Source organism: Oryctolagus cuniculus, chromosome 16 (genome assembly GCF_051225735.1).
Source record: "Oryctolagus cuniculus isolate XC-2025 breed Fujian yellow rabbit chromosome 16, ASM5122573v1, whole genome shotgun sequence".
Lineage (NCBI taxonomy): Eukaryota > Metazoa > Chordata > Mammalia > Lagomorpha > Leporidae > Oryctolagus > Oryctolagus cuniculus.
In genome coordinates this window covers 76,082,773-76,226,951 of record NC_142882.1, presented here as the reverse complement: position 1 = coordinate 76,226,951, position 144,179 = coordinate 76,082,773, and the positions used below count along the sequence as shown (strand labels likewise).

The 144,179-nt window shown below is 43.1% G+C and overlaps 3 long non-coding RNA genes across 6 annotated transcripts; 2 read left to right on the top strand and 1 right to left on the bottom strand.

Annotated features, from left to right (window-relative positions):
* Positions 1-33,456: 33,456 nt before the first annotated feature.
* Positions 33,457-129,392, bottom strand: LOC127492625 (uncharacterized). Of its 3 annotated transcripts, XR_016222768.1 has the most exons (5): positions 129,254-129,392; positions 101,300-102,214; positions 82,580-82,687; positions 37,442-37,499; positions 33,457-34,117 (listed from the first exon to the last, which is right to left on the bottom strand). It is a non-coding gene; the product is annotated as an uncharacterized LOC127492625 (long non-coding RNA). The 3 variants fall into 3 exon arrangements; XR_007922242.3 differs by lacking the exon at positions 37,442-37,499 and having other exon boundaries at positions 33,458-34,117; XR_016222769.1 differs by lacking the exons at positions 33,457-34,117; positions 37,442-37,499 and adding an exon at positions 63,557-64,044.
* On the top strand, positions 101,831-103,229 carry LOC149121833 (uncharacterized). The gene is made up of 3 exons (XR_016222772.1): positions 101,831-101,956; positions 102,565-102,826; positions 103,062-103,229. It is a non-coding gene; the product is annotated as an uncharacterized LOC149121833 (long non-coding RNA).
* On the top strand, positions 108,277-131,879 carry LOC149121832 (uncharacterized). Of its 2 annotated transcripts, none has more exons than XR_016222771.1 (3): positions 108,277-108,682; positions 112,379-112,487; positions 130,662-131,879. It is a non-coding gene; the product is annotated as an uncharacterized LOC149121832 (long non-coding RNA). The 2 variants fall into 2 exon arrangements; XR_016222770.1 differs by lacking the exon at positions 130,662-131,879 and adding an exon at positions 113,964-115,000 and having other exon boundaries at positions 108,292-108,682.
* Positions 131,880-144,179: the final 12,300 nt, after the last annotated feature.

The following is a 144,179-nucleotide window of genomic DNA, read 5'->3' as shown; positions in this document are numbered from 1 at the left end:
AACAACTGCTTCATCTGACTGCAGTGTGCATTTGTAGGCTAGAGGCATTGCTGTTGAGTGGATAAAAAACCAGTTCCCACAATTTTGATGTCATGGGCTAGAAAAAGTTCTCTAAAAAGTGGGTGCCAACACAAACCAAGTAGAATAAAAACCAAGGAAAAACTACCATGAACTATCACCATCATCAGATTAGGATTTTGTTTAACACCAAGTGAGTAGTAAGGAAATAATATTTTCTCCTTATTAGAATAAGAAGAAAGTTATTTAAATTAAAGAAACTCACTTTTGTAAAGGAAAACTCTTTATATTTCTCCAGTTCTTCTCATTTCAACACAGACCAGGGAATACCTTGCCAGCCTTGTACCCTTTGGCAAACAGGACTTCAAAGGCCATTCTGTTTGATAAATTTTGGTATCAGTGTTATAGACAGCATTGGACTGAAAAAGAGAGGTGCCGCCACACACCAGGGGGCAGTCTGGAAGGGTGTGCAGCATCAGCAAAGGGGACAGTGGGCCTTTGGACCAGGCTTCCTTTGTCTTCCGTGGTGTCATTGTAGACAGATGGGTCTCCCTGCTAAGTGGGTCCTCTTTGGACACGTACAAGTGCTGTGATTTCATTATTCCTTCCCTGTGCTCATTGTGAGATGAAAATGTAGGGAAATACATTTCATTAGAGTAACTACCAAACTATAACATCTATGTTTTTTTTTTTTTTTTTTTTTTTCTGGATCACAGACCATGTTGGGAATCAGATGAAAGCTGTGGAATTCTCCCTCTGGAAAATTGTACTTAAGAGGGGGCTTCAAAAAATTCTTGGAAAAAAAATGAAATTAAAAGACAGTACAAGTTTTCATGCACTTTTCTGCAGCCCCCTAACCTGTGCATTCGTACAGATATTTTTGCAGACACTCCAAGGGCCCCCTGAACTCTGTTAAGTACAACTCAGTGGCATTATCTCAGCTTTAGTGTATGAAGGGGTCTGGGGCACCTGCCACGCTATTCCAAGTTCTTTGTACTTCCCAGTACTGTTCTAGTTTCTATCTGATGCCCCAGGAAACCCCTGGTTTCTTTATCTATAGCCTCTATCCTATCCCTGACACAGGTACCGCGACCAGAAGTTAGATTTTATCTTGGCTCCTGTCTGTCACTTTTTACAGCTCCCTAAGACTAGCCTACACCAGGCTGCAGCTCTGAAAACCTTCTAGCTCTTACCCTCTTTCCCTCAAGGGATGCATCTTGTTCCTATTCCCCTTGTCACCCACAGGTTCATATTCAGTTTCAACTGGATGATAAAGAACAGTCTACTTCTAATTATGAAATCCCAAAAGATCAAGATGTTGTCACCAGTTAACCTCCCTGCATTACCACCGTCAGAAGACCCTGGTTGTGGTGCTCCTACTGGGAGATCGACTTTTTGAATATAACTGAAGTTGGCATCAGATCTGAGGTCACAATACTCCCGTGTCTACCCTAAGTTTAAGTGCTGGCCAAGATCCTCAGGCACTTGGTAGAGCTCGTCTGTCCCTCTAGTCCTGATTTAGATCTCTCTCTGGCCTGACTTGCTACCCATGCCTGGAAGTTATGACACCATCCAGAGCTGACGTTAAGTCTCCTTCTCTACATGGAAAGAAATGATCAAGGCAGGTTTTGAAATGTTTCCTTACTAGTCATTTAGAACGACTGATTCCTAGAAATAGGTGGGAGCAACATTTAATTTGCTCACTTTCTTCAACTGTCTGATCAAGGCACCTTCCAGATCTTTCACAGAAAGAGTATCTCTTTTCAATTAATCATTACTTTGAGGCTAATGAATGTTGTTCCACAAAGTCCTTGAATCCAGTGATTAAAAGGGGTCTCCCAAGGTGAGCAAAGATAAAAAGACATCCAAATGTGGTAGACAATGAGCTGTCATTGAGTGCTCTGTACTGTTTTAACTGGGAGTCACTGGAATGTCTACCAACTCCACATTAAATGCTCAGTGCACTTAAGTTGCTATGGTTATTGTCATTATTATGTGCACCGAAGATATGAAGTGCTTTATGTGGCTTATTGCACTTAACTCCCAGGAATGCTCTCCAGGGTAAGTTCTGTCACCACCAGCTTAAAGTCAGTTTAGAGAGACTAAGAAACCTACTCAGGGTCACTGGTAGAGTCATAATTCGAATCTCTAAATCCAGTGCCTGGGCTTAAAACCTTGTACCACACTGCATCTCTGTTATATAGCTTTCCTTGAAATAGCCCTGCCCAGTAAGTGTAGATTTTAAACAAGCATTTTATTCACTTGCTGTGGGTAAGTGGTGGCATTTTAGAACACTGGTTAAAACAGTAAGTCCTGGATGATGATAACCTGGATTTGAATCTAGGCCACTTACTAGCTATGTGACTTGGGGCACAAGACTTAAATTCTCTGTGCCTCACCTATCTCAGGCTTGCTGTGAGAAATAAGCTAATGTTTAGGGTACTGCCTGATTTACAGCAAATGTTAAAAAAAAAAACATAAGCTACTTTTGTTTGGGTTATGTCAAATAGCCCGATACACTATCTACTTCATTACCTTTCAATGAAAGAATAAATTCCAAGCCAACATAAATGTTCTCTAGCCAATGATTTCATGCTCAAACTCATTGATACCCTGCAGTGTTTTAAACACATGCGTGGGTTCCTTCTATGTGTGAGGCATTGTATCTGGCACTGGGCTTCTTGGTCTGAGTAGGCAGCCAAGTAATGTAACTTTACCGTTACAGACATCTTGAAGTAGGTGATTGATTCTGATTCAGCCCTACAAATGGCTTGAGTTTTTCAGTTTCTAGGGGTTTCCTCCTTTATCAAGCCAATCTAAGGCTCAGCAATGCTGATTCTCTTGAAGAATGGATTGGCAAGGTCTTCTAATATCCAAGCATTGAATAAACGATGAATAAAATGGCCCTGGATAGTTACCAACAGAATAGACTATTCTTGCCATTATTCTCTACTAAGAGCATAAGCTTATCTTTAGATCAGCAAGGTCTCCAAGATGGCTATGATCAGCTCATTGGTTTAAAATGTAGCTATTTAGTGAGTTGTGAAATTCTTTGATCCACTTACAACCTCCAAGGAGCTATCAATCTATATGCTGTTCTATTTTCTAGTTGTTATTGTTCTTGAACAATGAGCATTTGATTCCCAAGTGAGCTTTGGAACTCTTTGTCCATTCGAATAGAAAGGCAGAGACTTGGAAGTAGAAAACTGTGGGCCATTCTCAAAGTGCCTTCTTGCTGGGTGCTCACATCACCACTGCCACACTTTTCCCAATAGGCAAAGAGTCCTGGCTATGTCTTGTCGGAGAAAAAGGATTACTCTAGGAAAATGCATCGCTTGTGTTTTCATCTTGGAGACTGCATAGCAAAGAGTGCATGACTCATTGAGATGGAGAAATCCCTGAGGTAGGTTAGCCAAAGCAAATCTCCTTGGAAGTTTCCATTGCATTTTCCCCTAGATGTCTGCTGTGCCCAAATCACTCAGTGTTTCCTAAACTCTTAGCATCAGAAAGACCCTTAAAACTAGGGTCTTCATGTTCTACTAGAAAATTCTGGGGCCAATAGATATTCTGAGCTGAAAGCACTCTCTCTGAATTCCCTTAGCTGGCTTCTGGGACTTTTACCCCTGCATGAACACCCACAACTGCTGATGGCCAGGTGACACTGATGTTGATGGCTGTGACCTATTCTTCCACGTGAAGGGGAAAGGGCTGACCTGCTGCAAATACAACCCAGATCCTGTGGCTACTGCCCAAGTGTCTAACTCACAGTGGGCCCACGGTGCCCACATTTGTTGTGAAGTCCACCGGTAAATGCTTTCTGTTTGCTTCATTTCCTCCTTAGGGCAGTGGTTCTTAAAAGTTTAAGGAGAGATTCCCTCAAGGAAATGATGAAACTGTAAACTTTCCTCTCAGAAATATACCTATGCAGAGAATAGCCTGAGGACAATTAAAGGCTTTCTGAAGTCTGAGTCAGTGCTTGCTGGGGTCTCCCGTCACAGGTGTGCTGTTGGAAGGGAATGGTTCCTGGACTTCATGTATCATTTTCAAGTCATGTGCTTTTCCAAGGGGATTCCTTTCCTTATAGAGCCTGCAGCTCCTCTCTTACCAAAAACATACGCAGAGCTTCCTGATCACGGATTAGAACACATTTCATGAGTTTTCACCCATTCAGTTTTTAACTCTGATGCTCTAGAACTGTCCGCGTTTTGGCCATGGGAGCCTCACCCATGTGGCTCCTGATCTCTCTGAGTTTCTGATAATGTACTTGCCATCCAGCTGACAAGATTGTCCTAGTCCCTCTTGTCCATTTCTTGTCATAAAATCCAGCACTTCTCAACATATCTGGTTCTTCTTAGAGGGCAATTTTATTTGGAGAAATCAGTTCTGATGATGTTCATTGATTGAAGTAACTCAGTGTATAGCTTTTTAATATTCTTATAACTTAACTTGTAAGAATATATTTGAAGTGCTGTTTAAGCGATAAGAGACATATCATTTTGGCAATGTAATTGAAATATTATGGCCTTTTGTTGAACTACTATAAAGGCCATATCTCTTATGTTCACGTATTCTAGATATAATATTAGAAGATTTCAGAATGTCACCTAAAGAAACTCCAAAGCTCAAGTGTAAGAGGATGGTCCAGCTCTATAATTTATTACAAATACCATTACTTGGTTAGGGATCTCATTTATGAGTATTTTGAAATACTGACAACATCTAATGATGCTGTGGAGAACAACATCTTCAATATTTCCACAAGGTCAAGCAGAACCTACCCAGTTTTAGACTTAGAAATTAGAAAGGTTGGCAGGTGAACTGGGTGCCCTCACAAACAACTGAAAGTACTATGAAGTGGTATAAATATTTGAAACTTTTTGAAAAACAAGATGAGTATGGAGAGTACATTTAGGATATATTTGTACATGTACGTACATAGATGGATTAGTATTTGTAAATTTTGAAACACTTAGTACTACATGTTAGTTAAGACACGCATGTATGTAGCTGAAGCTTACAATATGCAAAGAAAGGATACATACCCACTTGAGAGTCCTGGTGACCTTATAGGAGAGAGAGAGGAATGAAAGCAGGAGGCAGAGCCAAAGGACTTCAGTTTTATCTATGAAGCTTCATTTCTTTCTTTTATAAAAAAGAGTGAGATTAGAGGAAAAGAAAAAACAAAAGATAGGTCAACCTGCTTGAACTATCAAACTACTTGATACGTGACTCATTTTAAGGTAAAGAATATATGTCCCAGTGCATCCTGTATCAGAGTGCTTGGCTTGAGTTCTGACTGCATTTCTGATTCCAGCTTCCCGCTGCTGTGCACCCTGGGAGACAGATGGTGGCTCAAATGGTTATGTCCCCGCCACCCATGTGAGAGTCTCAAATGCAGTTCAGGGCTCCTGGCGTCAGCCTGCCCAGCCCTGGCTGCTGCAGGCATTTGGGGAGTAAACCAGTAGGTAGAAGACTTCTTTCTCTTTTTGGCTCTCTCTCACTTTCTCTGCCTTTCAAATAAACAAAAATACATAAAAATAACAACAACAAAAAAGAGTGTGGGGCAGGTGTTGTGGTGTAGTGGGTTAGGCCGCCTCCTGTGACACCAACATCCCACATGGGCACAGATTTGATTTCTGGCTGCTCCACTTTCTTTTTCTTTTCTTTTCTATTTATTTTATTTATTTGAAAGAGTTACAGAGAGAGGTAGAGACAGAGAGAGAGGTCTTCCATCTGCTGGTTCACTCCCCAGATGGCTGCAACAGCCAGAGCTGTGCCCATATGGGATGCCGGACTTCAGCTAGGGCCACAGTGCTGGCCCCATGCTCCACTTTCAATCCATCTCCCTGCTAAAGTGCCTGAGAAAGCAGTGGAAGACAGCTCAAGTACCCATGTGGGAGACCTGGATGAAATTCCTGGCTCCTGACTTTGACATGTAATTCTGCCTTTCAAATAAATAAATCTCTTAAAAAAAAAAAAAAAGGAATGTGAATTTAAGAAAAAGGGTATTGCATTTTGTAGCAGTATCCAAGTCAGGGAAACATGGCTCTTCATTTTTGCCAATAATATTTTATTGCTTCAAAAATTACTGAGTGCTAACTCAACCCTGAACTACTCAGCATATAACTACTGGAACTCAACAGGAACAAAAAACACAACCCCGAATAGTACATTCCAGTCAATACAACTGATCTCCAACCCTCTGGCCTTTGCCAACACAACCTTGGAAAACATCAACATTTATCCAAGTAAAATGACCATCTCGAGTCCTTTTTCAGCCAGTGCGGGCCTCTTCAGTGCTGGCTATGTCTGCAGGTGAAGCATGTGTGGGTGGTGAGTGGTACCCCCAGGCTCCCAGCGGTTCTAACCGTGGATCCATCATCTCTATGCCCCACTGTCCTGTTTCACATGAGGCGTTTAGATGAGGCAGAGAGCCTTCTAGTCAATCTAAAGTCAGTTTCAGTATTTCTGTTGACCTTGGAGATGGCCACATCCCGAAATGCAAAGATCTTTTTCTCCAGGAAACGCGGGGCTCAGGGAGAAGACTGTTCAGTCTAACCACATCCATGGTGGGACAGACTGCGCCGAGAGCAATTCTCGGGTCACTGGAATCCAACCCTGCAAATACCCAGGACTCTTCGTGTTTTCTATTCTGTTTCTCCATTTGATTTTTTGTGTTCTGTAGCACATTTGCATATTTCTGCATCTGCTGTATCTCAGAGGAGTATTTTATGGTGGGAATAGTTGACGTGGAACTGAAGCCTGTGTCAGTATCAGAGAGAGGAGGAGGCAGAAATGGACTGGGTTTCTGCAATCACAAAGTGAGTGAAAGGAGCGCCGATGGGAAAAGGAGCAAGATGAGGAACAAGAGAAAAGCAGCTGCCAGAGGACGGAAGAAGGCGGATTAGGGGAGGAGATCAGTATGCTCTGTAAGCTAAAAAAAAAAAAAAATAAAGTCTTCTTATGTACTGCTCAAATAAGACAGATGTAATACAATTTAGGAAAAAGTAGGGAAGATAAGACAGAGAAAATAAATAGAAGGAAAAAGAAGAGAGGCAGCGGTATCGTAAGTGAGCACAGTGAAACATTTTGGTGGCAGGAGCAGAGTGGAAAGCAGTTTGGGGTCAACCAGAACAGTGCAATTACAAAATGCTCCACTCATGTATACATGGCCTAAGTGATGAAGCCAGGAATAAAACCCAGATTTCCAGAATCTTGGCCATGGGCCTTATGTATTAAATCATGTTGCCTCTGCTGTCAGATAATCATCTTGCATCTGGAACATAAATAGAGCCAATTCAAATATGCATCTTGATCTGATCATGTGGTTAACAATCCACGCTGTTATTACTGTCAATAGGACTGCATCCCATTAATACCACGTTCACTTTTTGGCTATAGAACTAGTGGTATAAGGTGGATAAATACAGCGTAAAATGTGGTCAGAGAAAATCGCCCTCCTTCCAAATACTGCAAGATATAAGAGGAAGTTTCCAGGTAGTGCTACTGTAGAGAATCTTCAGGAAGCCAGAGGGAATAACTGGGAAATTTTATGTTAAATGAAGATGGATTTAGCCTTGGTAACATGGAATTGGGTGGAATTTTTTTGTGTAATGATTTGATAAGAAATCTGCTTTTAAATTAAATTCCAGCCCTTGTGATAAGAAATAACAACCTTTGCTTTCATCCACACTCAAGCCAAATTCCCACAATCTCCCTTTATATTGCTTAGATTTGCTTCCCATGGTAAGGAGTCCTTAGGCAACACAGATTGGGTAACTGAAGACCAGAATGTGTAATTGGAGGCATAATGTGTGATCGGCACATTGATGAATCAATGGAGTCTTCAACTCTAAAGCTCGTGCTTCCCCTCCAAATGCTCTAATGTTGTGTTCAAAATGCTAGATTGTCTTAAAAACTTGAACTACAGTTTTAAAAAGTATTCATTTCTTTGAAAGGCAGGAGAGACAATTGCAGAGATTGATAGAGTGAGTGAGCGTGACAGAGCATTTCCGTCTCCTGGGTCACTCCTCAAATGCCTGTAATAGGTGAAGATGGGTCAATCCAGGTCTCCCACCTGGGTGGCAGATGCCCCACTATGTGGACCATTACCGCTGCCTACCTGAGTACGCATTAGCAGGAAGTTGGACTTGGGAGCGGAGGCCAGGAATCAAACCCAGGAACTCCAATGTGGGATGTGGCCATCCTAACTGGTAACTTAACCACTAGGCTCAATGCACACCCCCTAAAGCACAATGTGTGCACTAACATTCATGGCAGCACTATGCACACTGATGGATGAAGTCTAAGCGTCGCTGGAGAGTGTTACTTGAGGAGAACTAAACACCATTTTGGGAGTTAGAAAACACTGGAATCACAGTTCTTAGAACTTAACTTGTCCCCAGAGAATAGCTTGGTGAGGTCCTGACCTCACCGATTCATTCATTCACTCATTCATTCATTCATTTGGTCAGTCACTCAGTCAGTCAGTCATCCAGTTGTACTAAGCTCTTGCTGTGCACCCTCTGAGGTGCTGCTGCCGCCGCCCCTGTGAAGTCGTCTTGCGTAGTCAGTCTGCAACTCTGAAGGTCTTGGGAGCAGTTCATCAACGTACTCCCTAATAGACTGTTGGGAAGACGCAACTTTTGGAGACTGTGCTCCTGGGGTGCACAATTGCTCCTACTGCCCCCCACAACGCTGCCTCCCCTGAGTCTCAGCCCAGCTCAGCACTGCGTAGAACTGCACACTGGGCAAATGAGAAGGGCTTTGGTAGGATGCACACGAGTAGGGACAGCTGGCAGTGGGGCTGGCGTCCAGGTGAGAGATGACAAAGATCCCTCGGTGGGGAATTAAACACAGGCAGCATGGGGGGTGGAGAAAGTGAGCTCACCTGACTTACAGTATGATACTTCTGAGATGCCTAACAGTTTTCAAAACCAAATCAGCCAGCACACATGAACCACTAAGCTAATGAGCCCTCGCCACCTGCCTGGCTCCACCTCAGGCTGCAGGTAGCCTGTTAGCAGGCATGGATCAATTAGTCAATGTAATTGAAGCCAAATGTAAATTAATTATATAATTTGGGGCTGTTTGAGTCTAATTTCCCCAAATCACATTATGAAACGGGGGCAACATGAAGGCTTCGTGAGCAAGGGAAACAGGCTGCGCAAGGCTTTCCCGGGGCGATGACACGTGCAGTATTTCTTGACTGCTACCCTTTGGAGCAGAGCAGACGCTTTAAACTGCAGACGATTCCTGATCAAAACCTGTGTGTTCTTAGTGGATGAGAAATTTGGACACAGAGACAGACACTTAGGTAATTGGAAGGAGGCTGATGTAAAGACAGGGAGGAAACCATCTACAATCCAAGGAATCCCTGAGGCTCCTGAGAGCTGGGACAGAGGCGAGGCAGACAGCAGATAAGCTATTCGAAGCCAGCCATGCCAACAATTTCAGATTTCCAGCCTTCCGGACTGCATGGCAATACATCTGTGTTGTTCAAAACATCCAGTGTGTGATATTTTCTCACAGCGGCTCCAGGAAACCAATGCCAATAGTTTATGATTACTATTCAACTGCCCAACACCAGAGAAGTTTAAAGTTCACAAATCAGAAGGGGAAGTCGGGATAGTACTAAGAGGCTCATATTTCTTTTCCAGACTTTTTTTCTATGTAAATAAAAACTGCTATACAAATGTGATTATATCATAAATATTCTGCAGTTTGCTTCTTTCATTTAATAACTAAATTGTGGATATTCTCTCTTCTCAATTCCTTAAGTTTTGCTCTTTCATTATAATGGCTACATAGATTTCATTTTATGTATTTATCACACAATTCATGATACACATTTAGGGGAAGGGGAATTTGCCATGAAGATACTTATTCAAATATCTTTATGCTCTTCTGAGAGTACTGCTCAAAGATAGATTATAGAAGCAGAATTGCGAAGTCAAAGGTACTTGTGCTTAAGATCTTGATAACAATTGTCAAATTGCTCTTTAAAATGTTGCAATTACCTTTTCAACATCACACTGGAAGTCCTAGGTAATGCACCAAGACAAGAAAAGGAAATAAAAGTTACATAGATTGGGAAGGAAAAATAAAACTTCTTTTGTTTGCAGATAACATGATTGTCTCTAGACAGTCCTAAAGAACTGACACAGAAACCCCAGAACCAGTAAGTTATTAAAGCAAAGTTGTAGGTTAACACAGAAAATGTAATCACTTTCCTATATACCAGCAGTAGACAAGTAGAATTTGAAATTAAAAATGAAATACATTAAAATATAAAAACTCCATACAAGATCTGTACTCAAAATTACAAAATTCTGATGAAGGAAATTGAAGATTTCCTAAGTTAAAGAAGGCATATTCCACATTTAAGGATAGGAAGTTTCAGTATTGTCAAGATGTCAATTTTTTCCAACTAGATCTATAGATTCAATGCAAGCTCAATCAAGATCCCAGAAAGTTGTTTTGGGTATATTTAAAGACTTATTCTAGAGTTTACACGGAGTCTACGGACTCAGAGTGGACACTGCAATATTGAGAGGGAAGAACAATGTTGGAGGGCTGTGACTACTGGCTTCAAGACATACTGTAACAATGCAGTAATCCAGACACTGTGGTATTGGTGAAATAATAGTCAAATAGATGAATGGAACAGAATAGAGAGTGCAGAAATAGACCCATGGGGACAGGTAATGTGGCGTAGCAGGTACAGCCGCTACCTGCGGCACTGGCATCCCATGTGAGTGCCTGTTCAAGACCTGGCCACTCCACTTCTGATCCAGCTCCCTGCTAATGCACCTGGCCCAAATCCCTGGGTACCTATACCCAAGCGGAGACCCAGAAAAAGCTTCTGGCTCCTGGCTTCAGACTGGCCCAGCTCAGGCCATTGTGGCCATTTGGGGTATGAACGAGTAATGGAGGATCTCTCTCTGTCTCTCATTCTCTGTAACTCTGCCTTTCCAATAAATAGATAAACCTTTTAAAAAATTTGTCTTTGACAAAGGGGCAAAGGTAACATGATGGAGAAAAGACAGTATTGTTAACAAAAAGTGTTAGAACAACTCCACATCCACATGCAAAAATAAAAAATAAATTTAAAAGAATCTAGACACAGTCCTTTACTCTGTAGAAAAATTAACTCAGAATAGACTTACAGAGCATAATGTAGACCACAGAAGTATAAATCTCCTAAAAGACACCATAGCAGAAAACCTAGGTGACTGATGACTTTTTAGAATGTGGCACAAACTGCATGATCCAGGGTATAAAGAATTGATAAACTGGACTTCATTAAAATTTCTTCTCTGCAAAACACAGTATCCACAGACTGGGAATATATTCGCAAAGGAGATAGATATCTGATAAAGGTATGTAATCCAAAATACTTAAGACTCAACAGTCGTAAAATAAAATATCAGGTCAAAAAATGGGCCCAAGACCTTAACAGACTCGTCAACAAAGATACACAGATAGCCCATAAGCAGATGAAAAGACACTCCCCATCATACATCACCCAGGAAGGGTAAATTGAAACAAGAGTAGCCACCATCATCCATCCACTAGAATGGCCGGAACTGAGAACACTGACAGCTCTGGATGCTGGTTGGATTACAGAGCAGCCGGGACTCCTTTTTTGCTTGTGAGAGTGCAATGTGTGCCAGCCTCTTTAGAAGACAGTTTGATGGTTTCTTATAAGAGTAAACACACTCTCACTACAGGATCCAGGAATCATGCTCCTTGACATGCATCCAAAGGAACCGCAAACTTAGGTCCCTACAAAAGCCTGCACACAGTTACTTTACTCATAATTGCTAACAATTGGAAGGAACCGAGAGATTTTGAGTAGGTGAGTGGATCATAGACCATGATGCATTCAGACAGTGGGATTTACTCACCACTCAAGAGAAGTGAGCTACCAAGCCTGGCAAGACATGAAGGAAACTTAAATGCTGGTTACTAACTGAAAGAAGCCAACCTAAGACATGTTCACACTGTGTGGTTCTCACTATAGAACATTCTGGAGATGGTAAAACCATGGAGACAGTGAAAAGGTTAGTGACTGCCAGGAGAGGGAGAGAGAGAAGGTCGAACACTTGGGCTGTGGAGCTGCTGTGAGGGCACCACAGTGGTGGACACAGTCATTATACATTGAGCCACAGTGAACCCAGTGTGGGCTGTGGACTTGGTGCTGGCGCAGCAGTGTAGGGTCACTGTTTGTGACGAGTGCATCACTCTGGATGGGATATCAATGCTGTGGGAGAGAGGGTACGCATGCACAGGGTATGGAGTGCATAGGAAATCTCTTTTGCTGTGAATATAAAATTACTCTGAAAAAAAAAAATCCTTTAAAAATGTTGTGATTCCAAGCCATGGAATATGAATTCTCACTTCTTCCACATTTGGCAATGTATCTATTGTCAATCTCTTAAAATTTTTGCTAACCTGGGGGCCGGTGCCAGTGCTCACTTGGTTAATCCTCTGCCTGTGGTGCCGGCATCCCATACGGGCACTGGGTTCTAGTCCCGGTTGCTCCTCTTCCAGTCCAGCTCTCTGCTGTGGCCCGGGAGGGCAGTGGAGGATGGCCCAAGTCATTGGGCCCCTGCACCCGCATGGGAGACCAGGAAGAAGCACCTGGCTCCTGGCTTCGGATTGGGGCAGCGGTGGCCATGGTGGCCATTTGGGGAATGAACCAACGGAAGGAAGACCTTTCTCTCTGTCTCTCTCTCACTGTCTACAACTCTACCTGCCAAATAAATAAATTTAAAAAAATTTTTTTGCTAACCTGAAAAATTAAAAACCCAGAATTCCAATTTTTTTTGGAACAGCTAACTCTATGACTACTAACAATATTTAGAGGCTTTTCATATCTGGACATTTTAAATCCCTATTTTGAGAATTGCCTATTCATACACTGGGTGTGGGGAGCAACTCGGACTAGACTAAGTTACTGGAATTAAGACTTATTCTATGCATCTGCTCTCCCACAATATGGCGCTGAGAAGGGAGAAACAGCTTCTACACAGCTGCTTCCAGTTCAACCAATAAACTGTAGGACTCACTCCTGATTGGAGGAGAGCAGCGTACTCGGCGTGTGGGTAGCAGAGTTGGGATTGGCGGAAGAGGACTATAAAGGAGGAGAGAGACAACATGCACCAGGAACATCTAAGGGGAACATCTATCTGAAGGAACACCTGTGCAGCCCCCGAGAGAGCCGACTGGCGGTGTGCCGCTCCCCTGCGGAAGTGGGGAAAGTGGCTAGGGGGAACCGCCCTTCCATGGAGGTGGAAGGGTCGGTAGCCAACCCGGGAAGAACCAGCAGCAAACCCGGGAAGGGCCGAGCAGACAAAAGAACAGCGCAGGGTCCTGTGTCGTTCCTCCACGAAGAGGGGGAGCGACACTGGGCCTTTCTCTGACAGCTGTCTGTTTCTATATTAACATAAGTATTTTGGATTTGGGAGAGTAACAAATAGTTATGGTGAATGTTCTGTACCAAGTACATTAAGTGTGGTCTGTTAAATAAGCAGCAAATATTTTCTCCCAGTATGTTATATGCTTTGTTAACATTTACTGTGTTATGGTATTCTGCCTCTAGTATATTGGTAGTCAAATCTGCCAATCTTTTCATTTGTGCGGTTTGTCTTTTCTGGTTATATTTAAGTGCACATACACACAAACTATAAATACACACACACAAAGTCATATTTGCATGCACCTTAAAAAAAGGCATTAGGCCAGACGGCACAGCGACAGTTATCATATACGACAGCATTGGATATTAGAAAAAGCTCAGCATAGACTAGTGCCAGATGTCAAGTTCAATGATTATGGCCGATTACAGTTTACCTGCCCAATACAGCTTGCAGTAATCCGTCTTCTGTTGTCATGGGATCCATCTATGAAGATACGTGAGTTGAGGGAAAGTCACTGCCTACTCTCCTTCCTCATATGGTAAGGAAGGGGTGTGCCCATGAGCACCAGTTAGCAGTGGCCATAAAGTATAGCCAGCCTATAAAATAAACCGGGAATTTATAAATGGAAGCACGACTTGGGTAAGTAAAGTCAATAGCCATACTGAACTGAGAGCGATAGGGTGATGAATATTACAAGAGAGTAATGTTATCACTAAGCTGAGGACAGTAATTAAGACTGACAGCCTACGCCACCGCGTGGAGGCCGACTGTCGAATCACTGCTGTGGGATCATCGGGTCCCCCATCCGTTTCTGGTTATTGGAGGTGGGAAATCGCTGCTGCCACTCAGACAGAACCGAGTTCCTTCACACTGAATTTATATTCATCATGCAAGCTTCAGTTCCTAATTTACTTCCCCAAGCAGATTGCCCTACTGGGAAGGTAATGCTCAAATTAACCAGGATCTGATTAGCTTGGCAGATAGGTATCTCCTTGTGAATTATTCAGGCCTTCAGTAAGGGAGATGTGGTTTTGCATTCCCCCACCCAAGTCCCCCACCGAACTGTTCCCCCTGGACCTGATTCATCTGGCAGGAAAGGTTTAGCAGCTAAGCTGTGCACAGCCTGCCAGGCACATTGTGTGCCTCCCTGACCCCAGCCTCTCCACCACATACCACTCTGTCCTTCTGCCAACCGACACTGAACAGCTTTGCTTTTTCTTACTTTTACCCCATGATATAGCCACTGACCTACACGTGGTATTCCATGTAACACACATGTGCTGGCAATTATTGTGGCAGAACATGGAGAGGCAGGAGAAGGGTCAGGAAGGATAGAGGGGGTGAGTGTTTCATAGTTCATCGAGATATGGAAACTGGCACGTATTTTCTTAGCCGCTGGAACTAATTCTTTGCCCCACGTGATCGGAGCCTCCCTGAGCAGTTTTTGTGAGGACTAAGCAGACGTGGCTGAACAATAAATTCCTCCACACGCACACATGACAGATGTAATCCAGGTCATTCAGTACCCTCCATCCAGGCTGTATGTGGTCCCAAAGGCGCTGTGATGATGAATGGGCGTGGTAGGTAACCTACATATGAATATGCATAAGGGAGGCAAGTCAGTGAGTACAGGTGATTGGTAAAAAAAAAAATCAAAGCAAAACTAGTGATTGAGGAAGATGAACAACGCGCAAGGTTAGAGAAGGGAGGTCCTACGCACGGAGGAGGGAAGAGTCACTGATTCAACACAAACTTCCATGACACCTACCACGTGCCTTAGCCATTTAGAATGTGTCATTGAGCGACGCAAATCCAACGGCCTCTCCTCCTCCTGCTGAATTCTAGGAAGAAGAGACAGAAAATAAATAGCAGATACAGTGATTGATTAAAGTGTAAGGTGTTTGGGGAAGTGACCCATGCTGTTGGAAAATAAATGCAGAGCCAGGAGAGTAGGATTGGGAGTAGGGAGTCAGGGGGGTGGGGTGAGGTTTGTAAATAGGCTGGTGTGTGGAAGAGCACCCATCGAGATGAGATTGGAGTGGAGACTGGAAGGAGGTGAGGGAATAAGCCTTTGGGTATCTGGAGGCAAAACCCTGCAGGCAGAGACGGGCACCAGTAGGAGGCCCTCTACACATCTGAGATTATGTAAGTTTCCTATATTTAAAGCAAAACACTGTGTTCTGAGAAGACCCCCAAAGCCTCGTTGTGCTGGCCGGAAAGGTAAAGGTGTATACAGGTGTGCACTTATCCACCTAGGTAATGGAGGGTTGTTTGCAGAGTTTTCGATCACATGCAGAGACTGCAAGGAGAGAACTTACTTGGTGATGGATAGTGAGAGGGACCACCTGACACACACTGGCAAGGAAAGAAAGTGCTGGGGAAAAAGGGCTTCTGGGTGGACGTCTTAGTTAGCAATCAGGCTTTGACCTCATGCAAAGGGATCCTCTTCAGTTCGAATGGCCCACCCGAAAGGTCCTGCTGGGGAGGATTCTGAGGGACTGCAAGAGGAGACGCTTGAAGGAGCCAGAGGCAAGGTGTTACCCTCATCCCCATGAGGGGACCAGTGTGGGAGCAGGGCTCACACATGTGTGCGCGAAGCGAGAAGATGCTGGCGGCTGCTCATCACTTGAGTTCTCGGGCCACCTGTGCAAAGCCTTTAGCAGGTGGAATGACAACATCCCTACAGTGCGCTGGCCCTGCCACCTGCTTCTGTGACCTGGCCAGTGGAAGAATCAGCTGGAGACTCGGGGTTTCTTCGTCTGTATAATAGGGAAACACCACCTGCCTGCCCTGGGGCCTGGAGCTTTTGTGAGAATCAAGTGAGATCAGGGGAGAGGGTTCTGTAAGTAACCCAGTGCTGTCAGGCAGCAGACACCGTTCTCCAGGCTGTTCCGCTCATGGGACAGCTGATCTAATGCTTGACCCCTGGTAGTTCACACCTGGAAGTCATCTGCATCTACAGGGCCAGAGTAACCTCAGTGCTGGTCTTTACTACCCAGTCTCTACCACGCAGCTGGACGGGCCAAAGGGAAGGGAGAAGGCTCAGGAGAAAATCTACACCCTGGCAAAGGTTAGGCAGCAGCCCGGGCAGGCAATGCACACTCTACCTCTGGATCTTGTTCTCACACCAGTGAAAGGGGGCTGTGTCCACGTTTGGGGGAAATCTCCCAGCATCTGCTCTTAGGTTTTGACTTCTCTATGGCTCAGAAGACAGAGGCCTGGAGGCTAGACTCAGTTACATCTGGGCTCTCCCCTCCCAGGTTCCTATCAGTGCGGGCTTGGCTGGCTGATCTCGGGCCCAGACTTGCTTTTCCCCCTCTGAGAGCCCCATAATTTTCCAGGTCACCCCTTCCCATGCAGTGCTGATGGGGCTGACAAACCTCATCTCTCAGGTGCACAGGTTACTTGGCTGCAAAGCCTCATAAAGAAAGGGGAGGGACATTTCCCCCAGCTTGAAACTTTGAGTTCAGGCTCACAGGGCGTCTCCATGATTTTCCTGGAGGGAACCTGAGGCCAGGAAAGGGGGGCTTGCCGCCTCTTCTTGAATATCCCCATTTCCAGCCATAGACCACTCGGAAAACACTCCCTGCAGCTTTTATCAGCTTAAACCTGGCACAGACATGCCGTGTGGGAGAGGATGTAGGCTGTTATTCCATGCCTCTGGCATATCATGTTAAGATGAAAAGCACAAGTTTGCTACTTCAAGGGGAATTGTCAGTCCAAGGTCATCAGCCCGCAGCAGGCCACGGTATAAGCCACACCACAAATACCCGTTCTGGGTGTGGGACATGTGTCTGGTTAGTGTCTCCATTTGAGAGAACAGCATTGCCTCCAAATACCAGATCAATCATTCAAGGGCAATTCTTCTTCTGCTAAAATGATCTCAAGTTCACAACTAATAAGACCACAGCTGCCTTTTTATGGTTGAGTTACCCACACACAAGTCGGCACTGCATTTTAGGTCAGGTCACGACTGCAGGGTAGGCCTCCAACTTGGCAGTTTCACGTTCTCCTGTCTTTTCCTTGCCCAACCCACACTGAATTACACGCTGACCAAAGCTCCCCTGGAGTCACATGGAATGCAGAGTTGGCTCCAAACACCCCGAGCTGCAGCCCCAAATGGAGGCCTCCCCAGGCAAACTCAGTTTTTCCATCTCGCTTTCCGAGGGCTGCCATGGCTTCTCCAGGGCTCCGTGCCGAACGCAGGCAGCATTTTCCTGCTGATGGCGCAGGTTCCGCAGCCGTAGATACGAGAGTCCCGACGAACATCGCGCGTGTCCAGATGGCCCTTACGCTATAGAATTACCCCAAATTCAGGAACAAAATGAGACTCAACTGTTTACAAAATGAACTTGAACTGTAAAGAGTACAGAGGGAAACAGAGAAAGAACAAAGTAAATAAAATTTGGTCTTTGTTTCCCCTCTTTTCAAAATCAATTTCTCCAAATTGTTAATTACCCTTGAAAGGAAGTGCAGGGCAGTGAGGAGGAAGTCGGTGTTAGCGTTTCGGATATCCTGTCATGTGCAGTTCCTGGGACGTCCAGGACGACACAGGGCTGACGTGCTGCTCCAGGCACATGCTCCACATGACCATTCCATTTGCGTAACTGATCCGTTCCTGGCACATTCAGCCCTGACCCCTGGGCGCTGAGGAATTAAGACATCAGTCACAGGCTCAGACTGTCATCTGAGGTAGGCGGATGCCAGCTTCTCCTGCTTGGCCCTCTGTGCCCCTAAACCTTGAATTTGCTCTCCCAGTGTAACACTCAGGTCCAGGAATGGGGCCTTGTCTGGACACTGGGATTCACTGATCCCGCCTCTCCGTTTTCACCTTTGTATTTCCACTCTGCACCCCACCCTGGGACAACTGCCGTCGTCACATACACACAGGAGCTGGGCACCATGCCTCGTGTGGAAAGCACTCTGAGTTAACAAAGCTGAGATGCCCACACTATTCTTTCGGGTTTCATCTGTATTGTGTCCACGTTGCCTGTTGCTATTAGGTATCTTCTGCCCAGTCTTGTGTTATTTGCCTAAGGATGTCTCCATTCCAATCCTTCAGCAAAACAATGAAGAAAAGCCACAGAGGGCAAATAAATCTGTGTGATATTTCACTATAAATGGTCTTCTACCTCCCACCTAAATTTGCCAATCCAGCCTTTTTTTTTTTTTTTGCTTGCAAGAATATCAATCAGATATGATTCAACATAAATGTATTCAGATCCAGAAATTGGAAAGACTGAGAGAGGTACTGTTCCAATCTTCAAAGAACTTGAATTTCTGTGTGTGTGTGTGTGTGAGAGAGAGAGAGAGAGAGGGAAAGAGAGAGAGAGAGAGAGAGAGATGGAGGCAGGGGTGGGAGTAGGGGAAGTTGGGGGAAATCAGGGAAGGCGGGATTAGGTGAAGATATAAATAGCACAGTTCAAAGCACACACAATGTTCACCAAAGAAGTGCAAAGCGTCTCAGGGCTCAGCGAGGGGAGAGCACACTGGAGTGAGGGAACTCAGGGCAGCTTTAGGAAGCAGCCCTGGTGTCCCTTCCTCACATCATCTCTGGTCATTTCCTTGTCGTGACACTACACCTTCTGTTTGGGTTCCAATCATAAGCTTATTTCAGCACTTGCCTTGCCGGACCACAGTCACCCATCACCTCCTGGCCGCTTCTGCACCATTAGCACCTGAAGATCTTCTCCCCGGCTAACATCATCAAGAGTTCTCACAGTCCCCTTGCTAAGGGGACTAAGTCTAAAATGCCAGGTCTATCCCGTGGTGTCTGCTCCAAACCCAGCTCCTCACTGCTGCAGTCAGTCCTTGGCCTGCATCACCGCCTGCCAGGTCCCGCTCCAGCCACGCACCCCTGAGCTGCTTCTGTGGGAAGACGCCCCTCACCTCTTGTGTTTCGTTACCACCTTCCATTTCACAACCTCCGTTCCTGTCTCACTGTCATCCTTGGTCCTTTACAGTTTGCTGCTCCATCTGCCCTCATTTTGGCTTTGTTTCCCTCCTTGTTCCCTACCCGGGGGTTCCGGAGAGCCTATGAGACAACGCGCTCGCCTCCCAGGTAAACCTGCTGTCATGGAGCTCTGTCAACCCCAGGGCCTTCAATGGCCTCAGTTCTGGGAGGATTCATTCAGAGCTTCCGATTGTCTTTCTCATCTCTTGCAGATGCCCCCAAAGCAGTCCCACATGCACTATTTTATACCTTCATTCCTCTCCACATCACCCGTAAGGAAGGACCTTGTCTCTTCATGCATTGGAAAGGAATATACGCAGAGCCATTCAACAGGAGCTCCTGTGGTGTCCAGCTCCCATGTCTCCACTGTCAGTAGGATGGTCCCCAGGCATGTGGACTACTGAACACGCACAGTGCACCTACGGAGACTGAGGTACTGGGTTGAATTAGATGTAAATAGGGACATGTAGTTAGTGGCTTCTCTGTTGAACCAGTGCTGTCCAAGAGAAACACAACTGTCTCATATATAATTTCACATTTTCCTTTTATTTATTTATTTATTTGACAGATAGAGTTAGACAGTGAGAGAGACAGCGAGAAAGGTCTTCCTTCTGTTGGTTCACCCCCCAAATGGCCGCCATGGCCGGAGCTGTACCAATCCGAAGCCAGGAGCCAGGTGCTTCCTCCTGGTCTCCCATGCAGGTGCAGGGCCTAAGCACTTGGGCCATCCTCCACTGCTTTCCTGGTGTCGCTCCCCCATTCGCAGAGGAACAACACTGGACCCTGCGCTGTTCTTTTGTCTGCTCGGCCCTTCCCGGGTTGGCTGCCGACTGCTCCACCTCCGTGGAGGGGCGGCTCCCCCTGCCACTTTCCCCACTTCCGCGGAGGAGCGGCACACCACCGGCCGGCTCTCTCGGGGGCAGCTCAGATGTTCCTTCAGATGTTCCTGGTGCATGTTGTCTCTTTCCTCCTTTATAGTCCTCTTCCACCAATCCCAACTCTGCTACCCACACGCTGAGCACGCTGCTCTCCTCCAATCAGTAGCAGGATCAGCTCCTGCAGCTTATCAGTCAAATTGGCGAGAGGCAGCTGCGTAGAAGTTTACTCCTCCCCAGCGCCATATTGTGGGAGAGCAGATGCATAGAATAAGTATTAATTCCAGTAATTTAGTCTAGTCTCAGTTGCTCCCCACACCTGGGCCACAGCAGAGAGCTAGATTGGAAGGGGAGCAGCCAGGACTAGAACCCGGTGTCCATGTGGGATGTCGGCGCCACAGGCGGAGGACTAACCAAGTGAGCCACAGCACAGGCCCCACATTTTCTAATAGGTACGTTAAAAAGTGAAAAGAGAGGCAGGTGTGTAGCCTCAAAGTTTACGACGGAGTACCTGAGTTCAGTATCTGGCTCTGGCTCCTGACTTTAGCTTCCTGTAGATGCAGAGCCTAGGAGGCAGTAGTGATGGCTCCAGTAATCGCATTCCTGCCACACATGGGGGAGACCTGGATTAAACACTGGGGTGGTGAACAAGAAGATGTCTCTCTGACTGTCAAAAAAAAAGGAAAAGAATAAATTTTATATAATTACTAACATTACTTTCAAAGAGTTTTTTAATTTAATCCAAAATGTTAAAAAAAATTACCACTTTAGTAGGAGGTGAATACAAAAATTATGGAGGAGGCATTTAGGTTGTCTTTTCATGCTGTTTCTCCAATATCTGGTATATATTTTATGCTTCTAGCACATATCAATCCAGATATTAGATTTTCATGGGAAAATCTGATCTGTATTTAAATTTCATAAAATTTTTACAGTTGAAAAGACATTTACATAGAAGTGGTTCCAAGCAAACCTAAAAGTTTTCCATTCACTGAATTCAAGTATCCGCTTTTAAGTTTCAGTTTCCATCAATATTAAATAAAATTTAAAAACGTACGTCGTCGGTCACGTTTGCTGTGTTTCAAGCGCTCAGTAGCCACATGTGGCTAGTGGCTGCCCCACGGCAGGGCGCAGGATGGGTGGTCTGATGTTTTCTCCAATGTCTTGGCTTTCACTCTTCCTTTGCTAGGCTGGCTGAGGAAGACACACCCTCATCCCCACCGCTCAGCGAAACCCTCACTGCCGACCTCAAGATCTTGTTTCATTCATTGCCATGTCCCCCTTCTGCCTCCCGTTACTGATCCCTGCTTGTCCTGATTCCCTCTCTTTTATAGCAGTGACTCCACAAGCCACTGGTGTCAGTGTCACCCGGGACATACCAGAAATGGAATTCTGGGTGCCACCCCAGACCCAAGGAATCAAGGACTCTGCGGGTGGGCTGCCGCGCTCCAGGCTTGAACAAGCGCAGAAGATAATTCTGATGCCCGCTACAATAGAGCACCTTTGGTTTGTAGCAAAGTGCACTTGCGAGATGCCCAGAAGCAGACACAAGTGGTAACTTTTGAATAGGGTGGGGACAGGGGACAAGGTGGGTGTCGAGGTGGGGAGGAGCGAGTTATTTTTTTTTTTAAAGTGTTATGATTTTCTATCATCACAATGTTTAACCTGGACTTTTTAAAAAGAGGAGAAACCCTTCAAGATATTGGCACAGGCAAAGAGTTTCTGGAAAAGACCCGGGAGGCACAGGCAGTCAAAGCCAAAATTAACTATTGGGATTGCATCAAATTGAGAAGTTTCTGTACTGCAAAAGAAACAGTCAGGAGAGTGAAGAGACAACCGACAGAATGGGAAAAAATATTTGCAAACTATGCAACAGATAAAGGGTTAATAACCAGAATCTACAAAGAGATCAAGAAACTCCACAAAAACAAAACCAACAACCCACTTAAGAGATGGGCCAAGGACCTCAATAGACATTTTTCAAAAGAGGAAATCCAAATGGCCAACAGGCACATGAAAAAATGTTTAAGGTCACTAGCAATCAGGGAAATGCAAATCAAAAGCACAATGAGGTTTCACCTCACCCCGGTTAGAATGGCTCACATACAGAAATCTACCAACAACAGATGCTGGCGAGGATGTGGGGAAAAAGGGACACTAACCCACTGTTGGTGGGAATGCAAACTGGTCAAGCCACTATGGAAGTCAGTCTGGAGATTCCTCAGAAACCTGAATATAACCCTACCGTTCAACCCAGCCATCCCACTCCTTGGAATTTACCCAAAGGAGTTTAAATTGATAAACAAAAAAGCGGTCTGCACCCTAATGTTTCTTGCAGCACAATTCGCAATAGCCAAGACCTGGAACCAACCTAAATGCCCATCAATGGTAGACTGGATAAAGAAATTATGGGATATGTATTCTTTAGAATACTATACCGCAGTAAGAAACAACGAAATCCAGTCATTTGCAACAAAATGGAGGAATCTGGAACACATCATGCTGAGTAAAGTAAGCCAGTCCCAAAGGGACAAATACCATATGTTCTCCCTGATCGGTGACAACTGACTCAACACCAAAAAGGAAACCTCCTGAAGTGAAATGGACACTATGAGAAATGGTGACTTGATCAGCATAGCCCTGACTGCTAATGGACAACTTAATACATTATCCCTCATAGTATTTTTTATTTTTTTGTCTGTTCTACTTAATATGACTGGTTTAATTCTGTAATTATCACACAGTTATTCTTAAGTGTTGAAAATTAACTGAAATGTGATCCCTGTTAAACATAAGAGTGGGAATAAGAGAGGGAAGAGATGTATAATTTGGGGCATGCTCGGGCTGACTAGCCCCAATTGGTAGAGTTGGAAACATACCAGGGGATTCCAATTCAATCCCATCAAGGTGGCATGTGCCAATGCCATCTCACTATTCCAAGTGATCAATATCAGTTCACAATTGATCATAATGAAAGGACTAAGAGTCAAAGGGAGCACATAAACAAGTCTAGTATCTGCTAACACTAACCGATAGAATAAATAAAGGGGAGAGTGATCCAACATGGGAAGTGAGATACTCAGCAGACTCATAGAATGACGGATGTCCTAAATAGCACTCTGGCCTCAGAATCAGCCCTAAAGGCACTCGGATCTGGCTGAAAAGCCCATGAGAGTATTTCAGGCATGGAAAGCCAAGACACTCTGGCAAAAAGATCTCTGTGAGTGAGATCCCAGTGGAAAGAACAGGTCTTCAAAGAGGGAGGTGCCTTTCTCTGAAGGGAGGAGAGAACCTCCACTTTGACTATGACCGTGTCTAAACAAGATAAGAGTCGGAGAACTCAAGGGGCTTCCATAGCCTTGGAAACTCATGACTGGTGCATGGGGAGATTACTGAAGCCATAAACAGGAGTGTCAATTTGTAAAGTCAACAACAGGAGTCACTGTGCACTTACTCCTCATCTAGGATCTCTGTCCTTAATGTGCTGTACACTGAGGCTTAATGCTATAACGAATACTCAAACAGTATATTTCACTTTGTGTTTCTATGGGGGTGCAAACGATTGAAATCTTTACTTAATGTACACTAAACTGATCTTCTGTAAAAAAAAAAAAAAAAAAAAAGAAATTATCAATTCCCAACTTGACTCTCACTGGGATTAAACATGACAATAGGTCTGATCTGATTTCATCATCATTTAAAAAAATCATCTATTATTTTTCACTTTATGTTTCTGTGTGGGAGCAAACTGTTGAAATCCTTACTTAAGGTATACTAAGCTGATCTTCTGTATATTAAGATAATCGAAAATGAATCTTGATGTGAATGGAAGGGGAGAGGGAGTGGGAAAGGGGAGGGTTGTGGGTGGGAGGGACGGTATGGGGGGGAAGCCATTGTAACCCATGAGTCGTACTTTGGAAATTTATATTCATTAAATAAAAGATAAAAAAAAAGTGTTATGATTTTCTATCATCACAATGTTGAACCTGGACTTTTTAAAAAGAGGAGGATGTGTGGGCTAGGCTAATGGCCTCTTCCCCACCCCTGCTGTTTCATCTGGTGTGTGTGGGTGGGGGGGGGGTGTTGAGGTGATGGTACAAAGTGCACGTGTCAGTTCTTTCGTGTACTTACAGAGTTGTGCACCATCATCTCAATCAAGTTTAAAATTTCATCACCCCGGAAAGAAACCCCAGACCCAGTGGAAGTCACTTCCACCATCCCCAGTCACCCCCAGAATTTACATTTAAAACCCCTTTGTTTCTAGTACTAGGAAATTTCATTAACTATTATTGATTTAAGTGAAAAACATTTTTCAGACATTCTGAACAATATTACAAATGATGAAATATCTCTTTGGGTCATAGATACCTCCCTAGGCCTAACACAGTTACTATTTTCCTTTTAATAAAGAAATATTTATTTTACTTTTTCGAGAGGCAGAGCAACAGAGATCTTCTGTCCTCTGGTTCACTTCTCAAATGCCTCCAACAGCCAGGGCTGGGCCAGGCTAAAACAGGAGCCTGAACTCCATTGGGGTGTCCCATACGGGCGGTAGGGACCCACATACTGGTGCGCTCACGGATGCCCCTCTGGGGTACACGTTAGCTGAGAGCTGGAGTCTGGAGCCAGAGCTGGGCACAGAACCCAGCTGCTCGCACGCTGTAACCCTTGTAGGAACCACAAGGCAAAATGCGCTCTCTTATTTGTTCTTCCACCTCCCAAGACTCAGAGGGAAAACAGTCTGTGCATGGAGCCAAAGGGGCGCTACCCAGGAGGTGAAATGGGTCTCTACAGAATCTTCTTATGCCAATCAGCAGTAGCAGTTCCCCGGGTACCCCGCTGAGCCGGCAGCACTAAACGAAGACCTCAAACCAAAGAGAAAAATCCTGGAGCCCAGAAGCCTCCCGGGACTCTGACCCCACCGGTACCCTCGGCAAAGGCAGGGGAAGCCACTGGGACAAAAGACGGAACATTTCACTCAGCCTGGAAGGCGGCTTGCCAAACACGGCTCCCTTGATCTCTGAGGACCAGAGAATGATAAAACGGTTTGTGGCTCCGGCTGGTGCCACGGGGATGAGAGGCTGCACGCGACCCTCCCCCTCCCCAGCCCGCTCAGAGGGTGGCTTTGTTCTTCCCAGCCCCAGGGCTTGTGTTCTGTGGGAGGCTAGGACAGTTTTTGTTATCGAGGAGCCATATCAGTTTCAATGACAACCTTCTTCCTCCTTCCCAGGAAAACCGGACCCCTCAGGGTCGCCTCCCCTTGCTCTAAAAATGTCAGCCTGGAGGGGTAAGACAAGGACAAGACAAGCCAACGCCCCCCACCCCCCGCAGGGACTCGAAATGATCACCCACAGAAGCATCTTGCAACCAGCGGCTCGGCTGGGCACCTGGGCACCGTTGCATTTGCCTCCAAACCCCAGTGCACAGGAGTGCATTCCTGGGCCCATGCATGGAAGAAGCACTCGCAGGGTTGCCACAGAAAGCATCCTGAGATGAGAGAGATAACAGATAGCGTGGCAGGGAGGGGTGGGAAACTCCACCAGCGATGAAATGAGAAAGGAGGGGGGCGAAGGGAGGAGGGAAAAACCCCAGGCTGATACCATGCCCCTGCCTTCCCCCCAGCGCGGCGGCGCACGGGACTTAATGAAGCCAGGGAGTTCTGGGACTGATGTAAAAGTTAAAAAAAAAAAAAAAAAAAAAAAAACTCCGCGGCAAAGGCCCCTGGGTAAACCGTGTCATTTCCAATTTCTGCAGTTCCCATGATGCAGAGCAGACCCACGGTCTGAAATTCACACCAGCTCATTGTGCACCGGTCCCCGGCCAGGGCCAGGGCCTCTGCAGCGGGGACATGGGCTTCCTACGTGATTTCACCACCGCGGCCCTGCTTTGTCTCAGGTTTAAAATAATTTGCCAGGTAAAAATAAACTTCTCAGAATCACAGAGTGAAAAATGTACTTAACAATTCAATCCCTGTACGTTTGGGATTGACAGAGAAAGTGCAGCCGGGGCTAATTAAATTACCCGATGTGTAGTTGAATGGTGGTTCCGCTAGCAAGTTTATTAATTCACATCGTTATCATTGTTATTATTACCACAACTGGTAAATTATGCTTTTCATGAGATAGCAAAATATGCAGGCTGTTGGCTCTCGGTTAGGCTCTGCTTAGCAGTCACTTTCTCTCTCAAGTACCATTCTTAGAAAGCAAAGCTCATTTGTCCTAAGTTCCACTGTTGAGTTCGTTGTCTTGGTTTATTCTTTGGAAACAATCAAAATCTACAAAGGCTTTTGGTTTTTATTTACTTTTGCCGGTAATTCCCACAATAGGAATATGTATGGTTCATGACGTTAGTTCCTTGCAAGGTGATTTTAAGTCAACATTTGGCTTATTTGTAAAATGTAGACACCGGGTTCAGATCTAGCGGTACCAACGCAACTCTTTCTCCCTCAGGGAAAGTTTATGGGACATGTGTGGGCGTTTTGTCCAGGCAGATTGGCCCCGAGTTTCTAAATATCATTTGCCAATTGTGTATATGCTCATTGGCCCAATAATTTTGGACAAAGGTGAGGAAACTTGACAGTAATAACAGAACTTAGCTGCAGAAAGCTTAAGCAAGCACACCAAGTCTTGATTCAAGAAAACCCTACTAAATTTGAGGGAGATTCTAATAAATTTGGCCTAAAACCATTGTGGTGGCCGGGCCTTGCTACTCAAAGTGTGGTCCATGGACCATCAGCACTGGTATCACCCGGGAACCTGCAGGACCTGCAGATGCTCAGTCACGCCCCAGACGAACTGAATTAGCATCTGCGCTTTATCAAGCCCCCCAGGTGATTCAAAGGCACGTTGAGATTTCAGGAGCACTGGGAACATGCTCATCCCAGCCCTACGAAAAGCCTCCTGCCACTGTGATTTTCTGCACTACCGAGGAGATGAACTTGAGAAGGTGACAATGTCAAGTTCTCATGCCTTTGCCCTTGAAGCCCCCTTATCTCCCATGTCTCTGTCTTTCTATGGTAACCAGTGACATGGTAACTGACAGGTCCACCTGCTTGGCCAGCTGCCCCAGAATCTGTTATGCAACGGTTTGGCTCTGGGCCACTTTTGTCTGTAAACCTTTATAAACTGCTGGGGGGCCTGGATAGGCATGGCTGCCTGTGGATGGATGTGGACACGCGTGTGTGGCTATGTGTGGATGCAGCTCTATGTGGCTGTGTGTGTATGAAGACGTCTCTGTGTGTTCCTGACCACTGCCGTGGGCACAAACGCAGCTATCTCCTGTGGCCTCTCTGCTGTCGGGGGGCAAGTGCATTTCTCACCACCACTGTGAGAAAGGAGACATAAACCCACAGCGACTCTGAGTTATTCTCTGATCCGTCAGAATCTGAATCGGCTTGTCCTGGGTCTTACGTCCCGACATACATGCAACAGACCTTGAAATGCACACTATTTGGAGGGAAGGGGCCAAGATGGCGGTATAGCAACAGGACGTTCTGAGTCGTGTGGGGCAAAGGAGATAGCTGATAAGGAGAGGTGACACAGGCCGGTGACAGAGCCACGAGAAATTGACGCAGAGAAGACCAGGAGTCCAACAGAGACTGGGCAGGTCCACGCTGAGGGAGCAAAAAAGACAGGGAAGTGGTGAAGGTGCTGCAGAGACACTGGTTGGGGAGATCGGTGCCACCCCCCTAGCAAGCCAGGTGAGAAATCCTGAGTCCACGGAGCAGCAGGTAACAGCAGACAGGCAGCCTGGCAACTGCGTTTGAAGTTCCAAGCGGGAAGAGAAGGTAAAGAGAAACAAATGCAGGGGTCAGGCACGCCCCTGTCCATCTATGTCTCCACCAACTCGACCTATAGCCAGCTGGGAGAAGCCATACTGATTGTTGACATCTTCGAATATAAGCAGGAGGCTACCGCATTTGCCCCCTGTGCACGTGCCCATCAATTGCGGGGGTTACCTCACAACACCTCCCACCCAGGAACGAGGATCACAACATTTCAGAGTAATTTCCTCCCTACCACGCAAGCTGCACAACAAGGAGAAGTCCTAAATATCCAAGACTCGAGCTTGTTTCATGCACCAGTGAGAGCCGGAGCTCGGCCCCCCAGTGGGCGGGGCTTAGTGCATCAGAGCTCTCCCACCTGGGCCATCACCATCTAGCAGGGAGCAGGACCCCCAGAGGTGGGGCCACACTTCCTCTTGCAATGCACAGATACATAGTACTTTTACTGGGGAGATTTCCTTCCTTTACTGTTTTACTGTGGTGTGTTTGATTACAATGTGTTGTGGTGGGTATCTTTTCTGGTCATGTCTATTAGGAGTTCTATGTGCTTTCTGTATTTGGTTGTCCCTTTCTTTCTCCCAATTAGGGAAATTTTCTATTATTATTTCCTTAAAAGAGCCTTCTAATACTTTCTCTAATTCCATGCCTTCAGTAACTCCTATGTTGAGCCATTTGATAGTATTCTATAGATTACCAATAGTGCTTTTCAGTTTTCTAATTTCTTCTTGTTTTTGCTCTGCTTCCTGCACTTTGTCTTCTAAGTTGGATATTCTTTTTTCTGCTTCACTGATTCTGTTGCTAAGGCTTTCCACCTCGTTTTTTATTTGTTCTAATGAATTCTTCATTTCCAAGATTTCATTTTATTTCTCTTTTTTTTATTTTTATTTTTATTTTTTTTATTTTTTTTATTTTATTTTTTTATTTTTGACAGGCAGAGTGGACAGTGAGAGAGAGAGACAGAGAGAAAGGTCTTCCTTTTTGCCGTTGGTTCACCCTCCAATGGCTGCCGCGGCCGGCTCGCTGCGGCCGGCACACCGCGCTGATCCAATGGCAGGAGCCAGGAGCCGGGTGCTTTTCCTGGTCTCCCATGGGGTGCAGGGCCCAAGCACCTGGGCCATCCTCCACTGCACTCCCTGGCCACAACAGAGGGCTGGCCTGGAAGAGGGGCAACCGGGACAGAATCCGGCGCCCCGACCGGGACTAGAACCCGGTGTGCCGGCGCCGCTAGGCGGAGGATTAGCCTAGTGAGCCGCGGCGCCGGCTCATTTTATTTCTCTTTAAGATCTCAATTTTGTGGGAGAAATTTTCTTTCATGCCATATATGGATTTCATTAGTTTGTGCATTTGCTTCTGATTACTTCTAAGTTAATCTTATGACCAATTTTTTGAATTTCATTTCTGGCATGTCTTCAATTTCATCATCTTCACAATCTAGTATTGAAGTGTTGTGTTCTTCTGAAGGCATCATGTTGTCTTCCATATTCTTGTTTTTTTGAATTGGTGCATTTGCTATTTGGCATTTGTGGAGATACTTGAGGATTTCTTCTTTGGTTTTTCACTGTGGTGGCTTTTATCTTTGGACTGTGTCTGTGTGCATTAGTGGAGTGTCTGCTTTCAGGGAATACCTAGAGGCATGTGGTGGGTATGGCCAAGTAGCTGTTTAGTTCTCTAGGGTGAATGGCGTGTCTAAGGTGGTTTGACATAGTAAATCTCTTTTATTTTAATCAGAGGGGAAGTTTGTTCTTGTCTGTTGGTGTAGACTTAGCTGGGCTCCTCTCCTCAAAGAAGACCAGTGCCTGGGCGCTAGCCCCAGTGGGTATAATATTCGTCTGCTCCACCCCAAGGGCCACACAAAGGATCTGTGTATTCCTCAGTGGGAGCTCAGATTCCCCAGCAATGTCCCTCACCAGGTAACCAGGGAGATCTGGTTGTGTGGAGCCTCCCACAGTGACTGCCCAATGTCCCCACTGCACCCTGAGTCCTCCCACGTAGTGTCAGTGTTTTCACAGTCCCGGCACACAAGCCTCCCACAGTCATGAGCACCCAGCCCCCTGTCTGTCCTCCCCACCAGAATCAGAGATCTCTACTTGGCTGGTTGTTAGGCATGGACATGAGCTGGCACAACTGTTAGGTATCTCCAAAATGGCACCTGCTCTCTATCAGCTTGTTTTTATTTTATTTTATTTATTTTTTTTTATTTTTATTTTTTGACAGGCAGAGTGGACAGTGAGAGAGAGAGAGAGAGACAGAGAGAAAAGTCTTCCTTTTGTCGTTGGTTCACCCTCCAATGGCCGCCGCGGCCAGCGCACTGCAGCTGGTGCACCGCGCTGATCCGATGGCAGGAGCCAGGTGCTTATCCTGGTCTCCCATGGACTGCAGTGCCCAAGCACTTGAGCCATTCTCCACTGCACTCCCGGGCCACAGCAGAGAGCTGGCCTGGAAGAGGGGCAACCGGGACAGAATCCGGCGCCCCGACCGGGACTAGAACCCGGTGTGCTGGCGCCGCAAGGTGGAGGATTAGCCTAGTGAGCCACAGCACTGGCCTCTATCAGCTTGTTACAGGATGCAGTTGCAAGGTGATCAAGAAGAGAGAAAATGTGCCCCCACCTTGTTTTTTCTCCTCTAGTTTAGTGGGTACACTATCCCCCACAGGGTTCTAAGCCAGATTCTCTCTAGGTTCTTCCGGCAGCTTTTTTTGCCAGTGGCTTGGACTGCTGCAGTCTGGTCTCACCTCACTGTCCAACACTGTTGCAGAGGCTCTTGGCTGCATGTTTTGCATGTCCTCGCCCTACACATAGGTCTAGTGTTTCCCTCCAATTTTCATAGGGTTTCCTCTGCTCTTTTCTCCCTAACTCTTTACTGAGATTACACTCTTTCCACTTTTTCAAAACTATCTTCTCCTAGACAAGAGCAGCAAACTCCCTCCCTACTCCACCATCTTAATCCTTCCCCCTCCCATGACTTTAACCCAATTTAGTGTCCACTTTTCCCCCTGCTATTATGAAGGCTTTCTTGAATTCATACTATACCAAACATTTTACTTTAGGAGCTACCTTCTCTCCATAATACTATTGCATATTTATTTCCTGGATTACAGTTACAAAGTGTTTTTGTACATGTAAATGAAATTTCTCTTTTAATTTTTTTTCTCAAATTAAGAATCAGTTTTCTCTCCCTCACTCATGAAAATGTTCATGCAAAATGATTTGGTATTTCAATCATAATAGATTTGACAAAAGTCTTCACATTAGAAATAAAACATGAGTAGGCATACTACAGCAAGTCTTGATGAAAAAAGAAATTGTAATTTTTGGAGCAGAGTTCTCACTTAGAATTATTTTGAGCTCAAAAAAGCAACATTTCTAAAGAAGATGATCACTTTATAGGAATAGTTTTCCAAGTGTTTTATGTTCACTTTGACCACCTTTGGGGAGATACAAATAAAATGCTTTTCAAGTATAGTATCTGTGATCCTCTTCTAAAAACAAATACACAGTTTGGGTTTAAACATTCCTATGGTGAGGTGTTCAGGAACAAGTTTCACTGTGGTGCTAATGCTTTCTGAATTACTGCGGAGGAGCTCTGGGAATCCCTAGCCTCTAGCATAAAAATACCTGTTCTATGGCCATCTAAAATGCATTGCAGAAGATGATATTTAATGTATGCAAAAACTCTCAACGTTTATTCATGGACATCATCATTTGATTTGATTTTTCTTTTTTTCTTTCTTTCTTTTTTGACAGGGCAGAGTTAGACAGTGAGAGAGAGAGAGACAGAGAGAAAGGTCTTCTTTTTTCTGTTGGTTCACCCCCCAGATGGCCGCTACGGCCAGCACGCTGCACCGACCCGAAGCCAGGAGCCAGGTGCTTCCTCCTGGTCTCCCATGCGGTTGCAGGAGCCCAAGGACCTGGGCCATCCTCCACTGCCCTCCCAGGCCACAGCAGAGAGCTGGACTGGAAGAGGAGCAACCTGGACAGAACCGGCGCCCCAACTGGGACTAGAACTGGGTGTTCCTGCGCTGCAGGTGGAGCATTAGCTTGGTGAGACACGGCACCGGCCTATTTGATTTTTTTTATATTTCAACTTCCCATTTTATTAATAGTATTTTACAAACAGAAAAATTTTTAAATGCAATGCAGCTCCACTTCTATTTTTTAAAAATTTGTATTTATTTGTATGTATCTTGTAAATATAACATCAGGAACATAGTGATTCTTCCCATCGCCCTCATCGTCCCACCCACTCCCCTTCCCTTCCTCCCTCCTCTCCTATTTGGTCTGAGAAAGAAAAGGAAAAAGAAAAGGAAATAGAAAAGGAAAAAGAAAAGGAGAGGAGAGGAGAGGGGAGGGGAAAGAAAAAGAAAAAGAAAAGAAAAGAAAAGAAAAAGAAAAAGAAGAGTAAAATAACTAAGAGAACTATTCCTCAACAGCTTAAACAAGGGCTGTTATTTGTTGCTTCTTGATGGTGTTTTCACATTTTTTTTTTCCTTTTTCTTCTCTCTTCCTTCCTCCCCCTTCTTTCCTGTTTGAAACTTAATTGTCTTTAAAGAACCCAAGGATAAAACATCTTTTGTGAGCTCTTGGACATGACTATAACTTAGGAGACATAATAATATCATCCTTTTAATACACTAAAAGGAAGTGATTTTTGAGAGCATGTTTTACTATTAAGTCTCATGATACAACTCTTTGTGGACAGAGGTCCTGCATGGGAACTTAGTGCACAGTGACTCTTGTTTATTTAATAAATAATACATTTTATATGACATCAGTGATCACCCAAGGCTCTTGGCATGGGCTGCCTCAGCTGTGGAAGCCTTTTGGAGCCAGAAGCTCAACAAGGCCATAAGCAAAGTGGAAGTTCTCTCCTCCCTTCAGAGAAAAGTACCTTTCTTTGGCGGCCACTTCTTTCCACTGGGGTCTCACCCACAGGGGTCCTTTTGCCCAGAGCGTCTTGGCTTTCCATGCCTGAAATGCTCTTCCTGGGCTTTCCAGCCAAATTGGAATGCCTTAAGGGCTGATTCTGAAGTCAGAGTGCTACTTAAAGTGATTATCATTCTATAAGTCTGCTGTATAGACAGCTTCCAGTATTGGCACCTTAACTCCTTTTTAATTCTGTCTATTCTTGTTTCCAAACATTGAACTCTATAATATGAACAGTTTAACTCTGTTTGCATCTACATAGTCACTTTACCACTTGTTCTTATCCATTTGATCTTTGTAGCACTTAAGCTGCTATTTTTATCAGCCAGCTTAAGGGATTTTGGACTCTCATGGCTAGTTGTTAGGTTGTGCCCTGTATGAATGTATGTAGGACTATACTGCTTTGTGATTGTATACTTCATACATTTCACAATTACAACTTTATGATCTCACCATTTGATTTATTTTAGACTTGGTGCCAGAGAGGCTGCTCTTGACAGCTCTGACTGGTATTAGAAGGGAGCCAGGCAGGGAGGCAAGGCTGAGATCACAGAGGGGTTAGTCCCTGGGGCTGAGCAAGAGCAAGACTGAGAAGAAAGGCTAGAGCTTGTCTGGGCTGGGGGGAGTGGTGATGGGTGGGTGGTGGCGGCAGGGAAGCAGCAGAGAGGGGATTAGTGAGAACATAAGGAGAGATGAGGTGAGAGTTGTCCTGGTTAGAGTTTTGGGGGCTATGATATAAAACAGTGCCTAGGAAGGAGAACTTGTCCACAGCCACCTAGGCAGGCATCAGGGAATTCTCATCTAGGGAACTGGGCACTGAAACCAGGTCTGGGAATCCAGAGTAGGTGCCACGGTCTTGGGCGTGCTGAGAGGTCTGTCGGAGGAGAACCTAAGGATCATGCCAGGTCGGGGCCTGGTGGGAATGAAAAGCCACAAGCCCTGGAAGAAAGACTGGGGCTCAGGAACCGTAGTATCAAGGGGCAACAGGTCCCAGAGATGCCTCTCTCTTTCCTGGGGAGCCCTCTTGTCAAGAAGCTAGAGGCCTGACAGCAAGCCAGTGCGGCATCCACAAGCAGGCGGCACCCTCTTGACTTCCATGAGAACACAGGTGGAGCTGCAGAGAAAGTGGTCCATCATAGAGCCTGTAGGATGCATAAGCACAGAGGAGTGGGTCTTAGAGAACACAGGAATCATGGGAAGAGGAGGAAGGACCACTTTTCTAGCACACAGGTTGTTCTGAGATGCCATTTAGGGTACCCCCAGTAAGCAAAATAACTTACATAATCTGGATCTGTGAGAATTCAGCTGTGGGGGTAGGGAGAGAGCCCCTCTTCTAGAGATATTAATGTCTTAGAGCCACAAGACACATTGGAAATTTTGTGGAAGATAACTAGTCAGAAGGGACAGAAAGATGACCAAATAATATCACATGAAAACACTTTGGAAATTGTAAACACAGCATGCACATATGTATTGATATTTCTTTATCTGTCAAACATATGTTAGCAATTCTCACAATAGGAATGAGTTCTTTTTTTAAAAAAGGATTTATTTTTTATTTATTTGAAAAGGAGATTTACAGAGAGAAGGGAAGGAAAGGAAGGGGAGGACAGGGAAGGGGTGGGGAGGGGAGGTGAGGAGAGGGGAGGGGAGGGGAGGAGGGGAGGGAGGAGAGAGAGAGAGAAAGAGAGTGAGTGTGTGTGTGTGTGTGTGTGTGTGAGTCTGCCACTGCTGGTTCACATTCCAAATAGCCACAAATAGCATCTGAGGCTGGATCAGGCCAAAACCAGGAGCCAGGAGCTTCTTCTGGGTCTCCTACATGGGTGAAGGGGCCCAAGCACTGGGGTCGTCTTCCACTGCTTTCCAAGGTGCATTATTAGGGAGGCGAATTGGAAGTGGAGCACCTGGGCTGGCGCCGTGGCTCAATAGGCTAATCCTTCATCTAGCGGCGCCGGCACACCAGGTTCTAGTCCCGGTCAGGGCGCCGGATTCTTTCCCGGTTGCCCCTCTTCCAGGCCAGCTCTCTGCTGTGGCCAGGGAGTGTAGTGGAGGATGGCCCAAGTGCTTGGGCCCTGCACCCCATGGGAGACCAGGAGAAGCACCTGGCTCCTGCCTTCGGATCAGCGTCGTGCGCCGGCGGCAGCACGCTGGCCGCGGCGGCCATTGGAGGGTGAACCAACGGCAAAGGAAGACCTTTCTCTCTCTCTCTCTCTCACTGTCCACTCTGCCTGTCAAAAAAAAAAAAAGGAAGTGGAGCAGCTGGAACTTGTAGGGGACTTGAACTTGCTATGCCACAATGCCAGCCTGGGCATGCACATTTGAAAATTTGTCTTCTGATAGGAAGAAATTGAGGAAAGATTCATTGCATAGAGTCCAGGCTAATATCTCTTCTTTGAAAGTGCATAATCATTGCTCATGTCAATCAAACTTTGAAAGAGAACTTTAATAACTTAATAAAAATATAAAAGAGGGGCCGGCACTGTGGTGTAGCGGGTAAAGCCACCACCTGCAGTACCGGCATCCCATATGGGCGCCGGCTCAAGTCCCAGCTGCTCCATTTCCAACCCAGCTCTCTGCTGTGGCCTGGGAAAGCAGTAGAAGATGGTCCAAGTCCTTGGGCCCCTGCACTCGCGTGGGAGACTGGGAAGAAGCTCCTGGCTCCTGGCTCCTGGCTCCTGGCTTCGGATCAGCATAGCTCTGGCCACTGTGGCCAATTAGGAAGACCTCTCTTTCTTTCTCTCTGCCTCTCCTTCTCTCTCTGTTAACTCTGACTTTCAAATAAATAAATAAATCTTTAAAAGAAAATACAAAGGATCAGAATATATAGACAATCAGTGTTAAAGGTATTTCCAGATTTATCCTATTGTTACTGACAGTTAATATGGCGAGAATCCAGACATTTCAACAAGTCTATGTGCGTTTCTAGAAAGCACTATCAATGGAGATCCTATAGCCTTTTTTATGTCACCTAAGTCAGGGCAATAGTAAGTTCCCAGTGTTGTTTGTATCCCTATTAAGAATTTTTACAGACCTAATGGAAATGCCATCATCTGCTCTGTGGACACTTCCTTAACTTCTCTGTGAGGTTAGTTCCTCCCTTCCTGGGATCCGATGGCCTCCGCTCAGTCCTTTCTGGGAGCACACTGAGTTATTTACCATCTGCCTTGCCTGTTGAGTTCTCAGCTCCTAGATACAAGGATTGTTGTTACTATATTTTATAAGCCTGACAGTGTGTGGCACACACTATGTAAGATTCAAGTTTTGAGGCTGGTGCTGTGGCATAGTGAGTAAAGCTGCCACCTGCAGTGCCGGCATCCCATACAGGCGCTGGTTCGAGACCCGGCTGCTCCACTTCCGATCCAGCTCTCTGCTATGGCTTAGGAAAGCAGCAGAAGATGGCCCAAGTCCTTGGTCCCCTATACCCACTTGGGAGACCCAGAAGAAGCTCCTGGCTCCTGGCTTCAGATTATCCCAGTTCTGGCTGTTGCAGCCATTTGGGGAGTGAACCAGTAGATGGATGACTTCTCTCTCTCTCTCTCTCCCTCTCTCTCTGCCTCTCTGTAACTCTGCCTTTCAAATAAGTAAATAAATATTTAAAAAAAGATTCAAGTTTCTCAAACAGGCTAACATGTGGTTAAAATAAAATAATAATTTATGGTTTTAAAATCTTTTCTGGGATGAACTCTAAGTTTTGTTTTTATTTCTTTTTCCAAATTATTTTTTCCCACTGTAAAAGTGGTGTGGATAAAATACTAAAAGTACAGAAACATTTGAAAAACATCTCTGATTTCACCTCACAGTTACCACTAATATTCTGACTGGAGTAACCAGCATTCAGTGCCGTCTCGGATCCCAAATGACACTTGAGGTCATCTTCATGGAAGCATGACAATATAAGCACATGTGCGCTATGAGAATTTGAGTCCTGCTCTTCAACTTCTCTTTCTTAATTCTTCAGATGAAACTATTTGTCAGCCATCTTTACTGGAGAGCATCTCAAAACGGTACGTGTACGTTGTTGCCCACATTTCTGATGGCAAACTGAAAACTGGGTTATGCTGTTGTATTTCTTGCACCTGCACGAAGCTGTCTCTGTAACGTGCTTAGCCAGAGTGTAGTGGATGCATCTGGTTTACAAGTTAACCGGCAGAATTTGTTTATAAATCCACTGAAGAGCTAAATGAAGCAAACTATATTATCGTACTTGCTAATTACATTTGATTTCTGCTGAAAGCTTATTACAGCTACAGACTGAAAGACCTTTTTAATTTTGTTTATACCCATATCTGCTTTTTAGCCCTAGAAGTTGCTTTTCTCCTCAAAGCTCAGAAGGAGGGTTAGGGCAGGGGGTTGCAGGACGTGGTGGTATGGGTTAACAGCCCCCGAATTTTGCTTGCTCGCACCCTTGGTGTCACAGCTTGTTTGTCTCCCCAGCCATCCAGAAATACACAATGTTTTCCACTTACATTTAGCCCACTACTGTCTGAGAGGAGAAGAGAGTCCCTTGTAGATCCAGCAAGATGACTGTAAGGGCAAAACACGTTTGTCTGAATTACATTTATCTGAACAAGCCATGTTCGAACAGTCACGTCAACTCTGAAGTGCTCTCCTCCTTTTTCATCAAAATGAAAGTGTGCCCAACATTTCACTGACCACCAGCGTGGTGTGTGTTCAGGAATGGTGGATCTGTGTGGTCGCAGTTCCATCGCTAGCTCATCCCACCCGTGTTCCTTCTGAAAAGCAGTTTTCTGCCCCCACCACCTCTGTCAATCTAGAGCAGTGAGAGATAATCATCACCTTCTGGAACAATCACCTGCAAAATTGCTATACTGCACAGGGAGTCTGGATAAATAGGCTGTTCTCATTTACCCTTTCTCTCTGTTAACAGCAGCATTGCCTGCAATTCTGTACTGAGGCTAGGGCTTGCTTAGCTTCTACATTTGCCACATCTCCAAGTGTTGCTTCAGGATGCCGTTGGATGCCTATGGTGGAGTAGAGGTGGCAGGCACTGTATCTGCACACGACAGCTGAGATCTCTTTATTATCTTCAGTGAACTTCCTACACAGCAATTCTTAAAGTCCTTGGGATCCTGCAAGAACTTTCAAGGGATCCATGACATAAAAATTCTTTTCATAAAAATACAAAGGCATTATCTGCCTTTTTTATTGTGCTGACACCTGTACTGATGACTCCAAAGCGAGGGTGGATAAAGGAGCCAGCACCGTAGTCCCAGTTGAAGTAGTGACATCAGACTGTGCTAGCCATCCGATCGTATTTTCTTTTATCCCTGTGTACTCACAGAGGGCAAAGAACCAGTTTAATGTCAAACAGTAAAAACTCAAAAGACTAAATCTCAACCCTTGACTGTGACCAGCCAGGAAGTATACGTGAAGCATTGTGCTGCATATGGAAGTACAATACGCATCTGTGCAGGTATTTGAGGAGGGAGCTGAATTAGGAGGGTTTGTTCCCCTAAAAAAATGCCATTTTTACTTGGAAGAATGACTGACAAACTATGGTTATTCATACTTAGGTATTTGGCAGACATTTTGTCAAAAAGGAACAAAGTGAACTTGTCACTTCAAGGAAAACAACTGACAGTATTTGTTGCCAACAATAAAACTTGAGCTATCAAGCAAAAATTTGAATTTTGGAAAATTTGTATCTGCCACTGTGAGCTTGACAGTTTCCTGATTCTTGAAGCCTTTTCCAAGAAGACTGGTGTGATGTTAATGGTGTGATTTGTTGCTACTGCACTATGAAGTGTGTCAACTTTTGCAATATCTATATAACTCAGTGATACATTTTCCAAATGACCAGGGCATGATATTATAAAATCATGCAGAAGTAAAAAGTTCACTGAACCTGCAAAATAAACCCATTGATTTTAATGTATTGGTATGAACAAGGAAAGTTGTTGATATAGTTTGATTCCATATTGAAACTATTCTTAAAGAATCTGCCGCTTGTTGAGTGTTGGTGTACTATCAAAGAATAATCACGATTTAAAAGGCTATTACTCTCCTTTTCCAACTACACACTTGTGTGAGGCTGAACTTGCTGCATAGGCTTCAGTCAAGACCGGACATCACAAAGAATTGAATGCAGAAGCAATATGAGAATCCGCTTAATCTGGTATTAAACCAGACATTGAAGAAAGATGTCATTCTTCTCCCTGAATGCTTTTGTTTGTCAAAATACAGTTACTTTGTATTAAAATATGCTACATTAGCAGGTCATGGGTTTATTATTATTTAAGAATCAACTAATAACTATTTTTGAAATTTCTTTTAAGTTCTAATATGATAGATATTCTATACATGATATAAGCCATGTATAGAAATTCTTCAGAATTATTAATAATTAAGAATACAAAGGAGTCCTAAAAACCAAAACCTGAGGGCTTTTCTTCTATATCATGCTATAGTAAAATTGTAATGGCTGATGTCAAACTTGTTTTTATTTCATAGCCATCCGTACAGAAATGCTTTGTATTTGCATGTGTGGCATAAAATAGACTAAATTCTTAAAACTCCGTGTACCTTAAAAATAATCTATGCTAAGCTGAATTTGTGAAATCTGTCCTAGAGAACTGAAGTTTTCAGTACCCTAAAAAAATTATTCCTATAAACAAAATTCATTCACAAATGCTATGTGGCTAACTTTAAGTTTTCCTTTTTTTCTAATGCTGTTAAATATTTTAGGTATTGTTTTGACCATATCCCACAAATTTTTATGTCAAATTCTCATTTTCATTTAATTCAAAACATTAAAATTTTTCTCTTGAGATGTATTTGACCCGAGTATTATTTAGAAGTGTGTTTAGTTTCCAAATATTCAGAAATACTTCCCAGCTCTTTCTGCGACTGATGTCTAGTTTAATTCTGTTGTGATCAGAGAACATGCTTTGAATGATGTCTATACTTTGAAGTTGCTTGTGTTCCCACACGTGGTCTTGAGAAGGGTGCGGATTCTGCTATCGTGGGAGTGTGCCAGAGATGGCAATGAGATCAACTGGATGGACCGCGCCATCAGTTCATAGGATCCCCTCATTTCTTTCTGTCTGATTGATCAGTTGCTAACACACAGGCAGTGAAGTCTCAAGCTATATTAGCGAATTTGCCTATTTCTCCTTGCACTTCGATTCATTTTCCTCATGTATTCTGGTGATCTTTTGTTAAGCATATACACATTAATGGTTGTAATATCTTCTTGGAGGACAGATTCCTTTTTTCATCACATAATGCTCATTTTTTTTTTTTAGATTTATTTCATTTATTTGAAAGGTAGGGTAACAGAGACAGAGGGAGAAACAAAGAGAGCAAGAGATATTTCATCCACTGATGAGTCCCCAAATGGCTGCAATGGTCAGGGCTAGGCTAAGATGAAGCCAGGAGCCAGGAACTTCATCCTGGTCTCCTGTGTGGGTAGCAGAGGTCCAAGGACTTGGGCCAATTTCTGCTGCTTGCCCATGGTCATTAGCAGGGAGCTGGATTAGAAGTGCACAGCTGAGTCTCCAACCATTGCTCCAACTTAGGATTGCAGCATTGTTAGTGGTAGTTTAACCCGTTGTGCCACAATGGTGATTCTTCTCAATCTCTCATGATTTCCTTGTTCTGAAGTTATCTTTGTCTGAATATAACAACTCCAGTTTTCATTTATTCGAGTCAGCATATCTTTATCCCTTTACACTTAACTTACTTGGGTATTTAAAGTGGATTTCTCATAAACAACATAGCTGGATCCTATGTTTTATTTAGTTAATTTTACCAGTCACATTTAAGGTGACTGTTAATGTGGTCAGATTCATATTTATGATACTTGTAACTTTCCAATTTGTCACACTGATGGTTTATTTCTCCTCTTTTTCTGCCTTCTCTATCTTTAATGAGAACTTTATGTAATTCCATTTTATTTCATGTATTACTGTATAGATTTTGTTCCTCTTAAAAATTTTAGTGATTACTCTAGAATTTATAATATCTTTTTCTATAAAAATATTTTATTTATTTGAGAGGTAGAGTTACAGACAGAGAGGTAGAGACAGAGAGAAAGGTCTTTCAGCTACTGGTTCACTCCCCAAATGGCTGCAATGGCTAGAGCTGGGCCAATCCGAAGCCAGGAGCCAGGAGCTTCTTCTGGATCTCCCATGTGGGTGCAAGGGCCCAAACACTTGGGCCATATTCTACTGCTTTCCCAGGCCATAGCAGAGAGCCAGTTCAGAAGAGGTGTAGCTAGGACATGAACCAGTACCCAAAAGGATGCCAGCACTATAGGCGGAGGCTTAGCCTGCTATAGCAATGGCCGCTATAATATCATTTATATTTTTTAATTTTTAAAAAAGATTTATTTTTATTTATTTGAAACAGAGTTACAGAGAGAGGTAGAGACAGAGAGAGAGATCTTCTATCCGCTGGTTTACTCCCAGATGGCCGCAATGGCTGAAGTGTCGATCCAAAGCCAGGAGCCAGGAGCTTCTTCTGATCTCCCACGTGGGTGTAGGGGCCCAAGGACTTGGGCCATCTTCTACTGCTTTCCCAGGCCACAGCAGAGAGCTGCATTGGAAGAAGAGCAGCCGGGACTAGAACCAGAATCCATATGGGATGCCAGCGTTTCAGGCCAGGGCCTTAACCTGCTGTGGCACAGTGCCGGCCCCTATAATATCATTTTTAAACCAATAAAGTCCACCTTCAAAGAACACCACCACCACTAACATTTAGTGTAGATGCCATATAACAAACAATTCACAATTTCTCTTTATTGTTCATTGTTACATTGTTGTCATTCATTTCTCTTGTCCATGTGCTATAATCACCTAAGACATTATTGCTTTACACACTTTGCTTTTAGATCAATTACTAATGAAGAGGAAAAGATGTTACCTGCATTTACTCCTTGACACTCCTTTCTCTATACAGCTGCAACTCTCTGACCTGTATCAATTTCCTTCTTCCTGAAGAACTTACTAACATTTCTTTCAGGATCTCTCTATTGGTCATTAATTCCCACAATTTTTTTTTAATCTGAGGAAGTATTTCTCCTGTATTTTTGAGGGATACTGTTGGTGGATATAGAGTTCTAAATTTGTGGGAGTTTTTCTTTCAGCACTTTCAATATTTAAATCCACTCTGTTCTTGCTTTCATTGTTTCTGATTAGAAATATGCTGTAATTCTTGTCCTTTTTCCTCAACAAAAAAACGTATGTCCTGCCTTCCTCTATAGTTTCTTTCAAGGTTTTTATCTTTGATTTGCAACAGTTTGAATGTGACATGTGGAGGTTTCTTGTTTTTCTGGCGTTTTGGTTATTTATCCTGCTTGGTGTCCTCTGAGCTTCTCGGATTTGTGGTTTTGTGTCTGTCATCAGTTCTGGAAAGCTCTGAGATATTGTGACTTCAAAAATTTCTTCAGCTGCATCCTCTTTTCCTCTCCTTCTAGTATTCTAATTAACAGATGTTAAAACTTGAAAATACCCCTCATTGCCTGAAGGCTCTGTTCTGATTTTTGTTTTATCTTGTTTTCTTTATTATTTCTCATGACTTCAGTTTAGAAAACTTCTGTTAACCTCTCTTCCAGCTCCTTGATCCTTTCTTTGGCCATGTCAAGTCTACTGATGAACTAGGGCCTTTACTGTTTCTGTTACAGTGGTTTTCTTTTTTTTTTTTTTTTTATTTCCAGCATTTCCTTTTGCTCCTTATTTGGGGTCTCCATCTCTCTGCTTACATTACCACATATTCTTGCATGTTGTCTTCTCTTCTCCATCAGAGCCCTGAGCATGTTAATTATAATTATTTTAAACATCCTGTTTGATAATTCCAAAAGCTATGTCATCCTGGGTCTGACTCTGATGCTTGTTTTGTATACTATCAGACTGTGTTTTTTCTCCTTGCCTTTTAGCATCCTTGAGACTTCTTGCTGAAATATTTTATGTTGCTAGATCAGTCCATTTTCATGACTTTAATACCTGAGAGGAGATTCTTTAAGAAAGAAAAGGTTTACTTCACGTTCTATTTTGGAGTGCACAGCTCAGGATTGCTTGGCTCCATTAGTCTGGCTTCTGGTGCCTTCTGGCGCTGCTGGAGCAGGTGTGGAGGAATGATCGCGGGGTGAGTCAGGAAGAGAGACACACACAGGAAACACCAGCAGCTCATACAATCATCCCTCTTGCAGAAACAAGCGTCTGAGGCCAAGTACCCAGGGACCGGAAGACCTCCCACCAGAAGCCATAAGTAGATCAGTCTCCATCCTTAATCCATCAACCATTAATATAAGACTTCATGATTTCAACACCTTCATGAGTCCAGGTAGCCAAGTCCTGCTCCATACATAACAGCTGCGTAATAGGAATTGAGGGAAAATAGGTGCGTATGTTCATCTGGCTGAGTTGGCAGATTGAATGTTTTGTGTAGCTGTAGATGCCAGAGGCCCTCTTCCCCTGGTGCTCCTGATTCTGCGTCTCCGTTTGAGGCTGGGCCCTCTGGGTGCTCCTCCTCACAGCATCCCCATCTCGCAGCTCTTTAAGCCGCAATCCACTCTCGCACAGGAGCCCTGGAGGGCTGCAGGTAGAAGCCCCGTCCTGGTGGTGACGGGTGAAGGAACACCGGATACTTCAGGCATGTTCTGAGCTGTGAACCTCACAGGTCCGTAGCTCCACCTCCCCCTTTGATGAAACAGAAAGGCCAGAGGAGACAGGGGTGGGAGAAATACCCCCTCCAGGGCTGAAGTTCTGGGAAAGTCCTGTCTCCCAGACAGTAGCTCTTTGCCATGGTAAAGGCTGTGGGCATATTGCACAATTATTACTCTTCCCTCTCACCTGCCAGAACCATGAAGGGCATTTCTCAGACTCCACTGTTAGAATCTGGTAGTATTCAAGGAAATCAAATTCACAGTCCCCTTAAGATTGCTACTTTAGCAATTTAGTTACAGTAAGAGTGTAAGTTTCTTTATGAAAGTTATTCCCTCTTTTGCCTCCTTTGATGAAGCGAGCACCGTGTTGGGTACTCCCATCAGGCAACACTCTGAGGCTGACCTCGCGCCAACAGCCCTCAAGGAACTGAAGCTTTCCAGCAGCCATGAGAATCAGCTCAGAAGCTGGTCTTCCCCAAGCTGAGCCTTCACACGAGACAGCAGACTCCCGTCAAAACCTTTTTTGCAGACATCGGAAAGGGCAAAACCAGAGGATGCAGCTAAGCCCTGGCCAATCCCTGACCTACAGAAACTTTGAACTAATAGTGGTATGTTGTTTTAATGTATGTTGCTGCTCTTGGGGTAATTTGGTATGCATATAATAGAGAGAGTATGTACCAATACCAAGGTGAAAAAATTATTTGTATATTTAATTGAAATATAAATGTATCCATTCAGCAAGGTTTTTGTTATTGTTCCTGTGCTATGCCAAAGCACTGAATTTGACACTCGGAAATACAACAGTAAGCAAAGACACACATAGGATGAAATTCTGGACTAGCTCTAATTGGAAATGACGGGATTCTTAGGCGTGAAGTGGATCCTTTGGTGGGGGGGCACAGACGCTTACCAAAATATACAGAAGATGATGTAAAATCATGTGTCGAGGGGCCAGCACTGTGGTGTAGCAGGTAAAGCAGCAGAGGATGGCCCAAGACCTTGGGCCCCTGCACCCACGTGGGAAACCCAGAAGCTCCTGGCTCCTGGCTTCAGACTGGTGTAGCTCCAGCCATTGCGGCCAACTGGGGAGTGAACCAGAGGATGGAAGACCTCTCTCTCTTTCTCTCTGCCTCTCCTTCTCTCTCTGTGTAACTCTGGTTTTCAAATAAATAAGTAAATAAATCTTTAAAAAAATTCATGTGCTGAAAGACACTCAGAGTCCTGGACCTCGGCCTCCTTGGGCATGCGTATTGCTTGGACTCACTGCTGTGCCCTCAGTTCAGATCAGGGCTCTCCCATGAGATGTGCTCATAGATACTTTACTGATGAGCTAAGACGGAAATGTTCTCCAAATGAAATTTCCACCGGATTTAAAAAATAATTCAAAAATCCATGCGGATAGATGTATTTATATCCTTCTGAACATTACAAAACAATAGTAGTCCAAAAAGTGACACTAGTGCAAAGAACCAATGAGCAAATGAGTTAAATAAAACTTAATATCTTGAAACAATCCAATAGTTATTTTTAAAATCTTTGTGATGAATTTTATTATAAAACCAAGCAATAAATGTAGGTTCCATTTGAGTGTAGAGAAAGTTGAATATTTGGGGAAAAGGATTAAAGTAAATGTTATGCTCATATAATACACAAGATTAATTTCATATGGATTAAATGGTTAACTGTAAGAAATCAAATTTAAAATCTATATTTAATTGATCTCAATATTTGGAATGACAGTCTAACAAGAAATTTACTGGAAGAAATAATGGAAATAATATGGAAAAACTAGTTACTATTATGTCTATAAAAGCAGAATACTCTTGAACATGAAAGACCATCAAAAAGAAGAGTAAAAGACAAGCTTCAAGCTTACATAAATATTTTAACCAAGATGACAGACAAGGACAGCTAAACTTCATGTCTAAAGATCTCTTTGTAAATCAATAAGAAAACCAGGTTGCCTTGATTTTAAAATTGGAAAAAGGACATGAACTGATGATTCATAACAGAAGATATGTAAATGGAGAATAAAGAAGAGACAGCTTAATCTTAGTACTGATAAAAGATATGTTAATATATATAATGAGATAGCATTGTTTTTATCCCTGCAATAGGCAAAATTAAAGAAAACACACATGGTAATACTTAATGTTAATGAGGGTACAAGAGCTGAACATTCATATATGATTTATGAGAGCTTAAATTGTTACAAATTCTTTTGGAGCAAATCAGTCATATATATGTAAGAATCTTTATACGCTCTAATACCCCTTGATTATTTAGGCCGATTCATGCAAACAAAGATTTGCAGGCAAAGATGTTCATGCCACTGTTATGACAGCAAAACAAACAAACAAAGCAATGCAAAAGTACCCTACAACTTGAATTTCCAGAAGTATGGAAATGATTAATTGATATCTTGAAATGTTAAGTAGCCTTTGAAAATTATGTTTTCAATGATGACATAAAAATGCTTACAAGACAATGCTAAGATGGGGTGGAGAGGTGGAAGCTGAAGGATGAGAAGTTCAAATTTTGTGTGTGTACATATTCACAAATCAATTCCTTACAAATGGATTCATGGGTCTAATGTAATTTTGATAGATTCCAATTGGATTTTATAAGAACAACTCAAAAATCCATCAGGAAGGATATATTTAGCACTGATACTTTTGAAATTTTGAAAAAGAGTTCTGAACATTATAAAACTTTCATTATTCCAAGAGTGACACTGACAAAGAACTCAGTAAGTGTATGTCAGATACACATGTGTACATGTGTGTCTAATGCACAGGTATACATCCTTCACAAGCAGATACAGAGGTAACAGGAATGATCTGTTCCAAAAGCCAAAGTCTACCATGTGTATTCTGAATGGTGAAATTATGGGCGATTTTCATTTCCTTGCTTATTGTTTAGTTCAATGTCTGAAATGTTTATAACATTTATCTCTTAAAATGCATTTTAAGTCTTTCAATGGAAATTGTACAATATTTATGGTTTTCTATAATGTGAATTTGAAAATTCAAAACAAAATTTTACTGCCACTCTTACCTAAATCTAGTGATTTAATGCAGGATGTCACAAACCCAGGGAAACAGCTGACTCTAAGCTCCAGTATTTCAGATTCATGAATTGTAAACCATCACAGTGAGAGTCTCTTACATTCCTGAAGTCCTCCAGTTGTGCTATTCTGTTCCTTTATTTCATAATTTCCAGCAATCTACATTTTCCATGTGTTGACACAAATACCTCTGCTCCTGATGAACCCTCTTCCATCATTTCCACCAATAGCCCAGAATCACATCATTGACAGCACTGAGCACCTACTGTACTTCTGCCTCTCTATACTTTTGTTACTATCTGTCCTACTTTTCTCATAGAATTTTATGAGGATCAGATGAGCATAATGTAACATAAAGTGCCAAAAAAAAAAAAAAAAAAAACCCAAATCAATGGTTAAACAAAATTGCTTTCTCACTGGAGGTGCTTAGCACATGATTTAAAAATAGCATTGGCCAGTTTTTTTATTTAGGAAACTATCTTTAATGTCTAATGTCAGTGAGTATTAGCATATTTTAAAGGCTTATTTGTGATTTATTTTTCAAGATTTACTCATTTATTTGAAAGGCAGAGTAGGGCAGAGAGAGAGAGAAAGAGAAATTTTTGATTCACTAGTTCACTTCCTCAAATGCCTGCAAGAGCAGGGGCAAGGTCAGGAGGCCAGGAACCAGAAACTCCCTCTGGATCTCCCCCGTGGACAGCAGGAACCCAAGCACTTGAGCCTTCAGCTGCTGCTTCCCAGGCAAATTAGCAGAAAACTGGATTGGAAGCCTGGAGTAGCTGGGACTTAGGTCAGGTACTTGGATATGGAAAGTGGGTTTTCCAAGTGGTGCCACAGCACTCACCCTTCACGACCCTTTATTCTAAACTGCTTCTCCACAAAGTCCTAATTACTCAACCTCACTGAAGAAGTTTTCAAAATCTGAATTTCATGAATGGAGAAGACCTACATTTTAGTTCTGTGACTGACATGGAGTATCTGCTCTTCAAAGAGGGAAAATAGATTTCCTTCTAGCCCCCATCCTCGAACCCGCGTAACAAGACCTTTGTATTTCCAACCTACTGGAAGCTTCATAAAGGAGATTGCATGTCACCTTAACTTGATCACTTCCAGTGACTATCTGATGTAAGGCAAACATCCACATTCTGAATATTAAATATTTTTCTTTGATCCCTCTCCTCATGCCCCATCCCTTCCTTTCTTAGTCCTGCTCGTCTTCATTCCATCTGTCTTCCTTAACCCCTATTCATGTTTTATATGAATCTGGATATAACTCCAATTTGGGAAATAGCTTTGATTTTCTAAATTCTTTTCTCAGATGTAATATTTAGTTTAAAAATATTTAAGGCACCATAATATACATATAACGTACATAAAACAAAGACAAGTCACAGCAAGGTAAAACAAGAGTCAAATAACTAAGGTGACTGCAGAATGGATAGCAGAACAAAGGGCTAAAGTTTATTCAGTTCAACAAGAAAGCCCTGGATAATGAAAATTAATGGAATTAGCTGAATTTCTGGACAGCCAAATGAAAAAAGACACACGGAGTCAGTCTTCATTGGCTACTGAAAGGAAACACACAAGCTTCGTTCCGAATGCAAGGCTGATGCAGAAGTCTCTGGCCTGCGGGATGACGGGAGATGTGGAGTTCCTCCAGAACCTTATTGTAGATTGGAGATACACAGGGAGGAACTGGAAGCAAGCCTGTTTTCAGGGCAGTATTCTACAAAAGGAAAGCCAGTTAATGATCCTGGCAACAGTAGTGGTTACAATAATGTGGATGGTGTGAACCTTTATAATAATGTGAATGGTGTGAACCTTTTCCCAGGTGGAAAAAGAACACAGAATTAAAGTGGAGTTTAATTCAGTGGGAGAGTGTAGATGGGCGGGAGGGGACTTCTACAAGGAAGTGATTCTTGGGCAATTTGTGAGCAGGCAGGAGGAGAAACGGCCTTGAAAAGTCATGAATACCTGAAACACAGGATGGTGTGGTGGCAGCCTGTGGGCCTGCAGCGCTGGTGCTGGGAGTGCCAGGGCACTGGAGCTGGAGGGCCAGGTGAGGCGGGGCCAGCTCCACACCACGCATGCAAGCTTGGGAGTTTTCCCCTGTGATGAGGATCCAAAGAGAGCTTTAAGCCAGGATGACTTGCTTCCAGTGGCACCATGGAGGACAGAGGCCAATCTGCAGTCAGGGAAATGGACTAGGAGTATCTTTTTTTTTTTTTTTTTTTTTTTTTTTTGACAGGCAGAGTGGACAGTGAGAGAGACAGAGAGAAAGAAGGTCTTCCTTTGCTGTTGGTTCACCCTCCAATGGCCACCGCGGCCACTGCGCTGCGGCCGGCGCACCATGCTGATCCGAAGGCAGGAGCCAGGTACTTATCCTGGTCTCCCATGGGGTGCAGGGCCCAAGCACTTGGGCCATCCTCCACTGTACTCCCTGGCCACAGCAGAGAGCTGGCCTGGAAGAGGGGCAACCGGGACTAGAACCCAGTGTGCCGGCGCCGCTAGGCGGAGGATTAGCCTAGTGAGCCGCGGCGCCGGCCTAGAAGTATCTCATAATCCATGGAGTATAGGAGTGGCAGGTGTGGAATGGACTCAACAGATTTCCAGGACTCTGCAGGGCAGGCCGCCTGAGCAGTCATTGTCAGATCCATCTCAGGCCCTGTCATTCACAGATAACTTAACATTGGCACGTTCCCTTGTTATGCCTTCCCTGCCCCCACTCCAACCTCTGGACTGGAGGAAAATCAGGAAGTTTTTGCACTCATTTCTAGAGCCTTCTATTCATGATATTTGGGGCTCTTTTTAATGCTCTCCCCCAAAAAAACCTGACTCCTAGGTTCTGGGGTTACAGACCTGTATGGGTGTGGTTTCTTTCACTGGACTGACATTTCAAAAATGTAGCCAAAGTTATTCTTAGGTTCTTGCTGGTTTTATCTAAAGAGTCATAACAGTTCATTTTGAGGAGGACACGGAAAGATTAAATGAAGGAAATCACAAGTTCTCCAGGGCTCTAGCGGCTTTTCCTAAAGCTGCAGTAGTAAAACTCAATAACTTGCTAAAATATTGCCATAGGAGGAAAAAAAAGTACTGAGGACCAGGGAATTAAGAGTGCTGCTGGCATGAAAGACCACTTGTTAGCACTTGGCTGGCACTAAAGTTTATGTTCCCGCTAACAAGAAGCTGATAACGTGAAAGCATTTCAAGGCTTGGCAATCACATGTCCTCTTTAGTGTTTTTTACTTCAATGGTACATACTTACAGGGAAAAAATCTAGGCTTCTTCAACATACATGCTGGTCATTTCAGAGCCATGCACACACAGTCCTGAACTTTGGCCATTTACTGTATGATCTACAGGTTACCCTCGTCTGGTCTATGCAAATACAAGGAGCAGGATGAATATCTACCCTGTGCTCTAAATCCTCCAGCTTAACATTTTGATTCCGCCACAACTGATAGACTTGAAGAGAGATTTGGGATTCAAATTGCCCTTCATCTGTTCCAGAAGTTGGCCTAGCAATGCAGTCAACGCGAGAGACCCATCAGTCTAACAGATTCTCTGCCTGCCTTCTTCAGAAATGGACCTTGAAAAATGAGACCTCAGAATCGAATTAGCTTGCACATTTGTGCACCATCCTTTGAAGGAGCCTGTAGGATGAGCAGCTGCTCCGCAGACCTCCCTGTCACTCCGAGGAAACGAACCAGGCTCTGATTTCTTCTTAACCGTGTCTGTCAGTCAAGCTGAATCCTGAAGGGATCAATATGGCAAATCCAGGTAACTCAGCACAGCTGAAGTTAAAGGATTCAAAGATGAATGAGTTGGTTTCTTTTCTATTAAAATGTTTATTTGTTGTTATTTGAAAACGTTCTAGAGACGTAACAACCACAAAGAGAAATCTTACATCTACTGGTTCATGCCTCAAATGCCTGCAACAGCTGGAACTGGGCCAGACTGAAGCCAGGAAACAAGACCTCTATCCAGGTCCCCTATATTGGTGGCAGGGCATCAAACACTTGGGCCATCACTGCTGCCTCCCTGGTGTACATTGAAGGAAGCTGGAATCAGAAGTGGATCTGGGACTTGAACTCAGGCACGCTAATCAGGGATGTGGCCATCCAAGTTGCACCTTAACTATGGTGCCAAATGTCTGCCCCAAGTAAGCTGGTTCCTATCTTGAAGGAGCTCAACCTTGGAATGGAAGCAAATAGGTAAGCAATTGCACTTTAAGCAATGAAAGCTACACAGGGATTCCTTATCCAGAATTCAATGCACAGTATTTTTTTTAATGATTTATTTATTTGAAAGGCAGAGTTACAGAGAGAGAGAGAGGGAGGGAGGGAGAGAGAGAGGGAGGGAGAGAGGGAGGGAGAGAAAATCTTCCAGATGCTGGTTCACTCCCCAAATGGCCTCAATGACCAGGGCTGAGCCAGGCCAAAGCCAGCAGCCTGCAGCTTCTTTCAGGTCTCCCACGTGGGTGCAGGGGTCCAAGCACTTGAGCCACCTTTTGCTATTTTCCCAGTCACATTAGCTGGGAGCTGGATTCGAAGTGGAGCAGTCAGATCTTGCACTGGTGCACGTATTGGATGCTGGTGTCGCAGGTGGTGGCTTTACCTGCTACACCACAACACTGGCCCCCACACTCACACTCTTAAACCAGTTATTTCATGCCTCCTTTTGCTTATACAACACCTCTAGAATTTGTGAAGCAACGTGACCTTTGAAAAATATTTATATAATTTTCCACCATCTTTCACATGAGGAAAACAGACTAGTTTTCAGTACCCAGCTCTTACACACTGACAAAAAAAGTTCTCTCAAGAAGAATTCTCTCAAGTGTTTTTGGATCTGTTAATTAATTGCGCAGGAGAAAGAAGGATTAGTCACTGTCTTGTTTTCCAATCCATCAGCAATGCCAGGGCTCCCACAGGTAAGTTGGTACATTCCATAGGCACACTCTTCGTGAGGACAATGAACAGGTTTGTTCTGCGATTTGTGTTGGAATGAAATTCTACTCACTCTTCTTTGCTGATTAATATTGTTTCACACAAACTGGACACTTAACATCATCAGACAAGGATGTGAGCTGTTGTTTAAGGATAAACTATCATGCTCTAGTCCAAAGCACTTTTTCCCAGCAGTCGCTACCTTACACCTTGGTGACCAGGAGGCAAGCAATTTGTTTGCTAACATTGGTAACCACCTGTCACTGGGAAGGGAAAAGCATCATACTTTTGGTTGTACCTGGCATGAGGACACAGATTATGGGGCTTAAAAAAGTTTGCTAAAAATGGACTCAAGATATGATTTAAAGCCGGCGCCGCGGCTCACTAGGCTAATCCTCCGCCTAGCGGCGCCGGCACACCGGGTTCTAGTCCCGGTCGGGGCGCCGGATTCTGTCCCGGTTGCCCCTCTTCCAGGCCAGCCCTCTGCTGTGGCCAGGGAGTGCAGTGGAGGATGGCCCAGGTGCTTGGGCCCTGCACCCCATGGGAGACCAGGAAAAGCACCTGGCTCCTGGCTCCTGCCATCGGATCAGCGTGGTGCGCCGGCCGCAGCGCGCCGGCCGCGGCGGCCATTGGAGGGTGAACCAACGGCAAAAGGAAGACCTTTCTCTCTGTCTCTCACTCTCACTGTCCACTCTGCCTGTAAAAAAAAAAAAAAAAAAAAAAAAAAAAAAAAAAAAAAGATATGATTTAGTTTGGTGCAAAACCTTTTGAAATGCATGCATACTAGGGATCTTCAAAAAGTTAATGGAACTATACATTATGAAAATACCGCATAGATTTCAAGTTTTTCAGCAAAATAAGCTTATCTTTTCAATCCGTTTTCCATGAACTTGCTCCTGCTTGTGTACTCTACGTGGAACCTGCAAATTCTCCATGGCAGATTGCAGGTGAGGAGGCAGCAGTGTGGGCCGAGACTGCAGGAACACACGAAGTCTTCACTGGACATGTGCTTTTTATTGAGACAGCAATCACTGTGTAGCTGACACAGCAGCCAGAGCAGAGACCCGCTCACTGCAGCCAGAATATTCCAGCTGGGCCATCACGCCAACGCCTTGTCTAGCTGATGTTTCTTCTATCTCCGATGTTAATTTGTCCTTCACTGATGGTCTTCAAGTCGTCTAAGAAACTCTGCCCATGGAAGCAATCCTTTAGAATTGCTTAAGCTGAAGATAGCTGCTGATGTATAAATAGGGAGTTTTAAGCGTTGCTTGTGCTTTGAGTTATTTGCAAAGACTCCTGGGAATGAATAAGTATTGTGGTCAGTTTTGTCCCTTGCCATTCATGGTCTCAAGGGGGAAAAAAAAAACCCTGTTGTCACATTTGAAGAGTGGCATATGTTTTTCTAGTAATTACATCTTATATGTTTACTATTCAAAAAATGCAGGTGTGGGTTTTTGAACAGTGGCCAATGACAATGTGCCTGACTGGCAGCAGCTCCCTAAGTGAGTCATGTTTCACTGTCTGTCGGTTTTTATAACTGTTTTCACTGCTAATTTGGTTCTGTGATGCAGTGTGCAATTAGTTCTATTATGGAAGCAGCTGTCTTCAGTTTTACAATGGCACTTTCCCTTTTGGCTCGCACAGAGCTTGTTGTGGTTCTGCTGATGTGATGATGGGAGTTGTAAAGTGGTACCTAGACGCGCCGCAGAAGGCCTGGATCTTCCACACTCACAGGATTCTTGCTTACTCACAGCTACTTGAAGGCTGTTTCTCACAGCTCAGTTGAGAAGAAGGTCACAAAGGAAGTCGCCTCTTGCTTGACGCATCCTGTGGAGTTTGGTGACCGGGCCACCTATTCCCTTGGCAACCTGTTTATAAAAATTCTAGTTGTGGGACGATGCTGTGGGGGCCACTTGGCAAGGTCAGCATCCCATATTCGAGTTCTGGTTCTAGTTCTGGCTGTCCTGCTTCTGATCCAGCTCCCTGGTAATGAGCCTGGGGAAGCAGCGGAAGATGGTCAACTACATGGGCCCTTGCCGCCTACGTGGGAGGCCCAGAGGGAGCTCCGGGCTCATGGCTTTGGCCTGGCCTAGCCCCAGCCATTGCAGCTATTTGGGAAGTGAACTAGTGGATGGAGCATGCATGCTCTCTCTTCCTTTCAAATAAAAAAGATAACAAGTGTTGGAGAGATGTGGGGAATAGGAAACTTACGATTGTTTTTGGTAATGTGAATTACTATAGTCATTATGAGAAAAGATATGGAGATTCTTCAAACAAATGCAAATAGAATAACCCTATAATACCGCTTCTTAATATGGAGCCAGAGGAATTTAAATGAATATGGTGAAGAGATAGTAACCCTCCCATGTTCATTGTAGCATTGTTCTCAATAGCCAAGATCTGAAAACCACCTAAATGATTCCTCAACAAAGGATAAAGACAACAGAGTAACAGAGTGATAAACACAGTGGAATACCATTCAGCCATTAAAAATGAAATTCTGTCATTTATGACAACATGGATGAATATGAAGGGCATTACACTAAGTGCAATAAGCCAGGAAGAGAAATTGAACTCATAAGAGTAAAGAGTAGAACGATGGTATCAGAGGCAAGGTGGGGTGAGGAGGGAATGAATGGGGAGTTAAAGCTTCAGGTAGATAGATGCATTACATTTTGAGACCTACTATGTTGTATTACTTTTTTTAAATAACTAAATAAATTTCAAATGTGCCAACATAAAAATGATAAGTGAGATGATAGATATGTTAATTAGCTTGATTTAACCCTGCCACACCATATATGAAAGAATTACATTGTACTCCATAAATGTATACAATTAGGATTTGTCAATCAAAAATAATATTAATAGGTTTTACAGTAACAAAATACTATTGGTTCATAGGCTTGATATAGAAAACACTGAATATTATGTTGTTCCATAAATTGAAAAAAGGCTAAACAAAGCCATTCCCCAGATACATGTTCAATTGTTTAACATACCTGAGTGACTTTAGAATAGCTAAGCACTATATTACTAAGCACTTGATAATAGCAAATGCAATTACCAACTGGAGTGCATTAATATTTTCTGAACTGCATTTATTACTTTGATTGCAAAATGGTTTATGATTCCATTCATAAAGCAGGATTTTATTTTTTCACTCATCTACTGGACATTTTTGCAGGCTGTGCTTTATTGTGTTTACAGCAATTTTCTTAACAGTGTTGTACAACACTGATACATCAGAATCAATTATGAAGTGTGTTGAAAGAAGTTGTAGCTGGTAATAAGAAAGGGGTCTAAAGTTTACAAATTATTTACTTTTTAAATTGAGTAGCTCCAGCTTACCAAGTCATTATATTATGCTGTGTTTCCTTGAGTGAGAGAAAAAAGGAGCAAGCTCTGAGCTGGCAGGGGAAGGCTGGCCTCGACTTGCTCTCAGGTGTTTGTAGGGCAGCTTGAGGAGGGGGGCGCGTGAGAAGCAGAAAAATGGCGGTGGAGACTGGCCTGTGCTATGATGGAGAACGAACAATGGTGCTGGAATATTAGAGCATTGTGCATAAAATCCAACTCACATTGCCTCCTGAGCTGTGATGGAAAGAAGGAACTTTTCCCATCATGTTCATTCAGAAACGTGTGGTGGGGCTGGCATTGTGTCACATCAGCTTAACCTACCTTCTGTAACGCTGGCATCCCAAATGAGCACCAATTCAAGTCCCGGTTGCTCCACTTCCCATCCAGCCCCTACTAATGTGCCTGGGAAAACAGAGGAAGATGGCCCAAATGCTTGGACTTCTGCACCCACATGGGAGACCTCATGGAAGTTCCTGGCTCCTGGCTTCTTGCCACCATTTGGGAACTGAACATCTCTCTCTCTCTCTGTCACTCTTTCAAATAAATAGATAATCAAAACAAACAAACAGGTGGCAAGTACTATGTGTACCGGTCCAAGTCCTCCAAGAAGCACTCATCAAGGTGGGGTAGACACACAAGAGATCTGCCAGGGGAAATGCCTGGAAGAATAAAAGGAAATGGAGCATGAAGAGAGGGAGTCTTCAGATCAGTGCCGTTCTGGCATCTGGAAGGAGAGAGGGGCTGGTGCCGTGGGCACAGTGGGTTAGGCCACTGCCTGTGGCACCTGCATCCCATTTCACAGCACGGTTTTGTGTCCTGGTTGCTCTGCCTCCAATCCATCTCCCTGATGACATACTTGGGAAAGCAGTGGATGATGGCTCAAGTACTTGGGCCCCTGCCGTCCACATGAGAGACCTGGAAGGTGTTCCAGGCTCCTGGCTTCTGCCTGGCCCATCCCCAGCCTTTGTGACCATTAATGGGAGTGAACCAGTGGATAGAAACTCACTCTCTTGCTTTGTCTGTCTCTCCCTCTCTGTTTCTCTTCCTTTCAAATAAATAAAATCTTTTCAAAAAATTTAATGATTAAAAAAGGGAAAGAGCGAAGAAAGACTAAAGGAGAAGGTCTCTGGCCACAGTGTCATTCTGAGAAATTTCAGCCAATTTTCCCAGAAGTCCCTGCTCTTACTGGGCTGAATGGTGTCACCCCACTCTCTGAAGACCTGCCCCCCTAAGACCTGTGGGTGTGACCTTATTTGGAAAAGGGGCGTTTGCAAGTTTAATTAAGGATCTCAAAGTGAGATAATTCTGGGTTATCCAAGAAGACCCTAAATGAAATGTCAGGTATCTTTATAAGACACAAAGAAGGCACAGATACTGGTTATAGAGCTGTATGCTAAGGATCAACAAGAGAGCTGGCAGCCCCAGAAACCAAGGGAGAAGCATGAGTTCAGGGCCCATGATAGGAACCTGCCCTGTCAATGTCCTGATTCCAGCCTCTGGCCCCCAAGCCCTGAGAGAATCTCCTTCTGATGTTTAAGATCTCATTTGCAGAAACCTGGTCTGGCAGCCGCAGGAAGCTGTACATAGAGTTGAAGTTGCTTGATGGAGAAGTCCTGCCTCCCACAGGAATGGGCCAGTGCTGAGGCTCTGTCCCGTTCAGTCGTTCAGTCATTAGCTGGAAAGCCTGGCCTCCTTTTCAATGCAGCAGTAGACCCAGATGGGTGGCAGCTTGGGCTGTCATCTGATGATGCTTCCTTCAACAGGTTCCCTTGAAGATCAGGTTACACATGTCCATAGCTACAGAGAAAATTGTCTTTGTCTTCCAGTAGCTTAGTTGCTAAAGCAATGGGTGGTGCACATGTGGGAGTCTAAGCATGATTACCAAACACATCAATTCCAAGGGAATCTGCAATCAGTGGGCTCTCAGCTTAGGGTGAGCTGAATCTTGGAAGGCCCCACAGATGAACAAACACTCGGATGAGTAAGCAGGATGTACAACGAGTGGAATAGGCACAGCACAGAGAACAGGAGCTGTGAACTCAAATGCGAGTAGCGCGTAGCCTGGGTGTTTCTTGGAGAACTGTCTACAGGGAGGGAATGGAATTAAAGAGGAAGTGTTCACAAGGCAGGGAGCGACTACACAGGGAAAGGTGGGCAGACACATAAAGAGGCAAGAAAGTCTTCCTGGATCCTCGTGGTTATTCAGAAAAGTGTATTTCCTGAGTAGTCTCAGCCCTGGGCCATGATACAAACAGCAAGAATCCAGGAGGCACTGGTCTGCTGGAATGAACAGATTTCATTAGGATAAAAAAATTACTACATTTATTTAAACAATAAAAAGGACCATGGTATTTGGAGTTGCTGGCCGGAGACAAGAGTTGGGAACTCAAGGCAGGTCTCCCGCGTGGGTGGCAGGGACCCATGTACTTGAACACCTGTTGCTTCCAAGGGTGTGCATCAGCCGGGAGCTGGATGCGAAGGAGAGGAGCCAGGATTCATAGTAGGTACCCTGATATGGGACGCAGGCATCCCAAGCTGTCTTTAACTGCAGCCCCAAACATCCACTGCTGTTTCTATGCTTCATGGAGACACACGCTATCATGTAAATGACAATCTCGGGTATCTATAATCACATCACTCAAAAACAACGAAACAACTTTTTTGTATGGAAGTTCTAAGTGTTTCGATCTGTATGTAGAGATACATATTTGTATATTTCTTCTAGGCTGTGCTGCCTCTTACCTCTACCCTCTAAACAAATTACCCAAAACCATTCTTCTTCTTCCTGAATCCCATGTTACGGACAGCCCTGTATGGTAGTAAGGAAAGATCTATAGCACTTTCAACAGCCACATGTGGAATGGATTACTAGAGCCCAACCACATCCTGCTTTCTTCTTCAGAGGCACACAGAAGGATACACATCCCAGCTCCCTTGGTGCTAGGCAGGCTCAGGTGAGCAGTCCTGGCTGATCAGCTCAGTGTGGAAGTGGTGTGTGTCACCTACAGGCTGAGGCAGTGATGCGCCCTTGCATAGGCCTGCCCTGCCCTGCCCCGGTGCCATCACACAGAGATGATGGAGCGCCAGGAAGGAAACAGCCTGAAGAAGGTGCTGCCCAGCGGAGATTGCCCGATTCTCAACAGACTTTGAGTGAGCAAAGGAAAAAAATCTTTGGGCTGTAAAGCCTCCATGATTGGAGGATTCATTTGTTACCTAACATAGTATAGCTTTTCCTAACAAGCACACTGAATGGATTACACATGTGACATGTAGGTTGTTTCAAATTATTGTTACTGCCAACAGCTCTGCAATGAACATCTTTAGTATTTCCTTTTCTATTGTGTCCGATTATTGCCTCTGCATACAGTCCTGGGTCAACAGGTATGCAGGCTTTGAGTGCTGATCTGTATACTAACTGCACCCCTACAGAAGCTGCACCTGGATTGTACTGCCACCCAGGGTATCTTAGGGCACCATTTATTAAATATTCAACCCAACTGGCCTTTACCGACCACACTTTCAAAAGTTAGGATGGCAGGGCAAGATGGTGGTTGAGTAAGAAGCTCTGGTGAGCATCTCTCCACGGAGACACTAACTTGAACCTTGTCATGCTCACAAGAGTCAAGGGAGCCAGCTGAGAGGCCGCAGGGCCTGGTTTTGGTATAGTAAAAAAATACGCTGAAGAAGGTAGGGAAGGAGTTGTCACCTCTCCCCCACCCCAGCTCCAAGTAGCACATCTGGAAGAGGGACACCTCCCGCTTTGGTTGGGGAGAGAGAGGGAATTGAGTCCAGACTTCAGACTTGAAACCTAGTACCAGCCATGTTATGATGAAACTCAGTCAAGCCGGGTCCCGCCGCCTCTGCCTCCCAGTCAGTGTATTTGCACGGAGCAGTCAGATCCTCTGTAGCCAGCCCGCCAGGAGTCTACGACTGCCACCTCTCCCCCAAACTAAGGCGGACAGCAGAGCAAGACTCCAAGTAGGAGCAGGGTGTGAGATAAATTCAGGACGTTTCCCTGAAGTTCAGTGCTGGCTCTGCTGCAGTGAGAGTCTGACAAAGCCCAAACTGGCCTCTATCCCTAGGTCAGGTTAACAGGCACAGCCTAGGTCAGGTTCACAGGCACAGCCTTGAGACTGTTGGTGGGAATGCAAATTGTGCAGCTCTAATGGAGAACAGAATGGACGTTCCTCCAAATTCTTTTTTATTTATTTATTATTTTTGACACACAGAGTGGACAGTGACAGAGAGAGAGAGACAGAGAGAAAGGTCTTCCTTTGCCGTTGGTTCACCCTCCAATGGCTGCTGCGGCCAGTGTGCTGCAGCTGGCGCACCATGCTGATCCGATGGCAGGAGCCAGGTACTTCTCCTGGTACTTCTCCCATGGGGTGCAGGGCCCAAGTACCTGGGCCATCCTCCACTGCACTCCCTGGCCACAGCAGAGAGCTGGCCTGGAAGAGGGGCAACCGGGACAGAATCCGGCGCCCTGACCGGGACTAGAACCCGGTGTGCCGGCGCCGCAAGGCGGAGGATTAGCCTAGTAAGCCACGGTGCCGGCCACTCACAAATCTTAAAAAACAAAAGTTAATGTATTTGCTAATGAGGTGTCGCTCCCCCTCTTCGCGGAGGAACGACACAGGACCCTGCGCTGTTCTTTTGTCTGCTCGGCCCTTCCCGGGTTTGCTGCTGGTCCTTCCCGGGTTGGCTGCCGTCCCTCCACCTCCGTGGAAGGGCGGTGCCCCCTGCCACTTTCCCCACTTCCGCGGGGGAGCGGCACACTGCCGGCCAGCTCTCTCGGGGGCTGCTCAGATGTTATCCGGATGTTCCCCTTAGATGTTCCTGGTGCATGTTGTCTCTCTCCTCCTTTATAGTCCTCTTCCACCAATCCCAACTCTGCTACCCACATGCCGAGTACGCTGCTCTCCTCCAATCAGGAGCAGCTCCTGCAGCTTGTCAAGTTGGTGAGAGGCAGCTGTGTAGAAGCTGTTTACTCCTCTCCCAGCGCCATATTGTGGGAGAGCAGATGCATAGAATAAGTCTTAATTCGAGTAACTTAGTCTAGTCCGAGTTGCTCCCCACAATGAGCTTTAGTTATTTCAATACATTTATTGGCCATTTAAATTTCTTTAGTAAAATATAATTAGTGTCTCATAGTACATTTTTCTGTTGAGCCTTTTGCTTTATGGAACTAATAACATGACATGACAAGAATATCAACCCTCTATTGGCCTCACAATTCCAAATATTTTCCTTTCTTGTTGTCTTTCAATCCTTTTTTTAAATGGTGTTGTCATATGGTATTTTTGCTTTTTATATGGTTAAAATTATTAAGAGTTTCCTTTATTATTTTTGGTTTTGATGTTCTGATCAGCCTTCTAGTCTTTTCTGTCTCAAATTTAAAAATTGTCTATATTTATTCAAGTACTTATAGGACTTTATTTTTTATACTAAAATCATTACCCCTCTGGCAGTTGTGTGATCACATATGCAAAGATCTGTCATTTTCCACTGGATTTCAAATAGCATCTCATACAAATTCCTGTATATTTATCATGCTCGTGCATTCCTTACTAAGTTGTTCTAGTTCTCTATTCCTAAGCCAGGGCATATTGTTTTACTTTTACTTTGTAAAGGTGGAGAATTTAGTGTACTGAATTTAGTGTAAATTTCTCTCCCACTACCACTTTTTCTAAAAATACATAAATAAATAAACAATTAGAACATTCACAGCTTTGTTTCTACATGAACTCTCCAAGAAAGTGAGAATAATTTGGTGAAGTACCATACAGCAAACGATTCACTGCTCGCAGGGAAGTCTACAGAACGGCTGGTGTTGAAGCAGTGGAAGTAGAGGTGTGGAAGCCAACGTGCTGCCTGTTCTCCAGGCGTTAGTTCTTGCAGCAAGCTCTGGGAAAGGCTCTGGGCAAGCACTGCTCTGAGGATTTCTCTTGTTCTGGCGAACATTCTGCCCCCACAAGCATAATGGGGCAACCAGAGCAGAGGCTTGTGGTCCTTTCTTGTACTTAAGGCCTGGTCCCCACAAAACGCAGACACTCCAGCACCCTGCGATGACTACAACATTTTGCTGCTTCTTACTGCAGGTGCCCCTCTGTTTTGAGTTGGTCACCTTTGCCCTTCTATCTGCTTCGTAGCTGCCCTAAATCACGCCTTCATTGTCAAAGTAGTTGAACATCCGTTCCACATGTAAGTATTTCCCTTACCGGTAGCTCTGGAGCTATTTAAGTAACCAGACATCCCCGCACTCAGCTGAAGGGGACAGAAAAGCGACACATTAAGGATGTGCTAGAGATGGAAGGATGACAAATATCGAGAGGTCACTTCGCCTGACTAAAGTGAGTAAGTTCTGTGGTAGTCTGAGTGTCTCGAAGTGCTTTTATATGTCCTTAGCACCTGAGGTGCAAAAGTTAGGAGTATATCCTTCAAACCATGTCTGGCTCATCTGCGTCGCCAGTACACATGAAAAGAAATAGAACATCCACATCTGCTCCTTCTCACAACTACAGCACCGAACAAGGATGCTCTGCGTAGTCACTATTGACTGGACACTCATCCTAGTCCTGGTAATGAGCAAATACAGAGTCGAGTCATTCTACAATGGTAAGTCCTATAAATACGTGTAATTAATATACCCAAGTTTAGAGACGGTTAAAGAGAAAGTCATCTTTCTCCTGTTGCAATGACTGTAAAAATCCATACAGTGCACATTAAGTCAGTTCGAAGATACCTCAGAAATCTGACTATAGACTTACCAGGTGACCCAGCCATCCCACTCCTGGGAATTTACCCAAGGGAAATGAAATCAGTAAATAAAAATTATCTGCACCCCCATGCTCACTGCAGCTCAATTTACAGTAGCTAAGACAAGGAATCAACCTAAACGTCCATCAACTGAAGATTGGAATAAGAAATTATGGGATACGTACACCATGGAATACTACACAGTGGTTTAAAAAAATGAAATCCAGTCATTTGCAACAAAATGGATGAAACTGGAAAACATCACACTTAGTGAAATAAGCCAGTCCCAAAAGGACAAATACCAATTGTTCTCCCTGACCTGAGGTAACTAATAAAGATCCTAAAAGGAAATCTGTAGAAGTGAAATTGACACTTTGAGAAGCAATGACTTGAACAGCCCTTGTCTTGACTGTTGAGGAACAGGTTTTTGTTTTTTCTTTCATTTTTTTTTCTTTTTTTTTTTCTTAATGGAGAATGGGACTGGAAGTGGGAGAGGGAGGAGGAGGTGGGATGGGGGTGGGAGTGGGGGCAGGGGTGGGATGGCGGGTATTATGGGAATAATCACTATATTCCTAAAGTTGTACTTATGAAATTTGTACTCATTAAATAAATGGTTTCTTTGGGGGGAAAATGCATTAATTTGTTAAAATATGATAATGAAACATGTATTTCAAAAAGAAGGTTGAGTTACCTTTATTGGGATTGGTAGATTGGAAGGCTTTTCATTCATTCATTCATTCTTAATTATTGAATGTCTAATACAAAGAACTGTCCTATGTACCAAGGATATAGTACTAGGGATATATAGCAGGGAGAAAATATATGCTATAATGGTGCTAAAATTTAGCAGAAAATAGATATTAAAATGATATATAAGCAGTAAATAATAAAACTATCACATACTGAGTGACAAGTGAAATTTTAAAAATTAAACTGAAATATGATAGAGATTTCCTCCTTTGTATTAAATGGTTGTGAACAGTTCTCTGTGACCTTGATGTTAAGCTGAAATATGAACGGAAAGAGGGAGATATATGTATCAATATTAAGGAAAGAATCTTACAGGTAGATAGAAAAATTAGAGTCATAGCAGGTGGAAAAGTTTGTTGAGTTTGGGGAGATCCCTGTGATTAGAATATAACGAACAGAGATAGTGTGGTGAACGCTGAGTTTCAGCCGTGAGTCAGGGGCCAGACCACAGAGGCCTTTGCAAACTAGGTTAAGGAGCTTGCATTTTACCCAAGTAGGAAGGAAAGGCCGCAGAGAATGATAAAATGAAGAAGCTTAGTGTTCGGATTTACTTTTACAGCGTGCTGGCTGCTAAACCGAGAGTTGATTGAGATGAGGAATCACGCAGTCCTGGGGGGGGCGGGGGTGATGGAGCGAGGTGAGGGAGAGTTTGTTACAGAAGTGCAGACTGGATGGGACGTGCCAAAGGACGACACTGTGTTCACAACAGGGAGCCAGGTCGGGTGGTCTTGATCTATGGAGGCGGGTAGACTGGCATCGGGGGCTTCAGGAGGTTCTTTCTGCTTGCTTCTGTTTTCTTAGTGAATAGGAAGCAAGGTCATGACCGAGGGTGAGAATGGGGAGGATGTGCAGGAAGTCGGAGGAGAGGGAGAGAGCTTAGAGCAGTCATCCAGCAGACTGACCGTGGCAGTGTGACGGACCGCAGCACAGAGACGCTCTGAACAGGAGCAGTCAGTACGGTCGTTTTTCTCTCGCCAAATTCAGTTACACAGAGGTACGTGGAGAACACAGAAAAGCACACATTTATCAACGTTAACATTTGTTAAAGCCAGAGAGGGAGAAAAGGACTGAAGGTTTGTGCTGGGTGCAGATTTTCATGTTGGATCATGGAATATACAGGAAAGAGAGGAGTGAGGACCCTGAGGTAGCGTTTGGGAATGAGAGATAATGAAAAGTTGGTACGATCAATTGTGTGTCAACCCCAGAGGGAAGGAAGAAGTTAGGATTGGAACACCAGGGCCGGCACCGCGGCTCACTTGGCTAATCCTCTGCCTGCGGCGCTGGCACCGGGGGTTCTAGTCCCGGTTGGGGCACTGGTTCTGTCCCGGTTGCTCCTCTTCCAGTCCAGCTCTCTGCTGCGGCCCGAGAAGGCAGTGGAGGATGGCCCAAATGCTTGGGTCCTGCACCTGCATGGGAAACACCTGGCTTCTGGCTTCGGATTGGTGCAGCGTACCGGTCGCAGCGCACTGGTCGCAGCGTGCTGGCCGTAGCAGCCATTTGGGGGGTGAACCAACAGAAAAAGGAAGACCTTTCTCTCTGTCTCTCTCTCTCACCGTCTACCTCTGCCTGTCAAAAAAAAAAAAAAAAAAAAAAAAGAATTGGAACACCAGGAGAAGAGAAGAGACCTACAGAGACGGGAAGTTGTGGCAGAGCAGGAATGTCGAATTTGAGATTACGGAATAATTTAAAGTATTGGTAACAACAAAGTTTAAGGTGTGATCACAGGAGTGAATCACTGAGGTAGAGGGAAGAGGAGACCACAGGAGCTGAGGAAAGGTCAGGGTACTAGAGAGAGCTTTCATTTGGATGTTAAAATGGCCAACAATTATGGCAGGGGCAGTGGGCTAATCATAAATGTCTCCAATAACAAAAGCGGGGGAGGGGCTGGTGCTGTGGGGCAGAGGGTTAATCCTCCGCCTATAGCGCCAGCATCCCATATGGGCACTGGTTCTAGTCCCAGCTGCTCCTCTTCTGATGCAGCTCTCTGCTATAGCCTGGGAGAGCAGTAGAAGGTGGCCCAAGACCTTGGGCCCCTGCACCCAAGTGGGAGTCCCAGAAGAAGCTCCTGGCTTCAGATCAGCTAAGCTGTGGCCATTGTGGTCATTTGGGGAGTGAACCAGCAGATAGAAGACCTCTCTCCCTTTCTGCCTCTGTCTCTCTGTAACTCTGCCTTTCAAATAAATCAATCTTTTTTAAAAAGGGACTTTTTTATTTTAGAAATCTTGGTTTATTTACGTCATTCGAAGCTGGCTAAATATTCAAAGGTCAATCACACAATCCATCTGCACAAGGGCAGATTTGTGAACATCAGAAGTAGTTACTTGATCAAATGCAACATTCATTCATAATAAACTTGCTTAGTGAGCAGAATAAAAGAAAACTTTCTTAATCTGACAAAGGGTGAGTACAGAACTCCTACAGCAAATATCACATGCAAAGAACAAGTACCCAGTCTAGAAGAGAAGCAAATAATACCACCAGTCTGCTTAGGCAGTGGGTTTATGAAAGTCCCAGTTTCTCCATGTGCTCACCAACACCTGGCAATGTCAAATGCCTTACTTCTAGCCATTCCGGCAGATGGATGATAGTATTTCATTGTTGATCAGTTTTGCATTTTCCTGATGATACGTGCACATTAACAATTCATTTTTTATAAAGCATTCTTTTGAATTTTTTGCCTACTTAAACTCAGTGTTTATGTCTTCGTTACTGAGCAAGGCACTGTAATGTGTTCTATCTAGATTTAATTATTACAACAATCCTTTAAGATGGCTGTTCATTTTTCCATTTTTGATGGAGAAACTGAAGCTTGCCCTAAAGTCAAGGAACTAGTAAGTTGCAGATCAGGATTTGGGATGTCTTTCCAAAAGGTCTGCTCTTACATGATTGCCACGTAAGTAAACGAGGTGCTAATTTATAAGTGACTGCCAATGAGATGGCCTCTTCTGTCACAGGTGAAGACAGAAGAGGGTCCAGAAATGGTCACTTGATTTTTTTATGAATACCAAAAGATGTCAAAATTGAAACAAAATTTTAGGATTTTTCTGGGTCCCTAAAAATGAAAACAACATTTTCTGATATCCTGAAGCTCCATATAGCTGCAGAGATTGCCATTCTCTCCTCCTCTTCTTTATTCTAGTTATAATTCTTTTTTTCTTTATTTTTTAATTTATTTTTAAGAAATAATAAATTTTATAAGTACAACTTTAGGAATATAGTTTGTCTTCCCATGATATCAGCCCTCCCACCCACACTCCCACCCCTCCTCCCTCTCTCCTTGCCAATCCATTCTCCATTAAGATTCATTTTCAATTAACTTTGTACACAAAAGATCAACACTACAGTAAGTAAAGATTTCAACAATTTGCATGTGTGCATATGCGCACGCACACAAACACACACACAACTGTTTGTGAACTGGTTTTACAGTTAACTCTCAATACAATTCATTGAGGACAGAGGTCCTGCATGGGGAGTTAGTACACAGTGACTCTTGTTAACTTATCAAGTAACACCCTATGTACGACATCAGTGACCACCTGAGGCTTTTGAAATGAGCTGCCTACTCTGTGGAAGCCTTTTAAATCCACAAACTCTGTCAGTATTTGGACAAGGCCATAGGCAAAGTGGAAGATCTCTCCTCCCTTCAGAGAAAAGTACATCCTTCTTTGATGGCCACTTCTTTCCACTGGAGTCTCTCTCACAGAGATCCTTCATGTAGAACATTTTTTGCCACAGTATCTTGGCTTTCCATGCCTAAAATGCTCTCCTAGGCCTTTCAGCCAGACCAGGAAGCCTTAAGGGCTGAATCTGAAGTCAGAGTGTTACTTAAAGCTATTGTCATCCTATGAGTCTGCTGTGTGGACTGCTTCCCATGTTGGATACTCTCTCCTTTTTAATTCTATTATTATTGCCAGGCACTTGGTCCTATTTATACGATCTCTTTAACACTTAATCTTATCTATATGTTTACTTTAACACTTAATATGATCACTTTAATAATTAAGAAGGCATTTTTACCACCAATTTTAATAAGAATTGGAGTCCCTTGACAAGTTTTTAAACTATATCCTTAGAAGTAATTCCGTAGGAATGTATGCAGAACTATACAGCTTTGCAGTTACAAACTTCCTCCTTTCTCTTATTTCCACTCTTATTTTTTACTGAGATCTATTTTCAATTGACTTTATACACATATGATTAATTCTATGTTAAGTAAAGAATTCAACAAATAGTATGAAGAAAAAAAAAGATGAAAAAACAAAGAAAACAAAACTTTTCCTCAACAGCCAAGACAAGGGAAGCTCAAGTCATCCATTCTCGAAGTGTCAATTTCACTTCTACAGATTTTGTTTTAGGTGCACTAATAGTTCTCACAGATCAGGGAGAACATATGGTATTTGTCCCTTTGGGACTGGCTTATTTCACTAAGTATGATATTTTCCAGATTCACCCCCAAAAATGGGAAATTTTTAAAGAAATATTTCTAAATGCATTATTGAGCTAACATGAAAGTATGGAATCTATCACCAAAGCAAATAAAGACAGTCACCTTTGGAGGAGAGTGAATGTTAAAACTCTCTCTTCTCTGCTATACCCTGAATGCCTAAAGTTTCCACTTTAATGAGTATAAGGAATGCAGGAAACAAGAATAAAAACCTGAGGCCAGCCATAAGTAGAGTTCAATGGGGGAATCTCCACTAAAACATGCTCCCCTAAGGGCACACTTGCAATACAAGAGGACATGATCAAGACAATTTGACCACACATGAAAGTTAAGAGACTGTGACTGTCTCGTATCTGGCATTGGGAAGAGAGGGAAAAAATAAACTCTCTTGAGAATTCATAGCTACAAGTCTGTGTGATTTTGACTTTTATTATGAACTCATAAGAATGTGTATGGCCCAAATGAGAAACACCCAAATAAATAAAACAAAAACAGTAACAACAAACAATAATAACCAAACTGCAGTCAAACTCACAAAAGACAACAACCAAAGCTATGAAGTGAAATTTAAGATTTTATGTCAGAGAGAGACAGAGAGAGAGAGAGAGAAAGGGCAGGTGGGGGGAGAGAAGGGGGAGGGAGAGAGGAAGACAGAGAAAGGGAGGGAGGGAGGAGGAGGGAGAAGGGGAGGAAGGGAGGAGGGAGGGAGGAAGAGAGATGTAAATCTCTGGAAGAACCAAATATCAACCTCTAGTTCAATTATCAATCAAGATTAAAAGGAAAATAATTACTCATAGTAAAAATTATAAATTTTAAATTATACAGGACATCAATATCCCATGGATATAATCTAGCAGAAAAAAATAGATGCAAAAAGATTTCACACGCTAATGTCATAAGGTACAGAATATAAAAGAATCATGATTAATATTTTTAAACCATTTTTTAAAAGTATCTTGAAACTATGAGCAGGGAATCTAACACAAAGAACAAGCAAGAGGATGTGAGAGAGACTTAAACAGAACCTCTAGAAATGCGAAACATTCTACCTGATTAGAAGTCAGATGAGAGGGGTCTTAGTGTACTTGTACTGTTACATCAAGCTGCTGGCTCATTTATAAAGAACGAAAGTTATTTTCTCACGGTTTTGGAGACTGGGAAGCCCACGATAGAGGTGCCTGCAGGCTTGGCGTCTGATGCGGGTCCGTTCCACCCACGGTGTCTTCTCCCAGCAGCGTCCTCGCCTGATGTTAGAAGAGGGGCAAGAGAGGAAGACTGCTGTGTCCCAACGTGGTGTAGGAAGCCGACTTCCCCTCAAGTTCATGAGAGTGGAGTCACGGCCCACTTGTCTCTGGAAGACTTCATCTCTTACAGCACCACTGTGGGCGTCGCGTCTCAGCACAAGTCTCGAAGGGGAGTGTTGAAGCCAGAGCAGGGGAGTAAACAGCCGAGAGACTAGCAATCCAGAAATCGGTTTCAAAGGAATCGTTTAAATACAATACTATTTACATAAATATTTAAGTATATATATTTATTTATTTTGCTGCAATGTTTTTTTTTTCACTTTTTTTTTAAATTTAGTAAATGTAAATTTCCAAAGTACAGTTTATGGATTACAATGGCTCCCCCCCATAATTTCCCTCTCACTTGCACCCCTCCCATCTCCCGCTCTCTCTCCCATTCCATTCACATCAAGATTCATTTTCAATTATCTTTATATACAGAAGATTGATTTAGTATATATTAAGTAAAGATTTTTTTTATTATGAAATTTGGTTTTATTATGAAAATGTTTCACAACATACAAATCAAACCCTCATCCATCATCCAGCATTGGGAACGTATCAAGAAAATATTACATCTAGCATTTCTAGTTTGAAGTAGAAAAGTTTCTTATGTTTGCTCAATCCCCCATTCTAGTGCATTTTGCTTTTATACCTGCAGTTTGCTCTTCTAGCTCCCCTGCCAGAAGTAAAGATTTCATCAGTTTGCACCCACACAGAAACACAAAGTGTAAAACACTGTTTCAGTACTAGTTATAGCATTACTTCACATTGGACAACACATTAAGGACAGATCCCACATGAGAAGTAAGTACACAGTGACTCCTGTTGTTGACTTAATAATCTGACACTCTTGTTAATGGTGTCTGTGATCTCCCTAGGCTCTAGTCATGAGTTGCCAAGGCTATGGAAGCCTTTTGAGTTCGCCAACTTCGATCTTATTCCAACAGGGTCATAGTCAAAGTGGAAGTTCTCTCCTCCCTTCAGAGAAAGGTACCTCCTTCTTTGAAGACCTGTTCTTTCCACTGGGATCTCACTCACAGAGATCTTTTTGCCAGAGTGTCTTGGCTTTTCATGCCTAAAATACTCTCATGGGCTCTTCAGCCAGATCCGAATGCCTTAAGGGCTGATTCTGAGGCCAGAGTGCTGTTTAGGACATCTGCCGTTCTATGAGTCTGCTGTGTATCCCACTTCTGATGTTGGATCGTTCTCTCCCTTTTTTATTCTATCAGTTAGTATTAGCAGACACTAGTCTTGTTTGTGTGATCCCTTTGACTCTTAGACCTATCAGTGTGATCAATTGTGAACTGAAGTTGATCACTTGGACTACTGAGATGGCATTGGTACATGCCACCTTGATGGGATTGTGTTGGAATCCCCTGGCACGTTTCTAACTCCACCATTTGGGGCCAGTCCGATTGAGCATGTCCCAAATTGTACATCTCCTCCCTCTCTTATTCCAACTCTTATATTTAACAGGGATCACTTTTCAGTTAAAATTTAAACACCTAAGAATAATTGTGTGTTAATTACAGAGTTCAACCAATAGTACTAGAACAAAAAAAATACTAAAATGGATAAAGTATTACATTGTACATCAGCAGTCAGGACAAGAGCTAATCAAGTCACTGTTTCTCATAGTGTCCATTTCACTTCAACAGGTTTCCCCTTTGGTGCTCAGTTAGTTGTCACCAATCAGGGAGAACATATGATATTTGTCCCTTTGGGACTGGCTTAATTCACTCAGCATAATGTTTTCCAGATTCCTCCATCTTGTTGCAAATGACCGGATTTCATTGTTTTTGATTTCTGTATAGTATTCTAGAGTACATGTCCCAAAATTTCTTTATCCAGTCTACTGTTGATGGGCATTTGGGTTGGTTCCAGGTCTTAGCTATTGTGAATTGAGCTGCAATAAACATTAAGGTGCAGACTGCATTTTTGTTTGCCAATTTAATTTCCTTTGGGTAAATTCCAAGGAGTGGGATGGCTGGGTTGTATGGGAGGGTTATCTTCAGGTTTCTGAGGAATCTCCAGACTGACTTCCATAGTGGCTTGACCAGTTTACATTCCCACCAACAGTGGGTTAGTGTCCCCCTTCCCTCACATCCTCTCCAGCATCTATTGTTGAAAGATTTCTGAATGTGAGCCATTCTCACCAGGGTGAGGTGAAACCTCATTGTGGTTTTGATTTGCATTTCCCTGATTGCTAGTGATCTTGAACATTTTTTCATGTGTCTGTTGGCCATTTGGATTTCCTCTTTTGAAAAATGTCTATTGAGGTCCTTGGCCCATCTCTTAAGTGGGTTGTTTGTTTTGATGTTGTGGAGTTTCTTGATTTCTTTGTAGATTCTGGTTACCAACCCTTTATATGTTGCATAGTTTGCAAATATTTTTTCCCATTCTGTCGGTTGCCTCTTCACTTTCCTGACTGTTTCTTTTGAAGTACAGAAACTTCTCAATTTGATGCAATCCCAAATGTTAATTTTGGCTTTGACTGCCTGTGCTTCTGGGGTCTTTTCCAAGAAGTCTTTGCCGGTACCTATATCTTGCAGGATTTCTCCAATGCTCTCTAATAATTTGATGGTGTTGGGTCATAGATTTAAGTCTTTAATCCATGTTGAGTGAATTTTTGTGTAAGGTGAAAGGGAGGGGTCTTGCTTCATGCTTCTACATGTGGAAATCCAATTTTCCCAGCACCATTTATTGAATAGACTGTCCTTACTCCAGGGATTGGTTTTGATTCCTTGATCAAATATAAGTTGGCTGTAGATGTTTGGGTTGATTTCTGGTGTTTCTATTCTGTTCCATTGGTCTATCCATCTGTTTCTGTACCAGTACCATGCTGTTTTGATAACAACTGCCCTGTAGTATGTCCTGAAATCTCGTATTGTGATGCCTCCAGCTTTGTTTTTGTTATACAAGATTGCTTTAGCTATTCGAGGTCTCCTGTGTCTCCATATGAATTTCAGCACCATTTTTTCCAGATCTGAGAAGAATGTCTTTGGTATCTTGATTGGTATTGCATTGAATCTATAAATTGCTTTTGGGAGAATGGACATTTTGATGATATTGATTCTTCCAATTCATGAGCATGGAAGATTTTTCCATTTTTTGGTATCCTCTTCTATTTCTTTCAGGTTTTTTAATTTTCATCATAGAGATCTTTAACATCCTTGGTTAAGTTTATTCCAAGGTATTTGATTGTTTTTGTAGCTATTGTGAATGGGATTGATCTTAGAAGTTCTTCCTCAGCCGTGGCATTGCCTGTGTATACAAAGGCTGTTGATTTTTGTGCATTGATTTTATATCCTGCTACTTTGCCAAACTCTTCTATGAGTTCCAATAGTCTCTTAGAATTCTTTGGATCCCCTAAATAATCATATCATCTGCAAAGAGGGATAGTTTGAGTTCTTCCTTCCCAATTTGTATTCCTTTAATTTCTTTTTCTTGCCTAATAGCTCTGGCTAAAACTTCCAGAACTATATTGAATAGCAGTGGTGAGAGTGGGCATCCCTGTCTGGTACCAGATCTCAGTGGAAATGCTTCCAACTTTTCCCCATTCAGTAGGATGCTGGCTGTGGGTTTTTCATAAATTGCTTTGATTGTATTGAAGAATGTTCCTTCCATACCAAGTTTGCTTAAAGTTTTCATCATGAACGGGTGTTGTATTTTATCAAATGCTTTCTCGGCGTCTATTGAGATAATCATATGGTTTTTCTTCTGCAGTCTGTTAATATGGTATATCACAATGATTGTTTTGCAAACATTGAACCATCCCTGCATACCAGGAATAAATCCCACTTGGTCTGGGTGGATGATCTTTCTGATGTGTTGTTGCATTCTATTGGCCAGAATTTTATTGAGGATTTTTACATCTATGCTCATCAGAGATATTGGTCTGTAATTCTCTTTCAATGCTGCATCTTTTTCCGGCTTAGGAATTAAGGTGATGCTGGCTTCATAGAAGGAATTTGGGAGGATTCCCTCTTTTTGATTGTTCTGAAAAGTTTGAGAAGAATTGGAGTTAGTTCTTCTTCAAATGTCTGGTAGAATTCAGCAGTGAATCCATCTGGTCCTGGGCTTTTCTTTGTTGGGAGGGCCTTTATTACTGTTTCAATTTCTGTCTCAGTTATGGGTCTGTTTAGGTTTTCGATGTCTTCCTGGTTCAATTTAGGTAGGTTGCATGTGTCCAGGAATCTATCCATTTCTGATAGGTTTCCCTGTTTGCTGGCATACAAGTCTTTGTAGTAATTTCTGATGATTCTTTTTATTTCTCTGGTGTCTGTTGTTACGTTTCCTTTTTCATCTCTGATTTTATTGGTTTGGGTCTTTTCTCTTCTTTTTTTTAGTTAGTTGGGCCAATGGGGTGTCAATTTTATTTTTTCAAAAAACCAGCTCCTCGTTTGGCTGATTTTTTGGAATGTTTTTCTTGATTCAATCCTGTTGATTTCTTCTCTGATTTTAATTATTTCTCTTCTCCTACTAGATTTGGGTCTGGTTTGCTGTAGATTTTCTAGATCCTTGAGGTGAATTGAAAGCTCATCTATTTGGTGCCTTTCCAATTTCTTGATGTAGGCACCTATTGATATAAACTTTCCTCTTAACGCTGCTTTTGCTGTATCCCATAAGTTTTGGTATGTTGTGCTGTTATCCTCATTTACTTCCAGAAAATTTTCGTTTTCTCTTTTGATTTCTTCTATGACCCATTGTTCATTCAGGAGCATGTTGTTCAATCTCCATGCATTTGCATATGCTCTAGGGATTCCTGAGTTGCTAATTTCCAGCTTCATTCCTTTATGGTCTGAGAAGCTGCATGGTATGATCCTAATTCTCTTGAATTTTCTGAGACTTGCTTTATGGCCGAGTATGTGGTCAATCCTAGAAAAGGTTCCATGTACTGTTGAGAAGAATGTAAATTCTTTATGTGTAGGATGAAAAGTTCTATAGATATCTGTTAGATCCATTTGGGCTATAGTGTCATTTAAGTCTACTGTCTCCTTGTTGATCTTCTGTCCTGTTGATCTATTTCTGAGAGTGGAGTATTGAAGTCCCTTAGTACTACTGTATTGGAGTCTAAGTCTCCCTTTAAGTCCCTTAACAGATCTTTTTAAATAAACCAGTGCCCTGTAATTAGGTGCATATACATTGATAATCATTATATCTTCCTGTTGAATTGATCCCTTAATCATTTTATAGTGCCCCTCTTTGTCTCTCAACAGTTTTTGTGTTAAAGTTTATGTTGTCTGATATTAAGATGGCTACGCCCGCTCTTTTTTCATTTCTGTTGGCATGGTATATCTTTTTCCAGCCTTTCACTTTCAGTCTGTATGGCTCTTTGTTGGAAAGATGTGTTTCTTGTAAGCAGCAAATAGATGGGTTTTGTTCCTTAACCCAATCAGCCAATCTGTGTCTTTTAACTGGACAGTTCAGGCCATTAACGTTCAATGTGACTATTGATAAGTAGTAACTTTGCCCTGCCATTTGCCAAAGATATTTTCTAATATATGCTTTGAACTTCATGTGATCTTTTGCTGTGAGGTTTCCTTCCTTTACCTTCTTTCATAATGATGACCATGTTTCGGTGTTTCTGTGTGTAGCACATCTTTAAGCATTTTTTGCAGCGCTGGACGAGTGGCAACAAATTCTTTCAATTTCTGTTTGCTATGAAAGGTCTTTATTTCACCTTCATTCACAAATGAGAGCTTAGCAGGATATAATATTCTGGGCTGGCAGTTTTTCTCTCTTAGTACCTGGGCTATGTCTCGCCATTCCCTTCTAGCTTGTAGGGTTTCTGATGAGAAGTCTGCTGTGAGTCTAATTGAAGATCCTCAGAGTAGTCTGACATTTCTCTCTTGCACATTTTAGAATCTTTTCTTTATGTTTCACTGTGGTGAGTTTGATTACAATGTGTTGTGGTGAGGATCTCTTTTGGTCATTTTTACTAGGGGTTCTGTGAGCTTCCTGTACTAGGATGTCTCTGTCCTTCTCCAAACCCAGGAAGTTCTCTGCAAGTATCTCACTAAAAAGGCCTTCTAATCCTTTCTCCCTCTCCATGCCTTCAGGAACTCCTAGAACCCGAATGTTGGGTTTTTTAATAGTATCCTGTAGATTCCCAACAATATTTTTTAGATTTCTAATTTCCTCTTCTTTTCTTTGGTTTGACTGTATACTTTCCTGTGCTCTGTCTTCTAAGTCCGATATTCTCTCTTCTGTTTCACTGTTTTTAAGGCTCTCTAATGTGTTTGTCATTTGATCTATTGAGTTCTTCATTTCATTTTTATTTCTCTTCACTATCACACTTTCCTGTTCTACTAATTTCTGCATTTCATTTTTATTCCTCAAGATTTCATTTTCTCAAAGGAGATTTTCTATCCTATCCAGTAATGAATTCCGTAGCTCAAGCATTTGTTTTTTGAAAACTTCTAATTGTTCTTATAAATTTTTTGAAATCCGTATCTTGCATTTCTTCCATCTCATCATTTTCATAATCTTGGCTTGGGGTGTCTTGTTCATTTGGGGATGTCATAATGTCTCCCTGTTCTTGTTTCCTCAGTTTCTGCGTTTGTCGCTTGGCATTGTGGAGATATTGTTTGGACTTCTTCCCTTGCTGTGGTGTTTTTTTCTTGTTATAATATGACTATTAAGTGGACTGTCTGCTTTTGATGGAGCCTTAGAGGCTTGAGATGGGTGTGGCCTGAGAGCTCTGTTTGGTTCCTCAGGGTTAAGGGTGTGCCAAAGGTGACACTCCCAGGTTAGGCGTGGTAACTCTCTCTCTCTCTTTTTGATTCAAAAGGGGAGTAATTCTGCACAGCTGAACGAAGTTGGAGGTAGTTAGCAGGCGAATGATATACCCACAGGAGCCAGAGATCGTAAGCTGTTTCCCAAGGACCACACAGGGAATCTGTTCTGCCCTCAGTGTGGGCTTAAATTCTCCTGCAGTCTCCCACTGGGTTGCCAAGGTTACGGAATTGTAGCGTCTCTGGAGAGTGCTCACGTGAATTCCGTGAGTTCTATCCCCCACCGTCTCTTTTTTCACAGTCTCAGTTCAGTAGCACCACACATTCACTAGGTCCTAATCTCCTGGTTTTTTTGTTTTTTTTTTTTTGTTTGTTTGTTTGTTTGTTTGTTTGACAGGCAGAGTGGACAGTGAGAGAGACAGACAGAGAGAAAGGTCTTCCTTTGCTGTTGGTTCACCCTCCAATGGCCACCGTGGCCAGCGCGCTGCGGCCGGCACACCGCACTGATCCGAAGCCAGGAGCCAGGTACTTATCCTGGTCTCCCATGGGGTGCAGGGCCCAAGTACTTGGGCCATCCTCCACTGCACTCCCTGGCCACAGCAGAGAGCTGGACTGGAAGAGGGGCAACCGGGACTAGAACCCGGTGTGCCGGCGCCACTAGGCGGAGGATTAGCCTAGTGAGCCGCGGCGCCGGCCCCTAATCTACTGTTATTTCACCACCACCACCACCACCCACCCCGAGTCATGTTTTTCTGCTTGGCTGAGGGTGGGTGCAGACCTGAGGTCGCCCCGCTTATGACATATGTCCAAAATGCCACCTGCTCTTTGTCTTGCTTGCCTTTGAGAGGTGAGCAGAGAGAGAGAAACTCGTGTCCGTATCGGTCACTTTTTTTTTTTTCCCTCTCTCTTCTAGTTAGCCTGGTGAACTTTTCCCCACAGGGTTTCGAGCCTCGTTCCCTCTAGTCTCCTCTTTCTGCTTGCCCACCGGTGTCTCGGGCCATTGAGGTTTGGCTCACCTCGCGTTCCAGCACTGGTGTGTTGATTCTCCTGCTGGTGTCCCAAACCATGGGCTCCCACGCTCTCCACATAGGTTCACTGTGAATCACTAGTTCTGGAAGAGTTTCCTCTGCTGTTTCTTCCCCTACTCTTCCTTGAACCTGCAGTATCTCCACTTTTATTAAACTGTCTCTTCCCGGACTATCAGTGTGCTCCCTTCCTATTCTGCCATCTTGCCGCTCTCCCTTGCTGCAATGTTAATATCTCAGAATTTGGAAGGCTGATGTATGGATGGAGATCGTGGAGCGTTCGGTAGCATGGAAGGAGTTCCAGGGGTGTGTTTTGCAATTAGCAGAAACCCAGGACCCCAGAGCAGTTCAGAGATCCCCAAAGGGAGAGCAAAGTCACTGAGGGACGCTGGATCACCAATGTAAGGTTTTCCCGGCCAATGCACCAATGTTAGCCATCACAAATCACACCAAACACCAGAGTAAGGGAGACGGTTTATTGGGGAAACCCCGCAGGCTAGAGGGAAGAGACTAGAAGGAAAGGAGAGAGAAGGAGAGTGTAAGACAGAGAGAGACAGAGACGAGAGGAGGAGAGGAGAGCAGACGAGAGGAGCCAAGAGTTGCGTATATATTTAAATCTAATATAAATACTATGATTATGAGGTCTGGAGGATTAACTTGGGAAGGTATCTCCACATATGTTGAATTAGAGTTTCAGAAATCAAGAGGCAGAGAACATCTGATGTGTTGACAGATACAAATTTTTCAATACTGTGAAAACATGCCACCTCCTAGATCCAAGAATTCTAACACATCCCAAATATGAAAATTAAAATTATACCCCACCTAGATGCAGCATAAACTTCAAAACACAAAATGTAACAACAAACAAAAAGAAAGATGTAAAAACTGCAAAGGAGAAGATAGAACACATACAAAAACTACAGTTAGTCTGAGAGGTGACATTTCAACAAATGTGGGAACTAAATACAGAGAACAGTATCTAAAGTGTGTTGAATGAATCAACAGTCGATCTAAAATTATATAACCAACAAAACTATCAATAGGATGAAGAAATTAATTTCATCCAGTCCCTGGGAGAATATTTCAAGAGGAAAGTAACTGCAATGGGAAAATCTAGGGGCAAATATTGTAAGAACTAGGTTATTAAATACACTTGCAAACTAATCAAACAATTAACACTACAAATAATTAGATCTGATTTATGGGAGGAAAACTAAAATTCTTGCCAACTATCATTTAAATACTAGAGATGTTGATCTCAGAGGAAAATCCTAAGATCTTTATACTATTAGAAAAGATAGATACAATCATTAGTACTAGATTGTGTTAAGGACCCACATTAAGACAACAAGTAGGATCATTAAATGAATAGACACAAAAAGGTTGATTTCTAAGACAGTAGAGAAGAACAAAATGAAGTGAGGACAATTTTCAAATCAAAAGTCAAATCATCAATGCCCCCCTAAATAAACAGAAACCCACCTAAGCTGTAAATTCAACATAAATCCAATAAAAACCTCACAATTTTTTCCTGACACTTCGTAAGTGTAAACTATCTGTCTTTCAACTCAGACTTAACTTTGTTATGCTCTCTTTAACAAGTTCTAGTGTAAAGGTTTTACTAGTCTCATAAAATGAATAGAGTACATTTCCTCTTTGTCCAGTATCCAAGACAGTTTATATAAAACAGAGGTTATTTAAAATCTGAGAGTTTTGTTGGAATATCTGTTTGACTGAATATCTTTTCTTGGTTGTAGGAAAGTTGGCAATGTGCAAAGATAAACTTTTTAGTTTTTGTTTCATTTTGCCAATTTTGATGATTTACATTATTCTAAAAATTGTCCTATAATATCAAAGTGTTTATCTTACAGCTGATCTTCACCTCACAATTATAAAAATTGGGTAAAAACAAAAGTAAAGTATAACAATTTACTTCTTATGCAATATGAAAATTTGCACCCTTATAAGAAGCAATGCAATTTAACAAGCAGAAAACTTAACACACGATGTTTAGTTAGCTGTGTCACCCAAAAATAAAATCCCATTTTCCAGCTGTCCTTGCATGAGGCATATAGTGTGACCGTTGTGGGCATTGGGAAGTAAGTGGGAGTGGCGGGTTTAACTGCAGAGACTCTTGTTAGAAGGGTGAGCCACGCTCTTCTCTCCCCCTCCCCCATACTGCTGACTCTGGCCTGTGACCGTGATGGCCAGAGCTTCTATCTGGGGTCATCCAGTGACCACAGGAATTGAGTCCTCTACAAAGGAACCAGAAAGTACAGGGGACCTGGTTTCCTGAGGCCTTCATGGACCAGAGCCATCATCTACATCTGGCCTCACTATGTCTGAGCTGTAGCACTTCATAGAAACCCTTTACATTCTTTCTATGCCACTGCTTTGGGAGTTTTTAAGGTGCTTGCTGGCCAACAGCATCACTGTTCAGGCGTCCATATGAGTACGTATGTGTTACACAGAACCTACTGAGGGGACAAACTGATTTATATGATGATTCTTTGTTTCCATTTTCAAAATTTTCCGAACATTGCATTTAAGCTTTAAACATAATTATTTTTATTGACTAAAACACTTCACAATACAAACAAAAATATTAATATTCTCACTATTTAGATCATTTGAATTTTGACATATATTTTTCCAGAGCAAGACAGACTACACTAAATAAAAACTAGACCTCTCTCCCTATAAATTCAGTTAGACAAGAATTCAAGGATCCTAATCAAAGCAAGAGGTTTTACTTAGTGGCCTTTGGGGGTTCCATCAAATCTATTGTCCTAAAACACCACACCAAAAAAAAAAAAAAAAAAAAAAAGAAAGAAAGAAAGAAAGAAAGAAAGAAAGAAAGATCAACCTTTTCTATTCAAAGATACATTTGATTTTTAAGAATGTCATTTCATAGACTGAGAGTCCCCAGAGTAAGCTAATGGTTTTGGCTTTTGGTGGGGAAAGTGAATTGACAAGAGTCAGGTACTTCAAGTTCTAAAACTTTGTAACCTTTCCTCTAGGTTGAAAGATTGGAAGGTGTTTGCCCTGTGAGTTGTAACAGCCTTGAGGAAGCCATTGTAGTCTAAAGGTCAAGGCTCTGTGAGGCACAATTTTAGTAAGTGGATTCTGGGATTAAAGAGAGAGAGAGAGAAAGAGAGAGAGAGAGAGAGAGGGAGGGAGGGAGAGAGAGGGGGAGAGAGAGAGGGAGAGAGAGAGAGAGGGAGAAGAGGAGGAGGAGGAGGTGGAGGGGGGGAGGGAGGAAGGAAAGTAGGAAGGAAGGAAGGAAGGATGGATAAAAAGAAGAAAGGCAATTCTTCTGGTTCATTTTCGACAGAGGTGCTCTACAATATTCCAGAGATAAATTGTTGGATCCCCTTTGCTCATTGCAGCCAAGTAGGACACCACGATGTATTTTTGCTCTCAGTGTAGGTTTTACAATTTAATAATCTAATGTTTGAGTAACAATCACACACATACTCACATGCACAGTAATAATAAAGAAAAGCCTCCTAAAGAAAGCTTTTAAAGATGCTTGTTGAAAATGAAGGTGTTACAAGTTGCTCCCTATCTCTGAGTAACATAAAAAAAGAACACAGTACAAAGAGTAAAAATACCAACCTCCTACAAATGTTCCCATGGATCCCCTCCAAGAGATAGACCATACACATACTATCTTTGTAATGTTGGATATATGGTTAAAATGTTGAACAATAATAATGCAAATTAATGCCAACAGTTATGCAGATTCCTCTAAGTCATATTTCCCTAGCCTTGATTGAAACATTTATTAGTTATCAAGTTATTAACTGTGATATTAATTCATTTATTTAACTTTTCTGACTTCAATAATGATTCTATAAAAATGATATACGTATGGCCGGTGCCGCGGCTCACTAGGCTAATCCTCCACCTAGCGGCGCCGGCACACCGGGTTTTAGTCCCGGTTGGGGCACCAGATTCTGTCCCGGTTGCCCCTCTTCCAGGCCAGCTCTCTGCTGTGGCCAGGGAGTGCAGTGGAGGATGGCCCAGGTGCTTGGGCCCTGCACCCCATGGGAGACCAGGAAAAGCACCTGGCTCATGGCTCCTGCCATCGGATCAGCGCGGTGCGCCGGCCGCAGCGCACCGGCCGCGGCGGCCATTGGAGGGTGAACCAATGGCAAAGGAAGACCTTTCTCTCTGTCTCTCTCTCTCACTGTCCACTCTGCCTGTCAAAAAAAAAAAAATGATATACGTATGGTTAAACATTTAAACATAGAATAAAATGCGCTGTGCAAAGTGCATCTTTTTTTTTTTTTTTTTTTTTTTGACAGGCAGAGTGGACAGTGAGAGACAGAGACAGAAAGGTCTTCCTTTGCCGTTGGTTCACCCTCCAATGGCCGCTGCGGCCAGTGCACCGTGCTGATCCAATGGCAGGAGCCAGGTGCCCCTCCTGGTCTCCCATGGGGTGCAGGGCCCAAGCACTTGGGTCATCCTCCACTGCACTCCCTGGCCACAGCAGAGAGCTGGCCTGGAAGAGGGGCAACCGGGACAGAATCCGGAGCCCCGACCGGGACTAGAACCTGGTGTGCCGGCGCCAGAAGGCAGAGGATTAGCCTAGTGAGCCGCGGCGCCGGCCGCAAAGTGCATCTTCATCTCACTCTTGTCCCCTCATTGCCCTCCAAGAAGGTAAAAACCACTAACATCTTGAGATGGTTTATCCTAAAGAAATGATATGCAGAGGAAATCATACATACACACAACATTTAAGTGTATTTCAATTTACAGACCTAAATTATGTTATTATTTTAATGAATATTTCTTTAATGATTGACAAGATGAAAATGTCATTATTTCATTCAATTTCGATGCATTAAAAGTTGTTTAAGGAATGGGTGTCGGGCACAGTTGTTAAGCTGCTGTTTAAGACATCCACCTCCCACAATGGAATACTTGTGTTCTAGTCCAGGTGCTGTTCTCCATTCCTGCTTTCTGCAATGTGTCCTGGGGGGGTTGGAGTGGGCATCGGTGATGGCTCGAGTATTTGGATCTCTGCCACCCATGTAGGAGACCCAGACTGAGTTTCTGACTCCTGGCTTCATTGTGGAGCAGCTCTGTTATAGGCATTTGGGGTGTACACCAATGGATAGAAGAACTCTTTTTCCTCTCTCCCTCATTTCCTCCCTCTCTCTCTGTGCATTTCACACAAATAACATAAAAAATTGTTAAAGCTGGGCCTGCCTGGTGCAGTGGCATAGCAGTAAAGCTGCCGCCTACAGTGCTGGCATCCCATATGGGCACCGGTTCAAGACCCAGCTGCTCCACTTCCAATCCAGCTCTCTGCTATGGCCTGGGATAGCAGAAGATGGCCCAAGGCCTTGAGCCCCTGCACCTGTGTGGGAGACCTGGAAGAAGCTCCATGGATCCTGGCTTTGGATTGGTGCAGCTCTGGCCATTGCAGATGGAAGACCTCTCTCTCTCTCATTGCCTCTCCTCTCTGTGTAACTCTGACTTTCAAATAAATAATTTTTTAAAAAAAATTAAAGCTGTTTGGATGGACTTTCTATAAATTTCCTACTCATGTTTCTTCTACATTTTCCTACTAGTTTTTAAATACTTTCCCTAACTGATCCCTAAGAACTCAAAATATATTAAGAAAGATCATCCTTTATTGCATATATTATAAATATTCTTCCCAGTTTATAATTGATTTTACTTATATCATTGCATTATGAATAAAATGTTTAAGTTTTATGTAAACATATCACCTTTTATGGTTTTTAGGTTTTGTCACATGTTAGACTTCTTTCATTCTAAGATAATTTTAAAATTCTCACAATTATTTTTAGTACCTTTAGAGTTTCCTGCTGTAATGTTTAAATATCTGATCTTATTGGGTTTTGCCTGTATATAAGTACTGGGGTAAGAATTAATTTATTATTTTCCAGAAGGCTAAGCAATTGCTCATTAGAAGTTATTGAATAAATCCACTTGGGGCATGAATTTGAATGCTTCTTTCCTACCTGGCCACATTATCATGAGGATTTTGGTATACATTTCAGTGCTTCATTTGTTCTATTGTGTTCTCTTTTTCTGCATCAGTAGAAATTTTTTTTAATGAAGGTGCCATATTTTTAATACCTTATAGGGCTAATCTCACATTAGAAATTACGTTTCTGAATTATTCTAAAAATGATCTGTTAAATTCCATTTGCATAATATTAATGTATACATGAGGGTACTTAAAAGAGGTTTTGGAAAAATATTAAAACTAAGTTTATTTTACCGCAAAAAACCTTGAAATTCATACATAACTTTTTCATAATAGGCATTTTCCAGGAACTATATACAATTCCAGACAGAGGTGGATTTTTTTGCACTAAAATAAACCTTTTAACCCCATTTACCATGAACTTTAGGGAGTACCTTCATATTTAAAGCAACTTTAAATGAATACAAGGGGATAAATCGAGAACTGGAAGCAGGCTGTGGCACACTGGTGAAGTCACTGCTTAAGATGCCTGCATCCCATCTCAGAGTCCCTGGTTCAAGACCCAATTGCTCTGCTTCCCATCCAGTTCCCTGCTAATGTGCCTGGGACCAAGAGATGATGGCACAAGTACTTACCACCTACGTGGGAGACCCAGATGCAGTTCTGGCTCTTGGCTTCAGCCTGGCCCAGCTCCAGCTGTTCTGGCCACTTGGCGAATAAACCACCAGGTGGAAGATCTGTCTCTGTGTTTCAAATGAATAAATCAATAAAACAATTTTATAATTTTACTTATTTTTGCTTACTTGAAGACAACAAATGAACATTATTGCATATTTATATTGTATATTTAAATTAAAATTTAATATGTAAGTATTCATGACTCTTGAACCTTCCTGTGAATTATAGCATTTGTCCTTAAACAATACTGTGTTAGTTTTTTAAAACACTTTTTGCTGTGAATTCAACCTTGTATGACAGCATAGCCCCTATATAATTGTTTGTGTTTTCCTGTGCATGCAACAATGTGTTTATCATTTTCCTTTCAACCATTCTGAGACTGTTGGCTTTAGAAGCATCTCTTGTGTTTAGCATAATAGTTGAATTTTTATTTGTGATTCAATCAGAAAGTCCTTTTATAAGTCAGTAACATTCACCTTTAGTGCATGTCCAATCCTTCCACCATATTTTTAAAGAGATTTATTTTTACTTATTTGAAAGAATTACAGAGAGAGGTAGAGATAGAGAGAGGTCTTCCATCCGCTGGTTCACTCTCCAAAGGACCACAATGGAGGAGCTGAGCCGATCTGAAGCCGGGATCCAGGAACTTCTTCTAGGTCTCCCACATGGATGCAGGGGCCCAAGGGACTTGGGCCATCTTTTACTGCTTTCCCAGGCCATAGCAGAGAGCTGGATCAGAAGTGGAGCAGCTGGGACTCAAACCGGTGCCACATGGGATGCTGGCACTTCAAGCAGAGGCTTTCACCCGCGGTGCCATGGTGCCGGACCCTCCACCGTATTTTCATTCTGATGTTGAGTTCCCCTTCTGTCTTTTCTATTTTCTATGTGCTCTGGGTTTACTATGCCTTGTTTTTATGCATGCATTTTTAAAAATATTTATTTATTTGAAAGTCAGCGTTACACACAGAGAGAAGGAGAGGCAGAGAAAGAAATCTTCCATCCACTGATTCACTCCCCAATTGGCAACAATGGCTGGAGCTGCACCAATCTGAAGCCAGGAGTCAGGTGCTTCTTCAGGGTCTCCCACATGGGTACAGGGGCCCAAGTACTTGGGCCCTCTTCTGCTGTTTTCCCAGACCATAGCAGGGAGCTGGATCAGAAGTGAAGCAGCTGGGACTTGAACAAGCACCCATATGGGATGATGGCATTGTAGGTGGCGGCTTTACCTGCTACACCACAGCGCTAGCCCCCATAATTTTCTTAATACTATAGCTTGAGCATGAGTTAACCATAGATTTCTTTAAGACTTTAAAACCAATAATCATAAGTTAATGGCACTAAGATGGTGGAAACTTAATGCAATGATGGTGTAAGGGAAATGGGCCTAAGGAGGGGTCCTTAGGTCCCTGAGGCATGCTCTTAGAAGGGAATTCCTCCTAGAATGTTGGTTATAAAGCCAGAGGGGGGCCCAGCCTCTCTGCTTTCAGGCCTGTCATGAAGTGGCTCTGCCACTGCCATCCACCACCCGCATTAAGGATGCACTAATGCAGCTGCTGGTCATGGACTTGAACCTCCAAAAGTGTGAGCTAAATAAGACTTTTCTTACAGTCAGTTCTTTAGGTATTTCATTTTTGCAATGAAAGTCTAATATAATTTATGTCTCCTTTCATCCCTTTTTAAAAAAGATTTATTTATTTGAAAGGCAGATTTATATATATAGAGAGAGACAGACCGACAGAGACAGAGAGAGAGGTCTTCCCATCCACTGGTTCACTTCCCAAATGGTCAAAATGGCCAGAGCTGGGCCAATCCGAAGCCAGGAGCTTCTTCTGGGTTTCCCAGGTGGGTGCAGGGGTCCAAGTACTTAGGCCATCCTCCACTGCTTTCCCAGGCCATCAGCAGAGAGCTGGATCTGAAGTGGAGCAGACAGGACTCGAACTGGCACCCATATAGGATGCTGGTGCTGCAAGCAGAAACTTTACCTCATACGCCACAGTGCCAACCCCTCATCTTTTTTAAATTAATTAATTAATTTTAAAAAATTATTTGACAGGTAGAGTTATAGTCAGTGAGAGAGAGAGAGAGAAAGGTCTTCCTTCCGTTGGTTCACTCCCCAAATGGCCCCTACGGACATAATTAATTAATTTGAAAGCTAGAGTTAGAGAGATAGAAGAGACACAGAGAGGGAGAGAGATCTTCTATCTGCTCATTCTCTCCTCAAATGGCCACAATAGCCAGGGCTCAGTCAACTGAAGCTAGGAGTCAGGAGTTTCTTACAAGTTTCCCAGTTGGGTAGCAGGGGCCCAAACACTTGGTCCATCTTCCACGGCTTTCCCAGGCATCTTAACAGGGAACTGGATCAGAAGTGGAACAGCCAGGATTCAAACTGGTACCCATACAAGATACTGGGGTCACAGGTGGTGGCTTAACCCACTAGACCACAATGCTAGCCCCTCCTTTTGTCTTATATGCTCTACTCAATGGTCTGTGCTTATTTTGACTTTATATATGAATTTTCTGTTTATAAGTTTTCTTTTTATGGTTTCTAGTATTTACCTTTATGATTGTATACCATATTTATTTCTACTTCTAAGACACATTATCTTGATTCCCCACTACAAATGATAAATCAGTTAAATATATTTAACTCCCTTCCATTCCATCATTTAATTTCTTTTTTATTTTAAATGTTGCCTTGGGCTGTGGCTTTTTTCTGTGTCAGAGGCTAAGGTTTTTTACTGATCATTTTTGAGGATTATGGCAAGGACATTCCCTTTAAAAAAAGATTTATTTTTGTCGCTCCCCCTCTTCGTGGAGGAACGACACTAAGCCCTGCCTAGGCTTCATATCCGAGTCACGGCACCATTATGTCGCTCCCCCTCTTCGCGGAGGAACGACACAGGACCCTGCGCTGTTCTTTTGTCTGCTCGGCCCTCCCCGGGTTTGCTGCTGGTTCTTCCCGGGTTGGCTACCGACCCTTCCACCTCCGTGGAAGGGCGGTTCCCCCTGCCACTTTCCCCACTTCTGCGGGGGAGCGGCACACCGCCGGCCGGCTCTCTCAGGGGCTGCACAGGTGTTCCTTCAGGTAGATGTTCCTCTTAGATGTTCCTGGTGCATGTTGTCTCTCTCCTCCTTTATAGTCCTCTTCCGCCAATCCCAACTCGGCTGCCCACACGCCGAGTACGCTGCTCTCCTCCAATCAGGAGCAGGTCCTACAGTTTATTGGTTGAACTGGAGGCAGCTGAGTAGAAGCTGTTTCTCCCTTCTCAGCGCCATATTGTGGGAGAGCAGATGCATAGAATAAGTCTTAATTCCAGTAACTTAGTCTAGTCCGAGTTGCTCCCCACAATTTTATTTATTTGAAAGGGAAAGTTACAAAGAGAGAGAGAGAGAGAGAGGGAGAGACAGAGAGGGAGGCCCTATACCCACTGGTTCACTTCCCAAATGGCGTCAACAGTCGGGCCCAGCCAGGACAAAACCAGGAGCCAGGAGCTTCTTCTGGGGCCTCCCATGTGGATGCAGGTGCCCAAGAACCTGGGCCATCCTGCACTGCTTTTTCTAGGCACATCAGCAAGGAGCTGGATCTGAAGTGGCACATCTGGGACTCAAACCAGCACCCATATGAGATGCTGGTGCTCTGAGATGGCAGCTTAACTCTTACCACAGTGCTGGCCCCCACTTAATTTTCTTTGGCTATGCTATTATCCTTAGTCCTTACTGTACTTCTCTTTCTAGGTAACATAGCAAAAGCTTTGATTAAAAAAAAAAAACAAAACACACAAAAAAACCTTCCTAAACGGGGGCTAGAGTAGTTATGCAGCAGGTTAGGCTGCCTCTCGCATGAACCAGTTCAAGTCCTGGCTATGTCACTTTACTAACCAGCTCCCTGCCGGGGCAAAGGAGTGGATTATGGCCAAGTATTTGGGCAGTTGCCACCAACATGGGAGACCTGGCTGAAGTTCAGGGATCTTGGTGTCAGCCTGGCCAAGCCCTGGTCATGTGGCCATCTGGAGAGTGAACCAGTGGATGAAGATCTCTTTGTCTTTCCCTCAGTCACTCTGCCTTTCAATAAATAAATCTTTTTTAAAAATCCTTCCAATTATGAAACAATTAGAAAAATCTGGGTACAATATTGAACCTTCAGGTGAATATCTGAACTGGCATAAATTGAGCCCAAAATGTGAGAAAGCACAGCCCCAAAACAGACCAAGTACTGTCATTTGACAGCTGCCCTGTGAGCATCTGGCACTTGCCAGTGGCCTTGGGCCCAAGGCTTAATTGTCCGTGTCTCTAGGGAATCTAAGGCTAACCCTGCTCATGGAAGAAGCACTGGGTCAGAGACTTCTGCATAAAGCTAGAACCTCCCAAAGTGACTTTTGTGGTGAAAAGAAAAAGCTTTGATAATTAACTATGTTATGAAATTAATTGTACTTAATTAATGCATTAATTAAATTTTAAGAAGCAGCCAGGAGAGGGAAATAGGAAACAGATGTTAAGCTGTCTGAGACTTCCTTCTCTGTAGAATGGCTTGGGAAAATATTTCCCTGAGAATTCCAAACCACAAGCAAGCCTTTGCATAGGATTTCAAAGAATTCAATAACCTTGAAAAACCCAGAGCTAAGAATTCAATTTCAACTGGTTCTAGCTAGGTAGTGCCCTTAGGTGACTGGTAAAAGCAGAAATAAATCATATTTAAAGGAAAATACTTTAAACTTGAGCTTCAAAACTTCCCACAGCAAAAATTCCAAGGAATGCGAACTCATAATTTAAAAAAAAAGCATATTTAGTGAGGAAATAAATCACCATAGAAGAATCAATATAATAACAACAAAAAAGTATCACCACAATATACCAGTATATTAGGTCCACTAAAACTACAGGACTAGGAATTCATGCAAACAGGGTGCACAATAGGTAAGCTGAATATATATATATATATATATATATATATATATATATATATATAAGAAGAGACTCTCATTATTTCTAAGCCACAAAAGAGTATGAAAAAGAATCAGGCAAAATAAAAAATGTACTGAAGAACTTCTAGAAATCAAATTAGATTAGACTAACAGTTTTTGAACAGAGAAAAGCAATCAGTGAACACAGTGGGCTTATGGGTTCTAACAAAAACCTAACCAGAGTTTCTGAGGGAGATAATAGAATCAGGAAAAGCCACTACTCAGAATGATACTGGCTGAGAATTTTGTGAACCATGAAAATGTAAACACTTAAATTAACAACCCAAACAAAACACAAACAAAAAGACTTCTAAATATACAATGAAACTTCTGATTGTCAAAGATAAAGCAAAGTTCTTAAAGGGGGAAAACCAAGAAGAAGGGAAAAGAAAACCACCAGATAACTCACAAGGAATGACAATTTGAGACCCTCAGCGGATGGGGTAGGGTGAGCAGTTGGTGCAGCAGGTGAGGCCGTTCGTTGCCCAAGGCATCTGCAACCCGTATCACGCACTTGGTTTGAGTCCTGACTGCTCCATGCTTCTGATCCAGCTTCCTGCTATTATTGTGCCTGGGAGGCAGTGGATGATGGGCCAAGTACTTGGGCTCCTGGCCCCCATGTGGGAGACCTGGATGGAGTTCTTGGCTCCTGGCTTTGGCCTAGCCCAATCTATACTGTTGTGGGCATTTGTGGAGTGAACCAGCAGATTAAAAACTCTCTCCGTCTCTCTCTGTCATTCTGCCTTTCAAACAAATCTTTTAAAAAGGAAAACAAAAATGAGATCTCTTCAAACACGAAGAGAAAATACTGTGGACCTAGAGTTATGAAACATCTTCCAGTGTGAAATTAGCACATTTCTAATAAATTACAAGATCTGTCTTTTAAAGTCTCTCTTTTAAAGGAGAACTTCAAGATAAGGAAAAAAATGATCCCCAAACACCAAGATGTAAGAGAACGCTAAGAAGGAATATTTGTAAATATATAGATTAACTTGCATTAACAGCAGTAATGTTGGGGCAGTGCTGTGGCACAGCGAGTAAAGCCACCACCTGCATTGCTGGCATCCCATATGGGTGCCAGTTTGAGTCCTGGTTGCTCCACTTCTTATCCAGCTCCGTGCTATGGCCTGGGAAAGCAGTGGAAGATGGCCCAAGTCCTTGGGCCCCTGCATCCACGTGGGAGACCAGGAAGACTCCTGGCTCTTGGCTTCAGATTGATGTACTTCTGGGCATTGCAGCCAACTGGGGAGTGAACCAGCAGATGAAGACACCTCTCTCTCTCTCTCTCTCTCTCTCTCTCTCTCTCTCTCCTCTATAACTCTATCTTTCAAATAAAATAAATAAATCTTAAAAAACAGTAATAATGTCTTGATTATAGGAATAAAGAATTTTTTTTTTCCTTATAGAAAGCTTCCTGGGGGACTTCCCTATTCTCTTGACGAAACATACCCAGCAAAAGCCATGGTGAAGAATTCAGACTGCTGGCGTAGTGAGTACAGATACCCACCCAGCCTCTCAGCTTCAACAAAACTTTGCTCTCCACTTACTGTAAAGAACTCATCTCACAAATAAAACTGTTGGTTGTAATGGCATTTACTTGTGTAGAAATCTCATAGGTTCAACATTTGAAATGTCATGATTATGCCTTATAACAAACTATGAGCCATGGACATACCAAAACTATGAGAACTGCTCTCTTTAATTCTGACATATTTGTGCTGAAGACCAGAGGGAGACACGGGAGAAAACACAGTTTAAAACCAGTCATATCATCATTGAATTTTTGTTTCCCTAACTACCATGATAAGATTCCAAGTTTCTCTTTCTAAATAAGTCATTATGATGCCATCATGAGATCATTTCTAATCCGGTGGTGCCAGTCATTACTCCCATTTGAAATACGGTTATGCCTTTCAGCTGTGGCTTAGTAATGATATTAAGTCTGAATTTTCCTGCAAAAGCAATTTATTCATGTCACCACTTACTGCTGTGAGCTTGTTTATGGCTTTTTAAATAGGATCTGTTTCACCATTTGATTCTTTCTTCAGCACATTTTCCTTTTGTAAAACACATACATTTCCGCCAATGCAATCATAAATGATGACAGAGAGGGGAGAACTGAATTAGAATGTAAAGTCACTCCCCAAAGTATTTACATATGATGACCAGATTTACAAAGAAGAGAGGGGAAGTACACTGCAATGCAGATGAACTGTCAGAATCCTTAAAAAATTCTGAACTGTGCAAGCAAAACCTTCAAATAATGATTTTTTGCTCCAACTTCCCTCCACTTAGGAAAGTTTAAATAAAATTAATATTCATGCTTATCTGAGTTCTTTGCATGAATTAAAAAAGTCACTTCTTGTAAAGCAAAAGCCAGTAAATGGGTTCATATCTTCATTGTGGTAGTGAAACTATGCATATAGTAAAATAACTAAGAACTATATGCATCCTTTATTCCAATCTTAGCACGCCAGTCTTGATATTGAAACCACAGTTACTGAAGACCATTTATATTGCCTATTAGTAAATCCTTGCCACAATTACACGCCACACCTGCTACTGCTCATGCAGTCGCTAAGCCTTTCACTCATTTAAGGTAACATCCTAGATTTCTCCTAACCCACCATGCCTCTGATTAAAAATAATAATAAAAAGAGGAGATTTATCATGTCAACCTGGGTGTGTTGCCTTAGACATGCCCTTCATGCTGGAGAACTGAACAGAACTCCCTGGCCACATCCACCACACCCCTTGAAGTAGTCACTAAAAGAAGACACTCCACTAATCTATAGAGGCATGTTACAATGATAAAAGCTGTCACAGTGAAAAAAAAAAAAACAAAAACAAAAACAAAAAAGAAACCAATGAGTAGATCCACAAAGCTGAATAACAAATGCACCAGTTCAAGAAACAAGAATAAGGAAGATAACATGATGCCCCCAAAGGAGCACAGCACTTCAATACCAGATTGTGAAGATGATGAGATTAAAGAAATGCCAATAATGGAATTCAAAAAATTCATCATAAGATTACACAGAAGCAACTAGAAGCAAATGCATGAAATAATGAAATCCATACATGATATGAAAGAAAATTTTTCTCACAAAATTGAGATCTTAAAGAGAAATCAAAATAAAATTTTGGAAATGAAGAAATCAATAGAACAAATACAAAATGCAGTGGAAAGCTTTAACAACACAAATGGTAAAGCAGAACAAAGAATATCCAACTTAGAAGACAAAGCTCAGGAAATTATACAGTCAGAGCAAAAACAAGAAATTAGAAAGCTAAAAAACACTGTTGGTAACTTCCAGGACACTATCAAAAACCTAGTATATGAATTCTAGGAGTTCCAGAAGGCATGGAAAGAGAGAAAATAATAGGCTTTTTTAGTGAAATAATAACAGAAAATGGGGAAGGGACATCCAAGTACAGGAAACACATAGAACTCCTAATAGACATGACCAGAAAAGATAACCACCACAACACACTGTAATCAAATTCAGCAAAGTAAAATATAATGAACAGATTCTATCAGCACTTAAGTCACTCTGGACCAGCTGATAAGCCCATGAGAGCATTTCAGGCATGGAAAACCAAGACACAATGACAAAAAAAAAAAAAAAAGAGTCCTATATGAAGAATCTCTGAGTGAGACCCCAGTGGAACAAAGGGGCCATCAAAGAAGGATGTACTTTTCTCAGAAGGGAAGACAGAACTTCCACTTTGCTTATAGCCCTGTCTAAATACTGATGGAGTTTGTGGACTCAAAAGGCTTCCATAGCCTTAGCAGCTCGTGGCAAGTGCCTCAGATGGTCACTAACACCAGTGTTAATTTTCAAATTAACAACAGGAGTCACTGTGCACTTACTCCCCATGTAGGACCTGGGTTCTTAAAAAGTTATACTATGAGAATTAATTGAAAAAACTTGTTTTCAAACAGTACTTTATATGTGTGTGTGTGTGTGTGTGTGTAAAAGCTATTGAAATCTTTACTAAGTACAGAGTTGGTCTTCCATATATAAACTTAATTAAAAATGAATCAATAAAGAATGGAATGGGAGAGGGAGTAGGAGGTGGTATGGGAGTTGGGGTGGGAGGGCAAGTATGAGGGGAAGAACCACTATATTCCTAAAGTACCAGTGAAATTTAAATTCATTAAATAAAAGCTTTAAAAAAAAAAAAAGAAAAGATTCTAACATGTGTACGAGAGAGAAACTTACAGTGGATCTCCAATTAGACTCACAGCAGACTTCTCATCAGAAACCCTACAAGCTAGGAGAGAATGGTGAGATATATTCTAAGTCTTAAGAGAAAAAAACTGTCCATTTAAAATACTATACCCTGCAATACTTTCATTTATGAATGAAGATGAAATAAATACCTTCCATAACAAACAGAAAGAATTTGTCATCACCCATCCATTCCTGCAAAAGATGCCTAAGGATGTGCCGCACACAGAAATACAGAAACATGGTTATCACTACAAAAGAAGGTAGAAGAAGGAAATCTCCCAGTAAAAGTACAAAGGAAATCCAAAATAAAAAAAATAGGAATATTTATGAAAAAATGGCAAGGCAATGTCATTACTTAACAATAGTCACCTTGAATGTAAACAGTCCCAATTCTCCAGTTAAAAGACACAACTGGCTGAATGGATTCAAAAACAAAACCCATCTATTTTCTAGCTAAAAGAAACACATCTCACCAAAGACGCACACAGACTGAAAGTGAAAGGATAGAAAAAGATATTCCATGTTAACAGAAACCAAAAAAGAGCTGGTGTAGCCATCCTAATAAAAGACAAAACAGACTTTAACACAAAAACTGTTAAGAGACAAAGAAGGGCACTACATAATGATTAAGAGATCAATTTAACAAGAAGATCTAACTGTTATAAACATATATGCACCTAATTACAGGGTATCTGGCTATTTAAAAGAAATATTAAGGGACCTAAAGGGAGACACAGACTCAAATACAATAGTAATAGGGAACTTCAATATCCACTTTCAGCAATGCACAGATCAACCAGAAAATCAGCAAAGAAACAGCAGGGTTAATTGACACTACAGGCCAAATGTACCTAACAGTTATCTACAGAACTTTTTATCTTATGGTTTCAGAAAACACATTCTTCTTTTTTTGAAGGTTTTTATTTAATGAATACAAGTTTTCATATCTACAGCTTTTAGGGATATAATGTTTCTTCCTCCCAATTCCCACCCTCCCCCCCACAACCCTACCCCACCTCCTACTCCCTCTCCCATTCCATTTTCCATTAAGATTTGTTTTTAATTAATTGCTTTTATATACAGAAGACCAACTCTATTCTAAGTAGAGATTTCAACTATTTGTACCCCACACAGACACACAAAGTATAAAGTACAGTTTGAAGACAAATTTTACAGTTAATTCTCATAAAACAACTCATTAAGGACAGAGGTCCAACATGGGAAGCAAGTACACAGTGACTCCTGTTGTTGATTTAACAACTGACATTCTTATTTATGACATTAGTGATCACCCAAGGCTTTTGACATGAGCTGCCAAGGCTATGGAAGCCTTTTGAGTTCACAAACTTTGTCAGTTTCTAGACAGGGCCATATGCAAAGTGGAAGTTCTCTCCTCCCTTCAGAGAACAGTGCATCCTTCTTTAATGGCCCCTTCTTTCCACTGGGGTCTCACAGAGATCCTTAAACCAATGTCTTGGTTTTCCATACCCAAAATGCTCTCATGGCATTTTCAATAGGGCCTTAGGGGATGATTCTGAGATCAGAGAGCTGTTTAGGGTGTTAGTCATTCTATGAGTCTGCTGTGTGTACTGCTTCCCAGACTGGAACTTTCCCTCCTTTGTAATTTTATTTATTGTTATTACCAAGCACTTGCTCTTATTTATAAGAATACACATTCTTCTTACCAGTGCATTGAACTTTCTCTAGGATTGAGCACATGTTAGGCCATAAAGCAAGTCTCAGCAAATTCCAAATACAGAAATCATACCATGCATCTTCTTGGACCACAATGGAATGAACCTCTAAATCACAACTCTGGAATCTCTAGAACATATGCAAACACATGGAGACTGAAGAACATGCTCCTGAAATAACAGTGGGTCATAGAAGAAATCAAAAGAGAAATAAAAAAAAATCTCTGGAAACAAATGAAGATAACAATACAACATATCAAAACTTATGGGAAACAGCAAAAGCACTGTTAAGAGGAAAGTTTATAGCAATTGGTGCCTACATCAAGAAATTGGAAAGGCACCAAATAAATGAGCTATCAATACATATCAAAGATCTAGAAAAACAACAGCAAACTAAACAAAACTAGTCGGAGAAAAGAAATAATTAAAATTACAGGAGAAATAAGCAAAATAGAAACCAAAAGAAAAAGATCAGCAAAACAAAGAACTGGATTTTTGAAAAAATAAACAAAATTGACACACCATTGGCCCAACTATTCAAAAAACGGAGAGAGAAGATCCAAATCAATAAAATTAGAGATGAATAAGGAAATGTAACAATAGACACCACCGAAATGAAAAAAGTCATAAATTACTACAAAGAGCTGAAGGTCAACAAACTGAGAAACCTAGAATAGATAGATAGATTCCTGGACACACACAACCTACCTAAATTGAGCCATGAAGACATAGAAAAGCTAAATAGATCCATAAACCAGACAGTAATAAAGACCCTCCCAACAAAGAAAAGCCTAGGAATGAATGGCTTCACTGCTGAATTCTACCAGACATTTAAAGAAGAACTAACGCCAACTCTTCTCAAATTATTCAAAACAATTCTATGAAGCAAGTATCACCTTAATTCTTAAACCTGAAAGAGATACAACATAGAAACAGAACTACAGACCAATTTCCCTGATGAACAGACACAAAAATCCAACAAAATTTTAGCCAATCAAATCCAACAACACATCAGAAAGATCATTTACCTGGAATAAGTGTGATTTATCCCTGATATACAGAGATGGTTCAGCATTCAAATCAATCAATGTGATACATCATATTAACAAACTGTAGAACAAAAACTATATAATTATCTCAAGATGAAGAGAAAGCATTTGATAAAATAAAAGATCCTTTCATGATGAAAACTCTGAGGAAACTGGGTATAGAAGGAACATTCCTCAACACAATCAATGCAATTTATAACAAACCCATGGCCAGCATCCTACTGAATGGGGGAAATATTGGAAACATTCCCACTGAAATCTGGAACCAGACAAGGATGCCTACTCTCACTATTGCTATTCAGTGTAGTCCTGGAAGTTTTAGCTAGAGCCATTAGGCAAGAAAAATAAATGAAAGGGATATAAATTGGGGAAGAAGTCAAACTATCCCTATTTGCAGATGACATGATTCTATATATAGGGGATCCAAAAGGCTCTACCAAGAGATTATTGGAACTCACAGAAGAGTTTGGTAAAGTAGCAGGATATAAAATCACACAAAAATCAACAGCCTTTGTATACGCAGCAATGCTAAGGCTGAGAATGAACTCTAAGGTCAATCCCATTAACAATAGCTGCAAAATAATTGAATACCTTGGAACAAATTTAACTAAGGATATCAAATATCTCTGATGAGAATTACAAAACATTAAAGAAATGGAAGACAGGAAAAAAATGAAAAAATTTTCTTTGATCATGCATTGAAAGAATCAATATTATCAAAATATCCATTCTTCTGAAAGCAATTTACAGTTTCAATGAGATACCAATCAAAATACCAAAGATATTCTTCTCATATATAGAAAAAAAATGATGCTGAAATTCATATGGAAACACAGGAGACCTCTAATAGCTAAAGTAATCTTACAGAACAAAAACAAAGATGAGGCATCACAATAGCAGGTTTCAAGATGTACTACAAAGCAGTTATAATCAAATCAGCCTGGTACTGGTACAAAAACATATGGACAGACCAGTGGAACAGAATAGAAATGCCAGAAATCAATCCAAACATCTACAACCAACTTATGTGTGACCAAGGAGCTAAAACCAATTCCTGAGCAAGGACAGTCTTTTTATCAAATGATACTGAGGAAACTGGATTTCTACATGCAGAGCTCTGAAGACCCCTACCTTATACCTTACACAAAAATCCATTCAAAATTAATTAAAGACCTAAATCTATGACCTGATACCATCAAATTACTAGAGAACATTGGGGAAACCCTGCAAGACATTGGCACAGGAAAAGAATTCTTGGAAAAGACCCCAGAGGCACAGGCAGTCAAACCTAAAATAAGCACATGGGATTAAAACAAACTGAGAAGCTTCTATACTGTAAAAGTGAAGAGGCAATCAATGGAATGAGAGAAACTATTTGCAAGCTATGCAACTGATAAAGGATTAATAACCAGAATATATAAAGAGATTTTAAAACTCCACAACAACAAAACAAACATTCTAGTTAAGAAATGGGCAAAGAACTTAAACATATTTTTCAGAAGAGGAAACCAAATGGCCAACAGACACATGAAAAATGCTCAGGATCACTAGCCATCAAGGAAATGCAAATCAAAACCACAATGAGCTTTCACCTCACCCCAGTTAGAATGGCTTTCATACAGAAATCAACAAACAGCAAATGCTAGAGAGGATGTGGGGAAAATGGTACCCTAATCCACTGTTGGTAGGGATGTAAACTGGTAAAACCACTATGGAAGATGGTTTGGAGATATCTCAAAAATCTGAATATAGATCTACCATATGACCCAGCCATCCCACTTGTTGGAATTTACCCAAGGGAAATTAAATCAGTAAATAAAAGTGTTATCTGCACTCCCATGTTTATTGTGATTCAATTCAAATAGCTAAGACATGGAATTAACCTAAATGCTCATCAACCCAAGACTGGATAAAGAAATTATGGGATATATACAGATATTATGGGAATATTACACAGCAGTAAAAACAAATGAAATCCAGTCATTTGCAAAAAAATTGGATGAATCTGGAAAACACCATACTTAGTGAAATAAGCCAGTCCCAAAGGGACAAATACCATTTGTTCTCCCTGATCTATGATAACTAATAGAGCACCTAAAAGGAAACCTGTTGAAGTGAAATTGACACTTTGAGAAGCAATGACTTGATCAGCCCTTGACTTGACTCTCGTGGAACAGATTTTTTTTTTTCATACTATTTGTTGAACTCTTTACTTAACATAGAGTTAATCATATATGTATAAAATCAATTGAAAATAGATCTCAGTAAAAAATAAGAGTGGGAATAAGAGAGAGAGGAGTAAGTTTGTAACTGTAAAGCTGTATACTTCTGCATACCTTCCTACAGACTTACTTCTAAGGGTACAGTTTAAAAACTTGCCATGGGACCCCAAATCCCATTAAGCTGGGTGGTAAAAATGCTATCTTAAGTGTTAAAGTGATCATATTAAGTGTTAAAATGAACATATAGATAGGATTAAGTGCTAAAGTGACCTATAAATAGGATCAAATATCTGGTAATTGAAATAGAATTAAAAAAGAGAGAATGTTCCAACATGGGGAGCAGTCCACACAGCAGACTCAGAATGATGACTGTCTTAAGTAGCACTATGACCTCAGAATCAGCCCTTAAAGCATCCTGGTCTGGCTGAAAAGCCCACAACAGCATTTCAGGCATGGAAAGCCAAGACACTGTGGCAATAAAATGTTCTACACCAAGGATCTCTGTGACTGAGACTACAGTTGAAAGAAGTGCCATCAAATAAGGATGTACTTTTCTCTGAAGGGAGAAGAGAACTTCCACTTTGCTTATGACCTTGTCTAAATACTGATGTGGCCTGTGGATTCAAAAGGCTCCCACAGCATAGGCAGCTCATGTCAAGAGCCTTGAGTGGTCACTGATATCATATATAAGAGTGTCAAATTAACAGAAGTCACTGTGCACTAACTTCTCATGCAGAACCTCTGTCCTTAATGAATTGTGTTATGAGAGTTAACTGTAAAACTCTGTCCTTAATGAATTGTGTTATGAGAGTTAACTGTAAAACTTGTTCTCAAACACTTGTGTGTGTGTGTGTGTGCATGCATATTGTTGAAATCTTTACTTGGTATAGAGTTGGTCTTCTATGTATAAAGTTAATTGAAAATGAATCTTAATGGAGAATGGGACTGGGAATGGGAGAAGGGGGAGGAAGAGTGGTGGGAGTACGGGTAGTATGGTGGGAAGAATAACTATATTCCTAAAGTTGTACTTATGAAATTTGTATTCATTAAATAAAAGGTTTCTTTGGGGAAAAACATTATGCATGGATTTCAAAATTTTTCTTCACAAAGATAAACTTAATTCATAGATAGGGTTTGGTACTATTTGTAGTTTCAGGCATCCACTTGGGGTCTGAGAATGGATACCTGTATACATACACATTTACCTATGTGTTAGAACCTAGCACAATGAATTTCACATCTCACCCAGACTTTAAACAGATATTTACCACACAATATTAAATACTGTAGACACCTAGATAGAATGATTGAGAAAACATTTACATCAGCAGGTCTAACCTTTATACTGTCATGTTATAAGCCTGTTGTTCACCTGTTAGAGTTGCAACAAACACACACTTGTCATTGTCTTCCTTACATCACGCCAATTAGAAAGAAAAACACTTTATTTTTGGAACTTCAAATTATAACATCAGAGTTCACATGGACAGGTATAGTATTTGATCATAAAATCCTATTCCAATAATAGAAGTAGTAACATTCTCTTTTTGTTTTGAGTTCTACTTAAGAGTAAGAAAGAAAATTCTGAGAATCATCAACAGACTCAAGCTAAATGTAAAGAAAAAAACTGTAAGAAATATTTCAATTATACATAAGATCAACATTAGTACATTTAATTAATTGCTTTTATTTGAAAGGCAGAGAAATGGAGAGACAGAGATCTCCCATGTGCTAGTTCTCTCTCCAAACGCCAGGACTGATCAGGCCAATCCAGGTCTCCAGCATGCATGGCAGGGATCTAATTGCTTGAGTGATCCATCAACTGCTGCCTCGTACAGTACGCATTAGCAGGAAGTGGGGATTGAGAGCAGAACCAGGACTCAGACCTAGGCACTCTGACATGAATGCAGGTGTCTCAAGCTATGCTCTAATCACCATACTACACACCCATCCCAGTACATGTGTTATAAAACTTCAAAGTGCAAAATTCTAACAGCAATCAAAATGATGTATAATGCTTTAACATTAATAAATACTTAAAAATTGTTTTATATTATGAAATGTGATGAAAGAAATCATAAGGAGAAAGCACATCACATTGTTTGTTTTGCTTGTAATCATGAACTATGAAAGTAGAATTGTGTGATAATGATTATGAAATAAATGATCTTTAGTACACCTTTCATGGACTCTGAAAATTATCTGAGGTACTTGATTCCTAATATTTTGCTTATGACAGTCAAATTTAAAGCAGAGTCCCTTTTTCCTCAAATTGAGCTTATTTTTAAAGACTTATGTATTTCAAAGGCAGAGTGACAGAGTGAGGAAGGGGGGTGGGAGAGAGAGAGGGAGAGAGGGAGAGAGGGAGAGAGGGAGAGAGGGAGAGAGGGAGAGAGGGAGAGAGGGAGAGAGGGAGAGAGGGAGAGAGGGAGAGAGGGAGAGAGGGAGAGAGGGAGAGAGGGAGAATGAGTGCTTCTATCCAATGGGTCACTCCCTTAATGGATGCAACACTCAGGGTTGGACCAGGCTGAAGCCATGAGTCAGGAACTCCATGTAGGTCTCTCAAGGGTCCCAAGAACTTGGGACATCTCCTAATCCCTCCTAGGTGCGTTAGCAGGGAACTGAACTGCAAGTGAACACCCAGTGCTCAAATCAGCCCTCCAATATGGGATGCTAGTGTTGGGCAAGTGGCGTTGTAGTAACCCACGGCACCACAATGCTGATCCCAAATCAAGCTAATTTTAATCAAACTCCTATTTCTCCATTTGCTATTCTCAGCTCTACCAGTTCTGAGTGACTACAGATGACTTGAGTAATGGCAGTGTTTTAGAGGGTCATGCACAAAAATAACAAGTGCTAATTCAGGCAGAAAACAATGGAGGTTTTATGTTTATACATGCAGAGAAAATTTATATTTTACCAGAATGCAAAAAAGCATGAAACCTCCATTCACATTAATATTTACCAATAATCTTATTTTTACCTATTATTTAAATTAGTCCTTTCAAATTTTTCCAATACCAGAGTTGAAATATAATCCATTTCTTTGTTTCTCCATAAAATGTTACCCATACAAACATACAGATATAAATCTATTTTGGCTTTATTCAACTCTAGGGTTGCCAGATAAAATACAGGGTGCCTAGTTAAATTTGAGTTTCAGATAAACAAGGATTTTTTTTGTATAATTATTTCTCAAATTTTGCAGGGGACATACTTACACTAACAAATAATTCCTTGTTTATCTGAAATTCAGCTAGGCATGTTGTATTTTTACTTAGCAAATCTGGCAATCTTATTTAACTCCTTGGTTGCATTTATATCTACCACTCATAGGAAACTCCACAACAAAGCATTCATTTTCATTACATAAAAATCCAGGGATAGAAAAATTAGCATTGTGTACAGACTATGCAGAAGAGAACATAGTAACATATTCGAGGGTCCGAAGTAACAGGATTTATAACCGGGTCATGAAAGAGACAAATTCTGGAGAATAAAGACATTGCTTCCAGCCATCAGGCCGTGGTACGAAGGGATTTATAAAAGTTTAGCGCCTTCACTCCAATTTGAATTAGAGTGCCTGAGAGAGCCAGCACGTAATTTGGCAAGATCTAAAGCAATTACTGGAGAAGAGGAACAGGTGTAATTGAGCACGCAGCCGTGTCATCTTGTCATTCCCAGGGCAGGTAGATCCTGCCTTTGAGGAAGTGTGGCTCTGCCAAAAGCATTTGCTGAAACTATTTTGTGCGTGAGCTTTGGGGAAGGCAGAGATGGTCAGAGGGAAGATCGCAGCAGCAGAGGTAGGTGGCTGCAGCTACCTGGATGAACTTATATCAGAAAGTACCCCAGCCGACGCTGAAACCAAACACCTTAGTTGGTGAAATGACCCAAACGAAATAAGCTTAAAAGATAGAAAACACATTGTTTGGAGAAGTGATCCAGATTGTTAGAAACTAAATGTAATGTACTTGGCAATTTAATTATTTGAGTGCTCGTCAGGTGTTCTTGCTAAGTCGACAATTTCTTCCTTTTGTTTTTCGTGACTTCTGATCTAAATTTTCTTTAAAAAAAAAAGTTTCACGAAATTAAGCTGTTTGTAGGACTGAAGCGTTTATTTTGCTTGATTTCCTTTTTGATTATTTCTCAACATAATCTGCAACATACCCTGCAAAGATTTACTTACAGTTCATGATAAAAGACTCTCCGTTAACTTCTGAAATTTTAAAGTAGTGAACTGTCAGCTACCAGAACAGCAAAACTCAGAACCTCAGGAAAACAGAAGAGAAAGTTAGCACCTCTGTCTCACGACATTCTCCTTGAATTAATATAACCATTAGGTATTTCCAAGGAGAATCAAGGGACAGGGTCTACATAGGTTGCCCTAACTGGGGTGTTAAAGCCAGAATGCAGCCCTAAACACTAAACACGTAGAAACCCGCCTGATTTCATTGGATGGGCTGTTCCCAGAAATTCTCACGTTGGGGTCAGTTTGGGTCAATTCTTTACTTACCCCCTAAATATCCTGGGCTTCGCCTGCGCCTACAGGGCTACCCCGTCTGTTACTGAAAATGTATTCCAGTTCAGATTCTGGCTTCTCTGACATAGCATGAAAGGAACCTCCAGGCGACTGGCGAAGGCTTTTCGCCTTGCAGGATAACAAGCGCTTGCTAAGTGTCAGGGAAACACCTGTATTAATTGTATTTCCTGCTCCTGAGTTGCTTTTGTGTGCAATAAAAGAATTCATCTCAGGTGAGTTAACCTTGCTTTTTACAGAGGGCACCTGCAGTTATCTTGGTGCGTAGTGTAAATCAAAACATGTTGAGCCTTTAAAGAGGGAAATAAAGAGGTGCTGACAAGAGGGGATGCCAGGGGGATTAGGCGACTTTCTCACCAGGACGGAGAACAACTGAGTCACATTAAATTACAGGGGGGCTAACGATTCCCAGAATTCCACAGAGGCGAGGTTGACTGGCGTCCGCATCCCGTAAGCCTGGGAAGAGGAGGGGTCTGCGAGGTGGTATGAAAAGGCAACTCCCTTCTTAGCCTCGGGCTTCTATAATTGACCAAGATTTTTCAGCTTGTGATTTGATCCAGCCAAACCCTGTTAGAGGCACTTGCCCCCAGCTGAGACCAAGGCGGGAGTGAATAAGAATTAGGTGACTCACTGGTATGTACAATACATGCATTCACATCTATTAGGATAAATGACACGTCGCTCACTTTAAGCACAGGCAGCTGGAGATTGTCATATTCTGAAAATGACAACTGTTATTTATTTATTGAGAATATTTATACAGGTTCTTCCTGGGCACGGAGAATGCATTTTGCAGTGGCGCTATGACACGGGGCTGTCACGTGTCCGGGACGGAGCGTAGAAAACCATTAGCACCAGCAGGGACAAAGCACGCGTTCTCGGGGCAGCAATCTGTAGGAGCAGAGATTTCGAAGGTTGAATGTGGCAGGTTTTTAAGTGAGGCCCAAGTCATTATCTTAACAGGGTTTCCAGCTACTCCGAGGACGAAAGGATTGTTTTTTCTACACAGTATGATTTCGTTAACTGCCAGAGGAGGGCCAGTTTTGCAGCACTGATTAATTTAGTCAAAGGGCTCGCATTATGCAACTCAGGGGGCATGGTCGCCAGCTGGTGAGGGGGGCTGGGGAAAGCATTTAGGGCCAGAAGCTCCTCTCCCCGTGTCTTGTCCACACATCCAGGTTCTTGAGTTCTGGCAAATGCTTTCCCCTTGCCCTCTGCTATATTTTCCCTTGTATTAGCAGGCACGACTTTCTTCAGTGTTTCTCCAAGTAAATTGTCCATTCCTGGGTCACATCCCACATCGACGGAATCAAAATGTCTGGGAGGACAGCTCTGGAATGTGCCTTTCACCAAGCTCTCCTTGATGCCGCTTCTGCACACAGGGATTGTGCATGATCTCAGAAGGATGGAGTGAGGTTAGGGCTCCTCAGCTCCGCGGCTCCTAAGTGCTGGCTGACACCGCGTTCACCACAACGCTTGTTATGGATGGCAGCTGAAATTCAGGTAGCGTAGCTGCACATGCCCCACACTTCATAAGGGTACCGTCCTTTCCTGATTCCACATGCAATTGTGAGAGAACACTTACAACCCTTTCCAAGGAACTCTCTCTCTCTCTCTCTCTATATATATATACACACACACATAGACATCCTGGAGAACTTCAATTAAACATAAAATATTTCTCTTACAGCCACCTGGAACTAATTTCTTGGTATGTTGGCCTATTCTCCAATCACAGGGAAGGAATTTACAGATTCCAGTGGCCATATGTGAGGCTGACCCGTCTCCTGTTGCTACAGTAAGTCCTGGAGAATATTCCTTAGAAGCAGATGACTGCCTCTTGGAAGTGGAGTTCTAACACGATGATTGAGCTGCATGTGTAAATCTTACATTGCAAGCCATTATTCTAAATTGTGAAAGAATAAAGAAATCCAGTGTGAGAATGCCATTTTTCCCCATTAAAACATTTTTTATTACTAAAATATTACTAAAAACTTATTACTAAAAGATGGTCACTAGGAAAATTTAAATGATACATAGAAGTGTCTTTCTGTTTTCAAGTTTCAAATCTTAAATTCTACCTGTCTAGAAGTAACTACTGCCAACACCTTGGTAGGTGTGTGTCCGTACCTATATATGTGGATACAACAGATACTTCAATATTTCATGTTGTTTTGTATCATGCAAAAATATCCTATGATCAGTTTTCAAATCAGCAAATTTAAGGTATTGTAGGCATTTGTTGTGTAGCTATGTAATCCATTATCTAACCAACACTTGACTTTTAAATATTTAGGTTATTTCTGATTTTGCTGTTATAATTAGTGGGTTAATGTTGTCAACCAAAAAGGATTTGCTGAGTGGTCTATCCCTTGCCTGTGAAACAAATTTGTACAACTGCAACAACTAAAGGCCTGCCATTAGAAGTGGGTCCTGACATGAAGCCAAAAGGGGGACAGTTCCAAGGAACCACTCCTTCTCATTCCCCTGCCTTCTACACCAGGAGTTTCTTGCCCCTCTGTTCATTATCCTCTGAGGGTCTGGGAGTGCTAGAACCATCCCTAATGCATATGTGCACACCCAGTTACCTTGAAGCTCCTAATTCCACATTTCAATGTAATAGCTACAAGTCACAGGTCTTGAACAACACACTGCATGAAGGAGGGATGCGCCGGGAATTGAGCAGTGCTGGGCGTCATCTCAGAGGCCCCAAAACGGATTTTTTTCATGGTTCCAATGGAACCCAAGCTTCATTAGTGTTCTACTTGTATGGGTGCCCTGCAAATAAGAGGGTACTTAAAAAAGTGCATGGGAAAATGGAAATAAGACATATGCTTATTTGGGGGCAAGAAAAAAATGAAATCCATGGATAGCAGTTTTAAAAAGTTCATGAGAAATATGTCTTACAAAAAAACTATGCACGGATTTCAAAAATTACACTAAAATAAACTTAATCTTTGAATTCTAATTTTCCATGAAATTCTTGAAGTACGCTCGTATTAGTTTTTTTAACTTAGCAAAATTATTCTGAAATTGAGAAACAAATGGCTCAACAAAACAAGTAAGAATTTTTCTTCAGTGTCCTCTTGATTTGAATGTTTATGAAGGGAATAATTTTTGTCATCTATAATGTATTAAAAAACTAAAAGAGAATTTAGAAAAAAATAATGTAACGAAATAAACAACAAAGGTGAGCAATGAAATCAATAAAAATTACTCTGACACAGAGAAGCAACAAAAAAATTTCAGATGAAAACAAAAGCAGTAATTAAGAGATATAGTTCAATAATGTCATATATGACAAAGTAGTTAATGAGTGTTTCAATGCAACCTATTCTTGACTAGTCACTGCATAACAAAACTTGAAATACTTGAAGATTATAGCTCATGAATCAACATTAATAAACATTTTCCTAAATTTATCAAGAATTCTAAAAATTCACACAAATTGTGAAGCTAAAAGAAACTTTTCTCAAACGAAGTACTTAAAATTTTTTAAATCAAAGCCACTAGAAGACTAAATGATCTTTCTTTTTTCTCTATAAAAATATTATAAAAGCATTGTTGTACTAAAAGGAAATCAAAACTGTAAGAAAACAGTATTACAGGAGAGTTAGGCCGTTAATTTGTAAAACTCATTCTCTCTGAGATTTTGTGATTCTTATAGCTTTGTCAGCTTTATTAATTTCTCACCCCAAATATTCATTTCTGTGCCTAATTTTATATTCATAAGTTTTCTATTCTCTTTGTAAAAGAAAGCCTCCTCCCACATCACCTGAGCTTCAGACCCTGCACAGCCAGGATTCAACCCTTCAGTTGCCCAAAGCCGTAAACTCAGTTGCATCAACACGTGTCTGAGGCCAACAAAGATGTGCACAGCCCAGTGGAAGATCAAAGAGCAGGGAAGGCTTTGGAGCAGTTGGAGGAGTTGGGGGCAGGGAGTGCGAAGGAGTCCAGCAGAAAACACTCGGCTCTCCTTGGACACAGTAGACTTGAGAAACTCTTTGTAAGCAGGTAAAGTAACTTTCCTAAGCAGCATGTTAGCTCCCTAAGTGGTGCTTAAACATATCACAAAGGTAGCAGATGGAGGATCAGATGAAGGACCAGCTTGCTTGTAAAACCTAAAGGGCAGTAGTTGATCTGATAACTGGAGGATTCTTAATAGCTCAACACAAATAAACCAGCTGTAAGGGCTCCTGGGCCGGCCCGCCTGCCTGCCGCACAGCCCTTTTCACATGGCTGTAATATATGGCCAGTAATTACCATAATGAGCCACCAGAAGGCATCTATTTGTACGCCCTGGAAGAACTCGCATCTGGCTTTTAGGTGCGAAGCAAGGAGAGGCAAGAACCAGCAGTATCTGACTATCCATTTCCTCCGGGCAGCTACTTATTTGAACAGCTGCTTACGAGGCACACGGCAACACTGAGAGTCAGTCCAGTTCCAATTCGGGGGGCTGTGTGCATTTTGATTTCTATTTTTTTTCTTTGAAGTATGGGACCGGCCTATTTTCTCCCCGGGTAATAATTTCTCCAAATTAAAAGTGGTTACCCGACTTAAGACAAGTCTATTGTGTTGCCCTCTACAGCTGGGAGAGGGCGGAGGTTCCCAGGGAAATCGGCTCTAGAAATGGAATGGGGAACACGCTCAGGAGTCACGTTGTTTGGTTTTAGATTAAGTTGCATAGGAAAAATGATCCAGAGCTGCCTTTCTCTTTCTCTTGTTTGGTCTTTGTCAAAACAAAGACTGCTTAACAAAGGCAACACTTTGAGCCATCTCCTGAAAATACAAAAATATTTTCATCAAAATAACAAATTGGTGGTTTGTTGTGTCAGCTTGTACATTTAATTATTCCAATGATAAGCGTTCTCCAGATATCAGATGGAGGTGTATTTAAAATCTGAAGAAGAGAAAAGAATCCAGGTGCAGAGGAAATGAGCCGGAGTGTCCCTGTGGTGGGCAGGAGTCTTCCTAATTCAACCAAGGGGGTCTCTTCTCTCCCATACTCTGAGCTGATGGTCGTGGTTGGGGCTGGTTCGCTGCACGTCTCCTGCTCTGCTTACAGAGAGTTCCCAGAAATGGTGTCTATTTCTTGAGCCATTAGCAGTCTAGGGGCGATAATACCTCTGAAACACTCGGGAGCGTAAAACAATGGTCGCTGGGATTTCTTATTGACCCAAAGGTTACCTTAGATAAAGAGATTTATCTAGAACTTGGAAAACACATATCAGAGGTTTGCCTTGACATTCATGGATCACTGAGCAGTCCCCAGTGCCTCTAAGAAGATTACCGGGTGGTTGTGTTTTCCGAAGTTCCCTGATCTGCTTTTTCCTAGGGTTCAAACTGTAGGCCTTTGGTAGCTTACCCTTGAGGTACTAGCAAGACACAAAATGACAGGGCCTGCAAATAAAATATGAGTTAGTGTTACAGACTCCCCTATAGATTCCTCAGCTTGTGATGTTTTTGGAGCTACTGCATTTTATGTTTTCTTTTGAACTTCAAAGGTGTGTGTGTGTGTGTGTGTGTGTGTGGTTAAAGGACCTAACGGTGTAGGTGTCTTCTCACCCCTGTACCCAACTGGCTTAGTTATCTTCTGCCTACTCTTCCTGTTCTAAATAGCCTGTTAGTTCCTTGTGTGTTCCTCCTGTGTTCTCTTTTGTACTAGTTATACAAGTAACTAGATTCAGACGAGCTGTTCTCCCCTACTTCCACGCCAAAGTCAATACAGCCTGCATCCTGCTCTTTGTCTTACTTTGGACTTACTTTTATCCCACTATCCGGCTTCCCCATTCATTTTTATAGCTGCATATTGTCTCATTGTTTGAATGGGTGGTAATGGCAGCATTAAAAATAAAAGTTCAGATACACCATAAAAAATATGATGTGGCAAACTACAAGTACTTTAATTTGTATTACATTCCAAATCAAATTTTTCTTTTCCTGTAGCCTGAATTTTGAAGATAAGGAAAAATAAAGTGGATGTGCAGAGTCAGGGGTTGTTTGAAAGAATAACTGATTTATGGGTTTGAGCTGGACAAAATGCATGGAATTAGAACACAGTCAACTAAAACCACTTAAGGAGCTGTTCGCTCTCAGTAGGTTTTTGTCCTGGGCAGCCCACATTCTGTGGGACGATTGGCATGGCCACCTTATTTTCTTTAAATATGATCTAAACATTGACTTACTTTGATTTTTTTTTCCAAACACAGCAACAGCTGCCCTACACGGCTTTGTCTCCAGACCACAGAACTGGTGTTTCTGTAAGGCCTCCTTACCTCTCTGATACTACTTTTACATTTAATTAAGGTAATCCTTCAATCTACATCCACTTCCAGACCCCATTCTCCTTTCTTTCTGAGCCGTTATCCAGGTCCCACCTGAAGCAGGAGATCATATTGCAGTTTGGGTCCTAAGCTCATTAAAGAAGAATGCATCTGGCAATTCTCTGGGAGGAAAATGGGCTTTCAAGTTCTAATTGGAAAGATCTGAAGAGGGTAGAACTGCCGTGTCTTTCTGGCCGTGGGCTGCGCGCAGTCGAGTTTACATGCTCACCGTGTGGAAAACATAAGGTCTATGATCTCGCTTGTAGTTACTGTTTGCCTGTTAAGAGAAACTAGATTGGATTTTTTTTTTTTTACTCCGCATCCTCCTGTGGGCAACATTATGTCGGTCTGTGTAGTTTTCCTGAGATGCGTGCGGTTTGCTTCTCTGCAACAGAATCACATGAGGTTTACAGATGACACGCTTGAGTATTAGAAAAGGTGAAAGAGAAATGCAGCCAAGAGTGAAGCTGTGCCTTCCGAGAGGGGGAGAAACGGGAAAGAAATGGGAAAACCAGAGGGAGGGGAGCGGGGAGGGGAGCGTCTCCGATCTGAGCTTGCTGCCGACTTTTCTGCCTATCAGAGTGGAAGGTCCAGGGCTTTCTCAGAAGAGGAGAGCTACAGTGTGAGCACCTGGTTTTGCCTGAAGGAAAAAACTTAATGAATAATGTTCTCTGTCTCTGTCTTTCTGTCTCTCTGTCTCTGTCTCTGTCTCTGTCTCTCTCTCTCTCTCTCTCTCACACACACACACACACACACACACACACACACACACACAAAGGTGTTGGTTACTCCGAGCCTTTCTTATGGCAGAAATCGAAGGAACAAAACAACAAATCAGACAGCAGGGCACACTCATCACCTGCCCCCGTGTCCACGCATCTCTAAATGCGCATGCTCACTCTGTCCCGGTGCCTGTCTGCGGCTGGCCTCGTTCTCAAGAAACCTCGCCGGCATGTGCTGATGGCAGTGATGGCGGGCTGTATTAATCCCCCGCTTGGTCCTGCACATGACGTGGGAGTACGTCTTCACAAACACTGTAAGTATTCTCTGGGTGAAGTTGCCCTGCCAGCAATGCTTCCTTTCTTGAGAACTCTTGCAGAGCGCTGTGTATTGTGCCCTTAGAAGAGCAAGGCGGATTCTCTTCCTGCCCTCCTGACCCACACCCATCCCGGGGTCAGCGCCCTGGCCTGTCTTTATATAGTCACTAGCAAATAGGTGCCAGATCCCCTCTCCTGGCTTAGACACTGGCTCTGCATGTATTTATTTCCACCTGTTGAAAATGCGCTTCCGCGGAAGCAGTGGACCAAATACACAAATCCCTTCTGAAATCGTCATAAAAGGATTTATTTCCCTAAGAACATGTTAGCTTATCTAAACATCTGCTATTCAAAAGTGATTACTTGGGAATGTCACACATGAGTTGGTTGCTACTGAATTCGTTTAGACAAAAACCAGTAAGCAAACATTTTTGAGGTGAGACACGGAGTGTTGTAAAAATTAGTCAGTGTTTAAAGAACTTAAAATATGTGTGTTTACATACTTTTAAATGCCATTCCTGATTTTGTTTTATTTTAATCAATCTTTGTAATCGGACTTTCTGCTGAAGTCTTAAGTAGCAAATAAACAGGAGCCATGAAAGTCTTTGAAAAGGTGAATTCTCATGTAGCAACAGAAACTTTTTTAAGTGAAAGAGAGACACAGAATTGAAAAGAATTTTTTGGAGGAAAGAGTTTGAGATGAGACTCCAAACTCTAGACATTATTTATGGTATGTATGATAGGATGCAAGAACACTGTAACACTTTGAAAATACGAAAAAGTATTTTCATGAGCAAGGTTAAAGGTAAAGGGGATTTAGGAGAAGGGGAAACCCCAATTCTAAAGAATGGTATCAGCCAACATTTAGTTTGGGGGAAGGAAAGGAAGCAATGATTAACGGAGCGCCTGCTGTGTACCAAGCATTTGGCATTTATATCCTGTTTCATCCTCAACTATGATGACTGCCATCTAACAGACAAGCAATATGGAACTCAAGGAGTTGTCCATGACGGGTGGCAGGGCCAGAAGTTCAGCTCGGACATTGCCCTGCCATGTCACCTCTGTTTCCAAAACTGACTGTAAAAGATGAGTTCGAGCCACAGTAGTGTTGTGCTGTCCCGAGTGCTGTGTGACTGAGTGCTCCAGCCTCAGAGAGGAGTAGGTGGGCAAGGGTCACCATGGGCACATCGCAGTCTGCCTGCTTCCTCCTCTGTGCCCAAGTTGGAGTCTGCATGCTGTCCTGCGTGTGGAGCCAACTTGGAGAGCAAGCGCGAGGCCGAGAGGAAGCCTGGTGAGTCTAGAGCCAACACTCCACCCTCCCTGGCTCTGTGTACGATCTGCTTTTGAAATCTGGAACAGTGTTACACAGGTTGCGTAGACCAGAGGCAGTCGAGAGAGAGGGACATTAGGGCTCTATAGCATCTCCTGCCCAGAGGCCCAATGGGCTGGCCACGCGCTTGGTCCGTGGGTTGTTTTTCTTGGCCCACACAGTGGTTATTTGTTTAAGTAGTGGACGATATTTAAAAACTAATCCAGCAGCTATCTACTGGGCATATGCCAGGCAGTGTTTTAGGAACCTGAGACTCATCAAGGCATCAACTAGATGAAGCTACCCTCACGGAACTCATCTTCCAGCAGGGAGAGACAGACAATAAACAGCAAACATAAAAATATGATCAATGAATAGGATCTCAAGGACTGAGGACACAAGATAAATGGGGGCAATGGGAGCTTAGCAGAGGGGGGAGCCGGTTGTGGGAGGCTTCCTGGAGGAGGTGAAATTTGAAGAAACACTTCCAGGAGGTGAGGGAGTCAGCCTTGTGAACAAGGCAGTGAGGAGTGCTCCGGCTCTGGGAAGACTCCAGTGGCAGCACAGGTGCGTGTTTGAAAAATAAGACCCAGTGGCCTCGAGACATATGAACAAGTGTAAAAGTGTTAAGAAGTGAGATGTGAGAATTGATGAGGAATGGGGTGGTCCAGGGCCTCTGACCCTGATGGAAACGGAGAACCAGGTAAGGGTGAGTGGTGCAGTGGCCTGGTGAGACTTACATTTGAAAAGACATACTCTGACTTTTATGTTGAATAGAGATGACTGTACGGAAGGAGGTAAGGATAGCCACCAGAGATCAGGTGGGAGGCTTTGAAGTACTGCAGATGACAAACGAGGCTGGTTTGGCAGGGACCAGTGGAGGTTATGACAGAGAGCAGGAGTGTGAATATGCCCTGAAGGTAAAGCCAGCAGAGTCTGCCAGTCCCATGCACAGGGAGGTGTCTGGCCCGGGAATCGCTTCCCCATCAGTGAGGAAGGGAAAGCTTCGGCAGAACAGGTTTGGCAGGAAAGCCCAGCAGTTTGCTTTTGACGACTTACGTTAGAAATGTCTGTTGGACATCTCAGTGGAGATATCAAAGAGGAAGGTGGATACCCAGGTCGGAATTCAGGAAAGTCTCTTGGCTAAAGAATAAAGTGGCAACATGATGCTGTTGAAAGACATGAGCCTAAATGATGTTTCAAAAGAAGGATGCAGAGAAAAGAGAACCAATGACTCCAATGTTAAAAAATTTGGAAAATAAGAAATGTGCCCACGTGCAGAGTTCTGTCTTCTCTTGGAAATGGGATGATGTGACAACAGGAAGCCACGTTATGGCATCCGTCATCTGGGGTTGAGCAATGGATGTGTATTCTCCTCCTGACCTAGCTCCACCTGTCCCCAGCTGGTCGATGTAGACAGGGTATATGCAATCCTGTTCACCAATTTTTCTCCATTGACTGATTCTATTCACTTATGTCACCTGCTGCACTCCACAGGCACTCAAGCTTGTCCCTGACACAGACCCGTGCATACAGAGGGTACCGATGTTTATACCTTCCACCTAGAGGAGACCTTCCACTGAGCTAGCTGTCCCCCTAATTCTATTTTGGAAGTCAAGCCATCATCTTTATGAGACATCTGGACTATTGCTGACTAGAAATCTGCCATTTTTACTTAGAGAAATAAGGGGGAAGATGGTACTGATAATGACATGAGAGTTCATTTCACAGTAAGAATGAGTTTCTCTTTAACCTTTCCATCAAGAACCCTGAGTACTGTCTCCATCTTGGCCAGGTTTGAAATAGAAGCAAACATTTTAGAAATGATTAAATGGAGGGTCACGTATACCAAAGGAGAAGGCCAGAGAGCCCAGGGCAAGAAGGATGGACTGAGACATAATCAGGAGAGAGATGTCCGGCTCTATCCGCACGGCTGAGGCCCTAGGCATCACGTGTGATTACCTACCGTGTCTTCATATCGGCATACAAATGTGTAGTAGTTGGAAAATAAAAAATAAGTTTTGTTCAAACCCAATAATTCCTTTGTCAAGTCATAGGAAATTGCACATCAGCTACACCATCAAAGAAATGTGCGGGGCTGTCACGAATTAAGCAAGGAATATTTGTGCTTATTTGAGGATTCAAGTCCCCACCCTTACACTGACAGTCCGTGCTTACTGGCCTTCAAGGCACTATGAAGAAACTTCTAAGTGGGAGAATGGACGGGCAGTCAACAAACATTCCAAATACCTACAATGGGTTCTTTGGCTTAGTGGACAAGGCCGAAGGAAGAGCAGGCGCGATCTGTGGTCGCCCTCAGGAGTGACTGGAGTGGCAGTGGGCTGTGCAGGCTGTGGCCGTCAGTCACGACCCTCCTGTCTCACAGACTCCTGCTGCCATCTGAAAGGAAAACGCTCACCGCAGTCTGGGTCTCTAGTCCCCCTCTCCAACCTCTTCCCAGAGAAAATACCATCTTCTCAAATGCGCCTATACAGGTATTTAATTTTTTTTGTTTTATTGGACCCCCTTTTTGTCTCCATTTGTTGTTTTTATTTTGTTTGCTAATCCTGTCTTCCTTGGGAACTGATATCTTGAGCAATTGGTAAATGGTTCCTATAGCAACAGTCACCAAGTGAAGTCTTTCCCAACAGCTCTGCTCCCTCCCTCCAGGCCCATCCAGTATTTTCTTTTTCTGTTGTCTTTCTTTCTTCTTCTTTTTTAAAAAATACTTTTCAGTATTTTATATTAACATGTTCAGGTAAAATCTCCCATGGAGAGACTTTTTTTTTTTTTTTTTTTTTTTGACAGGCAGAGTGGACAGTGAGAGAGAGAGACAGAGAGAAAGGTCTTCCTTTGCCGTTGGTTCACCCTCCAATGGCCGCCGCGGCCAGCGTGTTGCGGCCGGCGCACTCGCTGATCTGAAGCCAGGAGCCAGTTGCTTCTCCTGGTCTCTCATGGGGTGCAGGGCCCAAGCACTTGGGCCATCCTCCACTGCACTCTCGGGCCACAGCAGAGAGCTGGCCTGGGAGAGGGGCAACTGGGACAGAATCCAGTGCCCCGACCGGGACTAGAACCTGGTGTGCCGGCGCCGCAGGTGGAGGATTAGCCTATTGAGCAGCGGCGCCGACCCCACGGAGAGACTTTAAAACTCACTCACTAAAACACTTCCTCATATTTAATGGACATTAAAAGTCAAAAAGGATAGTATTTTTAATATAGAAAGACTTCAGATTCAATCAAGAACCACAAATTTCGTATTTGTGGCTACCTGTACAATTGTAAGATTGACCCAGTTAATGATAAAAACAAATTATTAAAGAAAGGGTTTTTTAAATAGATTTTATCATTTTAATTTTGGTGATGAGGGCAAGCAACATTTGCAAACCAAGGTTGGGAAAGTACCCATTGTACTTGGTAAATACGTGCAGCAGAAGGGAGGCTGTGCGGCTTGAACACGGGTGTGAGGAGCCCATGAGGACCAGAATCCACTGACTGTTCCTCCCTGTCTACCCCCAGAAGTGGGAGTGCCCAGCTCAGGGAAGGCCCTTTAAAGACCATTAAAATATTCTTTCTGTCTCTGCTATGACTTACAATACGAGCATGAAACTTGGATCATTAGAACTGGATCGGATCTGGCTTCCACATACATGTCTTTGGTTTACCTGAGCCAGGGTCTCTGAAGCAAGGTTCAGGAACATATTATGGTTGTCCCCAGTTCATCAGCATCTATAGGCCGATGTCCCCCATGTCCCCAGTCTCCTTTCATGTTCCATTATAAACACTGATGAGCTCAGCAGTCCACCTATTTTTATTTGTAGTCATTGCTGATATGTAGAGTTCTGTGCACTTTATAAATGTATACATTTTATAAATATTCCAGTAGAATTTAATTCAGTATGTGAGGATACTTCAAAAAGTTTGTGAAAAATGTGCATGGTCTTTTAACTTCATTTTCTCACCAACTTTCTCAGGTACCCTTGTCCATCAAAAGCCATCTACTACAGCAGTTAAGATCCCAAACTCTGGAGCCAGGCTCGCTAGAATCAGAGCCCAGCTTTGTCACTGTGTGATCTTGGACAACTTACTTAATGCTCTCTATATGAGAAGCGGGGATACTAATAGAACTTCTCTTATGGGATTATTATGATAATCAAATAACCTAACAAATAAATTATATCATACATGAATTGGTTGGTTTTAATAATGCTCTCAACCTTCGCCTTTGCAGGTTAGTGACCTAATTTAAAATGAGATTAACCTAGTGCAAAGATCATCAGTTCCTCTAGTCATCCTCATTCTGCTTCAATCCTCAGTTCTGTATTGCCATTCGTGAGGTGCAGAGGCCAGAACGAAATTCAAATGAATACAGTGTCTTGCTTTTTTTCCTCCAAAATAAACATTTACTAGGAAAGCCAACAATGAAAACCACAGTGAAATCATATGGAAGCATAGATTTGCAGATCATGTCTGTTTCACAAAAGTAGGTCTGTTTTTCCACTGGGAGGGTTAGATAGCAACATCTGGGGAGCTGGCCAGGAGTTCCCCTCCGACCTCACTACATCTGGGTTGAATGCTACACAAAGGCTCTCCAAGTCCAGGCCAAGGTACATTGGGACTGGGACTGCTTCCAGCTCGGGGAAACTATTCGGTCCTTTCCAGAATCTGCTTCCAAGCCTTCTTACCAGTTGAATTGATTTGCATCGATTTTTATGCAGGATGAGTAGGGGGATTTTTTTTTCTTTTGAAATAGATTTCCTATTGATACCTGGGGATTTTTTTTTGATTGCAATAAATAGAAACCTACTCAAACCATGCAAATTAGATTTATATAGGGTATAGGGCAAGAACCTATGGATAGTAAATACTGCTCAGATTTGAGTTAGCTGTAGCCAGAAGGGTACAGGGTCCATGTTATTCAGAGAAGTGTGATCCCACCATAGCCAGAGGTGTGGCAGCTTCTTGTACAGAAAGGGCATACGGCATGGGTCACCTGGACTCAGGCGTGCCTGCCCCTTTGGTGAAGAGAGAGAGGCCCACATCCATCAGCAACAGGCAGAGATGGACAACAGAGGAAGAGAGAGAGAGGAGAAAATTGTGACACAACCATTAGAAACAGATTGATTATTTTTCACAGGTACTTTTTCATCCAGGTTCATAGATGCATAATTAAAATAATGCAGGGCTTATTTCTTTCTCTGCATTGAAGCTGAAGAGCAACCCCTGGGCATGGAGTAGGTTGAATCGAACAACTCCTTTGGAGTCTCTCCTGGTTCAGGCCTGATAGCTAGGAACCATTATCTTATAGGCACATTTGTACCATTTTCCCATAATGTGTTATCATCTTACATCAGTCTGCATGGAGCTTATTTGCCATTTTTCTGCCCACTCATATGGCCAAGTTATTTCCTTTTGTCGTTTATTCTTATTGCCTGGGTATGAGACTCTACAGAAGAGCTCTGTGTCAATTTTATTCAGGCAGGCCTTTTTTCAGATCACTTATACAATGCTAAGTGAGATTGCTCTAGTGCTAATTTCTGCGCTTTATTCATTTCTATACATAAACGTCTTCTCCCCTCAGTCCCTCCTTTCTTCTTCTCCTGCCTCCCTCTATCAGCAAGTACTTATTCTGTGCCTAGAACAGACCAGAAAACATTACAGATGCTCAGGACACTCGGGGGATCAAACATAACAAAATCTTGGCTCTCGTGGAATTTACATGTTAGTGGGGAAACACAGCCAAAAAGAAACCAACAAGTACATGTTGATATGTTGTGCTGCTAGAATGATAGGCAGTTTTGGCTGTCCCTTGGTTTCATGATCTGAGTTAGCCCCTCAATGACAAAGTATTTTCCCCCACATTCACAATATCTATTACAAATTGGAAGGGAACCACTTTTCCATGTTTTATGTTTCATTTTGATAAAGTCATGAAGCAGCAAGAAGGAAGTAAAATGTTTACTCTTTTTCAAAAGAGAACGTTTAGAGTAAAAATTCATTTAGCAAATGTTTTTCAGAGTAAGAATTCATTTAGCAAATGTTTCTGGGGTATCTATGAAACACATACAGGAAAAAATTATAGCTCTTGCCCTCAAGTACTTTAGAGTGTGCTCGCACATTGTAGACAAACATTCAGGCACTAACAGCAAGCCAGCAGCCCCCATTCCTGTATTTTGCTTGTGCCGTCTCCACACAGTCAGGCTCCCTGGATTGCCAGCAGCTCGTCAAGGGGCTACTCGTGGTTCCTTGAGTCACTATGGCCTGTTCCTGACCTTGTCACTAGGCTTCCCACACAACTTGCTTGCTTTTTAAATATTTTATTTATTTATTTGAGAGGTAGAGTTACAGACAGTGAGAGAGAGGTCTTTCCTCCACTGGTTCACTCCCCAAATAGCTGCAATGGCCAGAGCTGGGCCAATCCAAAGCCAGGAGCCAGGAGCCTCTTCCAGGTCTGCCACCGGGGTGCAGAGGCCCAAGCACTTGGGTCATCCTCCACTGCTTTCCCAGGCCACAGCAGAGACCTGGATTGGAAGAAGAGCAGCTGGGACCAGAACCAGTGCCCACATGGGAGGCCAGTGCTGCAGGCGGAGGATTAACCAGCTGTCCACAGTGCCTGCCCCCACACAGCTTTCGTGGTAAGATGTTGGCCTTGGAGTTCATTTCCGAGCCCTTGATCTTAATACCTTGACATCAGCACTCATCGAGTCGCCACTCACTTTCACACTGGGTAATGAGTGATTCCTCAATCATTTAAACCTCCAGAGCCAGCAGTAAGCTCCACATCATCGACAGGTCCAGCCATTGCTCTCAGCGCAGCAGACTTTCTGCTTTGCTGACGATCACCAGGCTTCCAAGAGGGATGTGTTTGTATTCTTTGTCTTCAGTCCAGGTCATTAGAAGTGACATAAGCACTTCTTGAATTTTCATTCGTCTTGGTGCCTTTGATAAATAGATCCTTTAACACCTTCTATCACTGTTCTTATTCTGCAAGATCATAGCTTCAGTGGAATGGGCCGTGTCTAACTGGCAAGCAGTAACCATCACTGATTTTCTGCCTTCGTAATCCTTAACAGCTTTTAATTTTGTTTCCAGCTCAATCACTTGACACCGTCTCTTACAAGTGACAGCAGTAGTGGATTTTGTATGTTTAGGAGGCATGCTGAACAAAATTAGAGATTAAGTCAAGCACAGGGGAAATAATGCAATCAAGAGACATGGTAGGGGCCGGTGCTCTGATGTAGTGGGTGGAGCCGACACCTGCAATGCCAGCATCCCTTATAGGTGCCGGTTCGAGACCCAGCTGCTCCGCTTCCGATCTGGCTCTCTGCTATGGCCTGGGAAAGCAGTGGAGGATGACCCAAGTGCTTGGGCCTCTACACCTGTGTGGGAGACCTGGAAGAAGCTCCTGGCTCCTGGCTTTGGATTGGCCCAGCTCTGGCCATTACAGCCATTTGGGGAGTGAACCAGCAGACGGAAGACCTCTCTCTGTCTGCCTCTCCTTCTCTCTCTGTGTAACTCTGACTTTCAAATAAGTAAATATTTAAAAGCAAGAGAGAGACATGGTAAACAAAAGATATTTGGAGTTGCTGCTGGTATAACATAGCATTCTGTACTACAATCAACTTCTTATGTGTTAAGTAGAAGGTGTTCACTGTAAAATAATGACGAACAATAATATAGTCAATACATAAATCAGTCACATAGTTGCTTGTTTTCACTACCAGATATTAAATGCTGTACATAATTGTATATGCTATTGTGCTTTTATGACTGGCAATGCAGCATGTTTGTCTCTACCGGCATCGTCGCTCGGCAAGCACGTAACATGTCTTGCTATGATGTTACAATGGCAGCTACAGCACGAGGTGACAGGAATTTTCAGCTCTGTTATAATCTTATAAGACCACCATCTGATAAGTGGTCTGTTTTGGCTGAAAAGGCATTATGTAGCACATGCTTGTATTTTGAGATGTCTTCCCTGATTATGAGGTTACTTCAAAAAATCTGTGGGAAACTGAAATTAAAAGATATTTAGATATTTATTTTAGTGTAAAAATTTTTTAAATGCATGCATAATTTTTTCACAACATTAATTTTCCATGAACTTTTTGAAAACCCCTTGTATACAGTCAGTGATTACTTGGTATCTGTTTCTTTTTTAGACTAATTTTATAATTTATTTTTCTAGACAAATATCCATTCCATTTGCTGCCCAATTTTTTGGACTCAAGCTTTTTAGTTTTCTGTACTGTTTTCTTTGATGTTTATTAATTATATCCACATTTTTCATTCCTTAAATTATTAATTTTTGTCTGCTCTGTATTCTTCAATTATCTTTTTTCTTTGTCAGCAAATGCTTAGTTATGCTAATTAATTCTATTATTTTTGTAGTTGACTTAATATCCATCTTAACTTCTGTTGTTACCTTGATTGTTTCCTTCTTTCTACTCTGTCTCCTTGTTTAACGTATTTTTTAAAAATGTATTTATCTGCAAGGAAGAGCAACAGAAAGGCAGAGACAGAGACACGTGTCCCACCTGCTGGATCATTCCCCAAATGCTCACAACAGCTAGAGCTGGGCTAGGCTGAAGCCTAGAACTGGAAACTCAATCCAGGTCTCACCTGAGGGTGGCAGGGACCCAGATACTTGAGCCCCACTGCTGCCTTCCAGGGTGCACATTAGCAGGGAGCTGGATCAGAAGCACAGAGGGGACGCAAACCCAGGCACTGCAACATGGGCTGTGGGCGATCCAAACAGCATCGCAACTGCTCTGCCAAATGCCCATCTCTGGCTGCGTTTTTTTTTTTTTTTTTAAAGATTCATTTATTTTTTTGAAAGCCAGCATTACAAAGAGTGAGTGGGAGTGAGAACAAGAGAGAGAGGGAGAGAGAGAGGGAGAGAGAAAGTGAAATCCTCCACTGGTTCACTCCCCAAATGGCCAGATTGGCCAAAACCAGGCCAGCTGAAGCCAAGAGCCCAGAACTCCAACCAGGACTCTGTGTAAGTGGTAAGGGTCCCAGCACTCAGCCATCTTCCAATACTTTCCCAGAGACATTATCAGGGAGCTGGATCGTAAGTGGATCAGCCAGAATTCAAAGTGGCACACATCTAGGAAGCCAGCGTTGGAGGTGGCAGCTTAACCTACTGTGCCACAGCACTAGCACTCCTGGTTTTATTCTTTTTTTAAAAAAAGATTTAAAGATTTATTTATTTATCTCAAAGTTAGAGTTACAGAAAGAGAGGGAGAGACAGAGAGAGAAAGAGAGAGAGAGAAAATCTTATAGCCACTGGATCACTCCCCATTGGCAACAGCCAGTACTGGGCCAGGCCAAAGCCAGGAGCCAAGAGCTTCATGTAGGTCTCCTTCATGGGTGGCAGGGGCCCAACCATTTGGGTCACCTTCCACTGCTTTCACAGGCCATTAGCAGGGAGCGGGATGGGAAGTGGAACAGCTAGGACACGAACTGGTGCCCCTATGTATACCTGCATGGTAGGCGGTGGCTGTACCTGCTGCACCCCCTGGTTTCTTAATGTCCAACTTCATAATGTGCTCTGAAGTTCTGGTTTGTCATGCACCTTGGGTAGAGAGTGTTTTCTCTGATTCGTGTTCTTGGCCTTTGTTTCACTCTGCTCTAAGCAGCTTGCTGATAAAGTGCTTCAGTCCAGCAGCAGAACCAGTCTTAAAGGAATGGTAAAAGCTCCCATTTAAGAACGAGCTGTGTCTCTGAAGATCCATTCACTCAGCCCACAGAAAGGCCTGTCTAGACCCCATTGTACTGAATGACTTTTCTGCTGCTTCTCGCCATAGCTCATCCTTTATGTAAGCCACAGCCACAGACAGTCTAGCAGCTTTCTATCTGGAGCAGAGGAGTCCTCCCGGCCCTGTTTCAGCCAGTGAGTTCAGTTCAGGTCTTGCACTGTGGTGTGGAGCTGAGTTTTTACAATCTCATACATACAGTTTTCTGCGTCTGTCTCCCTCTGCATCTTTCAGCCCAACGTCCAGCTGGAGGTTTCTGTTCCATTTCTTGTCCACAGAAGTATCATCTTGCCTTTTATGCAAATATATGTCACACACACACACACACACACACACGATTGGAGAGGAAGAGAATTTAAAGTATATGCTTAGCATTTTGGTGGGAGCCGGCGCTGTGGCGCAGTAGGTTAATCCTCCGCCTGCAGCGCCGGCATCCCATATGGGCTCTGGTTCTAGTCCTGGCTGCTCCTCTTCCAATCCAGCTCTCTGCTGTGGCCTGGGAAAGCAGTAAAAGATGGCCCAAGTGCTTGGGCCCCTGTACCGCATAGCAGACCAGGAAGAAGCACCTGGCTCCTGGCTTTGGATTGGCACAGCTCCAGCACAGCTCCTACCGTTGCGGCCATTTGGGGAGTGAAGTAACGGAAGGAAGACCTTTCTCTCTGTCTTTCCTTCTCACTGTCTGTAACTTTAACTCTCAAGTAAATGAATAAAAATTTTTAAAAAAACGGGGGCCAGTGCCATGGCTCATTTAGTTAATCCTCCGCCTGTGGCATCCCATATGCTTGCCGGATTCTATCCTTTGTTACTCCTCTTCCAGTCCAGCTCTCTGCTGTAGCCCGAGAAGGCAGTGGAGGATGGCCAAGTACTTGGGCCCCTGCACCTGCATGGGAGACCAGGAAGAGGCACCTGGCTCCTGGCTTCGGATCGGCACAGTGCTGGCCGTAGTGGCCATTGGGAGTGAACCAAAGGAAGGAAGAGCTTTCTCTCTGTCTCTCTCTCTCACTGTCTGTAACTCTACCTGTCAAATAAAAAAAAAAAGAAAAAGAAAAAAATAGAATTTTGATGGCTCCTTCTCATGAGCCTGACCTCTACCAATGGTTAGCAAACTACAGCCTGTGGACCAAACTGTAGCCTGCTGGCTGTTTTTGTAAATAAAACTTTATTGAAATACAGCCATATCCATCCCTTTAATTATTACACATGGCTACAAAGACAGAATTGAGTAGCTACTAATAGCCTTTAAGTCTTTGAGCAAATCCTTTAAGCTCTCTGAACCTCGTAACATGGACATATTTGTACAGATGTTTTGTAAGGTGCCCTTGGTTGCATGCCCCAGTACCAATGTGTTTTCACCATCATCTCCTGGTTTTTTTGGTTTTTTTTTTTTTTTTGGCTTTTTTATTTGAGTCCTAGTTTTTGAGAATTCATTATCTACTAGGGTCACTCTGCCATATTTCTTTTTTTTTAATTTTTATTTAATGAATATAAATTTCCAAAGTACAGCTTATGGATTACAGTGGTCTTTTATTTATGTTTGTATTTACTTGTTTAAAGATTTACTTGCCTGCTTATAGTTCCATTTTATGCATCTATTTTCCAATTTTGCAATGATGACAGCTTGGGGGTTTTCCATCCTTGAGGAGAGGAATTTGGAATCATTCCCTGCATCAGTACCTTTCAGGAACGCCCTCTGGGTCTGCTCCAAATCTGACTCACCTTGCAGGAACACACTGGGAATGACTGGTATGAAATGTGCAGTTATGTTTCCATCAGTTTTAGTGAGAATCTATGTCATCATGCCTTGATATACTTAAGAAAATCTGGGGTAGAAGATGGAGTTCGATAGCTTGTGCTTGGTTTGGAAGTGTCATCAGTGTTCTTGTGTTAGAAACTTCATCTGCAACACATTTGTGTTGAGAGGTGGGACATGTAAGAGGTAATTAGGTCATAAGAAGTCTGCCCTTATGAAAGGGCTCATGCCATTATCACAGGAGCCAGGTGAGTGACCATGGGAATGGATTCCTACAAAAGGATGAGTTTGGTCCCCTTCTTTCTCTCACCTATGCCCTTTTGTCTTTCTGCCTTAGAACTTGGCCGGCGCCGTGGCTCAATAGGCTAATCCTCCACCTTGCGGCGCCGGCACACCGGGTTCTAGTCCCGGTCGGGGCGCCGGATTCTGTCCCGGTTGCCCCTCTTCCAGGCCAGCTCTCTGCTATGGCCAGGGAGTGCAGTGGAGGATGGCCCAGGTGCTTGGGCCCTGCACCCCATGGGAGACCAGGAAAAGCACCTGGATCCTGGCTCCTGCCATCGGATCAGTGCGGTGCGCCGGCTGCAGCGGCGGCCATTGGAGGGTGAACCAACGGCAAAAGGAAGACCTTTCTCTCTCTCTCTCTCTCTCTCACTGTCCACTCTGCCTGTCAAAAAAAAAAATAAATAAATAAAATAAAATAGAACTTGGACTTCCCAGCCCCCAGAGCTGTAAGCCAATAAATCCTGCTCAATACCCCTCAAGTACCACTCTAGGTGCTTTCTTACAACACAAAACAGACTGATAATTGTGTGTCTAGAAAAAAGCTATGCAGGCAAGTTGGAGATGTTGCTTTTTTTAAAAAAAAAATCAATGATAATGAGTACAAGCAACAAATAATAATAGGTAAATAAAGTAATATCAAATATTCTTGAAAATAATTAGTCTTTGCATCCTCTAACTAACTGATGAGCATTGAACCATCAGGTTTTGGTAGGCTAGCAGTCAATATTCTTTTTGGTTCTATTACCTTTGTTCAATCCTTTCTCAAAGTAAAAGGTGATTTGAAAAAAAAAGTCATGTAGGGTGGCCTAAGTGGAGGTGGCTGTAGGAGCAAACATAAGAACAGCTGAGGCCGGCGCCGCGGCTCACTAAGCTAATCCTCCGCCTAGCGGCGCCGGCACACCGGGTTCTAGTCCCGGTCGGGGCGCCGGATTCTGTCCCGGTTGCCCCTCTTCCAGGCCAGCTCTCTGCTGTGGCCAGGGAGTGCAGTGGAGGATGGCCCAGGTGCTTGGGCCCTGCACCCCATGGGAGACCAGGAAAAGCACCTGGCTCCTGGCTCCTGCCATCGGATCAGCGCGGTGCGCCGGCCGCAGCGCGCTGGCCGCGGCGGCCACTGGAGGGTGAACCAACGGCAAAGGAAGACCTTTCTCTCTGTCTCTCTCTCTCACTGTCCACTCTGCCTGTCAAAAAAAAAAAAAAAAAAAAAAGAACAGCTGAGTGTTCTCCATTGGTGAGGACACAGTGTTCACAGGCTGTGTGAGCTTGTGTTTTCAGCATCAGGGGTTTTGTCATATCACCCTTTCCTTCTCTCCCAGTGCTTCCCCAGGCAGAAAGTGATGAGCGGACAAAGGCAAAAGGAAGTAAAGTAATGCATGTGATCGAAATGAAAAGCGCTGGAAAAAAAAAAAAAAAAAAAAGCGCTGGAAGCTATGCTAGCACATTCATTTGGAGTTTAAGGACCTCTAATTAGGATGATAATAAATTCACATTTTTTTCTCTTTTAAAACAAATTGCCCATGCATTCCGAAATATGGCCTGCCTTCCCTGGCAGCAAAACCTAGTGCTGTGTGTCAACAGACAGAACTCAGTAGCTTCCTCTTCCCTTAGCATGGGTAGAGAGATCCTCAACTGAAATACTGCATGGGGCCAGTCTGGCAAAATGATCCCCAGGGTAAGTAAGGGAACACGAGCAGGTTCCTTGTCCCAGTTGCCAGCCAGGTATCTGGAGAAGCAAGCCCGACAGGGTTGAAGTTGACCTCACAGGCTGTTGGGCATGGAGTCTTCCATAACCCGAGCTCAGACAGTCTGCTATCTTTGTTGCGTCTACTGATGTTTTCTTATCTTTATGAGAAAAGGAAATATGCCAGCCTTCTAGGGAAGGGCTTTGGATTCAACTCTCAGAAGGAAACTGGCGTCACCTAATAAACTGACCAGAACATAAAAGCACATGGAAGAAAATAATAAAACTAATGTGCTAATCAGTTCAACAAATGCCCGAAGCAGACCTTAAATCAAATAAAAGTCAGGAAAGGATGCCTTGTTTCAGAGCCTTGAAATACACAGTGATGAGAAACCATTTCATTGGCTTTGAATCACTGGAAGGAAAATATTAGTGGATTCAGGAGAAGTAGCCTGAATGGTTAAAAGACTCCAGTGGAGGCCGGCGCCGCGGCTCACTAGGCTAATCCTCCACCTTGTGGCGCCGGCACACTGGGTTCTAGTCCCGGTCAGGGCGCCGGATTCTTTCCCGGTTGCCCCTCTTCCAGGCCAGCTCTCTGCTGTGGCCCAGGAAGGCAGTGGAGGATGGCCCAAGTCCTTGGGCCCTGCAGCCCATGGGAGACCAGGAGAAGCACCTGGCTCCTGCCTTTGGATCAGCGCAGTGCGCTGGCCGCCGCGCGCCAACCGCGGCAGCCACTGCAGGGTGAACCAGCGGCAAAAGGAAGACCTTTCTCTCTGTCTCTCTCTCTCTCTCTCACTATCCACTCTGCCTGTCAAAAAAAAAAAAAAAAAAAGAAAGAAAAAGAAAAAGACTCCAGTGGAGTTTCTAAATGGGGCATCATTTTCCTTTCTGTCTTTTTCCAAAGTTGATGGAAACTTTCCTGTGTTAGGGGCTGGGTACCTTTGCCTTTCTTCCCCCAAGTTCCATGATCAGCACAAAGCCTGACTCCTGGATACTGGCAATTTTCCCTTTCTGGTCCTCTTGTTCCGGGTATCCAGTACTGGCAAAATTAGAAAGTAAGTGAAGGCTGTCTTTGTTGAAGACCTATCAATCTCAAATCTCCCTGGATCATCTAATCAGTAGGAAAGCCATGCATATTTGAAAAAAGTCAAGTCACAGGGCCTGGCGCTGTGGCATAGCTGGTAAAGCCATCACCTGCAGTGCCAGCATCCTATATGGGTGCCAGTTTGAGTCCCAGCTGCTCCACTTCCAGTCCAGCTCCCTGCTAATGTGCCTGGAAAAGCAGCAGAGGATGGCCCAAGTCATTGCACCCCTGTACCCACATTGGAGACCTGGAAGAAGCTTGTGACTCCTGGCTTCAGATTGGTCTAGCTCCAGCCATTGCTGCCATTTGGGGGCTGAACCAGCAAATGGAAGACCTCTCTTTCTCTTTCTTTCTGTAACTCTGCCTTTCAAATAAATAAACACATCATTTTAAAAAAAATCAAGTCATTCCATTGTGTTAACTACATAATATATTTCCTAGCCATACACTCAGAGATGTGATATTTTCAGAGGAAGCAGACAATTTTTACATAAATGGTGGGATTTCAAAAGGTGGACTTCTATCCTTGAGGAACCCTGCATACAGTACAACATTCCTCTTGAGGTCAGTGCCACAGCTGACATTTAGATGATTAATGTTATGTGTCAACTTGACTGGATCACAGGGTGGCCGGATGTTTAGTGAAACATTATTTCCGGGTATGTCTGTGGGGGTACTTCTGGATGGGACACTGCTACCACTTGGGGTGCCTGCATCCCACTCTGCAGTGCTGGTTTGAAGCCTGGCTCTTCTGCTTCTGCTCAGGCTTCCTGCCAATGCGCCTGGGAGGCAGCAGGTGATACCCCAAGTACTTGGGTCCCTGGCACCCATGTGGGAGACCTGGATGAAGTCCCTGGATCTTGGCCTGGCCTAGTCCTGGCTCTTGTAGACATTTGGGGAGTGAACCAGTAGATGGAAAATCTCTCTTCCCTCTCTCTTTTCTCTCATTCTGTCACTCTGTACTTCAAACAAACAAATAAGTCTCTTTTTAAAAAGAGAGACTAGCATATGAATTGATGGGTTCAATAAAGCAGGCTGCCCTCCCCACTGTGGGTAGGCATCATCCACTCCACTGCACTCCACTGAGGGTTTGAATAGAACAAAAGGCAAAGAGAGGAACTTCATCCCTCCCTCCTCTGGCTGTGTGGGTTGTGTCATTGGTCTTTTCCTGCCCTTGGCCTGAGATGGTCACCTCTGGTTTTCCTGGTTCTCAGGCCTTCCCTTTCAGATAGAATTTCTCCACCAGCATCCTGGATCTCCAACATGCACACAGCCCAACTGTGGCATCTCGGCTGCCACTGTGTGTGAGCCAACTCCTGGTAACAGTGAAATGTGCTTTCTCTCTCTTCCTCTATCTATCTATCTGCATTCTATCATCTCTCTCTCTTCCTCTTCCTCTTCCTCTTCCTCTTTCTCTTTCTCTTTCTCTTCCTCTCTCCCCCACTTTCCCTCCCTCCCTCCATCTTTCCTGTTGGTTCTGTTTCCCTTGACTAACACAACATCGCTGGAAATGAAATCGCCCTAGGGCTGCGGAAAATCAATTCTAGTTTAGTGAGAAAGGGTGGCTCTACTTTTACCTTTTCTCTAGCAGGCGCAGAACATTAACACCTTTCTGAGTAAGGAGAGAGGGATGGGAGCCCACGGAAGAAGCCCCATGAAGACGGCAGCCGAGGTCTTGCTGTGGTGTCAGCTTTACCCTCAGGCCGGCTGTGACAGGCAATGTGGGATCCGAAGGGGCTTTGAGAAAACCTCTGACCAGGAGAACAGCTACCCTGCAGAAGCCACTGGTTCTGGCAATCAGACAGATGCAGAGTGTGAGTCATTCTCCAGGCGCTTCAATAAGTCAGTGCCATGGAAACATGGGGAAAGGAAGGAGAACATTTTTCTTAAGTAAAAATAGACTTACAAAGAGCAGTCATGAAATCCCACATGTGCTCCTTCATTGGACCTATTTGAATAAATCGGCCCTAAAAGATCTCAGGAAAACAATCAGAAAAACTTGAATGTAAACTTTAGGTTAGATGATATCGGGGAATGAGTGGTAATTTGGCTAGGAGTGATCATTGTATTATCTGTGTAGAACACCTTCCTTATTTTTGTTGGTGATGCACACGAAATTATTAAAAGGTGGACCAATTCCCAGGGCTAACCTAACAAACCCTGCACAAAGGTAGTGACTTAAAACAATCAAAATTCATTCTTTCTCAGCTCTAGAAATCAGACAGCTTCAGTGAAGGTTTCCGCAGGGGTGCGCTCCCTCTGAGGGCTCCCGGGGAGATTTCTTGCTTCTTCCAGCTTCCATTAGCTCTCTGCCTTCCTTGGCTTGTGGCCTCTAACACCGCTCTGTGCCTCCCATTTCACATGGCCTTCTCTCCCAAGTGTCAAAATTTCTCCTGCCTTTCCCCTACAAGGAAGACGTGTCACTGGGCAAGGGCCCACTGGGATAATCCAGGGTGGTCTCCAAGCTTAAGATCTTTATGTTAATTCTAATTGCAAAATCCCTTTTAGGGGCATGTGTTGTAGCTGCTACCTGCAATGCTGGCATCCCATGTGAGGCTCCCGTTTTGAGTCCCAGCTGCTCCACTTCTGATCCAGCTTCCTGCTGACATGCCTGGGAAAGCAGCAGAGGATGGCCCAAGTCCTTGGACCCCTAACTGGATGAAGTTCCTGGCTTAGTCCCAACTATTGTGGCTATCTGGGGATTGAACCAGCAGATGGAAGATTTCTCTCGCTCCCACCCCCCATAACTCTGCCTTTCAAATAAATAAAATAAATCTTTTTTTTAAAAAAAGATCCTTTTTATAAATAAGGTGATATTGCATTGTTAAAGATATGGGGTAATATTCACAGAATCTGGGTATCAGGACATGGGGTGTACTTTTTTGGGATCACCATACCAGCCACTATATTGGTGAAGTATGATTCTGAAATTTACTTTAAAGTGATTCAATAAAAATAAATGTGTAAGAAGTAAGATAAAAGGCTAAGGACTGAAGAATCTAGGTGGTAGGTATAGCACATGAGAATTGATCACACTACTCCAAAATGCTCTCCTGCTTGAAACTTTCATAGTAAAATGTAAGTCTCTTGTTCTGTCCAGACGGCTTCATTTTGGGAGCTATTTCAGAGAAGAGGGTAGCAGCATGGTCTCTGAGGAGAGAATGCCTGGGTTTGCAACCTGTCTGGCTTGACATTGACCAGTGTATGTCAGTTACTTAGTTTTTTCACCTATAAAATTGGAATAAGAGTAATAACAATAACTTTAGATAGTTGTAATGAGAATTAAATGGAATAGTGCTCATTAAGTGCTTAACACATTGAAAGGCTCTGACAATATTAGCTATATTCATTATTATGTGGGGTTTTATAAGACTTGAATTTATTATGCAATTTTAAAGCAATATTTAAAAAGACTTATTTATTTATTTGAGAGAGAGAGAGAGAGAGAGAGATCATTCATTCATCTGCTGGGTCACTCCCTAAATGGCAGTAATGGCCAGAGCTAGGCCAGTCTGAAGCCAGGAACCAAGAGCCTTTTCTGGGTCTCCCATGTGGGTGCAGGAGCCCAAAGAGTTGGGTCATCTTCAACTGCTTTCCCTGGCACATTAGCAGGGAGCTGGAAGTGGAGCAGCAGGGACTCGAACCAGTGCCCATGTGGGATGCCAGTGTTGCAGGCGATGGCTTCACCAGCTATGCCATAATGCCGGCCCCAAAGCTATATTGTTTAAATAGCAAAGCTTGCCTGAATAAAGAAAATAATACAGGAGATTAAATGTAAAGCAAGTATCCTCAGTGTTTCCCCAACAGTATGAGGTTCTTTTGTGTCCATGTGAGAATGACAGCAAAGGAACTGCTCAAGGCATGAAGGTCAGTGCCAGTTAAATGCAGAATTCTTTTTTTTTTTTTTTTTTTTTTTTTTTGACAGGCAGAGTGGACAGTGAGAGAGAGAGACAGAGAGAAAGGTCTTCCTTTGCCGTTGGTTCAACCTCCAATGGCCGCCGCGGCCGGCACGCTGTGGCCGGTGCACCGCGCTGATCAGATGGCAGTAGCCAGGTACTTCTCCTGGTCTCCCATGGGATGCAGGGCCCAACGACCTGGGCCATCCTCCACTGCCTTCCCAGGCCACAGCAGAGAGCTGGCCTGGAAGAGGGGCAACCGGGACAGAATCCGGCGCCCCGACAGGGACTAGAACCCAGTGTGCCAGCGCCACAAGGAGGAGGATTAGCCTAGTGAGCCGCGGTGCCGGCCAATGCAGAATTCTTGACTTTGGTCTTCTCTGGCAGGTACTAAGGAAAGTCTTGCTCACAAATCACCTTGAAACTGGTAGTCTGCAGGAATATGGCTAGGTAGGGCTCCTTAGAAACTGAATATGGAAACAATGCCACGTGAAGCTATTTAAAATTAGCAAGTTATGAGGCAGCCGAACCCAGTCCTCAAGAGCAGGCAGTCTGACTTGCTCTTCACAGGGAGCTGCTCTCTGTGGTCCCTGTGATGGGCACATCCCTGAGCTTGCCATCATCCTTGGAAGCTGAGGCTGGTGAGGGTGCATAGAGAAGGGACAGGAAAGCCTGAATTAAGTCCAGCAAATAGAGATGCCCCGAGTGCCTATTAGAAACCAGAGTAAGAATTAGCTACAGGACAAAAGGGGAGATGACAGCCGGGGAAAGAAATGGAGTGCTTGGTTCCAACAGAGCCGCTTGGTCTGGGCCTACCTGGTTCACTACAGCAGCAGAGCAACCAGGCCGAGGACAGCCGTAGGACAGCATGTCTTTCGTCTCCAGCAGAAGCCCATCGCCGAGCCCTGGAACTCGGAGTGAACTGGGTGCTGCATTATGCTTTTCCAAGAGCCCAGCATCCTAAAATTAAACAGAAAACAGACTGAATAAAGGGAGAAACCAAAAGAGAAACAGGACTAAATAAAGGGAGATACCAAAAGAGAAACAGGCTTTCTAACAATGGGAAGAACCCCAAAACAAGACAATTTTTTCAATTTTGAAAATTTTTAATGCACAAAAAGAACACCCCAGAAACAGAACAGGTGCTGACTTAACAACGAAGCACTCTATAAAGCAGACCCCTCCCCACTTAGCCAACAGGAATATACTGTTAATAGACATGAAAGAGGTGAACACTCAGGACTAAATGCCAACCCTAAAGTTGTATACAACATTCATATATGGCTTATTATCTCCTAGGGACAGTATTTCCATAGTGATGTATACGACAGTTATATTTATTGGAAAGATGCTTTTGACTCAAACGTCTAACAAAAACGCTAAAGAGGTAGTTTTGCCAATGCAAGGTGAGAGAAAGGCTTTACCTTGCTTTGGTTATTTCCTCAAAAACCTGCAAACATTTCTTTTTTCTAACTTTTCTCTTGAGCAGTCAGGAAGATAAAGATATCTTTTGAAGAAGCCAATCCTTGACCTTCTAAGAACCAGTCACCCCAAGCAGCTGTTTTTGATACTGTTGTTCTGAAAGTCACCTGGGAAGGTTCCATCCTCTTTCTCCCATTTGGGATAGGAAGGACACTCTGACTCGATGCAGATCTGCTAAGAACTGGCCAGCAGTTTTAGGAATTCATCCTGGTTTGTGGCCAAATTCCATGCATAGTTTAAAGAAGCTCACTTCAGGGACTCAAGAGTACTGGTAGATGTCCTATTGTTGAAACTTGGGGAATGTTATACATTTTCTAAAGTCAAATAAAAATTTGAACAATTCTCTAGCTGGGCCATGAAAGGGCATCGTGAGTGCCTTCAAGTAACTGTACTCAGTTCCTCCAGTTTCAGTCGTGTTCGTAGATTCATCACATCTTCAACTCAAAGGGAACTGTAGCTTCTGAGGGCCACTTGCCACTTGCTGCTTTATTTGTGTGGGTGGCACATGGAGTGGGGAAGGTCTGTTGATAAGCTTTGACACTGGGCACTGACTACGTATAAACTAGCTTATCCTAGTCTTAGAAATAAGCCCACCTCTTCCCCCTCCCCCCCCAAAAAAGTTTCAAGAGGCAACAAAACACTTTTCCATGTGCAAACCTAGAACAGTTATTTACCAGGCAATGGTTAGGAACCACTAGAAACAAAGTGACATCATATTAATCAGGTCTTACTTGTTACCTAGGCACCTCGCTTGTATTGACTTCAGGATGGGAGTGAAGAAAATGGCAAAAGCCTGGGCCACCCCACTCAACAGCCTGGGAGTGAATGGAGAAGTGCCTTCTATTTTTGACCACGGCCATGGGAAACGTGCCAGTCTGTGTGTGAGGGTGAGGAACACCCTGAGCCAGCTAGAAAAGACGTGTGAGTAATGCCACTGACATTTAACAGTCTTCTGTGTCTAAGGACACCCTGGCGGCTTCTCAGTTTCCTTATAGAAGCAAGGTCGTCATACCATCTCCACGCCTGCAGGGAGAGCTTGGGACCGCAGTGAACAACTGCTCGTCGTCGTCCCTGAGTCAGACACGAGTGGAACTCTGAATCCCCTCGTTTGCACGCTCTCTCCCCTTTTTATTCCTCCTTCGCACCCGGAGGACGCTGGCCTCAGTTGTTAAGGAAGCAGTTCCCCGACCGGCTGAGGCAGAACCTCATGTCCTCCTCATCTTTGCAATAGATGGGACCACATGGACTTGAACATGAGCAATAAACCAGTGCTGGAAATCACTAAAACCCACAGGCACCACGGACAACAGAGAGGTGTGGTGTTTCCACCCAACCCCCTGTTGTGGCCTATTTCACTAACCACGTTTGTTTAAGCTAAACGTTCCCTAATTAGACTCAGACAAGAACACTGGACCTGGGACCCAGAAGCATCCAAAGCTGTTGGTGACCGAAGACCTATATCCACTATTCCCCCCTTCCCCACTCCTCTCCCCCATCCCACCACCACTGCAGAGATCCTGCCTAGTCTCCATTTAACTGATGAGCAGGCATTCCTGAGGGAAAAGGAAGGGAGACCTGTTGGATTTTTCCCCATTTCCAGCTGCACTGAAGAGATTCTGGTGGTAATTCATGGGTTGGTCACCGTGCCCTGTGGACTTCTCCCACGGAGTTTCTCAAAAGCTACACGTCCTGCTGTACCGATGGCATTGCTTACAACCACCCAGTCACCACCGCTGGCCCTTGGGCCAGCCCTTTCACTTGCAGAGTTTCGTCAGTAGCCAGAAGTCGCAAGCCCTTCTTTTGACTTCCCTCATGTGCCTTGTGCTTCCCTAGCGATGCTCACCTTGTCTCACCTTGTGTCATAACTCCCGACAGCCTTACATTTCATACCTTTCTGGACAGGTGGCTCCTGATGCAATCCCAATAGTCCTGCAATAAGTTGGTCTAATTTGGTATTGAACCTAGCAGCCTGCTTTAAAAAATAAATGGCTGTTTTTTTAAAAGGACACTAATTCTTTGTACTAAAAAAAAGAGTATATTGTGGAAAAAATAGAAAAAAAATATAACTACAAGAGAAAAACATGTAGTGTACACCACTTAGGTTTATAATCCTTTTCTTGTTTATCTATTTAAAAGGCAGAGTGACATAGAGATGGGAGGGAGGAAGAGAGAGAGAAAATTTCCATCCACTGGTTCACTCCCCAAATGGCCAAATGGAATGGCCAGTTCTGGGACAGACTGCAGCCCAGAGCCTAGGACTCCATCTGGCTCTCCTACATGGGTGGCGGGGACAAGCACCTAGGCCATTTTCTGGTGCCTTCCCAGGGGAGTTGGCAATGAGCTGGTTCAGAAGCAGAGCAACCAGGACTTCAATATGGAGCGCCAGCATCCCAAGCGGTGGCTTAGTTCCCTGTGCCACAACACCAGCCCCTATAATCCTTTTGAAGTGTTGGTTTTCTTTCTTTATTTTTTTCTAAAAATTCAATTAAAATGTTTATGTTCTCTCCAAGTAAGTAATATATCATAGCAACATCATTTTTGAAATAGTTTTTCTTTTCCTGATTGATTTGAACTGTCACTTTCAGCAAAATCAATTTTTAAACTTTTAAAGCTGTTGAAATATCATTTTAATTATATGGAAAAGGTGGCCAAACATTGCCATCTCCACTTCCTCTGTCAGTCTAATGGGTCCAGTGCTCATGAACTTCACCGACACTGCTCTGATTAAGTTGGGCAATGAGCTCCTGGCAGGTGCAGCGGGTGACTACCCCTCCCTGAACCTCGTTGCCTCACTGACTTTGCGCCAGCTCCCCAGCTGCTTCTCCCCTGTTCCCATTGCTGCCTTTGTGCCTCTTCTGCACAAAGTCCCCCCTGCTCCTTTCTGGGTACACATTGCTTCCTTAACACTCTCATCTGAGCCCTTGCTTTAAAGACCAAGAGTGTGCTGATGGTTGCCCAAAATGGCTGTTTTGAGCCCAGATTCTCCTCACAACACCAGATTTGTATGGTCCACTGTCTACTTGTTTTTTCCTCAAAATATGTGACAGACATGGAGGGGTTCCTATGTTTGAAGCTCTTCACTTCCCATATCAACCCAATCCTGGTCTTCTACCAGTCTTCCTGGTCTCATTTACCCACTTCCTTCAGCCCATAACTAGGAATCACCCTTAATTCCTTTGCTTTGTTCAGCACCCCAGTTCAATCCTTTGACCCTAGTCTAAACCATTTCTTAAATCTATCTGCGTCAACTCTGCTGCTGCCACCTCCATCCAGCCACCTTCACATAGCCTCAGACTACTCCAGTAGGTTCCCAGCTGTGTTGGCTGCCTCCATGCTGGCCTCCTTGCAATCCATTCTACAAATAGAAACCAAAGTGATCTGTATAAATTGCAAACTAGACAATGTTACACCTTGGACTAAATGCTTTCTTGGTATGTTCCAAGCTTCTCACCCTGGGTGCAAAATCCTACAAGATCTAAATCTGGTCAACCTCACATTGTACTACTGCCTTCTCACCCATTCTATCCTATCCACACTGGCCTTTCTATTTCTTGCCCTTGGCCTTGGACGTAGCTTTCTTGGAACAGGATGTGGTATACCACTTTAGTCCAGTGATGCCTGTTTTTCCCAGAGTATAGAATCCAGGGTGACATACTTTCAGGGCCCCTAAGCTACAATGCAACAAGGAATACATAAAGATGAAACTCTATCCACCCAGTGCAACTTTCCTGAAGATTAGGCAATGGCTTGCCATGAATCCTAGGTATTGTCCCTGGCTTCCTATCTGTGAGTAATAAAGTTACTTGATGAACTTGTTGTGTGGGTGTTCTGGTTCAGTGAACTTATGCAAGTAATAAAGTAACTGGAACGTGGTGAACCGGCTTTACACTAGTCAGATTCCATTTTTCTGTCAGACGTCAACAGGTGTAATATATATATCAACATTTTATTGCTTTTTTATTATAAAATAAGTAAATTTTTAACATGGAAATATAGTTAAACTAAAAGAAAAAATGTGATCATCCATAATTCCACCATCCAAAGGTAACTACTTTTAAATCTTCTTGGTACACAATCTTTCTGTTTTTCTTAATTTTTAAAAAAGATTTATTTATTTATTTAAAAGGCAGAGTTAGGGACAGAGAGAAAGAGATGTTCCTTCTTCTGGTTCACTCCCCAAATGGCTGTGACAGCCTGGACGGGGCCAGGTTAAAGCCAGGAGCCTAGAACTCCCTCCAGGTCTCCCATGTGAATGGCAGGGGTCCAAGGACTTGGGCCATCTTCCACAGCCTTCTCATGCACGTTGGCAGGGAGCTGAATCAGAAGTGGTACAGCCAGGACTCGAACCAGTGCCTTTGTGGGATGTCAGCATTGTAGGTGGCAGCCTCACCTGCTGTGCCACAAAGCCAGCCCCTGTTTTTCTTCATTAATTTAAACTTTTATCATATAAACATTAGACCATCAGAGAATTGAATGTCTGTTAAAGAGTAGGCAGCAGGATCTAGACTTCCATTCCATGATCCGTAAATTAATCTTTGAGTACTTATTAGTCCTTAAATTATCAGACCACGTTAGTTGTAGAGGAAGTAGAGATGGAAAATGTGAGAGATCTTGCCCTTGGGGTAGTAGAGGTCTGGGAGGGAAGTGGGAGAGGTCAATGAGAAAATACTTTGCCATGGAATGTGTATAGAGGCAAGCACAGAGAATGCCAGGAATAGGACTGACAGTACAACCCCCAGCATAAGAACCTCGGAGAAGTAGCCCTAAGGAGGGCAAATGTGGATTGTATCTCTAACATGATTAAGCACTTCTTAGGCAGACAAGTTAGGTGTTGGGAGTAGCATGAGAAGGAACTACATTCCAAATAAAGAGGGCAGTCTGTACTAAGCATGAAAGAGAGACCAGAGCATACTTAAGGAACTGCAAATACTTTGACGTGCCTGGAGCACAGGGGCTGGACACCAAGCTGAGAGGTTAAGTTATACGCCATGCATGGAAGCTTGGTTGTCAATTGTTTCACCATGTGGAGCCACTAAATGAGTCTAGGAGAGGGTACAGACGTGCTCTTTATCTGGCCCTCTCCAAATGAATGGATTGAAGGCAGGAATGAGACACTAACTGGGGAACTTCTCTACGCCTCACTAGTTCAGGTGTAAGCTGATCAAGGTCAGAACTAAGGCAATGGAGGTGGGTATCTGTCTTCCCCATCTTGTAGAATGCTACAGGTAGAGATGATGCTAGACCTTCCGCAAAAAGAAAGCCTCCTTTGTGAATGTTTTGTCATGTATGGTTTCTTGCATGCATTATAAAAGTTCACTGATTCATCCTCTCTTGCCTGTAGCATTCTTCCCTGCCCCAGAGATATTTCCCTATATTTGAGAATGCCCACCCCTTCAACATCCTTCTCCATGGTCTACACCATGGCTCCCAACAGCCTGTGTGCCAAATCCAGGCTGAGCCTCTTTCTGTAAATACAGTTTTATTAGAACACAGCCCACTCATTTACCTGTGTGTCTGTAGCTGATTTTCATTACAGTGCAGGGTTGAGCATTTGCAACAGAGATCACAGCAAAGTCTAAAATATTTACTCTCTGGTTGTTTACATAAAAAGTTTGCTGATCCCTCATCTATTCTAGACCTATCCAAATCCTACTCATCCTTGACATCCAACTCAAGGTTTTTCTTGAGTGCCCAAACCCATGACCTCTCTCTTTTCCTCTGCATTGGTAGTTGTTGCTGTCTGGGACACTTGTTATTTTAGTTTTCTTATTATATAATGCCTTGAGTTTTTATCTCCATATAAGCACAGACTTTTATTTATATGCCAGTTACAAACATAAGCATTTTTGCAAACAGGGACCAGATTTGGAGCAAACACCTGCCAGCTGTATACTATGCAAGACATAGCTCCAGATGTTATGGGGATGCCTCTGGCTGACCATGCCAGACCCATCTTCCCCCCAGGTGGTAGGCAACACTACTTTGAGATACTTACGCACAGTGGGGCAACACACTCAGAAGATAGCTGTGTGAGATTTAAGATGCAATTGGAGCCCCATCTAAGGATCTCAAGGACTGTCTCTTCTCTTTACAGCTTCTGAGAAGCTAATGTCTATGAAGGAGGCTAGAGCTCACTAGCATCATTTCCCTTCAAAAATTAATTGCCGAGCTCAATTCTCCAAATTCCATTATCATGGAAAGAACTTTTCGCTCCTTTCAAACTATAAGTAAGGATTAAGAGAAGCCATTTAAGCATTGAGGGAAGCCAGAAAAGTGTGCAATACTCTAAGCATGTGTCTTTGATGGTGTAAATATTAAGAAGCTTACAGGGGCCAGCGCTGTGGCATAGCAGGTAAAGCTGCCACCTGCAGTGGTGGCATCCCATATGGGCACTAGTTTGAGTCCCGGCTGCTCCACTTCTGATCCAGCTCTCTGCTATGGCCTGGAAAAGCAGCAGAAGGTGGCCCAAGTCCTCTGAAGCCAGGAGCCAGGAATTTCTTCTGGGTCTTCCACGTGGGTGCAGGGGCCCAAGGACTTGAGCCACCTTCTGCTGCTTTCCCAGGCCATAGCAGAGAGCTGCATCAGAAGTACACCCACGTGGGAGACCCAGAAGAAGCTCCTGGCTCCTGGCTTCAGATCAGCGCAGCTCTGGCAGTTGTGGCCAATTGGGGAGTGAACCAGTAGATGGAAGACCTCTCTCTCTCTCTCTCTCTCTCTCTCTCTCTCTCTCTTTCTCCCCCTCTCCTTCTCTCTCTGTGTAACTCTTTCAAATAAATAAATAAATCTTTTTTTTTTTTAAAAAGAAGTTTACAAAGAATAATATGTTTTGATCTCTTCTGTGCTTTCTAGCTCCCTTACCTAGCTGTTGGTCTCCACTTTCTCTCAATCAAGTTTGCTTATGGGCTGAGTGGTAAAGTCCACTGTGGAAAGCAGTGGTGTACTAATACTGGACACTCTATTTGTAAGACAGCATTGCATGGTGCAAAGAATCCAGGCTCCAGAGTCAAACTGAACACTAGTATCTCAGAGGGTAGTTATGACGATCCCGTGAGATAACACACATCAAGTTCTTAGACTAGATCCTGGAACACTATAAGCAATTCCTAGATATTATTTATGAATATCACTACCTTATGTTATGAGACAAGTCCTTGTTTTTTTTTCCTTGAAAATACGACCAGTGAATATTTAATCACATATGGGTTCTTTCAGAGCTAGATTTGATGTCTTGCCTAAAATGATGCTAGTGATCTAGTGCCCTAAATTCTTATCATCAAGACCAGGACACTTTACCTTTGGATGGTGCACTAGAAAATAAGAAATATGCAAGCTCTTACTTTGAAACCAGTTGACTACAAAAGCCTCTCACAGGGACTCTAATTCCCATTCTATTTTAAATAATGAAAAAATTAAAGACAAGGAAAAGTAACCTTCAGTACTGACATTACATCCCATGAACACATTGTAATTGGGTTTCTTTTCTTTTGAATAAAATAACAAGTCTCATGTTAATACAGTCAAAGACAACCCTGGAATGTGCAATCCGTGCAGGAACAGAATTGCAAATGTTTGATCAGGAGAGCAGGAAGCACACGTTCTGCCTCTCCACTCCCAAAATAGAAAACCTATTTAGCACTTTGTAAAACACGCTAAATGAAGTTTGCTCTCTCCTGCAGATAGAGATTTTACTTCATTTTGTGCCAGTGAAATTTTTGAAAATTGCATGAAGAGAGAGCAATTTTTGGCACTTTGGCGAGGAGTACAAAATGTTAGCAAATGGTGCTGAAAGGATCTTAAGTGTGATGTTGGAATAATATTCACACAACACTGGCTGCATCTTCATTTTTAACCTATTTACATATTCACAGGGAAAAATGCTTAGCGGTTATTTGTCTAAAGGGGCCTATTTAAGGGGAAAATGGCATTCACAGTTTTTGAATGCATTAGTCAAGAGGGTTGCTGTGAATAACAATTCATAAAGAAAAATATCATTTCAACTATCATAGAAGAAGTAGAAGGATACAGGCGGGGGAATTATGGACATCACTGTTAGCTCTGGACACAGAGAAGAAAGGAGGGGAGTGAGATGCATATACTGGAAATTTCCACAGTGACAGAAGCCACTAGATAAAGCGGAGCCAGCCTGAGCTCGGCTCGCCAGCGTTCTGAGATGGTTCTCTTAATTTGTGACCACGTGCCATGATGTATTCACAGAAGTCTCCACAACGGAAGTCTCCGCTTGCATAAAAGCAGTGCTTTTCATTCATAATATCTGTAGCAGCTCTCTTCTGCATCTGTGGCACAGCGATAAAAACCGGGGCACTGAGAAGTCTCTACACATCTCTTGCCCACAAAGAACTTACAGTCAAGCTAGAGAGAGGACACTGACTTCCCAACGCGCTGAACCTCTGCCTGCAGGTTGGCCTCTCCAGAGGGCTATGCTCAGGTGAAGTTTGAGCCTACATTTGTGAAAAGAGGCCAGAGAAACAATGCTGAGCAGAGATCCAGTGGTGTTTTTCGCAAGTTCGTTTTGCAGACCATGTTAGGTCAAACTTCATTGCAGGCCTGACCAGGACAGCCCCCCACCCCAGCTGGGAGGGAGGAAGGGTGCTGAGGCGTATATGGACCTCCAGAACTCTTTCCTATTGGGCCAGAGTGGCTGAGAGTTTTCTCCCTGCCTGGATCCGTCGCTGGGATGTGGGCCAGGCCAGGGATGTTGAGACCTCTGGCAGGACGACTCCCTACAGCTGAGGTGGGCCCTCCAGCCCGGAGAACTGGAGTGTCTGCTGGTGGTCCACTGCCTGTTAGGCAATCACACAACCTTGAAGGGTTCTCAGGGCAGTGCAGCTGTGTGCCCACCATCATTCATTTGTAAAGCTTGTGGAGGAACTGAAATCAAAGGATACATTAATGAAGACAAGTGGAAAGTCAGCAGAGTGATCTAGCAATAGATTCCTGGGTCATTAACCATATGCAACCATGTATATACAGACGGTTTCATATAGAGATTGATGATAAACCAACTTTTTAACACTGTGAGTGTTCTCTCTAGCCCACTAATATTAATCACATTTCTCCAATAAAGATTCTGTGGTCAAATTTGGAAAGGTTAGAAAATTAAGATAATATTTTAAAGACATACTTATGTATTTGAAAGGCAGAGTTACAGAGAGAGAGAGAGAGAGAGAGAGAGAGAGAGAGATGGAGGGAGAGAGAGAGAGAGAAAGTCAGAGAGATTGTCCATCTGTTAGTTCACTTCCCGAATGCTTGCAACAATCAGGGCCAGGCCAGGCCTAAACTAGGAGACCAGAACTCAATCTGGGTCTCCCACAAAGGTGTCAGGGGTACCAAGTGCTTGAGCCATCACTTGCTTTCTTCCAGGGTGCATATTAGCAGGACGCTGGAATCAGGACTTGAACCCAGGCACTCCAATATAGGATACAGGCATCCCAAGTGTTATCTTAACTACAGCCACCCCAGGATGGTCAACTTCTACTTATTCTGAAGACAGACAACTTGGAGCCATACAAATGCCCCTATCCTTTTCAAGTACACTCAGTCATCAATAAGCTCGTTTTCTCAATAATGTATGAAGCCATGAGCACACATGTGCACATAGGATAGCAAAGGGACCTCACTTCTATGCCAATAATAGTCATTCAGCTCCAGTATTCACTTATGAAGTATAATATAATTCCACCAAAGATGCACAAAACTCTCAACCCATGCTCTCTCCCACATTGCCTCCATTCATCCCTTCAGTCACTCGTATTTCCCATTTGCAGATGAGGTAAATGAGAATAAGAGATGCTTAGAGATCTAAATAAAAACTTACTATATTTTTTAAAATCATAAATTAGATTTGAACCTAGGTCTGTGACTTCAAATCCATTGTTCTTCCCACTCTACATTGGATCCATCATCCTAACACCATTGGCATAACCCGTGTGTTTTCTGTAGCCCACTAGTTCCATGAAATATTAATAATGTTTCTCAAAAAAGATTCTGTGGTCAAGTAAATTTGGAAATCACTAAGCTAAACAAAGTTAAACAGAGTTTTTTTTTTTTTAAACACAGGAAGTCTCAGAACATGTTCATGCTAATATGCCTCATGAATTTATAAATAGCTCAAGGCAGAGGTTTCCATGGCTGACTTGACCACAAAAATCTTTTTTCCTATGGGCATCTTGCAGAACCAAGGATGCACGGAACAAACTGTGGGAAATTCTGTTGCACTGGACGGGAAGCAACCCTCTTTCAGTAAGATGTCACAAAAGGCCTCTCCGGTGGTCGAGGTGGTGAGAAGACAAACTTTCTCCACTGAGGGCACAGGTCCTGGCCTCCCAGGTGCAGAGGGGTGCCCTGCCCAGTAGGTCCTGTCCTTCTCTGACCTGCTGCACCCAGTCAGTGTCAGGAGACACAGCCACTTGTGTGAACTGAGATTAGTGTGTTTACTTTTCATTATTTTTTTTTCTGGTAGCTTAACCATGAAAGGATAAAAAGATAAGAAATTCCAAAGAAAAACGGATTTATGAATAACAGTAACAACACGGCATGACTGGTCCGTGTCCCTGAACGCCACTACTTAGGATTCCAACCAGAACCACCAACTTCTAAATGAAAAGAGCAAATGGAAGAATTTACACACAGGCACACACTCACAGAGCTACAGATAAAATCCAAAATACTACAGAAAAAAATAAAGTGGCCTGACAGCGATAACCATTTACAAAACGCATAGACGTCTTCCCCACCACCACCATTCACACAGGGACTGCTTTCTCCTTTGTATGAGGCTAACCTGCACAGGCCATCTGATAGCACTTGCTTCCCAGAATGTGCCTGGCCGGGGCTTGCTGATGGCTTCTCAGGTGTGGAGACCATGAAATATGTCTCCTCTGACTGTTGTCTTTGGACTTCTGTGCCTCTGGGTTACAGGAGCTGGGAGGAAAGCAGTTACTCATGGAGAGAAAAGAAGGTTGGGTGGGATGAATGGCAACAGAGTCAGTAATCTAAGACAACACAGTCCCAGGTCCTCCAGAACAACTTGAAACTGCACGTGGGTGGCGCGCCGAGGATTGGTTTTTATTAGCATCACCATAAATTTCCTTAACCTCGGAGGAAATGTCACCTCTTGTGGTCGGAGGGGCAATAAATTAGGAGTCAAGAGAACTTAAAATTTCTTGCAGGAAAGGGTGTTGGGCTCTTCCTTTAAGATTCCTACTGAAAACACTCTAAGTACAATTTCCACATCTGATTAAAATGGCAGACGTTTCTCAGAGATGAGCTGTCATTGTTGAAAATAAACGAGGCAACGAGTGAGGAGGTGTTGCTGGAATCTGCACATCGGTGGTGTACACACTGAGTGCACTCGAGAGTCAAGGCCCAAGTCAGAGTCCCAGTCAGCGACTCTGCCTGCGGAGTCTAGGATTTTCAGAACCGAAAAAGGAGCTTCCGGTACAGCAAGATGACAAAACGGTTGTCAGATTCAAAAAGATGGGTTAAACTTGTACCAGATTCAAGTCTGGAAAGCACTTCATCCAGGGACTCCAGAGGAGAGCAGAGGGCCCCCATGCTCGAATCTTTAATGTGCTGTCACTCATCATTTATTTTATACCTCTCGCTGTCTCTTTTTTACTTCATTTTTGGCCCACTGGTTTTGGATGGCAAGTTTAAAATGAGATAATGAAGTTGTCTAAAAAGGTCTCTTAATTAGTAGGTTCAATTTAAATGCAAATAAATCATGAAAAACTTTGTGATAAAATGTTCACTCAACTTTTAATTTCAAATTGTGTTTATTGCCTTGTTTGTTATCTTACTATATTAATTATGTTTACTGGCTATTTACGTTTCTTAGGCTGTGACTTGCCTGTTCATGACTGTTGCCATTTGTTATAAGAAAGTGTTTGTATTTTTCTTATTGAGTTGAATGAGCTAATTCTACATTAAGGATTAAAAAAAAAAAAAAAACCTTTGTATTTTGTATACGTTGCAGATACTTTGGTAAACTAGTTTGGACATGTTCAGGACTTGATTGAAATATCTTCTCTTTTGCTAAAAAAGATGGTGGGGAAATCATAGAAAAATAATCATCAACACAAAAAGAATAGGGAAACATTTTTTTATTTCACTAATATCAAAGTATATGATACATGACTAATGCAATCCACTAATTGGGTTACTTTAATTCTCACAGTAATCAAGTAATTAATTTTTAAAACTTCAGAAGCATAACGTATTTTGTGTGTAATACTATATAAATTCCAAGCTACCTTAGAGAGACTTTCTTTTTAGTGCTTCCTACAGAACAAAGTTTAGTTTTCCTTTCTTTGTACTCAAATTGTTTGAGATGTGAAATGAAAAGCTAATTGTGTGAATTAAACTTAAAACACACATACTCACACAGATAATCACTCAAGCATGCATTGAAGAGAGTCTGTGAACAGAATAAAAATGTTTCTCCTTTTCTCTTTCTGTTTCCACTCTCTCTTCAGTTTTGACAGCGCCATTAGTGTTGACATACGAGCACAGGCTGGTTGGATTTTCCAGCAGCCCTACAGCACCATGGTTGGGGAGATTTCTCGATCCTAATAACAGTAATGACATAAATGGCTACTGTGCCAACCACTGAGTTACACGCTTTTCAGGGATGTATGACTTAATACAACTCGATGGCGGCAGGTTCTGTGGACAGATGTAGGCACCACAGGCTTACACAGCCATTCCCCAAGTTACACAGTAGCATGTGGCAGGGACTTGATTCCCCCCAGGCCTCGCTGGCTCCAGAACCCACGCACTGACCCACCATAGCGCACTGTCTCTCAAAATACGGTACAAAGTGAAGGAAGGGAGAACTATCACATTTGGCTATTAAACACAGGAAGTAGACTCCTAATAGAAAAAAAGGGAGAAAATCTGACTTTTACAAACCTGGTTTATTTAACAACTTTCACACCTGACTGCCAGCATCCACAGAGATGATTTAGCTGGCTCTTGAGTTCAGATTCCCATGGGGAAACAGACACGTAAACAAATAAATACAATTTATTTTGCCAGGCAGGAGGTGACATTTCAGCTAGGGATAGGAGAAGTGGTGGGAGAGAAGTGACTGTTGGTACTCAGCAGTGGGAGCAGGAAGAGCATCAAGATGGTGTGAGGAGGGAGCTTCAGAAAGGAGTTGTCAGGGTGGACATTCGGCGTGGGGTTAAAGATGCCCCCGTCCTATACGGGAGGGCCTGGTTCAAGTCCCGCCTCCACACTCAGCCCAGCTTCCGGCTCATGTGCATCCTGAGAGGCAGCAGTGATGGCCGGAGTGGTGGATTCCTGCCATCTACATGAGCCTCTCCGGTGCAGCTCCAGGCTCTCACTTCAGCCTGGCCCAGCTCTTGCTGCTGTGGGCATGTGAGGAGCAAACCAGCAGGTGGGAGGTCTCTCCTGTGCATCTCTCTCTTCCTCTCTCTCTCTCTCTCTCTCTCTCTCTCTCTCTCTCTCTCTCGTTTTCAACTGAATAAAATAAAATAAAAACGTTCAAATAAAGGGGAGAAAAAGGCAGAAGTTGTAGCATCAACACCAACCCGTACAAATGAAATACATGTCATGGGTCAGGTACCTGTTAGTCATTCACTTTCTCTTTCATTTGTTCCAATAACGTATGTAACTAATACTACTATTACCTTTGCATTGCAGCCGAGGGGACGGGGCAGGTTAGGTAATCTTCTGTGTCACTACGCAAATAAGACAGGACCCAGGCCATCCTGCTGTAACCGTTACACAGCACAGACTCCTCTTTTCCTTCTGAATCAAGAAAGAATGAAGGAAAAGTAGGAAAAGACAGAGATAAGTTTGTCTGTGGGAGAGAAATTACACTTCAGGGCATGTGTTTCTCTCTACATTTGGGAGCTAAGCTGTCTGCCCAAAATGAGGAAATTTGGTTGGGTGGTTGACTGGTGGAGACGTGTGCACTTGGCATCCAGCTAGAAACGTGCCAGAGAAGAGTCGAATATGTGGTTTGCAGAGCAGTTGCGGGTGGCGTGGAGGAAAGGAGCTCAGAGCCCACGGGCACACACAGGGCTGTGAAGACAATGGCAGCTGGCGAGAAGCACTCACAGCAGAGTTCACTGGAGAGCATTCGCGGAGACAGGAGACACGGTCCCACCCCTCGCTTATGCCGATGGCGTAACAGAGAGCTGCGGCTAGGCTAGGTTTAGATTCAAGGTCTTTCTCTCACGTGAGGTCCACCAGCTTCTCCCCTGGTGTGATC